The sequence below is a fragment of the Haemaphysalis longicornis genome, unplaced genomic scaffold (genome assembly GCF_048455015.1).
Source record: "Haemaphysalis longicornis isolate Haplotype H1 unplaced genomic scaffold, Haemaphysalis longicornis Haplotype H1 scaffold_109, whole genome shotgun sequence".
In the NCBI taxonomy this organism is placed as follows: Eukaryota; Metazoa; Arthropoda; class Arachnida; order Ixodida; family Ixodidae; genus Haemaphysalis; species Haemaphysalis longicornis.
The window spans coordinates 554801-698979 of NW_027526213.1; the positions used below are offsets into that span (position 1 = coordinate 554801).

Below are 144179 nucleotides of genomic sequence, written 5' to 3' on the forward strand. Positions count from 1 at the left end.
GTGCAATTAACGCACTGAAAATTATGTTTTATTGTTGGCCCGTATCACGTCATACTTGCTCATAACACGTCACTTTGGCGCGAAATTTGAAAGTTTTTAAATACTTCTTGCTTTTTTTTTCGTAAAAAACATCTTTTGGCGCTGTAATGGAGCTGAGTGAGATACTTAATACTAGTTCTTTCAAATTAAACGAAGTTATATTTTCTCTTCATGGCTCCTTTAAAAGAACCCTCAACGCTATTTTACGTTATGAAACCAGAAGTGCTTACGATTGCTGAGGTACACAATATTTACCGAAAACTTCATACTTTTTACCGTCTTTGTACACGAAGTATTTGTACGTGCAAGCATTGGTCGGTTCGCGACACAGGAAAGGCAGCATCGGCGGCCGCGCCCAAAACTCCTAATCGGTGGATAGTGTCATAAACATTGTCATAAAACTGGAAGCGCAAAATGTTCCGCCCGTGCGGAGTTTGCAGAGCGGAGCGCGGATTCTAACGTCATCATTTGCCTGTGGAGAATTGAGTTCCACCGCTAGCCCCACGGGATATAAGACATGTTTGATAGATTTCCAGCAGTCTATTAGTGTTTGCCTTTTTATGCGACGTCGTCTTAGACATACGCCGGTGTCGTGTTTACGTCAGTTTTACTCGGCCATCAACTTTAAAGCCAAAGCCTAATTGTGTTATTTGTTTTCTTGTTGTCAATGGGAAAATTGTTATTTGTTCGTTTTTGCATGATGTCGCAAAAACGTTAATGGAAACTATTTCGATTGCCATACTCAAGCACGACATATGTGAAGGGCCGTGAAACTGCTTTTACATTTCTTGATAAAGAAATACTAGTGTAAATATAAAGTATAAAAGTAAAGTAACAACCAAAAAACGTTTATCAGACGCCGTAAAATTGAACACAAACAATGACTGCCTATCATAAGACAATACCAGCCTCTGCTGTTCCATCTGCCACAACCCAAGGCTCAATGCTGTGCTCTTAGCTTCTTATTTATTTTATGAACCTTATATAGGTCTTTTCACATGTAATTCTATATTATGCCGAAAATAAAATACGTTCAGTGATAGCCTTCCACTTCAATACAAGGTGGTTAACCATCTTCTTCATGCCCTAAACCACCACTGCGAGTCAATGTTAAGGAGTGTAGATATAATTATAACATCTGCCGAGCGGATCCAACATATTGTGTGTGTGCTCCTGACGACTCACGCAAAGTTAACTTTGTGAAGGCAAACAATGGCAACTGTTTTTAGAATTGAAGTACTTGGATGCGGCCATTTATTTAGATACGTCAAAACTACAACCCACATGATTTATACAAACAAATGGTTATTGTTCTCTGTGATAGGTAGCTTTCTTAGTTTACCCCTTATATACATTTGGGAAAGACTTAAAAAAAATTTTACCCCAGTCCCGAAAAAGCTTCTGAAGCAGTAACGGACGCAACGGTGCAACACGGCCTTTCAATCATGAACACACTGGTACCTTTTGTGCTCTTTGCCATGGTTGTAACTAGGGCTCAAGCAGAGTGAGTGTAGTTTAAATTTTTTTCTGTGGGAGCCTATCTCTTCCGTAAAAAACAGAAATATGTCAAGTTTAGAGCAGAGATCTAGTTGTTTCACGTACGTTTATACCTCTTGGTATGATGCAGATACTTGCTTCGTAACAGTAGTTTATAGAAAGTCGATTCTGCAACATGCCATGCGCTTTTATAGTTCCCTTTTGGCACTGATGCTAAACTCACCGTTATAGAAATAGAGGCTTACACCAAAATTACTGCCATAGAGATGGTGTTGCTTGCGCAAGATTTATTAGGCTTTATATTTTTCGTCTATAGAAATTGTACTATGATGTCATGGCATTTTCCTCCTGGTGTGTTTATGATTTTACGACATACCCAGCGAATAACTATGTAGGGCTATAACTGCACCCAAGGGAACGATTTCTGCAAGTTGAGTTAAAAATTCGAAAGCCTAAATAACCGTACCCGGAAGAACTATACGGGGACATTACCAATTTTCTGCAGCAATCGCAATTAGGATATCGTTTCGACAGGATGCTTATGAGCCCATACATGTGTAGAATTTCAAGTACTAGTACACAGTTTATTGCTATCTGCACGATTTATACCGTTTTACTAATTTGTGTCTCCAGTTGCAAGAGATTTCCTTGCCAAAAAGTTTAGCTCCTAATAAGAAAATCGGCCGTTCGTGAGGTTGCGCGTCAGGCCGGCGTTTTAAGACCTCGAAGCATGGCCATACATGGGCGTAAGTTCTCTTTGAAAGTGCGAACAAATATATATGACCTCTTGGAGGTAAACTAGCATCTACGATTTCAAGCCTGCTAGAACCGTGTATGTTACGCTTTAAAATATTGCCGGCGCTGTATACGCCCTGATTGCCATCACTTTAAATTTGTATAGGACATCCGAGGTAACAAAATGCGGTCACCGAAAACGGGTTACCATGAGAAAGTTGTGAAATATACTGAGAGTAGCTCAAGCAGGTCAGCATTTGACACTGGTGGAACGGTGACGAAGCAATTAGTAGGAGTTTTTTTTTACCTTGAACAATGCTCGCAACTGCTTGGTCAATCATTAAGACACCCTGAGGACCTACGGGTTATTTAAGAGTAAGTTTAGAAAAAACGTTAATTGCACTTCCACTGACGTCACGTTCTATGCTGTCATTTTATCTATTTTAAATTGCTCAGCTGTAATAAAAGGTTGTTACCAGTTACATTAGCGAGGAATGGTAAAAACAATGAAAGAGGCAAAGTAGCAATTTTACGCCAAGATGGTGAGATAACAAGGTGAAGATGTAATTGGAATAAATAAATCTCGCTGTGCCGTGTTAGATAGCTTCAAGTGTCTTAGAGTAAGTTGAGTTCGATCGGAAGCGAAACGAACTATTCCAGCTTCGGGTGTTTGAAGTTTAGCTGAAAGTGGGTTATGGTGTAAGTTTTTGTGGAGATCTCGAAGAACATTATGAGCGACATTTTAAATGTTTAATATATGGCGTCCCGCGAGAGTTCTGAAGTTAAAGTATTTCCCTAATATTTAAACGAATCAACTGTAGAGTTTTTGGAGTAGAATAAGAAGTCTTGGTGGGTTCGTGAAAGTGTCGACGGAGAATGATAGGGCTTATGTTTTCATCGTAAGTATAAAACTTACGCATTTTTCGCACCATCCTTGAATGAGAAAAAAAATGAGATTGTACTGTGCCGGTGTCAGTAGCATTGTGACTAGTACGACAAAAGCGTCATCAGCGCGAAAATTCGGACGCCAGAAGATACGTATTTCTGGGGGCTAGGAATGTGGGTTAAGGAAAGAAGACGACAAAGAACGCCCTCTTGAGAGACGCTAGAAGTTACAGCGGAAAGGTAGCAACATGACATAAACTGTCGGGCGTTTTTAAAGCTCAACTGTCCAAGTTAATAGCCCAGTAAAAGAAACCTTTAAATAGACTTTGATTAGAAACATTATTAAACGCATTCCCGTATTGAAAACAATGTGTCGACAGGTACGTAAACCTGAATCCTGGAACTCGACAGGATAAAAGTTGCAAGTTAAAGCGGTGCAATATCGTTTCAAAACTTTTCTCATTTGACATGAAATTAAGGTTAGTGAAGTGTGTCCTTAAAAAAAGGCAGAGCTATAGAAAATGTTACCTGGACGTTGAAGTATTGGAGCATCAAAAAAGCGGCTTGCTAAGGGATGATACCCATAACGGTACCACGGACTCCGTAGTCTTGCTAAAAGCTTGTTTTGAGGCAAAACGTAAATCTTCTTGCTAAATATTTGTACTTTGTCTAATAATCAACAGGGGTAGGGTGTACTTTGAAAGCTTGCAATTTTCCCCCAATGCAGCAGGACCAAAACAAACTATGATGCGTAATAATCCGACCACGAGTTGCAGTAGTGAAAGTTCTTCTGCTGTTCGGACAGGTTTTCGAAAACCCGATTGACTTGATTCTAATGATTGTGCAATTCTATGATTGCTGCGCCAAGCGGACGTGTTTGGCAAAGGGAAACAGAAGATCAGCGCGGTGTGTGGGTTCTGTGGGGACGTTTTCCGCCCTTTTCTTTGTCATGAGGGAGGGCGCGTGGTCCTAAAGTGCTCAGACAATATATTGACCCGTTACCACCGTTGCTCCAGCTCTCCGTAAAGGCATATGTTGAGGCTGTGCTTTTCGCGTAATTGGCTGGTAACTTCCGGCAATTCCGCTCAAAAAAGCGAAAGACAATCTATTCAACCGTTGCCGCACTTGTTCCAGCTCTCCTTAAAGGCGCATGTTGAGGCTGAGCTTTTCCCATAATTGGCTGACAACTTTCGGCTATTCCACTAATGTTTTCGTTGTTACTCTATTACGCGGCCATCTAATTTTCCAGCTTTCAAAAAGTGGTTTTAATTTGTGTGATGCACGTCATGAGATATATACAGGAAGTATGCAAATGCCGTTAGTGCCGGGACAATTTTGGCGTTCATCTCAACTTGATTTGCAGTAAAACCAGCTGGCATTAACAGAGGCTGCTGCTAGCATTCGGTAAAAAACACCACACAGGATTTTCGGAAAGGTTGGCATTACTGCGTGTGTTTAATAAAGTTTGCCTCGGGTAAAAATGAAATATTTGTAAATGCGACAAACCTCTCCTTAACGTTGAACGAATGTACGTGTAGCTAATTTTCCTGTGATGCGTATGCTTGTGCTGCATGCGTAGCGTTAATTGTTTTCGCGCTACAGGAATTGTGTGTGTATTGTGGCGTGTCCATGCTGCCAGACTTGCACTTTCTAGCCCACACTTTCTTGCACTCTCGGGCTTTCTAGCCCACTCAGCCAGTACTTCTTTCGTGGCGTGCGGTACAACAAACTCTTAAAGCGTCGGAGGTGGTGGTGACGGGAGGAAGTAAGTACGGGGGGTTTCACTCACGGAGCACTCTAGAGATGGCGCCGCGAAAGTCCCAGCGTTCCCCGCGTGAAATTGCCTGCTCTCCGGCGGCGGCGTTCGCGCTGTGACTTTGTCGTCTGCTTCAGCAGCGGTTGTTTGGACCTGTTTTGGCGCAACTTCGCTCCATTGCGCGGTACTTTTGCACGGCTTGATGAGCTTGTTCGACATCTCCTCAGAGTAACCCGAACCCCACGAAATTAAGTGGTCGTACGGCAAACGTAAGTTTAGGATTGGTTTTCTGGGTGGGAAAACAACATGTGCAAACCCCATACAGACATCTGCCTAGAGAAACGCTACATTTTGCGCACTACTTGCCACGAATGGGACTCCGTTTTCTAAATTGGTGATTACAAATTTGGTTGTGTTTTACGAAGTATTACAAAAGGCGAAAGTAGCAACCGGTTCTGATCAATATGAATTACAAAAGTTTCTTCTAGATTTCTCGCATTTCTCAAGCTTACTGAACTAGCTAGTTTAAAGAGGTATAAATTGGAATCACTAAGCTCAGAGGCCGCATTGTTTCGGTGTCTGCGTTCGCGTCGCGCTGTGGAGCAGGCCCAAGCTACCCCATCAGGGTGGCTAGGTTCCGATCTCTCACCATTCGAAAACGCTCCTCTCAGTTTTCTTTCTCCGGATTCACGGCCGGGCTCCAGCGGCGGTGTCCGCCGCTCTAGCCCGGCCGTACGCGACGCTGCTGCTGCGTTTAGGACGCCGCCCCCGCGAATTTGAGGTCAGGGCTGGCAGAATCTCTGCTTTCACTCTTTGTAGAGCAACGTGCGTCAATTCAAGTGACGTCGTATGGGCAATTGTTGTGGGTGTCTTTTAAGGCCTTGCTTTCCAACCACCTTCACAGCGTGGATTGGGGTCAATTTTTTTCCTCTATTCTAACCACTGACACTGGGCAAAACAAAATTTTGCAAGCTTGCGAAATACATAGAAAGGACATTTAGTTGTGTGGATACGCGCAATCGTTCGCTAGAACAAGGTTTGCCCGGTTTTGTTCACAATGTTCGCTTTTGCTATTATTATTTTATCTATTCTGAGCGTGTGCCGTCCCCTATGCAGTAAGAGACTGTTCCTGCTCGATAATGTTGACGCACGAAATCACATTTATCCATTGTTTTCTCCGTGCGAAGTTGTGGGTAATACGCCGAGTTGTGATATATATCAGCGTGGCAATGCGAGCCACTGAATTTTCACAGAGTTGTTTACAGACTAGGTATGTTCACATGCACCACGTGGAATTATAGTTTTATTTTCAATGTTTAAGAGGTCTCTATGCCTTCAACTTAAACGGGGTTAGATACAATGTTGATATAAATTTCCAAAGTGTGTGTGTAAGGTGTGAGGGAACGGACAGCAGAAGCTAGTATTCAACTTGTGCTTATTGGTTGTTATGGGCTCAGCAAAACCCATATATTGCCATACTTTTGCGTGTAGTCACACCCGAGCACGTGTGGCACATGTGAACAACAGGCGGACGATTCGTTCAGGTAACGGGGCGGCCCCAGTAGACAGTAAACAAAGTAAGCTTCGTCCAAGGACTCTATGGCAGACGAATAGAAAAATTAGGGGTGAAAGTGCTGACTCACCTAGCCTTGATAAAGGTGGCTGGATACCTTCGTCCTGCAGTGGACACAAGTTGGCTGACGATGACGATGATGGGGCATTACGGTGGGGCACGCGGGCGAAGCTAACTTGTTTTTATCACTGGTATAGATTCTGCTCCCGTCACCTACTCGCAGTGGCCGACGTTGGCTTCCGTCCTTCGGTTGCCGTATCATCTACTAGTGTGCATCGACTGGATACCGAAAAGACACGGGCACTAGGAAGATAACCCTGCCTCTACGTCACCTGGGAAGCAGCCCCCGAGATTCCCAGTGCCAACGATTCTCGTCGTGAGAGCAGTCCGGCGGGGCACGCGCGTCTCGCTGGTCTAGCTAAGAACTATTTCGTATTATATTCTTTGTTGCTTCAGGCTGCCTCGTCAGACTGCACGACGCATTAAAAAATGACGAAAGCTGTTGATTGCCTTCAGTAAATGTGACAGACCGCGTCTCAGAGCCAGCGCTTAGACTGTTCCAACTGTGGCAATTGAGACCATACAGGCTGGTGTTGTGGGGTAACGAAAAAATTGGCTCCAATCGGAGCTGTCAAGGTGGTTGGAAAGCTTTAAACGACACCCACAACAATTGCCATGCGATGGTCCGCCGCTCTAGCCCGGCAGTAGCCGACGCTGCTGCTGCGTTCGGGACGCCGCCCCCGCGAATTCCAGGTAACGGCTGGCAGAATCTCTGGTTTCACTTGTTGTAGAGCCACGCGTGTGAATATAAGTGACGTCGCATAGGCATTATTGTGGCTGTCCGCCGCTCTAGCCCGGCCGTGGCCGACGCTGCTGCTGCGTTCGGGACGCCACCACCACGAAGCGGACGCCGCCGTTGTAGCCCGGCCGTGAGTCGGGAGACAGAAAACGGAGAGGAGGGTCTGGCGAAGGCTAAAACAGCGGAACCTAGCTCTCCTGATGTGCTAGCTTGGGGCTACACCACCGCGCGACACAAGTGCCGACAGCGAAACAATGCGGCATGTGAACTTAGTGATTCCCATTTACCCAGGCAGCACGAGCATGTGCGGCCAATCTTTGCCCAAAGAACATTGGCCAGCCCTTCTCCCCCCGGCCAATCTTCGGCCAAAGTGTTCGGCACTTAATCCAAAATGGTCCTTGGCCGTGTAAGGCTGGAGCTTGGCTGTCATTCATTGGCCAATCTGCTTTGGCTGCTGATACCATTTGGTCACCGACCATTGGCCGAATACGTATGCCCTACAATTGGCCAAAGAAGTATGGCCTACTATTGGCCAAAGACGTATGGCCTACTATTGGCCAGGCATGTATGGCCTACCATTGGCCAAGCATGTATGGCCTACCATTGGCCAATAATGTATGGCCTTCCATTGGCCAGATTCTGGTTATTCTATGCAGGCCAGAGGAAGCCTGCCCAAGGCTGCTGCCATGCATGCCCTGGAGCAGGCCGTTAACCTTGGCCGCGTTAATGGCACACAGGTGTTATGTAAATGAAACACAAACCAGTCAGTTTCATGTCTTTATTTGTCCTTACGCAATGCATGCAATTTTCTTTTGTTGGCTTTCAGAGCACTTAGATGGCATTCGCAGAGTATATTTATCAATTTCTTCATAATCAGCATCGTCCAGCATCGTGCTTATTTATATTGCCTTTCTATCTGTGTCTTCGTCTTTCCTTGCAATGTTTTCCCATGAATTCTTCATAATGGCTGCCCCAATTCCCTTGTCGGCTTCTTGGTCTGGCTTTGCTGGTCCTGGAAATGAAAAATGAAATAATTATGAAACAAACAAATGAAATCAAAGCAATAAGCAGACCTGCCTACTTTCCCTGACTGTGCGCGGGGACCCTTGAATTTCAACCCCATCACCATTGTACGAATGGTACCTCGAATTTCCCGACAAGTGGCCGCTACAGCACAGATGTTTTTCTTTTAATGACGCGTGCACGTTGTTTTGAAAAAAAATGGCCGCCACAGAACAGAGCTTGTTTTTTTTAATCACGCGTGCACGTTAGTTTTTGTTGCTGCGGCAGTTGCGGTGCTGCGAATGAGCACTCACCGCCATACTTATAGAACATTTTAACCATAATGTAGAGTACCACTAAGTGCAACTAGGTGCTGCTCGAATGGTGTTTATGGCTTCGAAAAGCTTCCCACGGGACGCGCTCACCACAGTACTCCCTAAAAGTGTTAAAATAGGTACAACAACGGCTGGGTCTATCTGTTGTAGCTATCGTTGAACGCGTATTATCGGTAGGAAGCACTGATTCAAGTTCGGTGGGGAGTGTGGGCAAACATGCGCTATAATGGCAGTGCAGATTGAGGCGGGCGTGTGTGCGTGAATGTGTGCTTTACTTATGGTGAAGAGTCACTCAACCCGACAATGTCTTGAGCACATGCATTCTGAGCAGTTTTGAAAGCATGCGAAGCCCGCAATTGCTACCGTAAAAGTTGGATCAAGTGTTCTCCTGCACGCAACTCGAGATCACCGGCAAAGTTGGGAGGGAGCACTATCCCGAAACACCAAAATTCAAGATGGCAGCAACGATCCCTCACCAAGAAAAAAATACAGGAAGCAAATGCACCTAACATTTCACCAATGTTAGTCATCGCTTTCAAAACCACCAAGACAGTTTCACCGAGTCAGTTTCAAAAAAAAAATTCGCAGAATTCCGCTTGAAGTCCGCCCCAGTCTCATGCCCTGACAGTAAACCATGCAGGCTACCTTCCTCCGAACCATCCCGTGCATTCCTTATGCCATAGCTACCAAAGGACCCCCCCCCCCCTTTAAGTTTTAATCATTCCCAGATTTCGTTTTCAGTCATATTAGGTATGTTCACTTTCCGGCGAAAATCTTGCAGGCATAGAGGAGGTCGCGGTCTCCAAAGCGTCACCGCATTGATGCAAGAAAAGCGATACATTCAGCATGAGCTCACAACCTCTCTAGTGCACAACAAAAAGCCACCCGAAAAGCCGCAGGGGACACAAGGACCAGGATTGTTGGCGCCTGTCGCCTCCATGGAAGAACAAGCTTGCTGGCCGCACTCTTCTGCGCGTCGCGGTCCCACCGAAGGCGCCCCTCTCCAGGATAGCTCTTTCTTTGCTTTCGGTCGACCCTTCCGCAATTACCTCTTCAAGTTTCGCACGCCACGGACAGGCCAGACATTCCTCCCTTTCTTCCATTGTAAGAGGGGAAAATTTTGAATAGGCTGGTTTGGCGAGGGCCGCGACAGTCGTGTTTAAGTACTTTGGAGAAGCACAAGTGACACCCCCCTCTCTCTACCAAGGGGGCTGGAACCCGCGATGCTCAGCCCCTCCCCCCCCCCGCAACCCCAAACCTTTAGCGATGCCCCTGTAAACACGTTTGTTGATAAGCTTATAAATAGAACTGACACCGAACGCAACGAAGACGACATTAATACAGAAAGTAAGGATGAGTAAATGCACACGCGCTTAAGCTACCTTGTTTCCTTTCTTTCTCTCGCGGCAGTTTTGCTGTGGGTAGGTGGGGAGGCAGGAGATATAGGAATGACCTAGAGGCAGGAACGTCTCGCAGCGTTTGGTGAAGTGAAAGCACTGCGCTTCGGTAACACTTATTAGGGTTCTTCATATGAATGTTAAAATAAAAAGAAGGTGGAACGGAAGTAAATTAGCAACGTTAATTTTTCACATCTACTATCGAAATGGGGCTTTGCATGCTGATGTTGCGCCTCTATTTAGCATTAGTTTCCGCGCAGTGTGGCCCAAACCCAACCCTCGAACGTAATGTCATGTCATCCGACAAAAAAAAGGCAGTTTTAGCATATCGTTACCGTGTTTGCGTTACCGTTTACCGTGTTACCGGAAGCCCTGGCGACGGTGAAGCCTGTGCCGGTACGTTACCGTTCGCGGTAACTCTCGCGCTGCGAAGCCTACTCCCGCAAATACGGTAAACGGTAACGTAAACACGGTAACGATATGCTAAAACTGCCTAATATTAAAGCTAAAGCGTTAAAATAATGTCTGGGACATCCCGTGCACCGAAACTGCCACACCGAGACATCCTGCACCAACATGTGCGTGCACCGAAATGTAAATGTAAGTACAGTTCAAATATACAATCTTTAACGCCGAAGTATGAACGAACAAAGTAAAAAAAGCATTCAGGAAAAAAGTTAAGAAAGAAAAAACGCAAAAAATTGCAGGGGGTGCTTACGACTCTGAGAATGTGAAGGCGAAATTTTCTGTTGATATGCCTTGAAATTTCGTACGAAAGATACGGCCACCCCCGCGCCCACTTTATTCCTGCCTTGGCTTCGGGACCATTTTTTCCTACACCCCTGTCAATACATGCATAGCACAACAGGGCTAAACACGCTTGCAAATACAGGAAATAGAGTAAAGGAAGACCAACATACCTTCAAACACCGTCACCATGCACTGCCCTAGAGGGCACTCACGACGAATCGCAGGACGCCGCTTCGTTGATGTCCCTCGTTGCACCGAAATTCCAGTACACACACACAATCGTCCCCTCAAACAAAGACCGAGCACATAGTACGGTAGAAATAGGCGAGTCCTGGCTTCCTGCCGCGTATAATACACGTGACGGATGCTGCTCTACAGTTGAGAACGGTAGTTTAGATCGAAAAGCATCAAACAAGTTAAATAAACTGAAATTACGCGTGGAAGCGATCGAAAATTACCCCAACGTGCCTAGCCACCCAACTGTTTTGCCGGCTATTGCCACAGAACAGGGAGGATTTTAGAGAAGCAAAGGTCTAGCTTTGCCTGTAGTGCCAGAAAAAGCGTAGTGGCGGCGTCGTGAACTACCCAGTACGCCCGCTTGATGGCGCTGTAAACACGGCTTTGTAAACATGGCGGATGCTTTTTGCACAGGCCGCTTGAGCTCCTTAATAACATGGCTGCCCTCGCACGGCGGCCGCCGGCTCGCTGCTCCACGGCCGGACTCGACTCTCCTCCTCCCGCGCGCGAAAGGGGCGTCGAGTCCGGCCGTGGCTGCTCCTGCTGGCTCCTGGCTGGCACGCTGGTCGCGTGTTTACTTGCGCCGCGCTAGTGAAGTGATGTTACGCCAGGTGACCAGATGGCCTCGACTGGCACAGACCACAGTGAGCAGCAAGTGAGAACAAATCGTTTATTGACATCCGCAAGTTTACAGAGGCCAGGACATCATTTCATTTCGATCGCTGCAATTGTACGTCGCTTTCGTGACAACATTTTCTTTTTTTTGCCATAACAACTCGTTCACTTGCGCTAAGATTTCGAACGAAGGGCACAAATGAAGTATTGACGGCGACAACGGTTTCCTTTGCACCGTCTTTCTAGCGGAGTGCATAACACTCACCTTCTGTTGGAAGAATCGAATATTCTGGCCTCGACAGCTGCCTTCCGATGCGGAATTTCCCACATTTGTCATTCCACAAGCACTCAATTCCCGTGTTTTGCCAGTCCTCTCAACAACTGATGGACGCAAAAGCACATAACAGCAATAACAGTCACGAAACCGGTGCTCCGCGCACATTGAAACGGTCGGCCGTTGCAGCGGTTTCAATTTGAATTGGCGGCTTTGTGGTTGCGAATTCAGAAACGAGGTGGTGCACCAGTCGGCTGTTCGTAAAAAGTTGCGTACATTTTTGCTCAACGGATGTTTGATGCGGAACTTGTTAATAGTATTTTTAAATAACACATTGTAAGCGAACTGTGTGGGCTCTTTGAGTCACAGAATGAATGTTTTGTATTCTATACCAAAAGTAACATTTTGCCTGCGCCGTCTGGTGGGCTTGATGGTCGAAAACAGCGCTTTAGGTTGGTCCAGGTTGGTCACGTGGGGCGTCGATTTTTACGCCGCCTATAGGGAAGACAGGGAACGTCCAAGCTTGAGAGGCCTGCTATTGCTTACTGGCTTTGCTTTGGCTTCAGCTACTGTCGTCTTGCTGCTGGCTGTGGCTAATGTTCAGTTTCGGTTTCAGTTTGTTTTTTGTTGCTGCTGAGGTGCTTTACAAAATAAATAACTGTAGGAGATCCCATAGTCATACACCATAGAATTTCTCGAAACTCCTGAGCAACTTTATGTCATAGAGTAATACAGTAATTTCGGCGTCAAATGAAACGCGAACACAAAAATATGAAACCAGAACGTGCAAAATTGAAAAATACTGTTCGCAGAGTTCATATATTGGCTTGCTGTTGGTATGTTTGGAAATCCACTTTTCCAAATGTTGTTTTTGTAACTAATGCACGCGTCATTTTGGCTTGCATAGAAAGAAATTGCGCAATTTGTGGGTTCAGGTTCATATTTTTGGGTTCGCGTTTCATTTGACGCCGATAGTACGTCGACGTACATTTGCTAGATCTATTTTGGTTTCACCCGTTCTTGCCAAACCTCCCCCCACTGCTGAGCGCAGTCGCTGCTTGAATAACTAATGACCTCATTAAAAGATGTGAAGTGAACTTCCAAGTTGAAGAGAGACGTAGATTTTTTATGCGCTACCTTGAGCTTGTCAGCTACTTTAAAACGAGATTGAAGTTAAATATTGGCTTCTTTCTAGCATGAGGCCGTTGCTTAAGTGGTCAGTACGCCTATATGTAATTACAACAGATATATTAGGGTTGTTTAGCCACCTAACCAACAACAATTTTTAAAGGTGTTTTCGCATACTTTAGGCAGTGACATTTTTGTTAATACGAGCTTTCAGACGTTCACGCGCGGATTAAGGAAGTTTAGCTGTAACAATTATAAGCAATGTGAAAGGTGCAACATTGCAAACAGGCGGGTGCAGTACGCGAAGCAGCAACTTACAAAAAAATAACAAAACCGGAAAGTAAAAAAAAGTGGCTGGAGGGAGAGGGGTAAGGCTAAAGCCAGCAAAATTAGAATAGGTGATATCTCAAACACTGATGGCGTGGCTCCTGTTTGTACGTAAGGGTCATAAGTTTTCTATTTATATAAAGCGCGCGAAACGGGCGTGGGGCTGCCTTCTGTTACAGGAGTGTAGGGGGGGGGGTAGCCTATGAAGAAAATTCCGAATTTTATTAGACCACCAGCCGCATCGTAAACAAGGGGTTTCAGTTAGAGTTGGAACTGCGACTCACCGCTGCGTCGTGAAATGAGTGGCGAACACAGCTAGAGGTTTTCTTTTTTTTTCCCCTTCAGAAAAACAGGGATGGACGTCCGCATGAAACGTTTATTTTCTTTGCTCGGTGGAAAGATTGCCGAGCAAGTAAAATAAATAAAATTTTGTCATGCCTTTCCCCTGAATTCTGTCACCCCTATGTCTAGAGCTAAAAAGTGTCACTGACAATCCACCTCCACAGAGTGGAATGCCAAATGATATTTATATGGATAAAAAGTTCCCGTTACACATTGTAGCGTGTAGTGTTAACGCTATACATTGTATTTAAAACTTTGTCATAACGGCCGTTGTCTGCTGCATATGATGCATTATCTTATCCACAATGTGTTAGGAGGTCCCCCCGCCAGTTCGTACTCTGGAACCTCGTCATGTACTCCGCTTATCTATTCCTTTATATGTATGCTTACCCTTCAATAAACTTCAAACTTCAAAATGCACCTATCCCCTTATCCCCCCTCTCCTACCCCTCCTCTTCCCTCAGTTACATTCAGCCCGACGTTTGAGCCGACACTAGACCTTCGATTGATTGATTGTAGGGTTTAACGCGCCGACGCAACGCAGGCGATGAGGCCCGCCGTAGTGGAGGGCTCCGGAATAATTTTGACCACCTGGGGATCTTTGATGTGCAATCTCGTACACACGGGTGTTTTTGCTTTTCGCCCCCATTAGAAAAGTGGCCGCCACGGCAGGGAATCGAACCCGCGACCTCGTGCTCAGCAGCGAACGCCTTAGCCACTGAGCCACCGCGGCGTGAGACAGTAGACTTTCACTTCCTGCCTCAAGTTTTAAAACAAGCATATCGTCCGGCACAGAAGCGATGCTAATTATTTCTATCTTTCGAGGGATAAACAACCTATAGAATTAGATGAAAAGCGTTTTAGAAACCCCAAATGTCCGCTAGGCCGAAAACGTTCGTGAACAAATTGGAAGCGACCGGTGCAAGAGTAGAGCGCATGTGGGAGAAACGGGATGGGAGTGACGGCGGCGTAGGGGCAAACATTTTTGTTTAGGCGAGAGGCGACCTCATGCCGGATCCTCCTTCAGCAGTGTCACCCGTAACCTCCATTGGTGTGTCGTTCACTATATATATGGCTTGTTACTGGCGATATAAAATATACTATTCAAGTACTTGGCCAACTGATATCCTCACAAGGAAATTGTAAGGATGTAACTATTCGTAATGCTGTTGTAATAATTCATTTTGGAGACAGATTCATCACCTCGGCTGCGTAAAAATGGCGGCAGTCAAAATCGTGAAGGAACAGTTCAAATGGGCTACATTCGCTACTTTGAAAAAAAAAAGCCGTGATACACGTTGCCTGGGTGAGAATATGTTTGTGGTAACGACATGCACAAGATTATTAAAGCGATAATTGAAAGCATGCTATGACGTTGCAGGGAAACACCGCATAATGTTCCTTTTAAATCTCCATGTTATAACACGCATACGCATTTCATCACAACCACGGAATACATTATTTCCAAATTCAGGACGCGCCCAGCACGTGATTTCGTACTATTAAGGTATTCACAATCGTATGTATAGCTTGTATTCAACAACCTACGTGAAACCTCGTAACGCATGTATTATCCTTTGTGCATGTCCGGACAGTTCTTATGGCCTGGATGCCAGAAATATAGGGCTTCGCAACTTCCGTGGTTCCCACCATTTTTTATGAACAACTCACGTCGTTTCAGAGCGTTCGTGGTTCATACAAATATACATTAGGGCGTAAAACATTAGCATGGCATGCAGCTATCGTAAAATACATATTTCTATTACCCGAAGGGTTCTTTTTTTGCCCAGGTACTGAATTATAAAGGAAATATAACCGAAATGAAACGTCAAGGATGTTCCACTCACCAGGACGAAACGTGTTTTCGGTGAAGCAGCTGGGTCGCAAGACATTTTGGCACAGCGAAGTATGCAGTCATACATAGCAGGGCTAAGGGGTATGTTGTTATTACGCCGCAAACTTAATAACATTTATTAACACAGCAAATGTCTCAAATGAAAGGCTGATGTGAATCAGCAGCATCCACGTGTCTCACGGGCACTTAGATGTATGCTAGGAGCATATGCATGTGCGTGGTAGGCTGGGAGAATGAAAATGAAATGACTGGTCTACATGCTCATTGCCTGTTTTTGCTTTTATTCATGGGTATCATGCCTAAAGTAACCAGAGCGGTGCGGTGCTTCCAAACACAACACGAATGCTAGTTAGATCTGTTGCAACAGCTGCCGTCTTCTTTCGTTTTTTAAAAAAGAATTCCCTTACGTCGCCTTTGCGGCGCTAACTTAATATCCTCGTATTGGTGAAAATGTAGCATTTAGGGGTAACTTTTTGTTTAAGCAAGCTTAGGCGCGAAAAATATTTGAAATTTAAGTTAGCATCCTACACACTAATATTTCAGTTAAAGCAAGTCTGATGTCAGTGGCCGTACCTGCTTTATCAGAGCTTATTACCTAAAGGAGAGATCTTTGGCCATCATTAGCTGACTCAAAGAAAGGGGTATTCGCTGAAGAGGTCACTGCCACCATCTGGCACTCGCGAAGCTACATACCATGCTACTGCATGCCACATAGTCCCCGCGGACAAGCGGCTCGTTCCCCCGCACCATTGTATTTCCCGGCCACCGCGACCCCTCCTTTTAGAGGTCGTCACGTACACACGCGCAATTATCTGGCCGGAGATCTTTTCTAGATGAGTGGCCGCAGAGAAAACGAGTATTCCGTGGCCAGATTTTTGTCGTTCGTCTTCGGACCTCGGCTGCCAAACAAACAACAAGTATTTCGTGGCCAGATTTTTGTCGTTCGTCTTCGGACCTCGGCTGGCCAAACAAACAACAAGTATTCCGCGGCCAGATTTGTGTCGTTCGTCTTCGGACCTCGGCTGGCCAAACAAACAACAAGTAATCCGCGGCCAGAGTTTTGCCGTTCGTCTTCGGACCTCGGCTGGCCAAACGAACAACAAGTATTCCGCGGCCAGATACTTGTCGTTCGTCTTCGGACCTCGGCTGGCCAAACAAACAAGTATTCCGCGACCAAATGCATGCCGAAGAACCTATGTTCTCTGGCAGCCCAAACTTTTCCAATGGCCAAACAGGCCAAGCATCGCCAAAGATAAGCCAAAGGCTGGCCACGTTTTCTGTGCTGCCTGAGTATATAGATTTAAACTAGATAGCTTAGTAAGTTTTAGAATTGCGACAAGCTGAGGGAAATTTTACAATTCCTATTCATCAGAACCCGTTGCTACTTTCGCCTTTTGTAATACCTCTTAAAACTCAACCGAATGGGCAATCACCAATTTAGAAAACGGGGTAGCATTCGGGGCAAGCAATGCGCAAAAGGTAGCGTTTCTCTAGCGGCCAGATGTCTATACGGGGTTTGTGCATTTTGTTTTCCTGTTCTGCAAACCAATTCTTAACGTATGTTTGCCATACGACCACTTAATTCCGTCGGGTGCGGGATAGCACCCTGAAGCTGCTATCGAACAAGTTAATCAAGCCGTGCGAAGGCACCGCGCAATGGACGCGAAGCTGCACCAAAACCAACCCAAAACAACCGCCGCTGAAGCATACGACAAAGTCGTACCGCGGACATCACTGTCGGCGAACAGGCACTCCCACGCGGGGAACGCTGGGTAAATTCTCCGCGTCATCTCTAGTGTTCTCCGTAAGGGAAACCCTCCTTCTTCAACCGCTCTCTCCCCTAACCGCCACCTCCGACGCTTTAAGAGTTTGTTATACCGCACGCCACAAAAGAACCGTTGGCTGGTTGAGCTAGAAAGCTTTGCTTTAAAACAGATGAAAAACCATGTCGCCTATTGAACAAAATTCATGGTCTTGCGCAACCTGCACTGCCGGACAGGTGAGGCTAACGCCGGCTCAAGCGGCAGATGAGGCGGAACATTCACAGACACGAACGGTCGACTTATCGCCTGATAGTGTGCTGAAGAAACTGGACGATGTCATTCGACGGCTGGACTTGCTCGAACAGATACATGATTCGCAACGGGTTTTGCAGGACCATACGAACCAGAATATAGAGTTACAGACTAATACAATTCATGGTATGGAAACATCCCTTGATTCTCTTTCTTCTAAACATGATGGTATCCTAAAAACCATTCAAACGCAAGAACATCAGCTAAAAAAACTGGAAAACAAAGTGTCTGATCTGGAGGGGCAGCTTCTGACCAAGGATGCTCAAATTTCTCAGCTTGAACTAGAAGTAAAAAATCTGGAACAATACTTCAGCAAAAACAACATTAAGACTCATGGAGTTCAAGCTATAGTTAACGAAGATATGATGCAGGTTGTTGCATCGATTACCCAAAACCTCAGTCTCCGCGCTCCAACCAGGAAACAAATTGAAGCAGTAACAGGATTAAGGCCTAGCCTAACCTTGTCACTCCAATACTGGTGCATTTTATGAGGCCTGATGTACCAGATAGCTGGCTGGGCCAACTGCACTAAAAAGCTTAAAAATCTTCATGAAATAAAACCTCACGGCCCGTGTGAAAATTGTGCTATGGTTTTCCAAGTGCTGCGCTAAGGAAAAAAGATACAAGTTCGTGTGGGCACGCAACGGACGAGTATATGTTGAGAAAGTACAAGGCTCTCCGCTAGTAAGGATCGACAATAAAGCTGGGATAAACAACCTGAAATAAAACGACCATGAGCGCAGACACCTTTCTTGAGTGGGACCGGTTGAAGAAAGATTGGGTTTAGGAGCGACTTGGTGTTGCTCTTCAGCTAATTCACGTTCACGTTCGAAGTCTGGAAAAGCACTGGAATTTGTTGTTGACATATCTGAAAGACATCATGCCGGCTACAGAGCTACTCATTATAACTGAGATAAATTTTACCGAGCAAGAGTGCCCACAATTCTTTTTTCGAGGTTTCCAATCATTGTCGCTGTGCAGAAAAGATAGAAAAGGAGGTGGCGTTCTGGTGTTTGTGATGGATTGCGGAGCGCATCTCCGTTTCGTTTACTGAGGCTTAGGTTATATCAGTTTCTATTGTTAAGTATTCAGCAGACTTTCTGGTTATAGCGCTTTACAGGCCGCCTAACAACAATGTACTTGTTTTTCTTGATGAGCTTTCCTTTTGTTTGAAGAGACACTCTAATATTCAGATTATACTAGCAGGGGACGTTAACATAGACTTGTCGCTTCCGATGAAGTCAATGGTTACGGAATACCTAACTTTAAGAGCAAGCTTTGGCCTTGAAAACTTACAATTTACAGTCTTGCCTCACCACACAAACTTAACGTTCTAAATAACATGTTAAAAAGGATTGCCCAGAGTATAATTTATGGCACCTGTTATCATGGCGACAAACCCTCCGTTAGCATGAAGATTGTTGATATGTTACCCGTGCAAAAAGAGTTCATTCTGGACATTCTCTGCAAACATTTTTTTCCTCTGAATTCAAGCCTATCAACAAAAAACCACGGCCTCGCTGTTCCATAGAAAAATTTATTGCCCGGAGGGTGTACACAAGTTAAGGCAAAAGGCACGACATTTCTATGTGCCATTATATTTTAATAAACTTCCGCTCAATTCCTCTATCACATCGTAAAAACAGGCTTCAGAATTTATTCGGCCATGGGTAAAATGTACATTAAGCAATTATGCGCACTTTTCTGTACATCGCTTTCTGCCATATGAATTATGTTAAATATGTTCTTCACGAGTGACATTGATGTCTTAAGGGACTATTGTGTTACTACTCTAAACGAAGAGTCGTGCATTCTGCCAATTTTATTAAAATATGTATTCGCCGGAAATTCCAGCGTTTTTATGGTCAGATGTTTCTTATTTTTCTTAAGAAGTGGCGCCGTACAGGTACGTCGCCACTTCTCGGGGGTTTTAAGGAGGCAGAGGAGGATAACCATCTTTATTGTGTAATACATTTGTGTGACGTCTTCAGGAGGCGGAGTCCTCAGTCCAGGACCCCATATGCTTTGCCAGCCGCTACAGCTTGCTCCACCAGTCGAAGCTGGTCGGACAGGCATGAGCTGGACAGGGGGCGCCTCCAGAGCTCGGGAGAGTTGTACGGATTCGGTTTGGGGAGAGGGTGGGAGGGGCATCCACCAACCATGTGGAAAAGAGTAGTCTGCCCCACAGAAGGGGCACCTAGGGGACGTAATGCGTTCGGAGTAGTGGCAGACTCTTTTTGGGTGGGGAAAGGTGTTTGTTTGCAAGGCACGGTAGTGGTGTGCCTGCTCTATAGATAGGTGTCGGTGGGGTGGGGGAAGGGTGCGTCGGGCCAGGCGTAGATGTTGGGTCATTTCTCGCACAAGGTCGTGGGCCGTTTCATTCCCTCTCACTCCCAGATGGGCTGGAGTCCATACAATCTGGATCTGTCGCTGCGGGGGGTGGCGTAGTAGTATTGCGCGGGCCGCAGCGTGCACCCTTTCGGCCTGGAAGTGCCGGCAGGCCTGTTGGCTGTCCGTCACTACAGTAGTAGCCTTGGTTGAGGAGATGGCAAGCGCGATTGCCGCCTGTTCAGCTTCACCTGGTGAGCGTGTTTTTATAGAGGCAGTGATAGTCGTTCCTTCTTGGGTGGGGCTTACTGCCAGGGCGAACGCTGGGTAGGAGGGGTATGCCGCCGCGTCTGTGAAGACGGCATCAGCATCTTGACTGTACTGCCGTGAGATGGCCTCCGCGCGAGCCTTGCGTCGTCCACTGTGGTGTTCCGGGTGCATATTACGCGGTAACGGTCAGACTTGAATGCGTTCTTGAATATGTTGGGGTAGGGGCTCTGGACGTGGGCTGTTGTAGCCTGGTGTATTCATTCCTAATTCTGACAGGACATGGCGGCCAGCCTTGGTGAGAGAGAGCCGTTGGTATTGCTGTAGCAGATGTCCTTCAACTAGGGGTTTTAAGCCCAGAAGGTACGCTTGGGATAGGAAGCGTGCTCTAAATTAGGGCCACGAAATAACTGTCTCTCTTGTTTTTTTAGTTTTACCGCAATCTCGAAACAAGAGAATTTTGGTTATCCGCCTCTATTGAAAAACAAAAACAGCAAATGCGATCTAAATTTAACATACATCTGTATGTGGCTTCACCACAACTCCTCAAACTAGCGAAAACGTACCTGGTCATTGGCCTACCACGCATTTCCATGTAGGTTGTTGAATCAGCATCATTATCTTTATCTTAAGCCTGGTTAGGTCCAATGCATCATGTAGGCCTCTCCCAAAGATCTGCCACCACGTCTATCGAGCGCCTGAAGGCCGATACTGTGATTGTTTAATAACTGAGAGGTTTTTAGCAAATGTACTCAACCAGGGTTTGGAAATCCTTGTGAGGAAATGCTATTTATGTCCCATGGAGCCTCACGTATAAGACGCCACCGGATACCACGGGGGCTGTACTTATAGATTCAGCCATGCTAGGTTGTTGAATAAATCGTATCAAAAACCGATATCGAAGGGCAATCTTCATTTTCGCCGTCACTCCTGATTGCCACGTAATACCATTGAAGTTAATGCTATGTTGATTCATGAAGAGCGGGCATTGTTTTGAAGAGCTGGGCCCGGGGCCTAGATACAGGAAAAAACTAACTTTTTTCCCTTGATGCGTGTCACCTGCTTCTTTTCTGACCATCCTTCCGCCGCCCGATAATGAAATTTGCTCGCACAGACTGCGTAGAGGACGCCACAGAAATACTGGATGGCTAGTTCACAATGTCGGTTCTTGTTCGTTGAGCCGGTCTGTGTTGTCTTCAGCAGATTCATTTTTAACGACACTTGGATGAACGGTGTAGCTAGCGAGTACCGGATTTGCTTGACCAATGACACAAACGTTTATGGAAACTCTGTTCTGGACAAAAGCTAACTCGCCATCAAGCTTTTCTTATAAACGTCATCAAGTTGAATTGGCCGAACCTGCTTTAGGTGTCATTTTCGCGTATGCACATGAACAGTAATCAATGATGTTCTGTTTTTAAGAATATCGGTGGTCCTTGTTCTTTCCAACTCCATGCAATTGGCGTTATGCAGACAATGCTCGTTTCGTCCCTGCCTTCTTTTTTGCCGCGATATGAGTCGTTGGTTACGGCTGCCAATTTTTTTACCAGAGTCATCAAACTCAAGTCTTATTTTTTTGTGACATGCCCCGGAATCCCTGTTAGCATTTAGTTGGACTGCTCCTGTTGCTGCACTACACACGGGCTAGGTGATAGCTCTGGGTACAAAAAGTACGCTGGATGCCGTATAAAAACAGCTGCGTGTTTGCCGACAGTGTTGCCCCTGTTACAGATTAATGAGCGGGGCGAACCTGTTTACCAATTAAGCCCTGCAAAGTGTGCAAGGGCTCTTGCACACCTGCACGGGAGCAACTTCAACAGCAATCTTAAAAGTTTCCTATGAATGCTCACGTTGAAGGATGGTATTGAATCGTGCTAACGTAGTTTCTTTTCCTTTATTTCTAGCGAAGCAGCCAATTAGCCGGAGAATTCATTTGGAGGTCGCGTCTGATTCATCGCAATCCTTGGCGCAATCTTCCAGGCCCAAGAGGTTTCAGTAATGAATGTCAATTTATGCGAGGGTGATTTGGTTTTTATGTGCGTATTTATAAAACGTTTCGCGGTACCTAGTTTTTCATATCCTGGTTCAAAGAAGCGTATGCCACATTGCTATCTAAAATCTGTGCCTAGAGGGTGTCTGTGCACCCTTGCAGTCTAACGACGCAACTGCTTTTGTCTTCGGCAGCCGCTCAAGAGCAGCGCCTCCGGGATCAGCAGATAAGGCCTGTTCAGCCATCACGTGCCCTAAAGATGCACTGCGCCGTCATTCGAACCACTGGCCATTGCTGCAGGGCTTCATTACATATTATGTTAAAAATAATGGAACCCGGGGCTTTGACACCATTCATATCGCACTTTTTCCTCTACTAAAATTATGATTATAGTGTGCTAGTTAAGCTCGTCATTTGCGTCTTTTCTTGACCCACTGAGTGTCTAGAAATGTGTACGCAAAAAACTGAATGTCAATGAATGCTATGCTGAAGAACTGCGCGTTCCGGTGAGGACATGTGCTTTCGTGTTAAACTGTCAGCATTTATTACATTGCGGATACGCCGTATTTTTTACTCAATAAATCAATGCACAGTGGTGATAGCGCGTGATACCGCACACATATACGCTCACCTTCAGAGATGTCAAGGCATCAAACACGCACCCAGCCTCTGCTGTGTTATTTTTCATTTCATTGTTAGCCGCCTTGAAAACAGTTTGTATACCTGAAAAGGCGGCTTTTTTTTCTTTCAGTTCGGCAACCAATCACATCACCGGTGTCCTGTTTTTTTTTAACAGCGGAGCTGTTTAAGCTTTAGTTCTATCCGTGCTGGACGTTAACAGACGCTTATATTCATCGGTGTAGTTTAAAGGGTTAAAATACTAGTCCAAGACGCATGAGGGAAAGAGGCAAGGAGGCAAGGAACACAAAAGCAGGGGCTAGGACTGCGCGCCTCGAGAACAAAATGCGACTAGAGAGGTCCCGGGAATCGAACCCGAAACCTCTACGCAAAGAAACCGGCAAGCTAACCAATAGGCTACCCCATAGGTCCGAGTTCTACTGCGCTAGCAGCGGTGGGGAACAATAACATGTGCAGCCATATAGAAACAAAAAAAGTTCTGTTGCCGTGCAGTTTGCCACACCTACCATAAAATAACCCCATATAGGAATTTACGGAAATATTAAAGCAAAATGGGGTAATTCCGAAGCGAAAAAACTAACAACAAATTTAAATGTGCATACCAGGCAAGAACCATTTCATCTCGGCGTCCCCGGCTTTGTCTTCACAAGACGGCAATGCAAATGCACACAGTTTTTTCGGGGTTAGAAAAATTAATAAAAGAACAAAAAATTTTATAACCTATCCCCCAAATCAGGCACATCAGAAAACAAATAAAAGACGCCCATGCATAAAACATACAAAGAAAAACCAGGGAAACAAAATTGTTGTGCGTTACTTCAGCGGACCACCGATATGCAAAGTGAAAATTTTACCTAGCCTGTATAGGTCTTGGTTTCACTTGGTCTACCTTTGTCAACTGTATTTATTATACTATTCGTCCAAAGTTTGCCTTTTTCTTCGGTCGCGGTCCTGCTTCTGTGATTTTTCGGGACGAAAGGCTAGCTCTTCTTCAGTCTCCAACGGTAGCTTCGCGCGCTTGGCATTCCGGACCCTCTTGAGTGAAGAAGTTCGATAGGCGATATTCAAGGGGTGGTCAGACGCCACTTGCCGCCTACGGCTCAGGCTCCAGCTCCAGCCCAATGCTCAGACAAGAGCAGACGGCCCGGCATGGCTTTCATCCATGGCCAAGCTCACAAGAACGCATGCATGTGACTGGCATGCGCGCTACAAGTCACGTGCTTACGTGGGGCACCAGATGCGGAAGCCCACACTGGCCGGGGCGCCGGGCGGCTAGCGAACGCGGCTGACGCCTGAGATCAGCCAGGCGAGCCATGTGATGCGTTGCCAAGGGTACGGCGCAGATGCGGTCAACTTCACGGCAAATCCTATGCGGCGGAAAAAATACTCGACGAGATCCGTGTGTCCTCTTGCTGTCTTCCCGTCATCTTGTCGTTTGCGGGTTCAAGAACTCGGTCCATTACTCCCCGCAGCTGGTTCATTCAAGAACACGTGACTCGCCAACTGAATGCAAGATTGGCAATTGATGACAGCGGGCCGGGCCTCCTCCTATTCTCTGATAGTGCGCGGGAGGAGGAGGCTTTGAGCCGTCATCGGCAAGAGGCGCCTGACTACCCCACGGATATCACCCTGCGACCCCTTCGGCTCGAAAACCGCCGGAAGCGGCAGCTCAACCGTTGAGAAATGCAGGCTTTGGACTAATACTATACTAATTACCACTAAATCAAAGGCTAACCGAGTGAAACCAAGGCTAACACCAACTTTTGCGTTGCATATCCAGGGTTAGCCGCCGAAGCCGCTGCCATTTTTGCAAAATTGTCTGTCGTAAGAAAAAACCCTAAGTCTCGAACTTCTTCGCAATAGAAGGCTAGCGGTTCGCACATTTAGATAAATGCATTTGTCAAATTCTGGCTTCACGCCTTCGGCTACAACATTTAGCAGTTGTGGCTGCACCCCGAGATGGTGGGTACCTGCAGCATGAGCAGCTACTTTAAAGCTACTTAACAAGTGTGCTCTGTGGACGACACCGCTTGACGCAGAATGTTCACGCCACTCCTAACATTACAGATTGTGGCCTGTTATGTTGCTGACACCGCTGGCCTGATGACTGCGCTTGGTCACCACCATGTGACTTACCCGTGCCTTTAGGCACCCGCACCGCCCAGATCAACGATGAATCCCGTTACCCATTACCAGCCGGCTAGCACTATCCGGCGCCTGCAACTCCGCACGCTTCTTATCGTCGACGTCACCAACCATGGGTGCCAATCTGGCCTACTTAATACCCAAAACATCGCCAAAAACTCCGGACACGATACCCCTTAGCTCATGACGTTCACGCCGCTGCTAATCTTCCAGACCGTAGGCTGTTGGATTGCTGACACCACTGGCCTGGGCGACTGCGCTTTGTCACCATCTGGTAACCGACCCGTACCCGTGGGGCCCACGCGCCGTCTGTACCAATGACGGACCCGGTTACCTATCAACAGCACGCAGACACGAGCGTGCACCTACAACTAGGTCTGCCAACGTTTCTAGTCGTCGACGTCATCGATCACGGGGGTGCAAATTCGGCCTACTCATTCTCCAAAGATCTCCAAAACCTCGGGGCACGACAACGATTGGCGCAGAATGTTCACGACGCTCATAATCTCGCCAGATCGCGGGCTGTGGGGTTGCTGACACCACTGGCCTAGGCAAATGGGCGTGGTTACCACCCAGTTACCTACCCGTACCCTTAGGGCACACGCGCCATCTGGATCAACGGCGGATCTCGTTACCCATCACCAGTCCACTGACAACAGCTTGCGCCTCCAACTAGCCCTAGAAAGGCTTCTCCTCATCGACGTCAATCACGTGGGGCCACTCCGGCCTACTTAATATCGGAAACACCACGAAAAGCTCGGGGCACCATAATGCTTGGCTAAGAATGTTTATTCCTCTCCTAACCTTTCAGGTTGATTGCCTTAACCATTCTAAACAATACTTATCAGCCACTACTTCCTTGCCGCGGTATCATTCCCCTACTGCTTCAAATTGAGCAACTTGCTAGGTACGTGTTACAAAGTGTTCACCCTACAATTGCTGTCCCAGGGGATATTATTGCTGCCCGGCGGCGTGTAACTAAACACCAGCCAAAACTTTCTATAAAACAGTTCTCACTAGCACAGTGAATGTTATGGCTGTAAACAGTCAAAATCAACACCTCTCCGAACGCCGTACCCGAAGACGCCACCTAAATCAAAAGTGAAATAGTTACACTAGAAGCTGCTAATACCGGCGCTAGTAATGCGCCGCGCAGAAACAACCTTCTGTTCATAGGTATTGATGACTCAGTAGAAGAAACATGGGAAGAATCACGGCTTCACGACATAAAACGTTACACCTCCGAACTCGGTATTACGCTCTTACTAAGTGCCATCGGACGTGCTCATGGGAGCGGAAAATTTGCGACGGACAAATTACGAGCAACCGTTATAACTGTTGCTAACTTTAAAAGAAAAGAAACGATTTTAAGCGGTGGGAACAAGCCTAAAGAAATCAGCTTCCCCGTAAGGGAAGAGTTTGCTGCAGCTACTCGCCTTTCGCGTGCCAAGTTTCGCGAATTCATTCGGCCACAGAAGTGTGCATTCAAGCTGGTGGTTGAGTAGACTAATCGTTTAAAGAAACCCTACTTTTATGACGCGAATAGTGATAGCATCACGTAACTTGGCAACTCACCCGTCATTACATTGAATAGCAACACATCTTCAGAAGCCACCTCCCTTGGCAGCATATGCCATGTTATGAATCATTCCGCCTCGTGTAACTTGTGTATCCGTTCAACGGAATTTCTAAACATACAGAAATTTATAACGTACAGTGCATCATCTCTCAACATGACAAACTTCACAGTTTTATCAATTATATCAGTGATAGCAATACTATCACAAAAATGCTTCCATGGATAAATCATAAATACGGAAGCGTTTCCCTCCAATTTAAATTTCACAGCATTTTTCCACGATCCAGAAAGAACGAGAGGGGGTGGCGTGCTGAGAGCCATTAAAATACACCACCATCCTCACTTCTCTTCCACGATCTACCCTGCTCACTGTACAGCAAGCAAATAGACGTCTGCCGCCAGTGCGGTAGCCTCAACCACCGATAGGACGTTTCTCCAAACCCCTCCAACAGCATCTGCTGGGGTTGCGGCCTCGCAAACCCGGACCCGGACCTCCCGTGTACCCCCAAGTGCAGCGTGTGTGGCGGACCTCACCTGGCCGCTGACAAGGCCTGCCGAGCGGGATCCAAGACCCCACACGTAGTGCGCAAGAGGAAATGGGAACGCCAGAAGGCCAACATCCAGCTGTCGCAGAAAAACTTCCCACCCCTTCACCAGGGGCGGCCGAATCCTGGCCTGCTCTCACGTGACCGATCCCTTTCACAGAGCGGGAGAAGGAGGACGCACAGCAGCCCCGCCTCGCGGTGGGACTCGAAGACACCGTCTCCCAGAGACAAGGTGAGCTGGGCAAACACCATCTGGGGCGCCGCGTTGGAGGGGTCCGTTGGAACCTTAAGACCCAGAGCATACTCAGGCTACCGATAACGGCGTCGTAGAGGCAGTGGGGAAAGAGAACTCGGTTATGCGCGAACTGGTGCAAAGTTTAATCGAGGAAATGACGAGCTCGGACGCCAGCGCGCCACGGCCGAACAATCCCAGCAGAATGAAGAGCCGTCGGAGCCGACCAGCGTTCCGATCGCTGACGTACCAGCCTGTAGGAAACGGGCCATAGAGCCACAACAGGAGGGAGGTCCTAAAGGCCAGGTACAGGCGGAGATCAGGGGCATCAAGAGCATGCTATGCTACATGCACAGCTCCATCAATACCCTACATGCAATGGTCGCCGAGCTTGCTATCAGGACAGCCTACCTAGGGAGAAACGTGCAGGTGATGATGGGCCATCCTGTCATCGCACAACACCCACAAGTCCCACCTCTGAACAACTAGGGAAGGAGCTGCCACCAAGGGCATCAAAACAACTTCTCACCTAAATCAACATAGCCAGCTATAATTCAAGGATAATCTTATGGCACTGAACTGGCGCGGTTTCGCCGCAAAGAGGGCAGTCTTGCACCAACATATCAGGCACACAGCGCACAAACCGGACTTGATTTTACTCCAAGCAATGTTCATGGCTTCTCCCACCCTTATGGGATACAGGGAACACGCCTGCACAATATTAGGAAATGGAGTATGCACACTCGTCAGAAATGGTCTCACATTCGTCGACCGTGAACTCGGCGGAGTTCAAGCAGAGCACTCATTCATTGAACTTATACCGACCACACGCAGGACGCAGAGCATATGCGTGCTAAATCTATACAGCAACCCATCCAAACGCCGCCAGAGGTTCTGGGCGCTGCTCCAGAAGACACTCAAGACCGCCGGGTCCTAGACGCGGATCAGTGGGGGCGCCTTTAGCACGGCGAAGGCGGCATTGGGTTATGGCTACAGCCCGGCCAAAGAGAGAAACGTCGCACAGATGCGTAGGAGTTAGACTTCGCGCTTATCACAAACCCGGAGCACCCGACGAGGCTTGGCAACTCGGCAACCAGGTCAAGACCCCGGATCTGACGTTCGTCAGAAACGCGGGGACCGCGACCGTCACGTGGAGCAACACGATGGTCGGCCTGGGAAGCAACCCCGCGATCACCAAAATGAACATCTGAACAAACAACACAATGCAAGGCAGCTAGCACACCTTTACGTGACGGATTCGGAGGACTTCAGAAAGCAACGCAACCGAGAACAACTGGAACACAAAAAAATCATGGACATCGAAGCATGGTCCCACGTCCTGGTCGAGGACGCTAAAGCATCGACCAAGACGATCGAGACCGATGTCGACACCGACAATATGGGCAGCAGCCTGGCGCACCTCATACAGGCGAAGAATTCGCTCTCAGCCAGATGTGAGACAGACAGACTCAATCGGACACTCAGAAATAAGGTTGCGGAACTCAACCGTAACATCGAGGAGCACTGCCGCACGCTCAACCGCCAGAAATGGCATGAGCTGTGCAACGCGGTGGGTGGTCAACTGCACAACGGCAAAGCGTGGAGTCTACTAAGGTGTCTGCTGGATGAAACAAACACGAGTTCTTACTAGAGGGACCGCCTCGCACGCCTCCTACAAAAGTGGCTCGGGGAACGTGGGAAGGATGCGGTAGCCGCCCGCCAGCGAGCAAAATACTTGCTGCAGACTCCGACCGTGCAGCACGGCCCGTACAGGGGAGAGCCAAACAAAGAATTAGACAGAGACTTCAGCGTGGAAGAGATAAGAACAGAACTGCACGACCTCAACAGCAGCTCGTGGCTGGGCCTGAAGAATATCGATCTGAAGAATCTCAATCTGAAGAATCGCGGCCTGAAGAATCTCGATGACCGCTCGGTGGAACAACTGACAGAAGACACCAACGCCTGCTGGTGGTGACGCAGCCTCCCATGCCAGTGGAAGACCGCGAAGACGATCCTAATCCCAAAACCCGGCAAACCGCCAAGCCTCGACAACCAGGGCCCCATATCGCTGACATCATGCGTTCGCAAAGTCATAGAGCACTCACTGCTCAACCGATGGCAAGCGGACCTGGAGCAGGAGGGATCTACCCGCCATCCGTCATAGCCTTCCGTCAACACCTCAGAGCTCAAGTCGCCATGATTCAATTGAAACACCAATTGTTGGACAAAAAGACCAGAAGAATCAGGGTGATCCTCGGACTCGACCTAGAAAGCGCCTGTGACAAGGTCGTGCACTCGACGATCCTCCGACAAATGTCGCAACGAAACCTTAGCCTGCGTGCATACAACTACGTGAAAGACCTCCTGACGGGCAGACGCGCAGTACTAGTGGCACGAGATTTTCAGCTGGAAGAGCAAACGCTGGGCAGCGCCGGCATCCCGCAGGGCTCGGTATCTCGCCCACACTGTTCAACCTGTTATGATCGGGGTGGCAGAGAAGCTTCAAAACATCGAAGACGTCGGGCACTTCATATACGCCGACGACATAACTCTATGGGCGAGCAGAGGCAGCGAGGGTGAGCAAATCAGTCTATGCACGAGCAACGGCATGGACATCCCTGTATTCCCGAAAATCAGAGACCTCGGCATAATATTCGACAACACGGGCCACCACGGCGGAGCCTTCACGAGACTAACACATAAGACGTCCAAATGCACGAGACTCCTTAAGACAATCACCAGCAGAAGGAGCGGAATGAGGGAGGAGAATCTTACGCGACTGATGCACTCGTTCGTCATCTGCCACATCACTTATGTCGCGGCCTTTCACAAATGGTACAGGCAAGAAGACAAGATCAACGTCCTCATACGAAGGGTGAACAATATCGCCTTGGGCCCGCTAGAATCTACCAGCACGGACCGCCGGCTCCAGTGGGCATCCACAAAACACTGAAGGAAATCGCAGAGGCACAGCGCACCTCGCAACTGGAAAGATTGTCCGGCACGAACGCTGGCCGCCACATAATTGAGAACCTTGACATTGGACACCACAAACGGCAGGGCCATAAAGTTACCGTCCCAGACAGGATTCGGCTGACACTTAGAGTGGATATGATCCCCAGAAACATTCACCCGGAGTACAACCCAGGCAGAAGAGACGCCCGAGCCTAGGCTCTCCTCAACGCTCATGGCAACGATATGGGTGCGGGATTTGTGGGTGCCGCCGAGTTCGAGAGAGGCTCCCAATTTGCCGTGGCGGTCATCACTTAAGAAGGGGCAACAAAAATATCAGTAAGCATGGAATGCGAACTCGCAAAAGAAGCGGAGGATATATCAGTGGCCCTTGTCTTTACAGACCCGGTGTGCAAAACGATCATCTGCGACTCCAGACAAGCGATCAGGAACTTCGCCGAAGGACGGATATCGCCGCAAGTGGCCGGAATCCTAAGCCGACGCCAAGTCCACCGAGAGCTTGAAGCACAAACTCGACTCCAGTGGTTACCCACACACAATTGGGAAGTCTCCGAGAACCACCGTAACGGCAACGAGACGGCACGCCACGTTGCTCGAACTTACAAACCGCGCCGGCGACGTACCGTGTGTGGTACAGCATGAAGGACCGAATGACGAGCTACAAACAAATCACCAAGGCCTTGCTCTTGGCCAGACGGACCTTCCGACCAGCGACAAGCTGGACAAGTCACAGGCGGTCGTACTCAGGCAATTGCACACGCGCACGCACCCTAGCCCGGCACACTCTCACAGAATGTATCAGAAAATTTACACAAGGAACACATCTTAGGTCTGCCGCAAAGAAGTAGCCACCTTAACCCACATGCTCTGCGATTGTACCAAGGATCCGTACTGTGCTAACTCCGGAACCCTGCCGCCGCGCCTGTCCGCTGCCTTGTGCAGCCCCAGCCTCCACGATATACTCTCGACCATCCAGCAGGTGTGTGAGGCGGTGAAGTGGCAGGGCTTGGACACCCCCAAGCGGCTGACTTAGGCCCGGTCAGCGAAAGCTCTGCAGGCAGTCAATAACGTTTTCACCAACCAACCAACCATGACAAAAAATAGAATTATTCTGGGGTCTTGTCCAGAAACGGAGATAGAAATTTGTTTTTGGCGCTTGCTATAGGCCACCGGACAACCACCCCGACTTCTGCGGACCACTTCATCAATCCCTACATAGATCAACAAATAAATACCCTTAGGTGCCCATATTTCTGTTGTGGTACTTCCGTTATCCAGCCACCTGCCCGGTCATTGCTTCAAGTGACGAATGGGTCACCGTCTAATGGGCAACAATGTTTGAACACTGTACTTGATTTTAATCTTCACTTGGCCATATCTTGCCCTACGTGGGTTAATGATATCCTGAACCTGCTTGCTTCGTGCCCTGACCACATAAAACCCATTAATCCTCTCCCTGGACTTAGTCTCTGAAACCTAACCCAAATATGCATCGCTTCCCAGCTGAGAAAGTAATCCCCCGCATGAACGGTAATCATAGATTACAAGAGACTAAATTTTGACGGCATTAATCAGGAACTCGCCAACTTCTTGGATGACGTTAGGAATACGTTCTTAACTCGAAGTCCCACCGCTAATTGGAAACTTTTCAAGACTACAATGCTTGATCTCGAAAACAAATGCATTCCTACTACCCTAACTAAATTTCATTTCATTTCATTTATTATCCTTAAGTGCCCGTAGACATTACGTAAGAGGAAATGACAGGGTTTGAAGGAGTACTATTGATCGAGACCGAAAAATAACAAGAAGGTGAACATGAAAGCCGGAAAATAAAAAACAAAAAATACCTTAAATACAAATTACACCAAAAATGTGCAAAGGTAACAGTGAAGTCAAGCGAACAGAATTCTAAAATACAAAAAGCAGTTGAGGCCTCATTAAGGCCACCAAGCCAGAACCGTACAATTATATCATTAGGACATCATGTGGACGTCTTCTCAAGCTTATCTCTAAATTGTTTGTTATTGGTGCACGTGGCGATGTCGGCGGGTAAGGCGTTTCATAGTATAAAAGAGTTTGGAAAAAAATGACGAAACCGATGCTGAAGTTGCGCCGGTTATCGGGGCTAATGGGCAAGTGCGAGTTCAGCAGGGTGATATTCTCTGAGGCGGGCGTAGTAACGTGTGTGGTGATTCTGGCCGGTAAACGAAATTATGGAGGAGCCATAGGCGAGCAATCACGCGGCGTGATTCAAGGGTAGGGAGGGAGAGAGATAGTTTAAGGGCAGTGATGCTGACATGATTTAAAGATTGCGATGTGATAAAGCGTGCACCGCGGTTTTGAATCGATTCAAGTTGTACAGTTAAGTATGCTTGTGATGGATGCCAGATGGCCTATGCATATTCCACTTTCGGCCATACGAATGTTAGAAAGTAGTCTTTATTTTTTGAGAAGCAAGTTTAAGGTTACGGTGAAGATATCCGACAGTACGCGAGGCTTCCGAGCAAATGGTGTCAATATGCGTGGCACAAGAAAGCCATGACGTCATGTGCACCCCGAGGTATTTGTATAATAGCACTGAGCTGATCCGTTTATTGTTGACGTGCTAGGGGTATTGAGATATGGCATGCTTCGGAGAAAATGAGAATGATTTGCATTTTGTTAGGTTTACTGGCATGTGCCATTTTATACACCCTAGTGAAAACCTGTCTTAGTTTGATTCCATGTTAGAATGATCATCGGTGGCGTAAATGGTTTGGTTTAATGTGCGGTCATCTGCAAAGAGCTTTAGGTTTGTTGTAATGTTAGCAGGCAGATCATTTATGTATATTAAAAAGAGTAGAGGCGATAAGCTTGCACCACGCGGGACTCCGGACGATACGCTTGTTAGACAAGACTTTGGCTCATTAGCCAAGGTGAATTGCGATCCCGAGGTGAAATCAGATCCCAACTGCCAATGGTTTAACAGACAGCTAAAATTACGTTTCTTTCAGTAATCGAAAGACACGCTTGCACAGAACGGCTCACCTAAGCCGAAGGTCAGCTTCTTGGGAGCGCTACAGCTCATCCCTCAAACAATATTTAACCGAAGTCGAAGTTGCGAAAATCAAATCCTTTTCTGGCGACCTACTAGAAATTCTTCAATCAAACCGCAGCAAAACTTGGCCCATGCTTTTCCCGGCGTGAGAATCTCATCGAATAGAGCAAACAAACGCTGGCGGAGGACCAATCGATGCCGGTCAGTGTGCTTCTCGTTTAAACGGCTACTTTTCGTGTCTTTTTTCCTCTGTCAATACCACTGACAGCGTAACACTGCCCGATCCTGCAGCTGTAACGATGTCAGAAATTGAAATCTCCCCAGAAAGAATATTGAAACTGATTAACGATTTAAACATTTTGTCCTCGGGTGGGTGGGACAATATTAACAGTGAATTACTAAACAGACAAAATTTCATACCAGATACCCTTTGATCTTCAGACAATCATTACAAAGAGGAAACTTCAAGACGACTGGAAGCAGGCTCAGGTTGTTCCAGGTTTTAAATAAGGCAACCCAGCAATCCCAGAAAACTACCGACCAATTTCCTTAACCAGTATCCCATCTAAAATGCTCGAACATATCATAGCTTCGAACCTAATGACATATCTAGAGTCCATCAATTTTTTTCTGTGAGCAGCAACATGGTTTCTGGAAAGTATTATTGTGCGAAAAACAACTGGCCGAATTTAAACATGATATGCTACCCTTCGCAAGCGAAAATCTTCAAGCTGACATAATATTTTTAGATTTCTCTTAAGCATTCGACCTTGTCCATCGTAACCTATTCCGTTCTAAACTACGCGACCTCGGAATGTCTCCGAACATAATTTCCCGGCTAGATTAAAAAAAACCGAAGCATTTGACAACCGCTAATGACTACGACACGCCTTTCTCTGACGTAACGTCAGACGTCCCCCAGAGTGCCTGTGTCTCCCTACTTCTCTATCTAACAAGCATATATGACTAGCCCACTAATGTGGTAACCAAATTAAGACCTTCGGCCGATGACTGCGTTTTAAACTATTCAATCTGTAAGCCAGACGATACCAGTGCACACATTATAGATTTAATTTCAGCTTGGTGTGGTAAATCACTTATGCCATTACCCTAACAATGACGCACTTCACACGAAAAATAACCACAGCACAATACACCTACGGCAATAAAGTCTTCAGATTAGCCGTGTTGTGGATCGGACACCTCGTTGCGGGTGCGCCGCCAAGAAACGAAGCCGTGGGACCCCTAATGGAACGACCCTTTTAATGGCGATGACTTGGTTACAATGATAATGATAGTAATGCACGTACGCTCCGCTCGAGCGCTGGGTCTCTTCTTCTTCGCCGCCCGTTAGTCTCCAACAAGCCGTACATCATCACAAAAGCACCTGAGAGTGCATCTCTTATCGTCGCTGGCATGGCCAATCCATATTAAATCATCTGTACAGAAGCCTCACGCACACTCGGATACTTGCGTCACCACTTGAAATCAGACTCGCTGGACATTAAAAAGTTAGCTTGAAAACTCATGTGCGCCCGAAACTAAAATATGCTTGTTCAGTCTAGCCCCCCTCACAAACCTATCTTAATAAAGCATTACAAAAGAATCAAAACCGCGCTGCCTGTTTTATTTACCCCTAATACTCCAACGATATCTGCGTTAGCGCACTAAAAGTGTCATTGAACCTGCCGTCACTTCCACCTCGTCCTATCATTCCTCGACTATGTCTTATGTATTCTTTACGCTTTTTTGTCACCCTCAGGAACGGCTTGTAGTCCTACTACCATCCCAGAAAACTTCATCCCGCATAAACCACAGCCAGCCAATCGCACGAATCAACGCACGTACTGCTGCAATGATTACCTCCTTTTTGAGTTTTGTTGCGTTGTTTATTATACCTCGTACACCCCCGTTACGTAATGCCTTCGGCCTTTAAAGGGCCCATGTGGACAAAACGTAACTTCGGTTCATTCGAAATATTGCGTCGTTTCTAAGGTAACTTTTTTCATCACTTCAACAAGGCATCACGTTTAAGGTAACCTTCGCTCAAATAAGCTACATAATTGGGAAAAAATAAAGCCATCCCACTTAATGTAAAAGCTGTCGGAAGTGCAGAGCAGTAATTCGCCGCAACGGGCTCTATAGCCGTTATCCGCTCACTGCTACGCCCAATGCAAATCAAATTTCCCGCCTGCGCAGTGCTCCCGTGCCCCGTCCCTGAAACGGCGGCTGCGGGAGTTCTGTTGTTTTTGCGCTTGCTTTTCCTCCCGCACGTGCAGGCGTTGCACTGAAACTTCTTTTGGCTTGCGATTTTAAAAACCAACCCAACGAGTGTTGCCAACTTAATGAACGCGGGCGCTGCCAGCCAATAACGTATATTTTGCCTGAAACGTACTTACAGTTTTATTTGCGTTAAACGACGGGGAGATATATGACAAGCGCCAGCGGTTAAGAAGTTTTGTACGCTTATGACTATGTAAGCCGCTTGGCTTCCGACGTTTCTGGGTTGCGCCGTGACGACAGAATACCGTGTGGATCTACTTAGGTCCAGCGATCGAGCTACGGCGACAAAGCGAGCCTCTGAAGTTCTGTGCACCTAAAAGGGAATGACCATGCGACCCATTGGCTCATTTCCCGCAACTGTACCTATGATGTCATATGTGGCAGCTCTGCGATTGGCTGAGGCCGGCAAAAACAAACGGAAATTAGGAGGGCACTGCCAAACGATGTTTTTCAGCTTATATTGAAGCCACATTCTTTTTATAGCAGCACAAATGGCGGGGTTAAAATTGGAATAAACATTGAAGTACCGATGCGCATAGCTGCTGGCGGCACTGCGCACACTATGCTGTTTTAGCTGGCCAGCCCTGTCGCACTTTGTGGTTGTCTCAGACGACACTGGCTGATTGGCGTAAGTGATGGTATCTTACGTGACCATGTTTGTCGAGCGAACGCCATGTTGCGCGACACGATTATTTTTTGCCTTAAACAACAGCATGCCAGGTGCAAATACGGTCAAAAACAAAGGCAGAAAACGACCCGCTGCGATATGATGGCGCCATCTTGGTTGACTTAGGGTAAACAAGGCGCCTCAGCACATATTAAATCATTGCAGACGTCACGGAAACACACGATTTGGCGGGAGAATCAAAAGTTTAATTTGAGTTGATTAATTTATCAGTGAATAAAGTATCCTTTGCTTCCGGGAAAGAGAAGGGGGCACCACAAAACACCAAATGTTTGGAAACAAACTTGCATTTTGTCTTTTTGAACACTTAAGTGGAATAAATGAAATGAAATTATTCCAAACTTTCTTCGGCAGTCTTCGAGCTCTTAAGATATTATTTTATTTTTTGTGGGTCCTGAGGTGTCAAGCTGGATAGTTGAGGTAGGAGTTGGCCACTTGAAAACCTGTCTTGTTATGATTAGGGTGTTAATTTTTGTACCTAGCCTTCGGTGTGTTCGAGGTAAGCCGTACCCTTAGGTGATACGCGGCACTATGAAAGGTCGTACTTGACGCGAAGTCGCCTCGGCCACAAGTCGGAGTGTTTCTTCGTTATTCTTGCGATCGCCTTAGCTCTTGATGCGCTCCATTTCTTAGTTTCTTGTCTGTAGCTTATTTGTGCTGTCCTGTGGAATAGGTTCTTGGAGGATCTTACCATAGTTTGTTGTTAGTACGCCCACATTAGATGTATATTCCAATGTTGTCACTTGTTTCTTCACTGGCGTTTCCCTCATCGGTTGAGCAGACTTCTTCAAGGCGGATTCCAGACCTCTGCTTCTGCATTAGCCATCAAATGCACAAGCTGCCCGCCACAATGACTACGCCTCCACCATTCCCTGTTAACCACTATGCAATTATATCATCAGCACATAACTCATGTGCGTGAAAAATGCCGCGGACGTAGTATATAGCAGTGGACAGATCCTGTATAACCGGGTTGAAGAGTAGGGCGATAGACGTTCTCCCTGAGGACTTCCCTTAGACCGTAAAATTATGGGCTCCCATTTAATATTCTACAGGGTTATAGCATCTTTCCAAGTGAAACGAAAACCTCTGCTGTACCGGTAGATACCAAGAATGCATACAATCACCGTTAACCCCATCTGTAGACTGGCCTATGTTCATTATTAAACGGGTTCTATTACGTTGAGAGATAAAATTCACCGGTTTGGGCCATGGTTAGCGTTTCGAGGAGATTTTTGTAGGCCCACGACACTATTCCTGGGTGACGTCAGTGGCCAAATTTGAAATATTGTGATAACAAATATTAAGTTCGCATTTAATTTTTTTACTCTTTGTTTTAACTTACGAATAGTTTTCTGAAAGACAAAGTAAGGTCAGCCAGGTTTGTATGGGCTTTCCTACCTTGGTTGTCTTGCTACTTTTCCAGAGGAACCGCTTTTGAGCCTTCTTGAAGCTTGGTGTTTAATTCGAAGGTCCGGATATTCTTGATGCAAAGTGTACAACGAATACGCGTCTCGTCCTCGTGTACCAATGGCAACCTGGGTTGTATTAGAGTACAGTTTGAGATTTTCGGTTATTTTAATGACGGCTAAACCGCCGCTTAGTTCTTTATTAACATTTTTGTAGATCTTTTTTCGGCTCTCCATCGTACTCACGCTACCCTTAGGCGGCCTTGCTACAGAGGGTTTTCTCGGCTAGTCGCTTTATGCCCTTTTCCTAGGAATGTTCCACATTTTACTTTGTTGGTGTGGTCTTGTGTGAGTACTCTACGTCCGGTTAGGATCCCACGGCCCTCACCAGTTTCGAACTTTTCCATAAGCCGAACTTTTTACGCGTGTTTTGGCGCCACGTAATCAAGTTTTCTCAGGTAAGAATTGAAATGACAATGATCACAATAATGTATTTTTTTCCTTTCCGTAATCACACGAGCAACGGGCTGTTATCCCGTTTATGGGTGAGTATCAACGGACCGCATAAAGGCCATGCAGACAAAACGCAAGTTTGGTTCATTGCAAAGATTTCCCCGTTATTATCAATCTGACACCACTTTTAACACACACTTCTCTCAACTAAGCTATATAATATACAAAGGGAACGACCATTCAACCCACTAGCTCATTTCCCTCAACAGAACCTATGATGTCACCCGCCCACCTGTGCGATTGGCTGGGGCCGGCAAAAGCAAAGGCAAATTAGGCAGGGTTTATAAGCTTCCTAACGATCTATTTGCGCTTAAATGTAATGCATATTTATTTTACAGCAGCAAGAATGGTGGTGCAAACAATGATAGTATATAAAATATACGTAAAAATCGAAGTACCGGCGCGCACTGCTCTCGGTACTGGGCACACTATGCTTGTTATAGCTGCACAGCGGTGTTTGCTTTGGAGTTGCCTTTCATGAGCCTGGCCAATTTGAGTAAGCGATGTTGTCTTACGTGACCCTGTTTGTCCAGCGTGCCCCATGCTTCACGAAAGGATTACTGTCTACCATAGCAAAAGGGAGCCAGGTGCAAATACGGTCAAACACAAAGCAACAATGGACAATGGCCCGCACCTCAGTATGGCAGCGCCACCTGGAAGGACTGAAGGCAGGGAAGGCTGCAGAGCCAAATAACGCACTGGAATTTCATTTCAATATTCGCCATTTTGACTTTGTGTGCGACGTCACAAAAAGACACGATTTGGCGGGAGAATAAAAATTTTAACCTTAGTTGTATAATTTCTCAGTGAATACGGCATCGTTAGCTGACAGATAAGCGCGGGGAACGTTATAACTTTTTCGAATAAAAGAAACTTGTATTTTGTCAGCATGGCCCCTTTAAGGTTATCAATTTTCTGCCCCGATGACGCACCTATACATCAAACTTACAAAAGAACATATTTTGCTCGGTGACAGCTAACTGCCCTATTTCATAATAAAAGTCAGTGGAGGGCTGTGGTCTCAAATTAATCTTTATTACGCTAAACTGAACTTAAAACTAAACAGTATATCTATACTAATTCAAAAAAAAAATACGCGCAGGCTACTTAGTCTTTCTTGGAGCGTCACATTTACGTGAAATTTTACAACGCCCTCAAATAAATCGCGAGGGTGAGATTCTGCAAAACGAATTGTGAAAATACCGAGGTCTCCCCTAGCACTACGCAAAGGTGAGGGTGTAATAAGATGGCGTATAGGGAAAGGCAAATAAAACCATGCAATTCCATGTCCATTCAAAAATATGCGCGCACTCTATGCTGAAGGACGTTACTTCATTGCACCTACAGAAGAGGTGAGAAATTTCTAGCGTACGGCTAACGGGGTCTGCACATCGATTTATCGGAAATCTTTCGAAAAAGATTGATAAGCTAATAGGCTAGGTCATAACGCTGTGTTTACTAAAAAGTGTGAATTTTGTGGAGGCATAGTCAAAAACGCACTATCACCATAGGTACTGATGAACGTACACACCATTTCTTCGAGGCACTATTTACTTATGCCCTTGAGTCCCCAAATTATTTTTGTAGTCGCAAGCACCTAATGCTTTGAAAATCACATCGTGTATTTTCCATGAGAAGCAACGCTGAAAAAGCCAGCTGAAGTAGTCTACACTGACAGAAGTATCAAAGCACCACATTGTAAAAACGGCAGTACATATTTGCTTGGATATTAAAAATTTGGGTAAGCGGGTATATGGCTTCACTGTTCCATCGGTGGTTTTCGGCGCTTTATTGCAACAATAAAATCATCTTCTGCTTAGATTGCGAAAACGCAAATAACCCTGATATCACAACCACCTATCATTTCGGACTAGCTATTTTCCACAAGTCGATTGGCCAAAATGTGAGTTATCCGAGCGTATTGTGAGTTTTGGCACGTGTCCCACAACACGGTGCACGGCTACAAAACATTAGTATACGCTAGGCATGCCAGCAAAATTCAAATATTTTCTCTCTTTATAATATACGGCTGCCGCACAATCTTGGTTATTTATTTCTTCACGTCATCGCGATCAAGTTATCCTACCTGCTCAGCAAAATATGTAACAAGAAACCACAAATATTTAGCGCAATGTACAAGTAAGATTGCAATTTTCCAGCGACAATAATGGACAGTTTAACTGCACATGTAAAAGTTATGTATAAAATACGCCGTTTTTCTCAGTTTCTACATCTCAATTATATGCTTCTAATGTCATACTTCATAAAAAAGTTTATGTAGTAGTTTTGTTCCGGTCACCGTGCTAATGACCTTTTCGACTACACGTTCTGCCTCACCACGCTCCAACTGTGAGTACAAAAAAAAACATGTGTAAGAACGGCTTTGTATGTGTTGTTATATCCGACAGGGCGTGAGTGATTGCTTAATGACATTCCTAGTGCAGGGTGCTTGCCTTCACCAGTAACGCTTATGCTTTGCCGCTCGTCTTTTCTGTTCCATAATTCGCTTTCTCATTACGTTACCCTTTCTGAGTCTCATCATTCATCTCGTTTCTTGTTTCTTACGGCCATTTTCCACAAACAGCTACAAACAAAACCCACCAAAATATTTTATTACAGTTTCACCCTTAAGTAGAACCTTAAACAAATGACAACAAGTTACCTAGATAAAGTGCTAGCTCACCAGTACGGAACCTCACCCGCCCTGCCCCCCGTCGCACTGCCGCCTTGTCAATGCCCCCCAAAAAGGCTTAAAGCAGAGAGCCCACCAAATGGCCAACTGCTCAAAGAAAAACAACAGGGTCAAATAATGCTCGCATGACGCCACATGTCGCAACGAAGCTCCAATTAACAATGTGCCTAATTCAGCCGAGGAGTAACTTCGGTATATTTGACGCTTTGTTTTACAACCAAAGAATCGTTAGGCTAAAACCGCTTATTTTCTTGTCTGACATGGTATTCATTTCACTACAACACAATATGGGTAGAATATTTACAAGCTCTACAACTATCCACACATATATGCGGGTCCCGTGTGTGATTGAAGAAAAAGGTTTCCTAATATAAAGATCAATTTTATAGACGCGTGGAAAAAAAAGGGGCAACATTGCACATCTAATAAACAGGGCATACTATTAGAGGTGTGAGTCAGTATTCCTGTTGACATCCTTAAGAAGAATGAGCATTTCACAAAACTTTCGTCTCCAAGACACTATCGACTGAGCTTGTCTATCTAGCAAACTCTTTTTTGATAAGCCATAGAAAGTGGTCAAAAAATGATATAGCAAATCACCATGTCCGTGTAATACAACCTATATGTACTACTGCCCGGTGTAAAGCCAAAGTCCGGAAGAGCTGTTTGAAACGCACCCAATAAGTCCGAAATGGTTAGAATTCGTAAACCAAAGTGCAATTGTTTCCAGTACCTCGCACAGGTGAGAGTTTACACTAAACACGGACATATTACAATTTGGCAGCCACGTTTAAACAGGCAACAGGCAAAGTTTTGGTATGCAGTTTGAAGAAGAATGTTTTGTTCGTTGCGAAATCAGAATTTTTCGGGCGCAGAAGAGGGCATTTTGTGCGGTTCCTTCACAATAAGCAGTTCTATTATTGGCGCTATATTATTAATTGAAACGAAGTCCCTGTAAAGTATCAAATTAGACACGTTGAACAGGTATTACGACAAGAAACGAACCACAAAAAACCTCGGTTGACTCCTCTGTCATAGGAATCGGTAAAACACGAAAGTAAATGTGCTGCGAAATATGCAGATGAGCAGTATTTGCGGGTCGGCGGCTGTCTTGTGGGCGTGCTTGGCGAGTGACGTCCTGCTGGAGGGTACTTTGGCAGGCGTACTGGCGTCATTTCCGTGACGCATATGACGTCAGTGAAATATTGGTTTATCCCGGCATAAAACACTTTCGTGTTAAAATGTAAAACTCGAAAACAAACAACTATAATTATAACACACTCTTCAGTATAAAAGTTGCTTTTCCGCAAGCACACCCTGCGGGAAGGGGTGCACCATTTACAGGCCGCTTGCTTCGTTGTACTGGCATGACTTCAGTGACGGATATAACGTCAGCAAAATCTTCGTGCTTCCCGGAATAAAACACTTCCTTGTTAAAAACGTATTTTAATGCGCTTCATTCCAAAGCCCCGCAAGCAAGGTGCCTGCGAAACGTACTATAGCCTAACAAGACAGCCCAAAAGATTGACAAGGGCCTGACTTGCAACAAAGGTGGATAACACGGTGAGTTCGGCCCAGGAAAAATAGAAACGTAGTACTATTTCACGCAGAAAGGGATTAGTTCAGCCCACTCCACTTCGGAGGCTGGTTTAATTTGGTTTTCCCGCCTAATTGGCTACATAATATATTACAACAAAATACACAAATGTAGCGGACACCTGACAAAAACCCGTGTGTGTGACCCTGAGCGCAATGCAGAATTTGCATCATATACAGCGACTTCGTTACCATGTTACATGTCCATGCCGTACAAAATATTGAGGCGTTGTGCAGCACACAAGCTTAAAAATAACAGCAAACACCCTTATTTCGCTGTAGCGAATAGCAGGTACTGCGCCTGTAGAAGTCCAACAGTACGCCAACATAACCAAGAACTTCACCGGAAAATTTAATGCTGGCACAGTCGGTGTAATACTATCAGCCGCTTCAATGTCCATAGCTCTTCCAAGGGGTGCCCTTGATATCATAAACTAGCCGAAATTCATGTCATATAAAAAACTTCATGATACTCATTTTCTGTGCAGAAAAAACGAAGTAACCAAAATCCACTAATTGTCTAATGCAGAGCCCAAAACACAATTTATGCTGCTGAATATACCTACGCTACTACGTAAACGTTCATAGAATAGGGTAAAAAGTACAGCCGGTACTGAGACCTGATTGTTATTACTTAGCCGTGTACATAAATTACTACAGTAGACAGGTACCCCCCAGATAACTACCGTACGTTAGCACGCTCTAACTAAGACAAAAGATATTGATAACGTGGCCAAGTGACTTTGAAAGGTCTGTGCGGAGTAATACGGATACTCATCTAAATATTTGCAGAACTTAATGGCAGTGCGTGGAATGTGTAACCTCACCTTTATTGACAGGCCGCGCTGTTCCCACGCTTGGTGCGGCTGAATAAGCAAACACCTAGCAAACAAAAGATGGTCAGATAGTAAAGTTGTGAATGTGTTTTAGTTAATATTTCTTAAAACAATAGTTCTATAAGCATCATTTCGTCGCAATGTTTCTATTCAATTTTGGGCATTGCTACTGGGTGGTTTTTGTGCATGAACGGGCAGCATAGTTATATCTAGACAAAAATCAAAAACTTTAGGCAGAGTGGACATGAAGCAGACTCCTAAAACCAAAAAATATCTTCGTTGTCTGTGCTTATTAACTTCAACATCTCCCGAAATATGTAATTTACCATTTGTGAGTAGGGATACTGAAAAGTAAAGTGTTCGAACTTACCACCCTCCCATGCGGTAATATTAGGGGCAAATGTTTAGCTTTTGCTCCCCAGAACAGTATTAAACTGTGGTTAAGCTGTCTAGGGACTAATTTTTTGGTACGGTTTGGGGAAATTTTGCACCATCTAACCAATATTTGCAAAGGAGTGGGCAGCGCCAGAATTTAATTTCAGAGTGTCGGAGAAAGAGGTCGGGTTTCAAACAAAAAAGCAAATATATTTAAACCACATCATGGTTTTCGTCAACAGCCCACTCACGCACACTGCAGGACGAAGGCCTCTCCTATAGATTTCCAACAGCTCCTGTCTTCGGGCGCTCGAGTTCACTCTTGACTACCAATTTTTTTATTTTATCTTTCCATTGCGTTGATTGCCTTCCCCTTCTTCTAGGCCCAGCTCTTCCAATCAGGTGTGGCATCCTAATTTTCCACCCGTTGTCGTTTTGTCTCGCTACATGGCCACCCAAGTTCATTTTTTTCCTTCACTTGAACTATGATATCATCTACTCAATTTTGTCGCCGATCCTGGAAGTTCATTTTGTGTCTCTCAGCGTTACTTCAAAAATTCTCCGTTCCATGGCCCGTTGAGCCGATATAAGTGTCTTTCCACATGTTTACTAGGCGCCAAGATTCAGCTTCATATGCCATCGTCGGCACTATGCACTGGTTGTGTGTTTCTAGTGATAACGGTAGGTTACTTTTCTTTGCTTTGGAGTGCTTGATAAGTGCCCCCCCCCCCCTTGCCCGTACCTGTCCTCTGCCGGATTTCTCCTTTGTGGTTTGATTAAATTCTTTTGCTTCCCCACCGTTTCGTTTCCTAAGATGAAGAGGGCGCTTTGGTTGTCTATTTCTCATTACTTTAGAATTACTCACATATTTTTGTAGCCCCACTGCCCTGCTTTCTTATTGTTGTGCCCCAAACATTCTTGTAGGTGTTCTGCTGCCTCACTCCGCAAGACTATGTCGTCTCGAATCCTCAAATGACTCACGTGTTCTCCGTTTATCGTTAATCCTGCGTTTACCCAGTCACCCTGTCTGAATACCCCCTCAAGACATGCTGTGCACATTTTCGGCGAAATGGTGTCTCCTCGCCTACTCCCTGTCGGATCGGGAATTTATCGCTTTGCGTGTGAAGTATCACACTTCCCGTACATCTCTTATATATGCCGTCTACACGCCTTATGTAAGTCTCTTCGATTCCCTGGTCTCTAATGGTTTTGGCACAGTGGCAATGCGTACTCAGTGAAACGCTTTCTCATAGTTTAAAAATGCCACGTGAAGGGTTTTATTGTATTAGGTGAATACCTTTCCCTAAACCCACCCTGCTCTCTCGGTTGTTTGGAATCTAGGTTCTCACCTACGCGACCAACTACAACCTTGGTAAACCGTTCATAAACACCCTAAGTGGGTAATGCGCCTGTAACTTTTAAGGCACGTGGTACCTGTCTTTTGTATGAATGAGATTATTGTTATGGATCTGATTAGGCTATAGGTACGTTTCGAGTCCTGAACCACTCCGAAAATAGTGCGGCAAGGGGTGCTAAGTAAGATTTGGAGCAGCGATCTTAGGATGGTTAGATGCGGGGTGAGGCTTAACATTGAAGGAGAAAGAAGGAAACTGATGAAAAATAAGAACCCGGCATGGATTCACGCAGGTTAAGGAGGAAGGAGTTTAAAATTCTTCAAAAGAACTTCGCGCTTCTAAAACAAAATGAGTATAGCGTAGACAAGTCAAATACAAACCTAACAATGCCAACCACAGAATCTGCAGCGGTTGTGGGTGAAGCAGCATGCAGAAAACACACTGAAAAACTGAGAAAACGAAGGGAATAATTGCGAAACCAAAGAGCATGAAAGTGCCAAGTACAGTGAATAAAGTTCAATTAGCAGAGCTGCCTAAATTAACAGAAGTAAAATAAACGATATTCGTACATAAAACATGCCCATGATCGAGAAAACGCAGCAAATCGGATAAGGCTTGAAAGCAACTAAGAGTATATCGACAGCTAGACATCGACTAACTAGACATCGACAAGAACACAATATACGCACTCAAAGATGAGCAGGATAACATGACGTACAGCATTGACGAGTCAATAAAGGTAGCAGAACTATTCTACACCAGACTGTATTCCCACGACATTAGACAAGGGGTAACTACTGAGAGTACAAGCTTAACTTGCGATGTCCCACAGGTAACTAAAGAGGCATTATGAAGGTTATAAAAGGCATAAAATGTGTGGAGGCTGTAGGTGACGACGGCATAAAAGTGGATCTTCTGAAGGAGGGAGGAGATATTGAAGACACTAGGGTCCTGGAAATTGATTTTTATTGTGCAAAGGAGAATAGCAGCCTCACAGTAGTCTGTCTTCGTTGGTGACGCGACAGAAGAGCACGATACGGTAATAGCCAGAGTTGACTGAGACCACCTTGCATTGTCGCGCTCTAGCCTTGAGTCGGAGGAAGGGTAGATGTCCGGCCTTGTCCTGGGGCCAATACCAATTAAGCAACATAAAATTGTCCTGGCAGCCCGTCGTCGCCAGGAGTCATATTTTCGCCTTATCGGTCTGTCCTCCACACCATGCGTGCCCTCCACTCGGGTGAATTGACGATACCGCAATGTGTTGGCATGCGAAACTGGCTTTCAAGTATCTTTTCGACTGTAGGCTCGAGCCGAGAAAAAATTCAGAACACCAGGGCAAGAAAACTTAGTCGACCGCGATGCCTACCGCGGCTAAAATAATAGAGGTCTTATAATAGAGCAGTTATTTCGTACAAATGGTTGTACAAAAGAAACGAAACGACCGAAATGTCGTTATCAATGAGAATATACTCTCCGTTGAATAATTTCACATATTACTTTCTAAATTAAGGTATAATTTTCTCTGCTAGTCACAATACGCCAATTTTAATTATCATCAGGGATGAATGTTCTATCACAGTGGTGGCGCTCATCGGGTGAAACAGTGCGTTTTGAATTATCACTGTGTATAGCAGGATTGTTCCGGGACTGTGCACACGCCCCTTTGCTGCGCAGTGCATCCAGCCTTTTAAGAGGACATTTTACTCTACCGATTTCCTTAACCCAGCCATCAGGCACATAGCTATCAATTCCATCCACATTGTAAATACATTTAGGCAATATTTGTTCAATTTATACCTGCATAAAGCACTAATGGAGTCACATTCAATGGCTATGAATCGAACATCTATTTGAACAGCTACCAAGCTGCCAATAAAGGCACATGCATAGAAAAAGAGAACGTTGAGTGTTACCTACCCTCAGGTGAGCTATCATAGCATTTGGTAGCAGCCAGGGATTCAGGCACGCTTGGACACAAGCTGTCACTAAGTGTCTTATGAGAATTTTCGAGGTAGGGGTATAACATTTTCATTCGAATTTTCGGAGTCGCTCGCTGCTATAGGGTGCAGCCATGAGTAATAAAGCACCGTCTACAGTGAAGAAACTTGTTAAGTGATTTCTAGATCTGGCTACTAAATTTGATAAACTTTATACGGATGTGCAGGAAGTGGAGTGGATTGAGTTTGTTAGTAAAACCTTCGACACATTCAAGAAAACTTTGGAGAGCGTCTGTACTGATGTTCGTACTCTTCGTAAGGATCGTGAATTCCTGAAAAGGGAAAACGAAGAACTCATGAAAGAGCTGGCGGCTTCAAAGGCAGAAGTCGTTAAGCTGAAGCCGTATAGAAGGCAAATAATAAAGAAATCAAAGGTATGCCATTTGATTCGAAATAGAGGCTGGGGAACCCAGTTCAGACGCTTGCATGAAGTTGAACATCGAGCTCCTCTAATCGAAGGTTGACGTCGTTCAGAGGGTGCCGTCACAAGGCAAAGAGAGGACGAATATAATTGTTCAGTTCATCTCTACATCTTTGCGCAGTAAAGTGCTAGATACTGCCAGGAAGAAAACACTATAGCGGCGGTCGACTTTGCAAAGGCACACCCATTTACGTAAATGAGCATCTCTTTCTGGAAAAAAATGTAGGGCTCGGGAAAGCCATACACTTGCGCACGGGGCGGGGATGGAAATTCTCGTAGATCAAAGGAGGCAAGATCCTTGTGCACAAAGCTGAGAATTCCCCAGTAATTCACATCGCCCGAGAAAGCGACCTGGCAAAAATAGTTTAAGTCCGAAGCACCGCTGTTGGTACCTGCTATGCTGTCAATTAGTCATCTGAACAATTGTCACAATCCAAGCTACACTTTTAGCCTCCCACATTGCAACATTGCAGCATTAATAGGAACATCAACAGTATTCAGCTAATGCTAGGTGCTCTACATTTCAAATACGGCGTACTTACTCTAACGGAAACTTGGCTTTAGCCTGGTGAATCGATCAACATCCCGAGCAGCAGAAATTGCCAATACCAAGCATGGCAAATGATCAGTGGCCAATGTTTCCGAGCTTGGCAATACTTCGGCCGCCATCATTGGCTGGCGCTTGGGAAAGGTGACAAGCCAACAATTGGCCAAGCTCTGGAAGGCCAATATTGGACAACGCTTGCCAAAGTATGTTGCCATGATATTGCCTATAGGTGGACCCCAGGCTATTTTCATGCACATTTTTGGCTTTGTGGCCAATCCTTATGACCAATGGCTATTTTATGAGTTGCCTCTCGGCCCCATTTGTGCTTTATACGTGCCATTGTACAGCAAATTATTTAACGAGTGCGCATTATTTATTTATAGCGCACTCCTTAAATAATTTTTTTGTACAATTGCATGTATAAAACAGAAATTGGACCGCGACACACAATAAACACACTGCATCAACTTTGCGAAGCAATTACGCGACATGCCAAAAACAATTCAGTAACACAACACGCCGGGTCTCTCTCTGTAGTTTTTTTATTATGCATATCAAATTTGCGAGAACCTGGCTTAACAGTGGCATGAATACGAACACAAACACGAAAGCACCGACACACACAATAGTCGAGAAATAAATTTAAAAAGCGCTGCTCATGAAGCGCGAACAGATTATGCTTCATTTAACTGCTTGCGATGCCCACAAAACCGAAGCATTCAGGTAAATGAAAACAGGACCATTATCCTCGGTCATTCGCCGACCTGCCAAGATCACTGTATGTTGTTGAACAGCACTATTGTAGAATAGCCTAGCTTGGAAAGCTTGTCTCGGCTGCATCTGCCACTTGTCCACGGGAAACACCTTTACATCGTTGCGCCTGTAATAAGTAAATAAAATAGTTCACCACAATGCTAAATGCACGCTGCTTACTAAATACAGCACCTAGCACCAGCCTTACCACATGTCCGTGTGAAAGTATGTCCGTGCCTAAAGTTCTAGCTTGTTAACACTCGCTATGCACTAATCATGAAACATAAAACGTACTGCACTATTCATTTTTCAATACTGCGTTCTACGGTAGCAGTTACTTGGCTCGTTCTTGAGAAAACACTCCGCAATTTCACCGAAAATGCACTTTACTCCTGTTGCAGTCACGCAAGGTAATTAAAAAAAGTCCAATACACAAAGGAACACGGCCGCGGTTCCGCGAAATTTTGTTGTGGCTACTGTACCCTCCTAAACATTTAATCGCGACTGAAATTTCGTGCCGTCAACGTTTTATTGGCGTAAGTTTTGTTTTCTAACAACTCGGGACCCCCTGACTACAAGGCAACGCACTACACAATGGGTTCGTAACGCACGAACGTTGTTTTTTTTTGCAAGACATTAACCAACATGGAGGTTGAATAGAAACCTTGTAACCTTTGAATGCATTATATTTTGAGGGGTAATAAAACAAAGCCACTATTAAAGTATAAAACTAGTTACGGTGTTGCTGTCGCCGTCGCTCACTTCTGCCTCGTCAAACGCGACAGATGCAAATGGAACCGACGGAGAGGCCCAGCGACAGTGTAATTAGTTTGTCGCTCGACAGTATCTTTAAGTTGCTCAAGAAAATAATGAAACGAAAGCTTCATTTATAGCTAGAGTTTTATTAAGCCAGCTTAGTACATCCGCAACTCTTATACTGCACACGAGTCTTGCTTCAACGCATGCTGAACGTCGTGAACCTGTAGTGGGAGCACGGCCGCTTGTTCGGAAAACACAAAGCCGGAAAAAGGATAGCTAGAACTTGCGCCACACAAATGGAAGGACATGTATGTGACCGCTTTTTTCTTCGCAAGAACCAACAACGCTGAGCAGCACTCACGGGCGCCAGTTGTTATAAACGACAGCTGAAGTTTTGGCGGGAAGGAGCGGGAGCTCTCCCGCACCGCGCAAGGAAAAATGAAATGGTGACTTCCGTTTTCAGCGGCGGCCGCAGCAGCCGAACGATGTTATTCCACCAGTCAGGTATACTTCACAGAGCCACCGACACCAAAACGCACCTCACAGACACGTACAGGAGTACTACGGCGGTTTCAATTCCACAAAAGAGACGTTGCCGTCGGTGCAGCGCGTCCGTCCACCAGCCCCGCCGCGGGGAGAACGAACGCGCAAAGGCACAACGCTGAAGTAGTTCGACGGACACCGTTGTGTTAGGACACACAAATGACCAATTCCTACTGAATGTGTAACACTGCCTCTCACGCTCTTTTGAATACGCTGCAGTTTAGTTTAAGTACGCTTTGTTTCATGGCGCGGTGCTGTGGCTCTTTAGGTAACTACTTTTTGCTGCGTTGTGGCCTGTTCACCCGCTCTAACCGTTGCCGACACGGGCTCGGCAAGCTCAAGGCCAAAATGCGCTTTTATCCGTCATCTGAAGCTCGGCTTCCGATGAGGCTTCCGTGTGACGTTACTTCCGGTCGCCGTTTGCTTGGCGCTCACTCAATCTTTCAGCCGAGTTACCGATGAGTGGCCGATAGCTCAAGAAGCCAATGGGAACCCAAGAGGTTTCCAATCATTGCCAATCGGCCTCGGATGTTTGGGATGCCCGGATATAACGTTGTTTGTCACAGTCGGCAGACGGAAACTATAGGAGGAGGCGTATTGCTATTTTTAAGGGATAATTGCAATGTGAAACCCTGTGCATCTTTAAATGACCTCTTGCCATCGGACGAGGACATGCTTATTGTCTAACTTGCTGATGGAACGAATGTGGGCGTTGTCTACCACTCTCCCAGTTCTAAAAGAATTTCATTTGTTAACACACTAGAGAACATACTAGACAATATCACGACGAACAAGAGGAAAGGCGTGCGGTGTGGGGACATGAAGATTTATCTACTTCGAAAATGTCGCCTAGCGTATCACATTATGTTTGAAACATAGTTACCATAAAACCATTAGGCATGCAACACGTGTCGGTGACACATCTAGTAGGATCATAGATCACATTCTGTACAACTTCGACGTATCACGCTGTCTTTCTGGTGGTATTGGGACTGATATAACAGACCATTACCCTTTTTTTCCAACTTGCCCCTTTCGACCTCGAGCGAGCTAAACCACTTTATCTGCCGGAAACATCAGTAGATGATCAGCCCCTGCGGAAAAGCTTGTGCGCAGCAAGCAGTGATAGTACACAAGGCACTTATGTTAACAATAAGTATGACTGTTTCTTAAATACATTACCCAAATGCATGAAAACGACTCACACATGTTTAATTAAAGATTACGAACAACCTATGTGCCCTTGGGCATCCTTCAGTGCACTATAACTTGTGCGCACAAACTATTACTGGTATCGAAAGCACAAACAAAATAAAGACAATGCATATCACAGCCAGCATAAAAGCCTAAGAAACAAGTTAGTTGCCCTCTAACGTCGCAATAAAAAGCAGTATTATGGCCGCATGATTTTATGCAACCAAAAAAAATCCACGTAAGGTTCGGGAAATAATTACTCTTTCATGAAAGAAAAAAACAAATATGCGTGCTCTTCCTGATATCGCTATGTATGATTTATCCCAGATGCAGCGAGCCGACTGTTTCTATGAATATTTCCTAAACATTGTCCGCAATCTAGCATTGCTATTGCCTTCTCTAGTCAATCTCAGACGTACCGCTCCTACTGTTAATTCATTTGCTTTGAGTGAGATCACTGCGGTGGAGATCAGCTCAACCATACGATGACTGCCTGCGGAAAAAGCATAAGGATTTTATAAAATTACAGTAAGAATACTAAAATCAAATACAGAGGTGCTTAGTATATACGTAGAGGAAAGATTTACGCAGCCTGATATGCTGCGATATACCCTGACCTGTTAAATAAGGTGAGAGCAACACCTATATATATAAATGGCGACTACAACGGTTTAGAAAACTATAGGACCATTTATGTACTCAGTGCTATTAACACGTTGTATGAAAAAAGTTATAGCTAAGCGAGTTTTAGCATTCCTAATAAAATACCAGATCTTAGCACCCCACCTGCATGCCTTTCGTCCCCGAAAATCTCGTACCACGTCTATCACAACCGTTACAAATATTATAAATACCACTTTGAAGGACGGCCAACCTGCTTTAGATTTGTTTTTGGACGGAAAAAAGCCTTCCATATAGTTTACCACGGTCATCATCATCACCGGCCTATCCATCACCAGCTTTGCCTAGAGCAGGGCAATGGCCTTTCCAATTAATCTCGAAATATCTCGGTCCTGTGCTAACTGCGACCAATTTATCTCCGCAAAATTTTTTATCTCATTTGCTCATTTAACTCCGCTTTCTCGGTTAGAGCTGAATATCGGTTCTGAAGCGCGATCCTGAATTCGTCAACTTTCCGTCTGGTTGTTAGCTCATTGATCGGCTTCTTTCGTACTAGCTTGCTGCGGTCCCGCTTTAGATCTAGCCTAATGCGATATCTTATCATATGTTGGTCACAACACCTCACCCTTCTAAGCACTTCCACATCCTGCACGGCGCCAGCGTTTTCGCATATTATGAAGTTTATTTCATTCTTATGCTCCCCATTCGGGCTCCTCCGCGTCCACGTGCGGCTCTCCCGTTTGCAGAAGGAGGTATTCATGACGCGTAGATTATTCCGTTCTTCGAACTCGAATAATAGTTCCCCTTTGTTATTTCTACAACCCAGATCATAGTTCCCAGCTACCTTGCCTCCAGCCTACGTACAAAATATGTATGCCCGACCCATTCTTCTCCTCTTCCCTACCACAAAATGCTACAGGGGGCATTACTCAGAATGTACGGGACGAAAGCTGCCATCTTCCTACCGCCTTTTGTAGTGGCGACCACGGGCCAAACCGAAAAACCGCAATGGTGATAACATCTAATCTCTCATAATACCCAACAGCGACCATAGCCCGATGACATGCGAACACTTTGCTAAAATAATAAAATGTGACTCTGAATCGGTAATTACAGAGGCTGCTGAATGTCTGCGCATGTCCTGTGTGCTCCTCTACTCCGCTTGTATTAGTTTAATCTCTGCGCTATCATGAGACGTATGAACTATTTTCATGTAATATTGAGCAGTGATTTCCCGTAGCATGTCGACTCAGTTTTCATCGAACATGTTTCTAATCATCGGACTTTGCGTTTCGCTAGGGTGTCTGAAAGTACCTGCAATGGTACGGCGGCTCAGCATGAATGAGGTCTGGGGTTAAATGCGGTCCAGTGGCAACCCACCTGGATTAGGAAGTCATGAGTACACTCACCTCTGTATATATTAGGATTTAACTTAACGGTTTCAGAAAACGGACATTGCCGAATTGGTTCCTATGTTGTACCGAATGCCAAAGAATTTAAAATGACTATGACGCCGCAAATAGACATTTGTAGATACACTCGTATTTCTTATATGTGACATTGCAAATAGATACTACTGAACAATGTGAAGTAAGGTCGCCTGTGAAGCTTTTTCAGTGCAACTTTATTCACCCGCATAAGCATCGCTCAACATCATTGAAATTATCACTCTCACGAGTTCAATGTTCGTTACAAATGTTACACTTCCGCAACAAAATAAGCACATGGATTTTTGTTTTTGTTTCACAGCTGGTTTGGCGATGCTTCCAAAGAATCCCTCTGCGCGCATACGACGGTAAGTAGCATCTGCGTGGTTTTCACCTCCAAGAAAGCTCTAAAAAATATGCCTGGAATATAAACAACACTTTCATAGTAAAAGGAACGAATTGACAAAAATTGTTTTATGCTGATCTAAAGGAGTTGTTTAGACTTGGCACTGTAATTTCTAAACAGTTTTTCACAGTTGTGCATGTGGGGTTATTCCCAGTCGGCCTCTACGTAGCAGCCACGCAATTTGGATTCAAATTTGATGCAATATTGTCGGAATCGCTGCCATTGTACGCCGGTTCATCCCTTGATGTGTATTGTTTTAACAGCCTCATGGTGCAGCACAAATCATTCTATTAAAAATTATGATTGAATGCTCAATTACGTTTACAGAACAGGAACTAATAGATCAAGAAACTATTAGGGAAATGTACAAAGGAATATCCGGACAATCGAGAAAACATTAAAGCGAACCAAGATTTCATAACTGCATTTAGTATTCATAATGATCAGAAAAACCCATTGGAACTTACCCCGATCACTCAAGTGGCACTTCTCTATCATGGATTACCTGAATCAAGACTAATCACCAAACGATAGTCAGTCGCACGCATACGCATAGTGGGAGGACAAGCTAATTGCCTACCAGAGTTAGCCGACTCAAACGCATAATCAGCAAATACGTGGCGCCCATAAAGCCTCACAGTGCAAACAAATGTCACGTATTTCGAATTGACCATGATCATGGCGGCGGTACGGAACAATAGGAGAAAAGAGTGCGAATACTCTGTACCCTTATCTAGTGACCCTAGCCGAGCAAGAGTGATAAGCGCCTGAGACGACGATAAACATATCCTAACCTCCTTATCCTCATTTCTGGTGGTTTACAATAGCTTTGCTGGACATCCACTTTCGCAGGGCAGGGTGGCGACCAAGTCTTACCGGAAGTGTACTCGAACCAAAACCTTATTTTTTCAGCCTGCTGACTGCGAACCGGAGCTGAACCTAAAAAATAAAGAACGGTTATCGGTTCACGACGAAATGGTTCGACCTACCTTTGCTGATAATCTGTCTGCAAATTTGCTGATAGTGTGTCGGCACCACGGATTTGCTCCTTCACGCAAGATCAACTTCGTAATCCTTTAACACAAAAGTGTTGTATTCCCGGACACACCAAGATTTCGATTACGTCATATCTATCACGGAAATGAGGCCAGCCGAACGAACACAGGAGAAGCACCAGAAAAAGTTTTATTGACGTGGATGGTTCTGCCGTCTAGGTGGGATGCGAAGTAGTGCATCATAATGCTAACAAGGGCCTCCACTTGGCGCATGCTGCGTTCTAGCCATACCGACGGGCGAATGGCACGAGCGCCGACTCATTTGATGCGAAGAGAACCGCCAGAGGGTAGAGAAACGCGCTCGCGCGTGCATGGTTGCAGCTAACTCAGGGACAACTTTCTTTGGCAATGGAGACAAAGCTACGTAGAGGGGGGGGGTGCGAACTGCTTTGTGTTACTGCCCCAAAGTAGTTCCCAATAAACTAGTTTCGGTGTCGGTTTCAGCGTGACGCATACGCATTTGCTACAATTCGTTTCTTCGCATGAGCTCTGTGGTTGAGTGTGCTGAACCACAATCACCAATCATGCAGGCATATTGACGTCTCCTTCTCTACGTTTAATTTGATTCTAAGCAAAAGCCAACGCTTTCATTGGAGAACTCGGACCGATTTAATATATTATAGCGTGGACGGTGCCCTCGAACTCTGAACCGCCAAGAAACGCCGTCAATTTTGTCAGCGCTGCAGTTTTCAGGGCAGGTACTGATATTTAAACTCTTCTTTATTTGAAAACTGGGCAGCACAACAGGCACGTATAGCGTGCTTACATAGCACAAGCTCACTATACCGTTAGGGCAGCACGCGCACACTACGGCGCGAAGTTAAATCCAATTTGGTTCGCGCTGAGTTAGACAGGCCCCAAGAAGTTTCGGTGACCCGCAGCTCAGAATGCGTATAGGGGACGCTCGCGCTTCAGATACCATGAATCCTGCGCTCAATACCCACGCCTTCCTATTCCAATATCTTTGAAGAACACAATGCAGGCTTTTGGGCGTGCCTCGCTATACTACGTGGCGCAGGTTTCATACCTGAGGATAGCAGTCGTACTGCACTGGCTAAGTTTCCTATTTACAGCATAAAGGCATGTCAGCACTTAGAGGGCTGAAACACGTAACGCTGTCTAAGCACCTGCACAGTATTTAGCACTGGCCGTAAACTTTGAAAACAATTGGTCACTAAACATTTCGTCAGTAATGTGGTCACTGACATCGTAAAGTGCATTGCATTAGCTAACTTTGCCAAACTCTAATATATTGAGCCGTTCTCAAATTGGTGGTTAAGACACCCCTTTCTATTTTCAATGTGTGATCACTCGCACACTTCTTTGCTCACTTGCCGAAAAAAGCACCTCCAGAGCCCCGCAACTGGGCCTGTCAGCAAAATTTCAATTGGCTTCGAAACCAGGCAACAGAATTCGCGTTGGCTGCGTAAAGCCGCTAACTCCTCATCAACAATCGAATTGGCTGCAACAGCCATGAATACAAGTCAGCTATTGTTTAACGTATAGCCAGCCATGCTCCCACAACATTGATGTAAGTGACACACTTACATCAATGTTGTGGGAGCATGGCTGGCTTTACGTTAAACAGTAGCTGACTGATATTGATGGCTGTAAATTTCATGTTTGCCTCACCTTGCTCTTACGTGTTCCCAAGCCCAACATGTGGGTTCACCAGTGATGGTCCTGCCCGTCCAATTCACCAATTTCCATTTGGTGGCGACGTAACGTCCACCATCGCTAAAGTGCTCCAAAATTTCGCAAAAATGTACAATTCTGTGGCTATGCCCAGGATTTGCACGCACAATTCCAGAACCAGCAGTATAACTCCGACACTCAGGGCTGCCACCACCAATTGCAAACAGTTTGACATCGGTACACCGTGAGCATTAGTCAGCAGGAATAACGTGTGCTACGTGAAAAATTTAAGCCGAAGAAAGAATGTGTTTTCTTTCATTTATTTATTTCCTGAATAATCAGCTGGACCAAATCTGGAAGCCACTCCAAGTAGTCACACAACCAAAAACATGCACACGAACACCAGTCAGAGGTGTAAACCTTTAAAACAGTGGCCCCATCTTTCACGGAGATAATACACTGACCCTAGAGGTTGCCAGCTCAACTTTTCCGTACTAAAACGGGCAAAAGCAATTCGCATTATTCTGGCAACGCGCTGCCGCGGTGTTTCCGCGTCCGGCTAGCGAAGCATGCCGGGAATAATTGTAACATGGCGGCCCTCTGGCCCAGCGGATTTTGTGTGGGCGGCGTCGACAGCATTGCGTAGTTTATCTCCTGTGGGTAAGCAACCAACGTGTTTTCGGCTTAGGGACAACGCTCACACAACACTTGCGCGCAAGCTCGAATGTGCCTGATCGCATGCGCTAGGACGCCAAGGAATCAGCTGATCCGTACTGAGGCGCAAAGAAAACCAACAGAGCATACTGCCAATCTCCTTCTGGCCACCACAAAGAAAAACAAAGTACCTCGTCACTTGCCACACAAGGCCAGCACCACATAACCAACAAAGCGTACTTCCAAGCTGCTGGGCATCAGAAAGCTTAACATGGGGGCCCTGTAAGTTGCCACAAAAAAGCAGCCCCACATAAACCAACACAGCGTACTTCCAAACTTCCGGTCACCATAACCATAAACAAAGCACCTGGTCACTCGAAACACACAAACAGCACCACATAAGTCGGCGCACACCGGTTTCATGACAGTTCCTCTACGTCGCTTATTTCGCTGTCACTGCAGTCACTAGAGCTGCTCGAGTCGGAACCTAGCGGAATTACGACGTTCTCGATTCTCGTGTCGATTGCACCATCCCGCTCCCAGGCCTCTTTCTCAAGACGCTCCATATAAGCGGAGTTCCGGACCCGGTTTTTGCAAGTCACGAGGGCGATGGCTTCGTTGAGTAGTCGTTAAACATCAGCGAGAGGTAATGAAGTGTTGTCGGCAGCGATATAACCCTTCACCTGGCTCCAGATCATTTCAATATGGTTGAATTCAAAGGTGGTAAGAAGGAAGCCCAACAATGTCATGACCAGCAACTCTGGCCAGGGCTTCAATCCGGTATCCAAAAAACTTGTGTTTGTTCTCATTAACCAGCCGAAGCAGATAGGGCTTCAACTGATCATCACACCACGGGATGGATTTTGCAGTCAACCAAGACTGAATGTCGGCCTTGCGCCACGACGTCGAGGACAGCTTTTCGGTCTTAACACTGTGGTACAGAGAATTGTCCATAACAATAACACTGCGTGGCTCAATGTTCGGTACAAGTTGTTCTGCGTAGACGTTCTTCTGCGTTGGGTAGAAGTTGTTCTGCGGCCATTCATTTTACTGTGGTAGCCAGTGAAAACACTCTTTGACGCACTGAAAATGAGACATGCCCCGTCCACAAAGCCCTTCTCACTTCCAGCATGAAGGACAATGAGCCCACCACCTTTGCCACTAGGTGCACGAAGTCCAGTAGTTTGACCCTTGCAAAAGGCGTCTTCACAGGATGACACAGTGGCGTCCTCCCACACCGTGCCCTTCGTGGGCCCAGCATTGACCCAAGTCTCGTCGAGGTAGTATATACTGCGAAAATGAAAGGAATACGCGTCAATTTTTCTTTGGGGAGAGGTGTTATTTAAGACAGAGAAAGCATTTATTGTTTGCACGTAACATCATTCTACTACGCAGGCAGGTATGTTTACTTTTTGGTGCAACCGCAAAATACCAAAATAAAAAACGGTCGCAGAACGTACACCAACCACCAACCACATGGCTAACGAAATCCAGTCAGATAGTGCTACCCATACCTTCTTATAACGTGTCGATGCATACTTGTCCCTTCACTTGCTGAACCAGAATAGCATGCAAAATACGAACAAGAGGCAGGGATACAGAACAACGCCATGAAAAACATAAAGTGAATGCCAGTATGCATGCGGAGCGGTGTTGATACGTAACTCTCAGCTATAAAATATTTCGCTGTACGAGAACTTTCATTGTTATTTTTTCTTGTTACATTCCTACTGTCAAATAATGTTACATACGAAATTTCTATTTCAATCGCCGGAAATAACATTTATATATCTATCCGGCAAATCGAAACATAACTACGTACCGTTTCTGCTTTCGCATTTCTCGAAGGGTCCTCCCTATCCAGAAGCGCAGAGTTACGTTTTCGCTTCCGAAAAGCAAATCCAATGTCATTCAGAGGCCGACCCATCGGTCGTACACTCAGCTTCGGCAGCCCCATGTCGGGGCCGCTGGTCACATCGCTGAGGAACTTTTCTGCAGTTGGCGCCTCGTTGCGAATGAAGTACTGATGCACTTTCCGTCGGAGAGCAGCAAGGGTGAAGATGTCGTACCGCTGTACTCTTGTCTTTCGTGTAACTGCAGGCGGTTTCCCAGTCGACAAACGTAGCCTTTCGCGCTTTGAGGACTTCGGGATGCCACGCAAAACCTCATTCTTAAGCCGTGCGACCATACGCTTGCTTACGCCGGTAAGCTGGCTAACCGAACGAAATGCGGAAACGACAGAGAGTCCTGTTTGCGTTCGTCTCACTTGGGCGTACACGTTGGAGACAACTTGCTTGGTCTGTTTTGACAGCTTTTGGTTTTGAAGCTTTTTGAAAATCCTTTGAGGCGAACTAAGTGGTGGGCTATCGGACGGAAAAGTAGCTGCTGTCGACGAAGTCGCCATTTTTTTTCTGAAGAGAACCTTCGTGCCACAAGTAGTACTTTCGTCAACCAAACAAAACCGGTAATGTAAAAATAAGTAACACTTACTGCCGTATATATTCTGGTGATTTATTGGTATTGTCAATGCAAGGCTAAAAAAAGAAATATATGTTTGTTGAATTGCACAGGTTATGCGCATTGAATATAGTTTATATAACTGCTTCCAACTGCGCAGCGAAACGTCATGGTTCTGCCGGACACTTCGCCCCCCCCCCACTCCCGTAGCTTTCTCTCCATTGCCACAGAAAGTTTTCCCCGAGTATACAAATACAACCTCTCGCGTCCCACAAGCTGAGCTCGTCGCAACGCAACCGTCTGCCGTACACGCCACGGAGCAGGGCCGAAATGGCCGCACCTTTCGTGAAGCGACCAGCTATCAGGACGTGACTCGCCAAGCACACCGACAAGACAGCCGCCATACCGAAATTCATGGTCCTTTCGCTGCAGATTTCGCTGCACATTTCCCTTTCGTGCTTTACCGATTGCTATGATAGAGGAATAAACCCCAGTTTTTTCCCCATCTCCCCCCTCCACCCTCGGCGTGCTCCTTGTGTTTATAAAAGACTGACTCACTCACTTTCATGCCCACGTCGCCCTTACAACAATCGCTTTGCTAACTATCAACTCTTCATACGTGTCTCAAGATGAGAAGGGAAGCGCACCATTTTATCATTGATATGCTATTGCTGATTGCGCATCCAGATTGCAAGACTGAGCAAGAAACACTTTCGGCATCCTTCAGACAGTATGAAACTCTGACCTTGTCCTTCCCTACCTGTGAAAACGGCTGCCGTGTGCAACGACGCAGGCTCATACCTTAAACGTGCCCGGCGAAGGCTCATACCATAAAGTGGGAGCTAAGAATGGCTAACCCACTGACAAGGATGCACGTTCAATCAACGCCCGTAACGGGCGTGTTTGTGGTGCGGACAGAAACGAAAAAGTCTATGTGTGTTTATTCCCAGGTGGTACACATTTACCCCATCCCTGCATTATACGATGTGCTTCATAGCACGGAAATAGCTGCGGAACATCAAACGCGCCCGCCTGTACTATTTACAAGTGTGTTTAAGCGGTTAAATAAAAAAATGTCCATCACTTGCTTATCAATTTCTCCCCACAGAATCAATAGACGATTAATTTCAGCTGTTGTCGCTACCCTCAGCAATCGAATAAGCACAAAACCAAGAGGTATCTTTCCCTAGACGTTTCCTTATTTGCCCTACTTTTCCAATAACCCAACTTGTTATTGGAAAAGTAGGGCAAATAAGGAAGACTAACAAGATAATTGTTAGTTTTTTCGGGTTAGTTTTTCGGGACGCGTAGGGAGGACAACGTTCTACCGGGCGTTTCTTTCTTATGTTGACGACAGAATTTTGGTACTAACTATTCAGTATATCGTCTCAACACAGCTAACAAGGTCATATTTTGGGCTTCGCAGCTACTAAACTTCACAAATTTGGAAGCATACGTTTGAGGCCTGTGATAAAGATCAATCTCGGCTTTGATTCGTAAATGTTTGGAAACAAATTTATAAAGGTCTTTTTAGACACTGGTTTTCAATTTGGAGCCAAATGTCCGACTTACGTGTAATGCAGGGCAGTATTTACATTCAATCATTTTCTTTCTTCTCAACTGAAATTGAGAGAAAAATGAAGAAAGCTTATATAGCGAGCAAGACTTGAAGTTAGCGAAGCTGTAGGCAACCTCCACTACCATGACGAATTTTCAAGCCCACGATTTGAGCCGATTTGCTCCTTCTTCGCTGCGGCAACGATCTTTATTTCATCATTGTTGCTATTAGTGTGAGCCTCTTTCATTTTTTGAAATCACTGGATATCAGGTTCGAGGGGCGCACGCTATCACGTGTATTTCTCGTTCCGAGCAAGTGTTGGCGGGATTACGGCGAAAGTTGGAATTTTTTGGGGGGCCAATCTTGGCCAATCTACCTAAGTAGGTATGCTTGGCGGGACAAACGTGTGGGGGGGAGCGCTGAGTTGTCGCCGTGAGGCACGCACACATGAGTGCTAGGCAGTTTCTTGGTTTTGTAAACTGCCGGGCGGTCGCCTCGAGCCGCACGCTCTCGTGCGCGCACTTGGCACTTTCTTGGTATTTTTAACTGCGGACAAAAAAATATTATTTGCTAAGCAGCTTCGCTGATAAAAATAGAAATTGATGGATAAATATAGCTAAAATTGCCAACTTCCTCGCTTGCTTACGAGCAAAACACAGTACCCGACATTTTAGCCATTTTTTAAAATTTCCCGTTTGTACTTCTCATTAGCAAAATTTCTGCTCAGTACAAAGCCATACGTTACTACTTAAAAATATTGAAACACTCAAAAAAAATTGTGGCGATAGCGGAAATAGTTTGCCTTTTGAAGAAGAACAAACTTCGATTTTTGCCCAACTCGTGCAATGCGGCTGTGACCCGATCCGTGTAAGGTTTTTTGAAAGGGTAATGTTTTTTTGCTGACAACTTTGTTAATCTAACCGTGGGTAGAAAATGAGCAGTATATAAATTTTGCGCCCGAAATAACCATAGCGACAAAGCACACCTGTCCCATTTCTCAGGAAAATGCCATAACCTAGTTCCTGGGGTGACAATTAATCAGTTTGTCATTTGCAGGGGTAGAAAGGTCGCTTTTCGGGCGATTCGCCTAACGAGGCTGTGACCCGATCTTAATAAGTCTTTTTTAACGGAAATCTCTTTCTGCAGACAAATTTCTTATCTAATTGCATGTGGAAAATAAGCTGTATATAAAATATTCTTCCGAAACGACAATAGCGACCAAACGTACAGGCCTGATTTGTCTTGTAGACTCCACAAACTAGTTGCTTGGATGACATAAGTGCTGGGCCAGAAATCGGTTAGCGAAATGCGCCTGCTTCATCTCTTTTTCCTCATATGTCGCTCAATCCCTGAATGGTCTTTTTGAAATCGTGCACTGTTATGTGGAAAAAGCAGTATTTTTTAATTTTTGTGAGTATTTTGTTTTGGTTGTCACTTCAAACTAATACACATTTTTTCACACTTGGGGTATAATTCACGTCCTCCAATTGGTTCGGTACGGGATTTAGTCAAACTGGAACTGAACCGGAACGAAATAAATTCAGCCGAACCATACCCGAGCCGATATTTTTTTCGCTTCGACACCCCGATGTGAATCATCGTAACGTAATTGTGAATCATCGTAACCTAATTCGCCCTCAGACGCAATAGCCCCTTTAGGGTCGAAAGCAACAAGGCTGTTCTTCCAAACCTTGCACAAATGACCTTGCCGCCGATCCCTTCAAACGCTCCACAATAACATTGACTCCTTTGGAGCGGAGCTCATACAGTGCATTTGGAAGTTCGGCCGAAGGGGCGACGGAACTCTAGCTACTGGTCCAGTAAACTCTGTATGCTTCTGTCCGAAATATATTCTGGGAACTTCTGTACACAATGTATTTGCACCTACTTCGTTGGTGCAAGTATATTTTGAGCAGCAGTTTTCATTATGATTGCGAATGTATTATGTGCATAGTAAGAAGGAACACCCGGTGTTGTGAGCAGCGGATGGCTCCGAAATTTTCTGCCCTTTCAATTACAAAAACCACACCGGAGTTCGGCTGGTGGTTTTCTGAATGATGCAAATCATTTGCTACTAATCGCCTGGTCTCAGTCCTTAAATACTGCACTGTCTAGTCTAAGGGCCGGAAACACCACAGAAGAGCTGAACACGCTGGAAAACGTGGTTAAAACGCAAAAGACTATAGGATTTAGTGTAGGGTACGCAGGGAAACGCAACCTATTAGCGTATACTATATCTTGCGTTGTTCGCAATCCGCATGCACAGCACGAGAAGTTGACGCTGCGTTTAACGGGCGGAAGATGAACACACGCTGTTCCAGAAAGAGGGCGTGCGTAGACTACGGCGCTTGCGTATTTCTGTGTTTGCATAACGGGTACAAGTAGAGCGAACCACCTTGACGCTTACGGTATTCTAAGGACAATAGTCTGCATCTGATCGAAGGCGTTCTTGGCACCTTGCTTCCTAAATACGTCGCATTGTTTTACCGTTGATCTCGTGGACTTCACATCACTGACTGCCCGAACGAAGGTCTTGCAGGTGCCGTCCAATACTGTGGGCGCGCTTATGCGCACGTGTGCGCGTGTGTGCGTACGTGCGCTTTTGACGCGTTATCAGTGATTTATCAGTAGTGACAACTCACTATGTCACGGTTACGTACAATGAGCGCAGCTAAAAGTGTTCTCAGCTTGATGCAGTCGCGTTTATTTTAAGTGTCTAACTTAAAGACCACCGTCACAGCTTCGATTGCAAGAAATTTGGGATAAAGCTATCATCTTGCAGCTGAACACTGTGGACTGAAGCTGCGCCTTCCGGACCTGCACCAATTCGCGCGGAAGCATCGGTTCCAGGTGATCGCTGTCTAAGAATCACTACGTTTGGAAGACATACGCCATTCTGGGCTCACAGTTCTGTGGTTGCTAAGTGGTGTGAAAATATCAAAAGTTACAGTGGGCGTGAGAAATGACCCCACCATACTAAAGCATTGTCTTCACCACGATGATTTGAATGAATACAAGGCGGGAACCCTTCGCGCGCTGTCTTGTTTTTTACGATAACCATCTCCTATATTCCACCTCGGATATCATTGGACTTACATTGCTCAGAAGGCACCATCAGTACTACACTAACCGCCCCCCCCTTTTGACTTGTGACACGCTCATTCTCCCATCTGGGCCAGCAGCAAAGCGATGGCTAAAGGACTAAAGGAGGCACCTTCTAGACATTGCTAACCGGTACGGTAAATGCGTTGTCAACTTTCGAGAGCCTACCTTCTACCGTGGAAATGTGTCAACCGCTGTCAGCATCACTGTTGTTTCCTCACAACTCTTCCCTAGGACGAGCTGGGAAGTAGACATTGAAGTCTATGGCAGCGATCATGCGCCTACTTCGACCAGATTTTGGGGAAATCCCCAAGGTGGAGTAAATTTATTTGAAGGAATGTTGGACATCCACCTAAATGCAGCCATACGGCTACAAAGGAAAGCTATACAGCTTTTCCAATAACTTCGCAGTTGAAGAAAATTTCGTCCTGGTCCAGGATTCGAACCCGGGACCACCGCTTAACTGGAGCATTCGTTCTACTAACTGAGCTAACCGGGAGGCTAGTAGTTTGTAGCGCGAGAGCGAATTGTGCAACAACTCGAAGTGAAGGACAGGTATTAATAGACCAGATTTAATGAAAATCCCCAAGGTGGAGTAGTTTCTGTGAAGGAAAGTTTGTCATCCACCTAAATGCAGCCACACGGCTACAAAGAAGCCGTACGGCTTCAATTGCGACGTTTCTTAACAAGCTGTATAGCGTTCATTTGTAGCCGTATGGCTGCATTTAGGTGGATCTCAATCTTTCCTTCTTAGAAAATTACTCCACCTTGGGAATTTCTACTAAATCTCGTCAATTAACACCTGCCCTTCACTTCGAGTTCATCAATTCAGTCTCGCGCTACAAACTACTAGCCTTCTAGTTAGCTCAGTTGGTAGAGCGACTGCTCCGGTTAGGCGGTGGTTCTGGGTTCGAATCCTCCACCAGGACGAATTTTTCTTCAACTGGGAAGTTTCCGAGAAAGCTGTAGACCTTTCCTTTGTAGCCGTATGGCTGCATTTAGCTGGATGTCAAACTTTCCTTCAAAGAAATTTTCTCCACCTTGGGGATTTCCCCTAAATCTGGTGGAATAACACCTGTTCTTCACTTCGAGTTGTTGATCAATTTGCCCTCGCGCTTCAAACTGCTACCCTCCTGGTTAGCTCAGTTGGTAGAGCGACTGCTCTGGTTAATCCTGAAGGAGGATTCGAACCCAGAACCACCGCCTAACCGGAGCAGTCACTCTACCAACTGAGCTAACTAGAAGGCTAGTAGTCCCGGGTTCAAATCCTGGACCAGGACAAATTTTTCCTCAACTGCGAAGTTTCTGAGAAAGCTGTATAGCTTTCCTTTGTAGCTGTATGGCTGCATTTATGTGGATGTCAAACTTTCCTTCACAGAATCCGGCGAGCCAGGTTCTAAGCAACCACTCATATCTTTCTTACCACACAATAGCCCTCCACTCAACATATGAGTTTCACGTTAGCTAATTAAAGGGCGATCGGTTTTCACATTCTTTAGAGGTGTGCAAGCATTTATTCGGTTTTTGAACTGTGTACAGCACCGTGATTTGCTGATGGCGCTTCTGATTGTTCTGCTAAGACACCTTCATTAGATTTCGATCCTTCTCTGGGCCACTGCCATGGTTACGGAATTCCTGGTTTCACTCCCGTTAGATGAACGTGCCGACAAGAGAGCCTCGCTACTGTGACATTGAAGATTCTTTTTCACTCACCAGGCTGCGTCAAACATACAAGGCACGCCCACTTTTTTTTAAATAAGCATTATTAAGAGACGCATAAATAGAAGCCTGTGTGAGAAACTGCTTCAACTGCATATATCAACTATCTCTGTATCTCCATCAAGAACACGCATCATTACAGAAGGTGCTTAAAGGAGCAGAAGCGAACCGATGAATTCCGTCCCGTGTATAAAACTTGGTGTCAAACATGGAACGCTTTGGAAGTATCTCCCGTAATCCGCAAAAATGGTCAACCAACGAAGCTGAGACGGGCTGCTGCGGAAGCACGGTGGAGACAAGTTCGATCCCTTTTCTGCTCGCGGATTAGCTGGTCTTGTAAGCTGCCTGCTCCTCTAGAGTACGTATGACGCCTGGTGTGTTCATTTTCAAGTAATCTGCTGCCGATGTTCTACATTGCCCGGGTGTCCGTTCTCAGCGTGCACTGTAACCACTCTGCAGTTGTCGTGCCCTCTGCTCTCCACATAGTAGCTCGCTGCTGAATTTCATTCATCGGCTTTTCGCCAAGTAGTGACAACGATCGATGTGCCGACGCGCACTCCTGTAGGCTCCCGCTGAAGCGTTTCAGGTTTAGCTCCGCGTTTTCTTTTCCGGTCTTCCGTGATCGATAAAACTGTGCTCCGAAGGTAAAGCAGACCACTCGTTTGTGTGTGTGCGCAGTCGTACTTACTGAATTATAATTCTTGCCAGTGATTTTGTGGCACTGTCCACCTGGGTATTTCATTTTGTAGCGGCCTTTTTTCACAACACTGCATGACACTTACCCGATGACGGGCCATTGGGCATTGTAATCCGCAACCCCATCTCGTAAAGGGAAGGCTTTGTACGCTGCGCTTCTCGGCAAGGTTAGAGCCGGATGGAGGAAACCTTGGATGCGAAGGATAGAGTTGTGAAGAGAACTGTACCAGCTGAGTTTATGTCTTACTGCAACAGCCAACTGCTGCTGCATGGCCGAAATGCGGCTCGTGCGTGTGTGTGCATGTGGTCACAGTGTTGAACGCGACAGGCTTCTTTTGGTGTGTAAAATCTTCAAATTGTGAAGGTAAGCCAAACTTGCATCAGTACGGAAGATCCTTTGTATCACATTTCTACAGATGAACTCCTCAGATCTCTGTTTGGGGCAGGGAAGGTTTCGCTGTATCGTAGATATAGCGAAAGGCTACAAATTCAACGCAATGATCGCAAATAACTTTTATGGTGCGAGTTGTTATCGGCTTTTAATGCCTAGCCTTCTTTGCTCAGTATCCCCAAAGCCAGGACGGTGTAACGCCGTGCATTTCCACAAAAATGCAGATTTAGCGGAAGTAACACCTGTAACCATTATAATACACTAAATACAGACAAATGGTTTAATATAATTTTGAAAAACGAATGACAAGGAAAACAGAAACAATAAAAGTGTCGCAAAAAGGATCTCACAAAATATTCGCCGCGTAACTGCTCCTTTCGTTGACATTTCGTCAAAAGATGACAGTCTGTGTGAGACATTTGCGAAGGAAATGCCCCCCTCTTCCGTCCCGCTCGCCTCTCATGATGTTCCTGTACCATCGCAGTCATCCCAAGGTAAACACACTAAAGGTTTGCTCAATGTGATATGAATTACCGCGTTCCACTGCTACAGGCCGGGTTCCTCGATGCCAGCGCTGCAGTACGGCAGAGGCGCGCGTGAATCGAGGCGGCCGACTACAATGTTTATACAGCCGCGTGACCGTGTTCCACGTGCGTTCCAAGCAGAACGTAGAACCTAGCTAGTGGAACCTTTCGTCACTGTTGCCCCGTGGTTTTTGCGGTACCGCCAGGAAGTAGCACCGGCAACAGCAGGCGGTGGTGCTCTGCAGTAGATGTAGAATATCATTTGCTATCGAAAAACCAAACGTCCGTGAATTTTTTAATCAAGGAACACTGCAACTATCCCTTGTGTAGTAATTTCCTGTCTTATATTTGAGTAATGGCTTGCTCTTGTTCAACAAGGTTGACAAATATGAACACATAAACCGGGTTTAGACGTTTACCTTTGGCTGTGGGTTTATAAGACTATTGCACAATATCTATTTTACTTTGGCCGGGTGGCTAAATCGAGTCACAGACAGTAAGACCGACAGATAGAAAGGAAGACCAAAATGTGTGGGTTGAGGTAGCCCAGGAAAGACTATCGTCTTTAAAATTATGTGCATCTTATACATCCCCGCAAAAACACCCAAGAATAACCCGAACAATTCCGAAAAAAGAGTTTAAAGTTTGAATAAAAGATGACGAAAAATCGTGGAAGGCCCTGCATTTCCACACTGCGGTCATTTAGCAAAACAAAACATAATGGAGACAGAATTCTAAAAAAACAAGAAATACGAAAAATAGAAAAAATGAAGTTGTCACAAAAATTCATTTGACCAAATCAAATATATATATATATATATATATATATATATATATATATATATATATATATATATAGCGAATCAGAATAGGAAATGACGGGCTCGTTGAAAATAAGACAGAAAGAATAATTGGCAGTCAAGAAAACCTCGGAGAGCAAAAGGGGAGGATGTAGTTAGTCAAGATAAAGAATTTGGAAAATAAGAAAGTGGAGAAAAAATGCCCGCTAGGTGGGATCCGAACTCATGACCTCCAGAATACCTGTCTGGTGCGATAACCACTACGCTACCGGCGGGGCTACTTTAGCCTCCACTTTCTGGGGTATTCATGTTCAGGTGGTTTTGTTTCCTGCGCTTGGGGGTGGTAGCCAGAGCCTCACGGACTACTCGGGGTGAAGGGGACCTTCTTTTAACCTGGAGGTCGTGGGTTCGTCGTGGGAGGTCGTGGGGAGGTCGTGGGTTTGAGGTCGTGGGTTCTGGAGGTCGTGGGTTCGGATCCCACCTGGCGGGCATTTTTTCTCCACTTTCTTATTTTCCAAATTCTTTATCTTCACTAACTACATCCTCCCCTTCGCTCTCCGAGGTTTTCTTGACTGCCAATTATTATTTCTGTCTTATTTTCAACGAGCCCCTCATTTCCTATTCTGATTCGCTACATGCATAGGGAGGGCCTCTGTTCTGGCAGTCTTGGTGCCATAGGGAGCTTAAGAGGGTTGAACGCTGGTCGACCGCTCTCGACATGTCGTAGACGCTCGAGTCACGGCCCGGGGGTTAAAAGAAGGTCCCCTTCACCCCGAGTAGTCCGAGTGGCGCTGGCTACCACCCCCAAGCGCAGGAAACAAAACCACCTGAACATGAATACCCCAGAAAGTGGACCCTAAAGTAGCCCCGCCGGTAGCGTAGTGGTTATCGCACCAGACCGGTATTCTGGAGGTCGTGGGTTCGGATCTCACCTGGCGGGCATTTTTTCTCCGCTTTCTTATTTTCCAAATTCTTCATCTTGACTAACTACATCCTTCCCTTTGCTCTCCGAGGTTTTCTTGACTGCCAATTATTATTTCTGTCTTATATATATATATATATATATATATATATATATATATATATATATATATATATATATATATATACCTGATACATCTGAGCAAAAAAACAGAAATAAACAAAACGTCTGCAACAAAACATTTAACGTACGAATGAAGAATAGCGAAACTGGCGAAAAACCATGTAACGCCCTGCCTATCCACCAAACACCTGCAATCGTTGTAATAGCGCAAATGGAGATAACTCGTCGAAGACAACTTTGCGAAACAAAAAATATTAAATTACCAAAACTTGCCCGCAATAACCTAACAAAATCAAAAATATGAATCGTATACTTTCCCCCCACCAAACCCTGGGATAACTGTGAGGATGATGGTTTGTGTTTATTGGCGAAGGTCCAGATAGGAGAAAGAACGCCAAAGACAAAGTTTTTTATAGGTATGTTTGCAAGTGTAAATACTAAATTATGCCAGTAAAAACAAAAGTAAAGCAAAATAATTTCCAGTGGAGATGGCTGGTATGTAGGGCCAGGACAGTTATGCATGATAAGTTATGACCTGTTAAAATTTGACGTCGGCTTAAAACTGAGAAACTCGCCTAATGGAAAATATTGGATTGTTAGCCAAAAAATTCTCCCGCATTTCCCCGAAGGGGAGTATGAGGAAGTGCGAAGCACGGGGTGATGCTATGAGGGGGAGTTTGTTGAAGTTTGGTGGCATTTTGCCCGTTAGTTACATTAACACCCCCTCGTGATCACGTTCGGCTTAACACGCCTCGTTTGTCCCTCTGCGGAAATCTTGGGGAATTAACGTGTATGTTCGAGAGGAGGAGCGCACCGCACCGCAGCGCACCGCAGCTGCGAAGCGCCGACCGGAGTAAAGGGAGAGGAGGCGCAGTCACGTGAGAGAATGCAGAACTAGCGGGTTTGTAGTATCACGTGTACACCACGCAGTTATCAAGCCGCTATAACGCCGCTGAGTCGCCAACGCACGCCGCTGACGACGTAGTTTGAATGCGTTAAAGATATATGGCGCGTTACTAACACTGATATCAACGTCGCGTCCGTGGCTTAGTCGGTAGAGTGTCGCGCTGCGGCCGCAAAAGTCCGCAGATCTAAACCTGGCGCCGGATGCTGTTTTTTTTTTTATATAGTGTATTGGCCTGGCTGGCGCGTCGAGAGAGGGTGTTGCGAGCTGGAGAGTAGTAAAGGGGCTTTAGGAGAGTATGCGAGGGGGTAGAGGAGGCGCTATGCGAGCGCGACGATTCAGGCTCGCTTAAGAAGTGCATTCGCACTTATTCCTGGCCAATCTCCCACGTGGGTATGTGCCGTGTCAGCGGCCAGGCAGCGCGCGCCCATCTCTCCCCGTTGCTAAAGCGGGATTCACACGACGGAGAACCCCTCTCTTTTTGGCCCGCGGGAGCCGCTCACGTGACCGGTTTTAGGCTCCGCCCCTCGGTGGGGATCGCCCGCGGATGCTCCGGGAAAGAGAATGCCACCGCATGTTTTCGCTCGGCGGCGGCGGCCCTCCGTAGGGAATGGAACCAGTTTTTGGCACATAGAGCGAGGCTCGCGCGGAGGAAGCGAGCCTCGCCCTCGCTTCCTCCGCGCTGTCGTCTGCTAGTCACTCCGCGCAGGTCCGCACGTGTGGATGCGCCACCAAGACGGAAAATCCGGTCACATGGTGTTGACGTCACATATCCGTCCGCCTCCGTGAGAGGGTTTCTCCGTCGTGTGAATCCCGCTTGAGGAAGACGAAAAGCGCGCGCACCCGCAGCTGTTGCTATGCGGACGGCGGAAGGTTCGGGGTCGCTTATAAAGTGCATTCGCACTTAAAAGTATGGTTGGTGTAGCGGGATGTGTTGTCTGTATAGTTCAGAAAAATTTTGGGCCGTGCGGTGTCGAGTGCCTTGCATGTAGTTAAGATGTGTACTACGGAATGGGTCTCTGCGCATCTGCTACACAGGATGGCATCAATTCTGACGTCACTTCTGAGTTCTGTATAGCTGTTAAAAGGAACTGAGTAAAAACCGAGCCATGGTCATCGAAGACTTAGGAAAACAGAAATGCCCACCACTCTCCATGAGCATGAGCCACTTAGCTCTGATCCCCCACTAAGTACCTGCCGATTCCATACCCGATTTTGGTTATCAACCAATCGGCCTCTTGACAATTGGAGAGTGCACTGAGCATTGTGGTTGATCCGCACCAGACATGCGGTTTCAAAGGATGGTGCACTAACTCGAGCCTACACCGCACGAGAGCCTCTTGTGAAGCGGCAGAATCGGGCCTTTTTGCCTTTGGCAGTTGTTCAGTTCGACCCGAGAGAGGCGTTTGATCAGGTCGGCCGCAGAATTCTGCATGATCTCCTCCGCACTGTGACATTCCGGACACAATGATCGAATGAATCAGAACTTGCTACGCTGACATTTCTACCACCGTTGTAATAAATATCGAAGTGCGCACGCCCATAGACATCTTTAGGACGTTGCGCCAAGGCTGCCCAATGTCACCCGTCTTCTTCATGCTTTACCTTGAGCCAGTGCGCCGCATGCCCCTGGCATCTAAGGTGATAAATGGCCTCATGATCGGAAACTAGGCGCTCCATGTTCTTGCCTACGTAAACGGTGTGGGCTTCGTCTGCACACAAAGATCACAAGTGGGCGAAGTAATCAGGCTAGCGAACCAGTTCTCTGCTTTTAGGGGTCAGAGCTAAACCTCCGCAAGAAGAAGGGAGCCTGGTTCAGTGAATGGGAATCCAAACGCACCCACGTACTGGGATTGACCTGAGAACAAGCGTTGCCCAGTTGCCTGGGTATCAACCTCAACCAAAGCGCAACAGTCCAAAATCGGTGAAAACCGAAGCTGGCGGCAGCAGAAATAAACCTACAACCATAGAGAAACCGACTCATCGCTCTTTTCACGAGAGCCCATGTATACAATGCAATAGCCTACCCCGCGGTGCTGCATGGAGCCCGCATAACAACCATTGACGTAGGCTCCTTGAACAAGCTGTACTGGCCCTGAGCGGACTTCATCTGGGATTCCAGGAATAGACAGAATGCGACAAAGGAAACAGTAAGAACCCCGCCGAAACTGCTACTCCTACACTGTGACTTCTGCTCCTACTAAAACTGCTAGACAGTCATAAATGTCAAAATTTCTTACTGCAAAGAAATCCCCCGGTACATTTGAGGCAACATGTCAATACATAACCCGCACTCAAGGATACACATTAGTTTGTGTTTTACGATAGCCAATGAAGAAATAACGCGGTAGATGGAGCAAATTATTTTATTTTTCGTGAGGAATCAAACCAACAAGACAGAGCACAAAGTTCACGGGCTGAGTCCGTTTCATGTAGAACAAGAAACAAAAAATAAAACAAGATGAGCGCTGTTCCAACAGATGGTATGTGCGCAGCGCGAAGGTGAAAAATTTGAATTCCACGGAACAATCGTCATCGTAATCATTATTATCGGCTCATTTAGGTCCGCTACAGGATGAAGGCCCCTCCCAGTGATCTCCACCTATCCTATACAGAGCTGCCCCAATCACATCTTTGCCTGCGACTTTTCTTATTTTTTCATCCATCGAGTTAATGGCATTCCGCTTTTTCTATACCCGGCTCTCGTATCCACTCTGTTAGCCTGGTGGTCCACCGTTTGCCATTAAGTCTCACTACATTCACACGAAAGCCTGTTTTGTTATTTTTTACTTTGTATATAATATCTTCAAATAGAGATTGTTTATTTAATTAACGAAGCTCGCTTCCAGCTCTCAGCGCTTCTCCTATCCTACTTCGTTTCATTTCCGGTTGTTTCGACCTATGTTTTTTTTTTCAGTTGTTTTCTTTCCAGTAAGGCGTGACGTTTCCGCCCCATTTGTCGTCACCGGAAGCACGCATTTGTAGTATACTATTTTTTTAGTGTATGAGGAAGGTCATGTGCCACTATTTGGTGGTGCTCTCCCAGTGCACCCTACCCCCACCTGTTCTTGGTGTGATTAATTTCTGGTAGTTGGATATGCACTGACGACGTGTTCAAGGTAGGTATACATTTCTACTTGTTCTAGCGCGGTTAACTACTTACCTATGCTTAAGAGGGCGCTTTCAGCGTGTTTATTTATCATTACTTTAGATATATCAATATTTATTTCAAGTCCCGCGGGCAAGCTTTAGGACTGTAGTTCCTCAGGCATTTTTGCAGGTGCGCTGGACACTCACTCAGCAAGAAAATATTGTCTGCAAACCTCAAGCGGGTCAAGTATTCTGTGTTTATCTGTAATCCTGCATTTGTTCTGTGAAGCTTTCTAAATATCTTTTCCAAGCATGCTGTGAACAATTTTTTACGAGGTGTTATCTCCCTGTGATACTCCCTTTTTGCTGGAGAACTTTTTGTTTTCCTTGTCAAGGCTTACGCTGCCAGTACATTCCTCATACATGTCGTCTACGAGTTCAAAGTAGGCTCCTCTCTTACTTGGTCTTTCAATACTTCCAGCACTGCTGTGGGGCTTACTAAATTAAACTCTTTTTATTGTTTTTACATTTTTACGGGGCCTCTAATACTCATCTGATTTTTCTATTACTCCTGCGATGAAATCGATGAGATCACTGGTGGAGGACCATCAGTCGGCATTCGTCGTTCTTCATATTTCCGACACCCGGAACTCTACGCATGGTTGCTCCTTACTGTTTCCTGTTATCCAATGTAGGACTACTATGAAGCCACTCCAATAGAACATTTTCTCGCGTATTCCGATGTAATGCTTCTTTATGTAGTCACCCAACCTCGCGGCCACCACGGTGGCCATAATCTCTAGCCTAGCTAACGTTAGTCTTCCTCGGAGCCACTCTGCTTTTCGGGGCAATTAGGTTTGCTTCTCTTGACCCATCGTTTCAAGCGCAAACGATGTACACCGCTGACCCATATGCTTCAGGACTCGCATCGGGAAACATGTAGAGTTCTAGTCGCGAGGTCCTTTCCTTTGTGACCGTAGCGTCCCAGCATTAGCTGTAGCGTCGCCATACCGTAGCGTTGCAGCATTGTGGCCGCAGCGTCGCAGCATTCATTTAGATTCTGTAATTCTTAATTGAAACATTTCCACTTTTCCATTTCTTCGACAGGCAGAGGGTCGTCCCATGTCTCTCCTAAGTTCCGCAGCTTCTGAAATTGTATGTTCGCTCTGATGGTGACTGGCAATACAAATCCAAGTTCAGTCGAATACTATCGCCGTAGCTTGCGGGACGGCTTTTTTTTTCAAAGAACAGTTGTTCATTGGTGACGCCCATTTCTCTACTAGGAAACATAGCATGTCATCTGAATGGTGCCACACCATCCCGAGCAATGTAGCTATTTTTCCTGACCGGACCATCTCGTGTACTAAATCCTTTTCATGCTCGTTAAATATTTGGTTGTTTCATCCTAACTTCATGTCAATTTTCCGAGGTTAAATAACGTGCTCCTGAACACTTCTTTGGCCTCTATTAACAACAATTCGGCTTATTTTATTGCAGAAACAGCAAGAAGCACGTCGTCCACGTAAATAGCCTTCTGCAGCTTGTTCACCGTGTCAGGAAATTTGGATTCTATCGCCTTCACGCAGTGCTTGATGGTGGCTGCTAGTAGGAACGTTCTCGGTGTTCTTCCAAAAGTTACTACAGTCATTCGCCGTGTCTCCGTTTCGTAATTTATATTGTCACGAAGCCAAAGATGACGCAGTTGTCTTGAAGGAAAACACGTTTATTGCAGCAAACCTGTGCTCCCCTAACAACTCAAAGAATACACAGGCGTCGAAACAGCTGTTTCACCAAAGTGACGTGTGCAGGCAAGCGTCGGCGAGTCGAATGCCACCGTGTCTGCTCTGCGGGAATTTATTTTTGGGCGCGAAAGTTTATAGAACCGTCGATTGACATCCAGAACATTGTAGGTCAAAGAAGATTTTTCTAGGCTAGTGACGTTAGTAAGAAACAGTCTCCTCACCTGAATGAGATAGCCTGTGCGGCATAAAAATAAAGAATAGAAGGCGTGCTTCCCTTGGGACACACATAACAGATCCGGGCGTGGCCGGGCAGTAAAAAGAAATCATAAATAAACAAACCCATACATGGTTCGCGGCATTCCCCCCTCTAAGAGTGCATCGAACAAATGCTAAAATAAAACGGCAAATCAAACAGACAGCAACAACAAAACAACAATAAAAAAGTCCGTCCTTTTGCACAGTAAGGCTTGAGCCGAGCCACGTGGACGCCTTCGGGTCGCGTGCATCGTCGTGATGTGCCGGAATCACCATGGGGGATCACTTCGAAGGTAAGTTGACCAACACGTCGTAAAATCTAGTAGGGTTCGAAGTACCGTCCAAAAACATCTCACTGAGTCCGCGTCGTCGAATGGGAGTCCAAACGCAAACACGGTCACCTGGATGGTACTCAACGTCTCGGCGTCGGAGGTTGTAGTTCCCGGCATCCACCAGCTGCTGATCCGTTGTAGGAACTCGAGCGAGCTGGCGGGCCTTCTCCGCACGTTAAAGGTATCCTTGGACGTCGGCGTTGTGGTTGTCGTGTTCTACGTGCGGAAGCATGGCGTCAAGCGTCGTAGTTGGCCGTCTGCCGTAGGCAAGCTCGAACGGTGTCATCGGCGTAGTTTCCTGGATAGCCGTATTGTATGCAAACGAGACAGAGCGAAGATTTTCGTCCCAAGCCCTATGTTCAACGCCGATGTTAACAGACAGCATATTCGTGATCGTCTTATTCAGACGTTCCATCAGTCAGTTCGTTTGGGGGGCTAGACTGTCGTTCTAAGGTGATCTGTGTTGCCGTAGCTTAAGATTCCTTGCATAAGCTCCGCAGTAACGGCCGTTCCACAGTCCGAGAGTAGGACTTCAGGGGCGCCCTGTCGCAGCACAACTTGGTTTATGAAGAACTTCGCGACTTCTTGTGCAGTCCCCCTCGGAAGAGCGGCGGTTTCTGCGTAGCGCTTCATGTAGTCTGTCGCTACAACAATCCACTTGCTCACGGAACAGGACGTAGGGAACAGCCCCAGAAGGTTCATTTCCACCTCCTGGAAGGGCCTCGATGGAACGGCGATCACCTGCAGAAGTCCGGCGGGTCTCTTGGGCGGCGTTTTTCGTCGCTGGCAGTCACGGCAGCTCCGGACGTAGTTGGTGACGTAGAATGTAAGGTGGGGCAGTAGTACTTCACCTTGAGTTTTCCTATTGTGCGAGCTGCGCCGAGATGTCCGAGATGTGCTGAGATGACGGGTAGTCGTTGCACGCTTCCAAAATTTCATCACGAAGATCTGCCGGAATGACAAGTAGATAATTCATTCTCGTTCGGGGGTCGACATTCTCCTTCACGAGGACGGAGTTTTTCAGGCTGAATGCTGGTAAGTTGCGTTTGAAGTCCCTGGGCACGGCGACGTTGCATCCTTGGAGGTAGTCGGTCATGCTGCGTAAGTGGGGGTCGGCAAGCTGCTGGGGGCTAGGTCGCTGTCCGTCACGACGCCGAAGAACGCGCTGTCTTCATCTGAGTCTTGTGGTGGTGGGTCGAGAGGGGGCGCGGGACAGGCAGTCGGCATAGGAGTGTTTCCTGCCGTATTTATAGACGATTTTAACGTTCAATTCTTGTAGACGCAAGAACAACCAGCCAATACGGCCAGAGGGTTCCTTCAAATTGGTGAGCCAACAATGCCCATGGGGGTCTGTCACAACCTTGAATGGTCTACCATACACGTAAGGACGAAATTTTAAAATCGCCCATATACTAGCGAGGCACTCTTTCTCAGAGGATGAGTAGTTTTTCTCCTCCTTCGACGGACCACGGCTGCCATAGGCGATTACTTTCTCGCACCCGCTTTGCTTTTGAATGAAGACCGCAACCAAGCCTATGGCACTAGCGTCCGTGTGCATTTTCGTTTAGGAGTTTTCTTAGAAATGAGCCAGCACGGGTGGGTTTTGCAGGCGTTATAGCAGCTCGCAGAATGCTTTTTCTTGGGTGCTTTCCCAGCTGAAAATGGTCCTATATTTTGTCAAGCTCGTGAGTGGTTCTGCAGTGCGTGCGAAGTAAGAACCGCCGGTAGTATACGCACAATCGGAAAAATCTTCGCATGCCCTTCTTGTCTTTGGGTCTCGGGAAGGTCGCTGTAGCTGAAGTTTTTGCCGAGTAAGGCAGGACTCCTGCGGCGTTGACGACGTCTTCCAAAAACTTCAGTTCCTCGTACGCGAAACTGCGCTTTTCCGGCTTCAGCGCTATCCCCGACGTACGAATGGGCTGGAATACAGACTCCAACCTTGCAAGGCGTTCATCGATAAACCGGCCAAACACCAAAATGTCGTCGAGGTATACCAGCAGGTTTGCCACTTTAGGTCAGCTAGCACAGTTGTCAAAACTCTAAAACGTTGCTGGCGCCGTGCGTAGCCAAAACGGCATCACCTTGACCTCGTATTCAGTCTTCAGTCTAGAATTCAGCCTTCTCTCGGTCTCTCTTGTCCACGTGAATTTGCCAGTAGCCGGTCTTTAGATCCATCGATAAGTACTTCGCGTGGCAGAGGTGGTCGAGGGTATCGTCGATTCATGGGAGGGGGTAGCCGTCCTTTTTGGTGATTTTTTTAAGTCGCTGGTATTCAACGCAGACCCTAATCTGCTGTCTTTTTTCTTCACGAGTGCGACCGGCGGCGCCCAGGGGCTTTTGGATGGCTGTATAATGTCGTCGCTCAGCATGTCTCGACATGGCTGAGAATGGCTTCCCGCTCGCGTGAAGAGAGGGTGTATGCTGACTGTCGGATACGTCTAGCTATTTTTCGGTTATTATTTTGTGTATCGCTAGAGGTGTCTTACGTAGTTTTGAGTTTGACAAACAACACAGCCTGTAGCGACGTACAAAGCCAGGAATTTGTTCCGTTGTTCTTGCGGTAACGCCATATTCACGTCGAAGTGATTCGGAAGCTTGAAGGTATTTTCGGGTGCGCATTCAAAGTCGGCAACCGCGATCACGTCACTTGCTTCTTGCGTTTCTTCGAGGAACGCAATTGCAGCGCCGTTGTTTAAATGCTCGTACTCTTCAGTGAAATTAGTGACCAAAACATGTGATTTGCGTTGCTCAAAGCCCGCAACACCTCTTGCGACAGAGACACCGCAGTCGAGAAGCAACCTTTGCTCACTGTCAACGATGGTGCCGACGCCAGGAGCAGCATCTTCACAGAAGAGGGTGATCATCAAGCTTGCGCGTGGGGGCAGGGTGACATGATCATAGGTGATCCTTACAGCAGCACGGTGTTCGGCATTCGCTTCCGGCGTCATCGAGTGAGGGGGGGAGTTGTCGACTTGGTCTGCAGATCAATTATTGCACCGTTCCCCGCAAAAGGGTCCATTCCGAGAATTACGTCACTGGAACAGGCAAAATGACGAACCCCGCAGGGTATGTTGTGCCGTCTTTAGTTACGCGCGATGTGCACCATCCGCTTGGCGTCACGAGGTGCCCTCCTGCTGTGCGTATGAGCGGACCACCCCTCTGGTCACAACGTTCTTCAGCTTAGACGCAAATGGTCCGCTCATTACTGAGCAGTCGGCTCCTGTGTCTATGAGGGCGACAAAATCAAAGCCGTCAGTGGACAGCTGAACAGCGGACGCCACTTTCCTCGAGTTGCGGGTGCGTCGTGGCGTCATATCTCGGTTTGTGCGTGTGGACGGTCGGGCACAATGCGTCGTCGCCCTTGTCGTATTCTGAGCGGCAGGTTCGGTCATGTCGCGTACGCGTCGCGCCGTGTGGTTGTCGTCGTGTTCGAGAGTCACTTCCAGGTTAGATCGGTTCGTCGGGCTGAAGGCATGTCGTGCATGATCGTCCTGCACGAGTCCTTGCGTCGTTGGAGGGTTTTCATTTTTCCGCGGTTGTGCAACTTTACCTCCAGAAGTTGCTGCTTTTAGATCCCCCGCGTGGGCTGGGGGACCTTGCAAGTCAGCAGTCAGCAGCGCTACGGCGGTTTAGCGACTGGTACGGGTAGGGCGACGGTAAGCGTTTGAAGCGGGCTGGTCCTGGGTTGGTGTTGGAGAGGTATTTTTGGATCTGAGTCGGGCGCTTGGCGGGTCTTGGGCGTGGTGCGCCGATGGAGAACCCTGGCAAACCTAGCCTTTCGTAGGGTCAGTGACGGTAGATGTGGTTGGCCTCTGCGCAGTGGTAGCACAGCGGGTGATTATCGGGCGTACGCCACTCGTCAGTCTTCCTCGGCGTATGGTATTGGAATACATGGTGATCGGCAAGCGAGAGTGGACGATGGTATGGCGGGGCCTCTTGACGACGGGCTCGCGCAGGGCGGGGTTGACGAAGACGTGCGGAGTACGCCAGCGCTTGTGGCTCGCGAGGTGTTTCGGATGGCGGAGAAGTCCCCAGTGCGTGTTCAACCTCTTCTCGTACGACGTCAATCAGGGAAGCTACTTGAGGGTGCGGCGTCATTGGATAAAGCTTCCGAAGCTTCTGCCTGACCACAGCTTGGATCACCTCTCGCAATGTATCGGAGCTTACAGTTGCGGCACTGATGGCCTCCGAGAACAGCGCCTTGACAAGGTGTTCGTACTGCGGCTGTCGAATTTCTAGTCTCCTCTATTGCGGCAGCTTCAGACGCGAATTCGGCCACCATGTTATGGGGGTTGCGGACAAGGCAAGCAAAGAGTTCTTGCTTTACTCCTGGCATAAGAATATCAGTTTCTTTTCTTCCGCCATTTCCGGGTGCCCACGGCGAAATAGTCGCTTCATTTCTTCAACGACGATCAAGACTCATTCGTTGGGGTTTTGCGCTCAAGTTTTAAGCAAAAGTGCAGCTCGCCGTTTTCTCACCACGGTAGTGAAGGTCTTAAGAAACTCGCTTTTGAATTGAGTCTAGTCAGTCAGGGAGCTTTCATGGTTCTCGAACCAAGTTCTAGCTGCATGATCTAAGTAAAACAAGATATACCGGAAAAATTCTTCAACGTCCCACCTGTTGAAGATGCGGCCGCGCTCCAGCTTGGGGCTCCTCGGAACGATGGCGGTTCCTGGGGCTGCTGCAGCACAATAGGTGACGTTGCTGCTCACACCATGGTGTTGGTTGCAGCAATCATTCTCTTGGGTCCTTCAGGCAGAAGACCGAACTCGGGCCCTAAAGCTTGCAGTCGGCGGCTGGCTCTGGTTGGACTGGCTTGGCGGCTTCCATAGGTCGTAGGAGCATAAAGGGTGCGTACCCAGCACCTCTACCAGATGTGACGAAGCCAAATACGACGCAGTTGTCTTGAAGGAAAACAAGTTTATTGCAGCAAACTTGTGCTCCCCTAGCAACTCAGAGAATACACAGGCGGCGAAGCAGCAGTCGCCAAAGTGACGTGTACAGGCGAGCGTCGGTGAGTCGAATGCCACGTCGTCTGCTCTGCAGTAATTTGTCTGTGTGCGCGAGTGTTTCTCGAACCTTCGATTTTTATCCAGAACATTGTAGTTCAAGAAATATTATTCTATGATAGTGGCGTTGGCGCGAAACCGTCTCCTTACCTGAATGAGATAGCCCGTACGGCATAAAAATAAAGAATGGTACCCGCGCTTCGCTTGGCGCACACATAACAGAGCCGGGCGTGGCCGGGCAGTAAAAACAAACTACAAATAAACAAACCCACACATGGTGCGCGCCAATATTGGCTTCATCGTCGTACTTCCACCACAGGAACCTAAGGGCGCCTCGATCGTCTTCATGAATTGCGATTTTGAAGAATGCCTTCTCAAGATGTGCTGTGATCGCCACTTTCTCGTTTCTGATGTTTATCAGCACTGATCGTATGCCCTAATTAAAATTCGGCATTTATTCCAAGTTGTCGTTCAGAGATCTTCCTTTTGTTGAGCTCGATGACGCGTAAAACAAATCTTACACTATGGCTGTTTTTCGGTCTTCTCGAATGACGGCTTTATGCGGCATATAGTAGCAAAGCATTGACGGCTTTCCCGATTAGCCTGCTGCCCTTTCCGCGACAAAAGATGAAAAATATTCTGTTATTGCCTTGTCGCGTCTTTTTAGCGTTTCCAAAGTTTTGCTTAATCTTCTAGTTAGCTGCATCAGCCTCTTTTTCGCGATGTGTTTATTAGTATCTAGCGTGGCGTTTTTTTCCGTGCCAAACTTACTAAGTATCGCTTTTCCAGTTTGACTGAAACCTTCAACTAGGGGATCTTCGCTCGTTGAGCTATTCGTCTTGCTTTCAATGCCGATAGATTCGGGGCTCCGAAATTTGGCAACTGATCTGTTTTGATCTGTTCACTCTGATATCAGGGGTGAGACAGCTGCGCATATTGCGCCTTTCTGATACAATTCCATTTTCCTGCGCCAAGCTGCTCCAAAAGCACGAAAATGGCGAAAATCGCGCCAAACTGCTCCAGAAGAGCCTCAACGGCACGGATTTTAATGCTCATGTCAGTTTTGGCGGGGACAAAAGCCTCCCGCATCCCGGTCACCGCTTTTATCGTCGGTCAATCGCAAACACAGAAATGGCACAAATAGAAAGACTGAAACGAAGCAAGCGATAGCTTCTAAAACTCGATTCGCTTTCCGTCCGGGTTCGCAGAAACGGCCTTCTCGATTAGGCATCGCTGTGGCAACAAACATGGCCGCCGCCTGATCTGGCTGCTACCAACGCGCTCAGTGCGTATCGCCGATATTTTCCCTGGTTTATTTTACGCTATCAGCTGAGTTCCAATCCATTCATTCTATCTGTTGTGGCTCTGAACAGTGGCGTTAACGCGAGGATACGGTTTGAGATTGGTGCAAGATTACGGGAAGTTGGGCGGCTCGAAAAAAAGTTCATTGAAATGTGGGGCCTACGACACGACTTCGGTGTGGTTTGTTCTTGAATGCGAAACGCGGTGCGCGCGTCTATAATCGGGTTCGTGAAGTGAATTTTTTGGCTTGTTGTGCTGTTGTAAAATGTTGAGGTGTTGCTGTGCTTCGAAGCGCGATCGCGAGCCTCGGGGATGGAACGGTCGACACGAAAGTTGCGGGCTGTGCTGCGGCGCCGCGACCTGTTCAGGCAGCGCCCAATAGCTGCAAGACTACACGGTTGCCATAGAACGCGACTATAACACTTGATGTATGCAAAGTGAAATTTAATGCCAAAATCTAGGTGGCTAAACATTAATGCTACTCAAATGACCATAGGGTGAACCTGCGCCCCGGGGACTGAAACGGGTAGGCTGGTTGGGCTATGCGACCGTTAGCTCGAAGCTGCTCAACTGTTGCTGTGACTACAGTCGTTCGTACAACACAGCCTGGGATTACAAAAATAATAATTTTAGCATTAAATCAGCAAAAAAAACGCCACAATTGCGGAGCCCTTACATTTGATAAGAGTTTTAGCAGTCCGTCTGTTCCGTCGTGTACATAGTTACCGTGCTCACCGGGACTCGTCTGGGCACTTGGGCATTCGTAGCCGTAGGGAGATTAGTTGCCCGCGCCTCCTCGTCCTTCCGCGCGCGCAGGCGCAGACCGGTCCGGCAACCCGGTAACAAAGTAACCAACAGAACAGACGGACTGCTAAAGCTCTCTAATGTTAACGGCAGTTTTGTTGTCAGTGTTGCGTGGAGGCGCAACACAATATCACCAGTTAGGAAAAAAGGTAGTGCAGTTAGTACTTTGTGATACTCTTAAAAACTGTTTCAGGTAAGGCTGTTTGAGTGTTCTGTGTATTCAAAACTGATTGAAATGTGCACTTGACCCTGCAAATTGCTGAAATAATGATTTTTTAAGCTCACAAGACGATGTATTAAATGTCCCTAACTGCTCCAAATCAAGATTCTTCTGCTCCAAAATCGAAATTTTGCTGCTCCGAAAAATGCTCCCAAATCTGTTTGGGCTGTCTCACCCCTGTGATATGTTGGACTGCTTCTTGTATAACCAAACCAAGCTTCGTTTCAACGGCCATAAGCTTGTCTCCAACTCGTTTTGATGTCCCAATTAGAATGCCACAGAATTAATCCCATCCTATTACCAAGCCAACCGATGGAAATGCTGCGGGTTTCTTATTATCATAGGTGAGTTTTATGCCCACCGCCTGTACTTTTGGCATATCTGTTTACTTGGGCTAGGCACTTGGGCATACCACCTCAATTTTCATCGTTTCCACGACAACAGCGTCGCTTTTTCTTTCTGGGAAGATTCTCCATCTACTGCGTGCATTGTACAAGCAGTGTTTGCTGCATCCTTTTGAGGTGCGGTCGAAGCTTTACGTCTCTGAGCTTTGTCGTGCGCATCGATGCCCCGCCTTCGCATTTTTTGCATTTACGTTGGGTGTACGCACACGAGCGGTGGTTAGGCCACCGCTCGTGTGGCCTAACGGAGAGTTAGGTTGTGTACGTGATGCGAATAAAGGCTTATTATTATTATTATTATTGTTGTTATTATTATTATTATTATTATTATTATGTACACATAAAGCATGCTTTGCTCGCGACCAAGGCCATTTCCCTTTCTTCCATCGTAAAGCTTCTCCAGCAATCCTCTGTCACATGATTTCGTTAGCTACAGTATAAGCATGCACTGTCAGCTGAGCCTAAAAAATTAGCTCTGGTATTCCAGTATTTTGCCCGTTCTTTCGTGCTTGCCTATTGTTGCTCCTGTTGTGTTTCCTCTCTGAATTTCACCAGTTCACAGAGAAACGTTTGCTATCTTATTAGGGTTTCAGCTTTCTTTTTTTCACGGAGAGTAAATCCTCTGTCCTTGAGCATCGCTACTATCCGGGCTCAGCATTGCGACTTCATTCATCGTAAACTCAACAGCTAGCGCATGAGGCAGCACCCTCTTAAAGGAGCCATGAAGACAAAATGCAAGTTGGGGAATTAGAAAGACTGCTTAGTCCCGATAACAATGATACTAATATCATTGCAATCAACGAACAATTAACACAGATATTAAAGAAAACGTGTGAAGCAGTCGCGACCCCCTAGACAATTTCCCGCAACGTTTTTCTGACGTGACGGAACCTTGTTTGTGCGATTAGCGGTCGCCTAACTGACCAGTCGGGACGACACATGACTGGACGTCTGTAATGGCGCCTCTAGTTCCATTTGACCGTATCACTTGAACGCTAACGTGCAGTTAATGCACTGAAAATTATGTTTTATTGTTTGCCCGTTTGACGTCATTCTTGTTCATAACACGTCACTGTGGCGCAAAATGTGAACGTTTTTGAATATTTCTCGCTTTTTTTTCGTTAAAAAACATCTTTTCTGGCTGTAATGGAGCTGAGTGAGATACTGAATCCTAGTTCTTTCAAATTCAATGAAGTTGTATTTTCTCTTCATGGCTCCTTTAAGCACAGGCATCAGCATCGGCACATAACACTCTGTAGAAACATGCAATGACTCGAGGGTTAGTGTGTGCACTTAAACTGTATGAACCAGTTTGCGAATGGCGTCTCTTACCTTTGGAGATTGGATTTTTTCTAGCTTTAGTACCTCAGTCTTGTGCACGTCGACTTACTGCTCCTGATTACAAAATGTCTCCCTCAGTATTGCGACTGCTTGATCATAGTTCTTTTCGAGGTACTGGAGACCTTCGATAGCGTCGGCTGCCTTTCCCGTCAGCGTCGACATGAAGTAATTAAACTTGTGTTCCTTCGTCATGCCTGGCTTAAGGTAAACTGCCAATTCATATTGCCACTAAAACCGCTGCAAAGCAAGCAGATTCCCATCACCCTTCATCAAGTTCAGCTTACGTAACTTGACTAGCTCCACCGCTTCCGTCGAGTGGGTCCCCTCTACAGCATGCGCAATTGTTGGCAAGGCTGCCCCGTTGGCCTGCGTTAGCGCTGCTATGCCGTTGTCCAGTTGCGACAGAATTGCGAATACCTGCATATCGTACTGAATATTTCTTTCAAACTCGCTATCTGCTGAGTCATCTCTGATGAACTGCTCCATTTGTTCATTTGTTGTCAATTCCTATTCCTTTGATTGGCGCTTGAAGTACATTCGAGGTTCGCTCATCTGCTCCATTAGAAATTTTTAAAGGCGGTAGTCTTTCTTGGGCTACTTAAAAGCAGAAATGTTTGTCTGTATGTATGTATCTCTATGTGTCTGTGACTCGATTCAGCCACCCGGCCAAAATTAAGCAGAAACTGCGCAATAGTCTTATATACCCATAGCCAAATCTAAACGTCCAATAGCGGTGTTAAGGTTTCTACTTGCCAATATGTTGAACACGAACAAGACATTACGCAAATATAAGGCAGAAAATCAAGAAATGAGTGGTATTTGCAGGGTTCCTTGCATAAAACATACACGGATGATGTGGTTTTTGCGATACAAAGTAATATACTACATCAACTGCCCAAACCGTCCCCTGCCGTTGACCCCGCTACCTGGCGGCTAGCGCATCTGGTGCTCCTGAATGGGATGTGCACGGGCGAGCGCGACAGCTCGTGCCCGTTCTGCAAGGAGACGAGAGGCACTCTCGCGCACATCATAGGGGAGTGCACTAAACTCAAGACCCCCACATTCTCTTCCTCCCCCCCTATCCCCAACCCTCTCAAGCGATCGGACACCTTGCTGTCCAGTCCCGACCTCGCCATTCAGTACGAACTGGTGGCCAAGGGCCAGGAGCTGCTGGACACATATGGGTCCCATGACCAGAGAACCACCCCATGTGGAGCATCGCGCACACACCTCTTTAAGGGGTCAGTAAAAGTGGATTCTCTCTCTATCACTGGTGGCATTTAAAATAAATCAAACGGCAACAGCAATGAAAGGTTCCACTAGATAGGTTCCACGTTCCACGCGGAACAGTCGTGGAGTAGGGCAACGTGGTTGTATAAACGTTGTAGTAGTATGCCTCGATTCACTCGGGTCTCCGCCGTTCGACAGCTGCGGCAACACTGGCATCGAGGCACCGGACTTGGAGCAGTGGAACGCCGTAAAGTTAAATTGACTTGAGTAAACCTCTAGCGTGTTATGTTGGGAGGAACAAGACGGGAGAGGAACAGAATGAGAGGTGAGCGGAAAGCGAAAGAAAGCATTTAGTTCCCAGGGGCGGCAGTTGACTATCGTCTTTCGCCGACATTTGCATCGAAAGGAGAAAATACGTGGACACTTTTCGACCCTGCCGGCTTAGTTAGCTGCACAATGTGAGTTCTGAGCGCTTTCCTGTTCTTGACTAGAGTTCCCTTACTCGTGCAGACGAGTTATGCGCTGACGCTTTGAGCGTTGATACAAGTGCGGCTTCTTCCGTTCCGGCAGGCTCCGTCCCCACAACTTTTTAGTCCACCTGGCCCAGCTCCTCTTTTGCTGCTGTGAGGCAGGTAGGGTGCTTGTCGCAGCAGCTCGGAGGTAATCCTGGTCGCGGTATCATCGTTTTGTTGAGACGGAAGGCACAGCAGCTGCCGGAACAGGCAAGTTTACCGGCGAAAAAAATACAGATTGCGCGCTCCTGCTGTATGCGCAGACCCCTCTTCGTCGTTGCCTTCTTGATCCTGGATGGGAATATGGTACACAAACTAAATGTACAAAATTAAAAAAAACGTTTTCTCCAATGCGTTCACGTGCCTTTGGTGGCTATCTACGCATGGCATGTAATGCGTTGTGCCGTCTTTGCATCGCTGCGTACTGAAGTGGGCACCGTGTCACTGTGGGGTGTTGAACGCGCCCACCTCAACAGTGAATATTTCCTGAGTTTCCGGATGGGTTTTGGGAATTCCAAGGTTAAGTGTTTTGTTTTAGTAACGCTCGTTATTGGGGCCCGAACCACAGACAGGTGTCACAGGTGTCACTCGTTTGCGATTTCTTTGAGGAAACCGCAAACATGCACTGGGCGTGTGATGGGGGGTCCCTCTTCAACACGCATTTTTCCGCTATGTTTAAATATGCAAGCGTTTGCAACCTTGTAGAGATGTGTTAGGCGCATCATCTTTTTTACTTTCTACCTCTACCAGCCAAAGGTTCTTTCGTGGCGTGGGGGAAAAGAATCTCTCAACGCGGCTAGGGAGGCGGAAGGGGCTTTTCACTCACAGAGCACAGTGTAGATGGGGCAGCGACAAGGCGCTATTACCCAGCGTTCCCCATGCTCACCCCGGTGGGTGCGCCGGCGGGTCCCTACCCTCGGCTTTTCGTCTGCTTAAGCGACGGTGTTGGGCCTGTTTTTGCACAGCTTCGCGTCTATTGCGCCCTTACTTCGCACGGCTTGATTAACTTGTTCGACAGCACATACGGGTAACCTGGCCCCGACGAAATTAATGGGTCCTACAGCAAAGATACTTTCAGGATTGGTTTGAAGAGCGGGAAAACAAAATGTAGAGACCACTTACAGACATCTGGCCGCAAGAGAAACGCCACATTTTTAGTACTGCTTTCACGAATAGTACTCCGTTTTCGAAATTTGTGATTGCCAATTCAGTTGTGATTTAGGAGGTATTAGAAAAGGCGAAAGTAGCAACCGGTTCTGATAAATAGGAATTAAAAAAGCTCCCTCAGCTTTCTCTCAATTCTCAAACTTGCTAACCTAACTAGTTTAAACCGTATAAATTGGAATTACTAAGCTCACATTTCATATTGTTTCGGTGTCTGCGCTTGTGTGGCGCGGTGGGGCAGCCCCGACCTAGCATATCAGTATGGCTAGGTTCCGCTGTCTCACCCTTCGAAGAACGCTCTCCGTTGTCTTTCTGCCACCCAACGGCTGGGCTACAGCGACGGCGTCCGCCACTCGAACCCGGCCGTGGCTGCCGCTGCTGCGTTCGAGATGCCGCCCAGCGAATTCCAGGTAACGGCTGGCCGAATCTCTGGTTTCGATCTTTGTAGGGCCACGCGTGTGATGAATTCATGCGCCGTCGCACGGGCAATTGCTGTAGGTGTCGTTTAAAGCTTTGCTTGCCAACCACCTTCACACCTGGTATCGGAGATACATTTTTTTGTGAGGTCCCAGCGACACCCGTTTAGCCTAATTAATAACCGCATGATTGATATACATAACTAGTAATTGATTGAATTTCCATATATGAGTGTGCAGCTTGGGCGTGTGTGGTATAAAGTAAAGGTCCTGGCGAGGGGAATCATAAGGTACAAATAAAAATTAGTGCCTTTCCACTCTGTGAAGAAGGATGGCCTGCAAAGCTAGAGGCAGTCCATGGAGCGCACGGAACAAAACACGTTTGTCGTAATTTGCGATGGAGCATATTTCCTAGCCATTCGCTGAATGACCCTAAGACGGATCCAAGCTTTGTTCTTGCAGATAAACATGGATTTGCCTGTGTCCCTCCCGCGTCGTGAGCATCTTACTGTTTGTGTAAGGCCGGGTTCAGACTGTTGCCGCAACTGTCGCAAGGACTCAAAGCATGACGTTTTTTCACGTCTCAGAAAACCGAACTACGTGACATGGCATTTTTTTACGTTCATAGATCACGATATGGATTTGGCCTCGGTATACTGAACTTAGCCCAACACACAAACCAAATCCGCTGTACCACTAAGGACTCCGGACAGGTCCCATTGGGACGTTGAACGTCCGCTTTCAAATGGGCATGAAACCTATAGCTTTGCCTGCACGCCTGCCTTCCTCCCTACCATTTTTTTCACTACAAAACTGGGTACGCACAAACCGGGAACCGGTCATGTACGCGTGCTTAGAAGTGACATACGCCGTGACGGCGGGTTTCGGTCGTTTTAGGGGGCAGCCCTTTGGCAGCCGTTACCTGGGCTTCGCTGGAGCGGCGTCTGTTTATGCCTGCGTAACAGAGTGAGCGAGCGCAGCAGCGACGAAAGAAAAAAAACGGACAGGAGCGTCTAGCGAAGGGTGAAGAGGAGAACGACACGTGCGGCTACCGCGTCATCTCTCTCACTGAATTTCTTTCACAGATGTTTCATGTGTCGCCAACAAGGAGCACCCTCCCCCTACACGTTCCCCAGACGCTGTTCCATTCTCCGCTAATCCGAACTTTTGACGTTTGCGCGGGAGGTTCAAACACGATATGCAACAAAATGCTTGCTGCTCCCTTGTGCGGGGCCAATTCGAATCTCGTGAAAATTGCGTGGGTGGTTCGAACACGATTTGCAACATGCTGGCCGGCGGCGGCGGTGCACTGCAAGGTAGCCGCGGAGTAGCTCATGCCGTCGTACGTTCGCTGATAAGGCGAACACTACCTTAGACGCAGTAGAAATTCGCCGTTACTGAGAAGACTCCAGTTCCTGCTGCGCACAATTTGTAGTAATTGTCAGTGCATTTTTTTAGGCCCACCTGTGCTTCAGTTTATTTTTCACCATCATCTGATCGCCGCATACCGCCGTTAGGTGCCGCCTGCGCAAACTTACAAGGGGGCATCGGTGGAGGCGAGAAGGAAAATAGTTTTGAAAGAGATGCCAAGGGTGGGGAGGAGGAGCCGCGGAGCGGTGCCGAGTACATCGATGACACCGGAATGAAAACTGGGAGGGTTAGACATATACTGCTTTGCAGTAAAAATCCTTCAGTGTTATGATCGTGACATAGTCATTGTGAGTCATACATAAGGGTAAAATTCATATTAATTCCGCTGGGGCGTGTGGGCGTTTCAAAATAAAGATCTCAATGAGGAAAACCACGTGGGGCAAATAAACAATGCTTTGTAGGCATACTCAATGCGTTGTCATGGTGTGCCGTAGATATCCTGAAAGGTCAGTGATGCCGCTGCAGAACGTAGGCTATAAAAATGAAAGCCTTGATGAGAGAAATAAATAAAAATTTGCAAAAAAAGTATTCTGGTTATCACCGACATATACTCATAGTGATTTATAAATTGGATGAAAATTCAGTGAGGCCGCTTGGACGAAGGAAATCTAGTGGGAGGAATAAAAAAGCTTCCTTGCCATAATCCTGACAGTCCTTTTGAGTCATAGATTGTGCTAAATGTCAAAGTGAGACCGCTAGGGAGTGTGGGGCATCCATTTATAGGTTTTGGATGAGGGGAACAACGTAGAACTAAAAAGTGATTCCTGGTCATAATAATGACACAGACATAGTGGATAATAGATTGCGTAAATTTTTTCTGATGCCGCTGGGGTTTGTGCGGTATCGAATTTAAGGTCTCGATGAGAGTAATCACGTCGGCGAAAAAAAAATTTTAGGTTATATTCATGCCAATCATTGTGATTCATCGAGTGCTCTAAAATTTAGTGATGGCACTAGGGCGTGGGGGGTGTAAAATTAAATGTCTGGATAAAGGGAATCATGTGAGATAAATTAAAAGTGCATCCCTTTGATGAGTACTAGTTAGGAGTAGTTATTCGACGCAAACTCACTGCAGATGCAAAAATAGCCGCACAAAAGGAATTGTGGTGTCTAACGAAAAGTTTCGCAGGCGCACATTTGGCCAAGGAAATGACCACTTCATAAACTCCTGATGTCCAGTCATTGCTGAAGCAAAAGCATCGAAATGTGTCGAAAGCTGTGGAATCATGGTTTCAATCTACGGAAACAGACGCAGCTAAAGAAAACGCATGCCACTGAAAAATGGTGGGTTTCACTTTGAAGACGGCAATTTTCAATTACCTTCATCTTGTTCCTCACAAGCAACAATCGCTCTTGTGTCTCCTGACAAGACCATCTTTAAAACGTGGTTACGTCAGCACACTGCCACTGGCAATGTGTGAGCAAAAGCACCCGTAGCCTCCAAAAACAATGCTGGTGTACAACGGCGGGGTTAAGGTGGCGATAGAGATGATGCAAACTTCCCTCAAAGGTCGCGAAGGGTCAATTTCCCTAGACACTCATTCTACTGCTTATTCAACCTCGGCAAGATGACTTGTATAATTTGTTGTTTCTAGCGTCCATCAGCTTGAGTTACTGTGGTTAACTTCACTGTATTTTACCGTTTTCTGATCAAAACTTCCAGTTGGCAAATGCGCGCCATTCGGTGTTTTCTGTTCCGTGTCTTTTTGTTTTGTCCGTAACTGCGCCCGATGGTGAACCAAATAGCTTAGCAATTCACTTGCTGGTGTGTTTTTCACTGGACCATTGTCGGTTGCGTGAATAAATAACTGGCTGCAATATGAAGGGCTCTGTATTACTCACGGAGCATCCCCATTCAGCCACTGTTTGGGTCGTTTATTTTACATTGGTGACTTTAGGTTGATCTGCGATCTTTTAGTACTTTGCGTCACAACTACGTATAGTATTTAAATGGCCCTGTGCATCAAATTGTCACAAGGTGTGACTTGAGAAAACACAACATTAAAGGGAATGAAAGCCCAACGCTTTGAACACGGGCCGCGGTATTGTGTTCCTCATCCATTATTTCTGCAAGTATCTCTCGAAAGGGCAATATTCGGAAGCACGAAAAGTTTACCAACGACACTATCGCGTTTGGACTTTTTCGTTCGTGTTGAATTTTGTGCTAATGGGGTGATGTCACCCGAATAAGCGGTATTCTACTGCCGGATCCTGCCCTGGTACTTATGTGGATATCACATTGCTGAATAGGATTCATGCAAAATCATTTTTCCGTAAATAACAGACAGTACCAACGAGGCAGTGTCTTCTATCTCCACAGGAATGCGGAATTTGCAAAGCGAAAAATTATTTGATATAGTACTGTACATGAGAAGTACTCGTGAAACGAGAAACACAGGTAATAAAATATTCAGACAAAAAAAGCCCCCCCCCCCCCCTAAGTGCCCTAAAATACCCCTAAAGTATACCAATTTTTCGCCACTGATCGGCACGTCTGGCTCGAAAGAACTCTAGATGAAGAGGAGCCCCGTGTGAGTGTACCTGTACTACTCCGCACTTTTATAAAATTCTATAAATTTTCAGCTCCATCAGCTTGATGTGTCCATGAATATTAAGAGCATTAGCATGAAGGAAGGATGGGAAAAATTAAAAGAAGCGATGCTTTGCCTGCGCTTTATTTTGGGAATAGTTCGGGGTATTTGTTTTATGGTGTGGAGGAAAAGGGAAGGAAACCCGCTAAATGCCTCTTGTGGCCCCAGCCACGCAATGAGTTACGGTCAACTTGCCGTCTCCTAACACCGTGTGCCATTAAATTTTTTAAAGACAACCTCTCCTACTGAAACATTTCTTGGCCTCTTTAAATGTGAAAATAGATAGTTTAATTTGGTTCTTTCTTTTATAGACGACTAATTAGGCGGTGTGGCACCTCTTAGGTATAAACACATATGCAAATTAAAGGCAACATTGGCCTGCGGACCAGAGAGCACGCGTAAGTTGCGACCAGCCAGAGCAGTGTTCTATGGCGCGTGGCCAGTCTCGCGTGTCAACGCCACTTGCCGCGGATGCTGAAGATGCGTCTGATGGTGATTTTAGCGGGTGCTTGCAGTTGACAAAGAAGTAGCGGCTGCAAATCTAATCTGACATAGCATGTTGTTACAATTAACTCTGACCAATACTTCATGCATAGCCTGCATTATTTCAAGCGGTACAGCCTATACACATGAAACAAGCAACGAGGGATCATGTAAACGGTTTATAACTTGATTATCATGTTTTTGCGTCCGCGTATAGGGTTTTTGTTGCCCTGATACACGTTAGTAGAATCTCTTGCTTTACCAGTTTCTTGTGGCATACAGTGCATTTAAAGCTACGTTAATATAGCAAATATATGCGATCTAAATTACTTAGGCACTCTGTGACCGTTAGAAACGCGAACAGTGTATGTTCCGCGGCTGTGGGGCAGTGCTTAGGGCTTTGTGCTGCTGAACCCAAGCTGGCGGTTTAATTACGAAAGGGGTGCATGATTGCTTTTCTGATGGAGGCGAACAGCGAAACGTGCATATGTCGATATATCAGTGCACGTTAAACATACTCATGGGGCCAAATTTTGTACATAGCTTTTCACTACGAAGCGTTTCATTGCTCAGTGCTTGGTTCCTCACGTTCAAACCTAAAGTCTCAGTTTGACATACTTTTTTGGCATACGTAGCAGTAGAAACTTTGATCAACAAGGGCTGCTATGCAGATGTGTGTATTCCGGCACACATCTACAGCTGGCATACGTTTTGAGCTTGAGTTAGGCTGGCGCTTCGCTGCGTAGATGTGTGGTGCTCCCTTGTCAATAGCTATCACTTGGGAGTATAGCATATGTAGTAAACACATGCGCACACCATCTGTACCACTCAGAATAGCCTAAGTAAAATTTCTAAGAAACATCCCAACGTCTGTTGTTCATGACATTGGTGCTTTTTTCCCGCGTGATATCTTCTAATTTTGCAGTTGATTGATATTTGATAACGTGGAGCCATTTGTATGACTTTTAGTAACGCAGCATAAAAGCATTAAGAGGCGGTAGATCAGCCTAAAACCTACCGTGCAACATCAGTGGCACATCCTCCCCCTGCATCGGGCGCACAGAGTCGAAGGTGAAAGCAATTCATGATCAATCCAGCCGTCCAGAGACGTAACTTACGCCTTATGAAGTGCAAAATATGAAAGCACATTAGTTGCTAAGCTCTTTCAAAGAAACGCACACTTTGCGAACGTCGAGAGCCGCATTGTGTCGAACTCACCACGCTTTAAAGATGGCGTGTCAACAGTATATGAGCGTAATTAAATGTCTGGGGTACCTGAGAAAAGTTTCTTGCCTAACTGGTAATTATTCAATGCTATGCTTTCCAATGGTTGCATCCGATCCTACTCTTCACCGGGGAAGTTATTCTGATACCTCACATGCCCTAGCAGCAACATTTTGAATTTCTCCCGATCTATGGCTAACCACAACTACCACATGACTTTACCGGGAAGCGTGTTTTCTTTACACACATCATCTGTCTCATCGAAACCTTTAATGTGCTATCCCACACGCCCATGTAGCCTCATTTCGAACTTTACCTAAATGTATGACCAACAATGACTCTGTCATTATTGTAACCAGGAAGCGCTTTTTTTATTTGTCCAACATGATGCTCCTCACGGAGACCAATTATTTGATACCCCATCCCTACACAAGCCGCATCACTTTGAATTTCTAACCAATTTATGAATAACCTCTCGTACTAATATTCAGGGAGCATTTTATATTTTCCCCACGTGATTCCCTTATTGAGAGATTTATTTTTATACACAACCCTCCCTAGTGGCGTAATTTTGAATGTTGACCCCATCTATGACTCCCTATGACGGTCTGATGGCTGTAACCAGGAAGCATTTCTGCCCTAGCGAACACAGTCTAAAGTTTTAGCCAATATATAGCAGCCGCTGTGCTATATATTGGCTATATAGCCAATATAGCCAATATATAGCACTCGCTGGATAGCACCCGCTGTGCTATCAAGCGTTGTCTCCTGGTTCTTGCGTCGACCCCCTTACCTATATCTCCAGCGTGGCAGCCGCACCTGCACAAACGACACTTATAGCCCACGTCGTCCCGGACGTCTTAGTAAAGACACAGACAGGAGCACTGTGACTCTTCTGAGCAAGACCTCCTTATCCGCATTACTATCGCCACACATGCGGTACATCCGATTGACGTGCACGCGAAGCAGGAACCGTGTCAGCTCGCAGACGCTGAGTGGCCACAAAAAGACGCCCAGCAGCTAGATGCGCCAGAACGTCTGACGGGTGCGGCTAGTCGGAACCTGGAAGACCTTCCTCGTCCACCAACCGAACAACCTCTTTTGTCGCCCGTTGCTTCGCTGAACTACGTCGCAGGATCTGCTCCGAACACTGAAGTTCTTAAATACTTAAACGTCGTGAACCTTGCGGCCGACTCGTCGTCCCGCGTCGAGCAGCCCGTTTCACGGCAGCGCTGGAGTTACAAACTTAGCGGAGACCACTTTTTAACATATATCACCGACAACTGTCCCTTCAAATGTGCAGGGCATTCACCGCCCGGGTGCATACGTCGTGTTCTTTCACAAATGGTAAGAAGCGTCTTTTGAATGAGCCACCACGACTGTCGATGACACCCATTTCACCCACACCTAAACTAACATGGCGCCAGCTGCTACAATTACGGCGGACATTTCATGCTGCACTTAATGACCAAGCTGGCTGAATAACTGAGCCGCTCAACACTTGCAAACCATAACCACTCGTTTCCTTCGATGACGCTGCACCTCGACACTGCACTCCAGCTTGGTCACGCAGACACCTCAATTGTTTCTGGACACCCCTCGCAACTACTGCTCTGGAAGAAGTTCACAGCTATCATAAACCTCTGCGCCACTCCTAGCCAAGCCCACCTGAGGCCAACCTACGCTCCGGAGGCCCTCAATGAATTGACCAAGACTACTCCCAAAATTCCACGCGATTTCACCTGGAACGTCTTACGTTCTTCAACGTGAAGTTATCTAGCCAATTAATGATAGATAGCTCTAAGCCTTCACCGCCCATTTTTGCCCTAACGTGCTCGGCGCTAGGGGAGCTTTGCAGTCGCATCATAATGATCCCTATTGAGTGCCACTTTAAGCATAATCCTCAGTCTTCCACGATCAACATTAGCGGTGCGTGGCGTACAGCATCAGCAGTGCCACGCGCCATCACAAAGAGGTAGTAATACTAGTAAAGTCCTTTGCTGGGAAGGGAAGACCTGTTGGCCAGAGGGGGGAAATGGGAATAGCGGGGAGGGAGGAATAACAAGTCTTGAATCTTCAAGAGTCGTGCAGGCAGCTTACAATTGAGGATCTCATTGTCCAGTTTGAGGAACCAAGTGGGTTATAGGCCCCGGCTCACACTACTCGAGCCAGATCGCTCTCAAGGGAAAAAGTGCCTAGCACGGTGGGGAATCGGGGCTCATGGTATGAGGGATTATCTGGTAATGAACCATTTGTGTGTGCACTTCTGAGAATATATCGATGGTCTGAGAATGCAGTGCGGTGCCAGATTAAGTGGTTTAGGTGCGCGATAGAAGTCGCTGAAAAGTGCGGACAACGTGGAGGTGGTGACTTCCCAGGGTGAATCCATTTGGATATGAGGTGAGGAGTGAGAGCAGCGTTCGCAAGAGACTTAATAATGAAAATTAAGCTGGGCGTTCTAGAGAAGGGATGCCGTTTAGGTAGCCAAGCGTAGTTCTTGATGCTAGCGGCATCGGCACGTGTGGCGAGCATGGGCCAGTTGCAGGCAAAAGAAGGAGAACGAGACACCAGCAGGCGATTGGTCATTCAGTGGATGGATTCGCGGAGTGCAAGGTCTGGTTGCCATGTCCCCGCATCATGCGTCCTTGCATTCATTCCAGGCGAGTTTAGGTGCCGTTCTGAGCGTGTATGTTGACCATCTTGTGAGTCTGGTGGACCATAGGATGATCTGTGAAAGCCTTGTTGACTCGTCGGTAGCAGTTTTAGAATCGGTGAGGATAGGAATGCGGGCAGCGAGTGGAGCAGAGACGGTGTAGGCAAAATGGTCCAGTAAATGGCGAATGTCAGGCAGTTCGGCTTCGTGGGATGCGGATAGAGTATGTTTCGTAATGTAATAGTCAAGTTTGGGTCGAGCTGGACAATGCCACGCGACGCTCACTCGGTGTAGGTCCAGGATGGAATCGGTAAAGATGTCAATTTGATCGGGGAGCTTCGTGTCCAAGGTGCGATGAAGGGGTTTTGGGCGTGGAAACAGGTCGCTGATGTGGCGACGTCAGAAGAGGCCTTTTTCCGGAGGTTTCAGGTGGTGCCTGCCTCAGTGGTGGCAGCAACATTGTTCAGGCATCCCAAGCAGCGAGCGTCGCTAACTGACACGTAAGAGATCGGCGTTGTTCGTGTTGGAGGGCAGGTTCATAAATCAGGGCTTCCACAGGAGGTGAAGGAGGCGCCTTTTCGAGGGCATCGAAACGGTTATAACACGGCAATCCAGTTATTATTCGGCGCGTGGCCCTGTTCACTGCTGATGATTGCTTCTTGTGAATGTGTGAACGGGTATATAGAGGGGCGCCGTAGAGAAGGTGGCTACCCTAAAGCCACTGATCATACTAGGGTGATGGAAGCTGCTTGTTGGTCCCCTCCGTACTTATTTGACATTCTAGAGTTTATAGGAAGCATTGGCTTCCAGGTTCCTCGTCGTTCCTTTATCCAGCACTGTGCGCTGTTGTGACTGGCCAAAGGCATACCCTGCAGGCTAAGGTTGCCGCACATAGACCTAATTGGTGTGTGAGATAGATAGATGGTGTGGTGCATATGAGGAGGTATCTTATGCCATCCGTGCACCACCAAGAACTTTTTTTCAGGACCCAGGTCTAGCCCTAACGTCGGAAGAAAACGATTGCGTGCCTCGGCGGTCGCACGTCATCGCCCCTCTCGGGTGTGAGAGGACCTCCGCACCAGCAATAAATGTCCTGTCACGGCCCAGCCTACGGGCCAGTACCCCGCTCTACTGATACCGCGGTTGCTTTCCACACAGCCATTTTGAGTTTTAACCCAATTTATGACTAGTTATGACTCTCTCACGAGTAAGAAAAAAGCATTTTTTATTTATCTGATGCGATTCTCCTCATCGAGACTCTATTATGATACCCCTCACGCCCTAGCGGTATCAATTTGAATTTGCAATCAATTTATTACTCACCATGACTATCTCATGATGTTGTCATTATTCGGGGTAAACAGGTGTCGCCTGAGCGTTTTATGGGGCACCTCATTTGCGATTCTGCCGCGACTTCAACGTCGGCATTGAGTTAGCCAGAGTTAAGCACTTCAAAATAGTACTGATCTGCAGAGTGACCTAATTTGCCCCACATTATTCCCCCCACCGAGACCTATAATACGGTGTCCAAGTAACCCGAACTAAAGCAAATGGAACCATGACTATTTTGTAATGGGGTATTTATTTAAGGTATAGCATACTGGGAACAGCGCAAAGGGACGAGGACGAGGCGTAGACGGGACACAGCGCAGAATAACAACAGATGTTTATTGCACAAAATTACCTAAACACAGAAGTCTGTCGCAACCAATGGAAAGAGGGAAGATGAAAGAAACACAAAATTTCAAGCCATCAGTGCAGCTCACGTGCTGTCACCAGACAAAAAGGCAATTTATTTGTCGGTTAACAACACCGAAGGGTAGCTGACACACTTGTCTTTGTTAGAATATATCTCGTACGCTTCAGCGATCTCGCGTGCCATTTGGTTGTTACCTTTATAAATATGGAGCATTTTAAGATTGTGGTTGTTATGCTGACCTCAAAAAATGCTCCATACTTTATAAAGGTAACAATCAAATGACACGGGAAATCGTTGAAGCGTACGAGATATATTCTAACAAAGACAAGTGTGTCCGCTACCCTTCGGTGTTGTTAACCCGACAAAAAAATTGCCTTTTTATCTGGTGACAGCACGTAAGCATCAGTGATGGCTTGAAATTTTCTGTGTTTCTTTCATCTTCCCTCTTTCCATTTGTTGTGACAGAATTCTGTATTTAAGTAATTTTGTGCAATAAACATCTGTTGTTAGTCTGCGCTTTCTCCCGTCTACGCCTCGTCCTCGTCCCTTTGCGCTGTCTCGAGAAAGAGGTATTTATCTGGGCTAAACGCGTGCCTTCGGGACGTATCATGTGATGTCTAATTTACGAATGTGCGATCATTCGAGCCTACACAGTTTCCGTGCAGGCGCAAAAAACACGCCGCTAACAATTGCTGACACCATCAATCGGCAGTCGAGAACTTCAATCGCACCCCGAAAGGGCAGCGATCTGGAGCTAGTGTTGTTCAGCAGGCTCGAGGTTCTGGCCCATATTTAGGCTGCACGAAGACTATTAGGATGCCTTGCTTAAGACGCCGTGACCTGTGCTTTCGTGGGCATTGCTTCCCTTGTGCTTCGCTTGAACTTTAGTGAAATTCGAAAACATTTTACAGCGAAGGTGTACACGTCTAATCCTCCAGGTCGTCGTGGTCGTGTTGAAGCTTTACTCGGGGCGTTGTTATCTCCGATAAAGGCACCCATAGTAACGTAAGCACTATGGGCGGCTCTTTGTTCATTGGTTCTGTCGGGAACGCGTCAGAGAGACGAGCCGAGACACGTCTGAACGCTACGCCGTGCATCGAAAAACTGGGGCCCAGTTTAATTCCATGCTCGTGGCGTTCATGGCTGCTTGCGTACCGGCGGCGCGTGGCCCACACTCATCGCTTCTCGCTCAGCCCCAGCGCCATCTCTCTTGCAGCACCCGGCTGCAGCCCCGCCACATAGCCCCCTACCCTTGAGACGGAGTCTGGAGGAGGAGTACTTGTGAAAAACGGCACAGCAAAACGTACATTCTTTGCGTTGCGAGATTCACGGGTGATGATGTTCAGGGTGGAAAGGTAAGGTAAGCTCCCTGTGCTTGCGAAGTTCGTCGGAGCTGGGACACAAGGGGATGATATCGAAACAGTATTCATATCCTTCATCAATCGCATGTGAAAGACATCATTGTTTATACTTCCAGGACGCGCTCGACTATACCTGGGTTCACACGCTTGCACAGGTAGACCATACCCTCTATGTAGTTTGTGAAGGCCTCTCCAGAATGCTGAGCTTGGATGCGGAGACATTGCTCAGCGGAAAGCTTCCGCACTTTGGGGAAGCTGTCCACATACCCCTCCACAAGGCTGCTCTTGAAGAGATACCAGGTGATAATGTCAACCTGGAGTTCTGGAACCACAGGTTCGCGACGCCAGACAAGTAAAAACTACTTTCATTGCGATTTACGCAATCATCAAAAAGCTTATGCCTGCTTACTCGCTCGTTGGACGACGCTAAATTGCCGATACCGTTTTTGTCCTTGCCGTTGAAGATGGTGGGGTCTCGCTGGCGCAGTGAACGATGAGAAATGATGTTCGGAGTGAATGATGGCGCCATGTCTCGATCGTTGTCACATTTTATTGCTGCATCGTTGATTGTAGCCGCTTGATGCGCAACTTCAGGATCCAAAGTGTGGTATCAGGAGCCTTGGCGACATCCAACCAACTTAAGGGGGGTATATAGGACCGCTGAGTAGCCGTCGTGGCGGAGACGAAGCCAGGGATTGCGAGTGCAAAGCGAGGTATGCGATACAATGTGCTCGTGGTACTGTGCTGCCTCTTCCCCATAAACTTCGTGCTTTAACATATCGTGCTTGAACACATTAACGGATTCGCGCTCTAGCTAGCGGCCAACCTAGTCACCCAATTGCTGTTCATAATCTCCTGTACAAATTAAGCTAGTACGACTACACACACATATACACACGCCGATGCATAACACATATTTCTGTACGCATATACCAACCACTTCCTGTTTTATCTTCTGCTATACGGAGAAAATAGAGATAGGTACGTCTACATCATGAAAGAATCCAGGGGTCACGTTGATCGCTATCAAAGGCCCTCTTAACCACTTTTCGATAGCTTCCTTTCCAAGCAGAGCTGTTTAGGCGTGAGCTGGGTCCGGTGTCGTTACCAAAAAGATTAAAAAAATCGGCGGCACCTGTAAAAGGTGCACCACCTCAGATAGTCCATCGCAACAGTGAAGCCGTCTTTCTCGCTTGCTCAAGTTGATCAACGAGGGCCGTATGTCTATGCTCACCCCTTAATATAACATTTTAAAGATTAAAGTCTCACATGAACTACTCAACCGCAGAACAAATTGCCGCAACTTGCACCATCGTTTTACTGCTGGAGACAAATCGGCTTTGGGCTCGACCTAGCTTGAACTCCGCTGTCAGTATGGGGAACCGTCCCGAACGGCCTAAAAAATTCCGGCTGAACCTGGCCTCACCTCTAAACACCTATAGCCTACCCTAGAAAGAACATTAAAAAACCAAACAAACTTGGCAAAGTGCAGCAAAACAGCAAAACCTAAAAAATGTAGGGCGATCCTCAGCCGCACTGTTTCTCCAGCCTTGCACCATGTGTGCAACCTGGGCCACTTTTTGTTTGCCAGGGACAAACGCGGTTGTATTAAGTTTTGTGCAGACGTCGAAATGGTTTGCGTTGCTAAACTTACAACGCCTATCCTTAGCGTATCTAGAAACCAATGTTAGGAACTATATGGGGTGAATTTTGAGTTTGCTTAGCAGCCGTTTCTTCACCACTGTCTCCATACTAAGAATGAAAACCACATGATTTGCGAACATTACTTTGAACTGTAACCTTTTCTGCTTTGAGGAGGGAGATTGTATTCAGTAAATGAATGACGAAAACACATTATTACAAAATAATAGTACCTAGGAGATTTTGTACACTTGTGGACAAACTTACCATTTATAAAGTTGACACTACGTCGTCAGGAAAAACCCAGAAGTGAGTCGTTGTATGGTACAAAACGTTTTCAGCACCGTAGCCATTCTAAGACGGAAGCTACACATGTCTACAGTATGCTGCCTAACAGAACCCATTCGAGTGAAACAGCTGCTTCAAGTTGTCGGTATTGACTTAAAATACATATCTGAAACTTCGCGCATGTTTACAAGTACGCAAAAGATATTTACAGCTATGTGAAAACTGCTGCGTTCTTCTCTCTTTCAGTGCGACCCTAATCTAACGTATGGCGACACATGTGTGACTAAACACCCCAAGTGCAAATGCGTCGCAGGCAACGGCCTCCTGTACCCAGGAAAATGTGTTCACCAAGATTTAGAGAAAAAACAGAAGAGAGGGTGAATGTATCAATAAACCTCATGGCCTTTGACGGCAAGTCCTTGAATTTCTGAGATTCATTCTGTACTTTCTACCCCATTGGCCCTACTGCTTGAAATATGTGGACAGCTGCGCACTAAGCTTTCCAATGATGTGTTTCCAAGGGTGATTGGATGAGTGCTAACTATAAACAATGGTTCCGGTGTTATTATTGTCAGAACACTGTTTGTTGCACGTCAGTTCTTTTGATTGCTCCACTGAAAAATGTCTCTGTCATGTGTCACAGCGAATGTGTCACTTCAATTACCCGGGAAACCGGATGCAGAAAAACCAGATGTTTAATATGTAACCACAGTAATGCGCGCAACTCCACACATCACACCGCTCTTCACTGCAGCAGTCTAAAACGTCCTGGGCGCAATCACATTACACAGTTAGCTTCCACTCACTTTCCTATTGATGTCCGGTCCTGGTTGTAGCTGTAATCAGTAGGGTGCGGTAGTCAATGATCACTTGAGAGGCTTGCAATACACGCTGCCGGAGCCCAGGGTGTGTAGCCTCGAGTGCTGTGCGGACCGTGTCTCGGTTGCGCAGCCCCAGCATTCAGGCCAGGTAGCCCTGCTGGTGGTAGTATCTGAAGGCGCCAAGGGTGCGTTGTTGCGCTCAGGATCGTTGTCACGCTCACGAGGCCGGCTGGGCGCCTTTCCAGGTTCGCCGCCCAGAGTTTCCGTGCGGGCGTAACCATTCCTCGCTCTCCTCGCTCCACGCTCCTCCCTGCTTCTTCTTCCTCTTCTTCCATTGCCCTCCTTGAGGGGGTTGCACATGACCTTCTCCATATTCTTCGCGTCTGTTCAACCTGAAAATAATTGAAACAGCCAAGAAATTAGAAGAAAAAGAACACATCGCCCAATCAATCTACGTAGATGACATCACCATCTGGACGAAAAGCGGAACCCTCTCAGAAAAACTACTGATCCTACAAGAAACAATCAAGGAACTACAAGAGCCAATACGAAAAAATGGCCTAAAATATGCCCTGGAAAAAACTGAACTCATTAGCATAAGACCCTCCGAAAAGGAAATTCCCCCTGGTACTAGTAATTACAACCAAACCATTCTCCTCAAGCCGACGATAAGAATATTAGGCATGCACATACAAAACGACAAGGCCACCACCACCTTGGACAAGCTAAAGAAAATAACACAACAATTGGCTAGAGTCATCCGAAGAATCACAACAACAAGAAAAGGCATGAGAGAAGAGGACACTCTCAAGATGGGGCAAGCATATTTCATGAAAAGAATTACGTACAGCTTACCGTACCACTGCATCGACGCAAATCAACATGAGAGGGTCGATGCACCTATCAGAACTGCCTACAAGGCAGCTCTCGGTCTTTTCATATACACCTCAAATGCGAACTTCTACAAGTTGGGAATGTGCAAAACCTTTCGGGAGGTCACAGAGACTCTCCTAGAAGCCCAGACAGAACGACTACTGAAAACAAAGACATGTAGAGAAATACCAAGAAGAGCCTGGTGCTCAGTGGACTCAGAGTACATACAGAGAACGACAGCACTTTCTCCTCAACAAAGAGTCAGCCTCAAAACTCCACCTATTCCCCCAAAAAATGAATCCTACAAACAACAAAGGAAGAAGACTAGCAAGAACAAGATACATTAGGAAGACCTACGGCCAAGACCCGGATGCAGTCTACACCAACGCGGGACTAACAGCCGTGGTAACGACTCAGAGGTGGTAGTCAACTGCGACGGGAAAACTCTAGACTTCCTAATGAGCAACAAACAGGACATACAAGAAGCCGAAACAACCGCCATCCTGATGGCCATAAGATGGGGCGAGTACAAAAAAAATCTCACCAGAATTACTGACTCCACTAGAACAATTAAAAACCTAATTTACGGAATAATTCTTAAAAGAGCAAAGAATACAATGCCTCTCACACCGAAAGGCAAACACAAAATAATATGGACCCCCGCCCATCAGGAACTGGAACGAAACCAAAAAGCGGACTTCCTCGCGAGGGAAATCATGAACCGCGAGGAGTCCGAGCATTCATACTCAATTCGTCCATGCTGTGCGGCAACCGACCGACTCCGGTTTTGCCGACTAACCAGAAAAACAATGCCGAGATGTCATCTCCTATTAGACGCCGAGGAACTCAGCAATCGTAGAAAAATTCAGACCAATACCTACCCACATAAGTCGAGATTAGCACATATGCTTCTGGATAAGTATAACGAAGAATTCCTTAAATGCTATCAGAAGGCAGACCTCTTCCACACTATATGAAACTGCCCGACCATTAGGCAACAGAACAACTACAACACACCAATAGAGTCCTGGGAAGCGGCACTGACCAGCTCGAACCTCTCCAGTCAACGAGAACTGCTGGAAAGAACCAAGCTAGGGGCTTTCGCCACTGGAGTCCTGAAAATAGGATTCCAACCTTAACTCCATCCCCTCCCCTTCTACATTTGTAGTGAATAGCGTTTACCAACACTACGACCACCACGTCTCCTTTTTCCTCCTCTTTTTCTACTAGTAATCTTCTGAAAGTTGGTCTCTTCGGGTTTGTGCTCACGGCATTATTACCTCCCTCCTTTAACCGTTTTTTCCTAAAAGATGGCTCTCACGCTGCATGGGAAATGTAAACTCAATGAATCCTGACAAAGCACTTCCTCTTCTCAGCACAAGGGGAGCAGTCTTCTCTCACAGATGCTGTCTTGCAGCCCCAGAAAGTCCAAGTACACTCTACTCTAACGTACAGAGTTCATCTACACAGTTCATTACCCAATTTAAAGTCGTAGTTCAATGTCCGTTGATAATAAACACGCAGATAGTTCAAGGTCCGCTGATAATTAACAACGTCCACGCTACATGTAACCCCTTCGATACAATAACAGCTACCAATTGAGAACACCTTTTCTTATGCAGCTACTCTACTCATAAACCCCGTGCCTACGTTCTCTCTTTCTTTTATGTACTCCACATGAAAGTCAATCTTGCAGAGCTAACGACCATCGCATTATTCAGCTGTTATTTAGTTTCGCTTTCTTCACATATTCCAGTGGCTGATCTTTCTGCACTTTGAAAGCTTTCCCATAACGGTATATGTGGGATCTTCTGATACCCCGTACATAGGCCAGACATTCCTTCTCAATGGGAGAGTAATTTCTCTCTGCTTGATTTAATCTCTCACTTGCAGGATAGACCGCATGAAACTTTTGATGTTTCTATTGCAAACTGCACCCAGAGCTTTGTCTGAGGCATCTGTTAGCACAATAAAAGGCTCTCTTAGGTTCGGCGCTAACAGCACCGGTGCCCATGCCATGCAGCTCTTGAGCTTATCGAATGCTTCTGCACACTCTGTTGTCCATTTAATGGTATTGCTCGACCCCTTTCTCGTGAGTTCCACCAGGGGATCAGCTGTACTAGCGTAATTGGGAATGAACTCGCGGTAAAATCCAGTCAGTCCCGGAAATGACTGCCCCTCCTTCTTCGTCCTCTGTGGATTCGCTGCTTCTAGCTTGTGCAGGACAACTTCCTTGATCCACACGGTCCCTATTCCAAATTCCTGTCCGAGAAACGTCCCGGCTTGGTAACCAAATTCACATTTTGTGGGCCTAATTGTGAGATTTGCCTCTTGAGTTGTTGAAACAAAGCTTCAAATGTCTGGACGTGTTTTTTCCATGTGTCCGTGGCTATTAAAATGTCACCGATGTAGTGTTGCACGTTACGGAGACCTTGTAACGCCTTCCTCATTAGCTTTGTAAAAGAAGCAGCGTCTGTTTTAAGTCCAAATGTCATAAACGTGAAGTGAAAAAGTCCCAACGAGCAGGAGAAAGCTGTCTTTTCTTTCGACTCTTTTTTCATAGGGATTTGCAATATCCCTTGGTGAGGTCGAGCTTGGAAAAGTACTTCTTGTCTGCGACTTCACAGAAAACTACGTCTACTCAAGGTATTGGCTCAGCATCAGCGACCAAATTGTTGTTGAGGCCTCGAAAATCTGCACACACTCTCGTCGACCCATCCGTATTCTTCACTGCCACGAGAGGGGCATTATATGCCGAATCAGACCGTTCAATTATTTTTTTGGTGAATATTGATTTCACCTCTCCTTCAATATCCTTTTGAACTGCTAGTGGTAATGGATATTGCCTTACTTGCACAGGCTTGTCCGAGGTCAGTTGCAGCTTGCATTTTTGCATGGTAGTCCTTCCGGGCCCATCCGACAACAAGTGACCATACTTCTGGAGCAGGGTTCGAAGTTCTAGTGCTTCGCTTTTCCTGAAGGAAGGGCATATTTTGACTTTTTCCACTCCCATAGTGTTTTTTGCTGAATATGAGAGTACTTCATGATCCCGATCTTCAGCTAGAACCATGCAAGCTGTACTTGGACTGTTGGGGGACGCCTCTCCTCGTACTTATTCAACATGTTCATGTGAAAATTTTTCCTCTTTCTGTTTACTAACAACTCGTAGTCCCATTTATTTCTCTTGCATGTAACCACGAATGGCGCTTTCTATTGCATGAGTAATTTATTGCTCTCGCTGGCAAGCAACACCAAGGCTTTGTCACCGGGGTTCAACTGTAGAGCTACTGCTTTGCGATCGTAGGCCTTTTTGTACTTCTCCCTTTCTTGGTCTATACTTCTGTGAGCGATACGGCATGTTTGTTGCAATTTCTCCCGTAGCTCCAACACATAGGTATACGTCGTTTTTCCCTCAGTCTCCAAACCCTCATTAACCCAGAGTGCCTTCAGGATGGCTAAGGGTCTTCTCACCGCTCTTTCATACAGCATCTCAAAAGGAGAGAATACCAAAGAGATTTGTGGCACTTCACGGTGGGCAAAAAGAGGGGCGGGGAGATACCGGTTCCAGTGCTTGGGGTTCTCTTGGCACATATTGTTAATCATGCTCGTCAAGGTGCGGTTAAACTTCTCTACCAACCCGTTAATTATGGGTTGCTAAGGTGTTGTCAACAATTGTCGCATCGACATTAGCCTGTTTATTTCCCCCATTAAGTCAGATATGAAGCTTGATCCTCGGTCACTCAAAATCTCCTTCGGTATACCGCACCTTGAAAACATCTCCGGCAGTGCCTCGGCAACTTCAATCGTGTCCGCAGTCTCGAGGGCCACCGCCTCCGGATAACGCATTGCCATGTTCACCAAGGTCAGTACATAATTATTGTCCTCAGACGAAGCCGGTGTTATTGGCCCGACAATATTTGCGGCTACTCTGGAGAACGGTGTCGCAATGGTAGACATAATTCCAAGAGGGGCTTTGCCTACTGTTCTCTTCGGAAAAGTCCCTTGGCAAACATCACAAGACTTGAAGTACCGCTTGGTGTCACTTTACACACCAGACCGAAACACCTCCTCAGCTATTCTCGCCTAAGTACGACTTCTCTCTTGATGACCCGCCATTATGCTGGCATGTGCAAATTCCAAGGTTGTCTGCCGTAGCCCTCGGGGTACCACCAGCGGTAGGACGTCTCGACCAGAGCTAAACTGGCACCTTCGGTAAAGAAGTCCGTCGCGTATTTGGAACTCGTACACGGTACTGTTTTGTCGCGATTCCGCTCCAACGTGTCGATAACAACCTAGCACTGACGGATCATTCTTCTGTTGCTTCGCTAACTCACTAGAGGTAACTTGTAACGGTCCGACAGTTGGAACTTTGAGTGTGGCTTTCTTAGTTTCTACCCTTGTCGAACGTTTAATGGCAGCTGTTTTTGCCTCGATGTTCGTCATCTCATACATTCATACGATCACACACCGCCTAAAAAAGTAGGCCATAACTATGGAGTGCAAGTGGCTATCACGGCCCGCAATAAGTTGCGTTCTGTATGTGGCAGGCTTGACAGAAAGATAGAGCAGGGAAGTCAGAAGAAAGGGGTTGGTTGTGGTGTCAACCACCAGAACCGGTATGTCGCATACGCAACGGGAGTTGTGTATGGTATTCCTTTGCCTTGTGGCCGAACCTATGTCGGGCAAACTGGCCGCTGTATCAACGTGCGTTTGAGGGAACATGAATTGTCATTGAAAGTCCCTGTATCATGACATCTTTCTTCGCATTGCGCTAAGTGCAGCCAATGCGCACCTAATTTTCCTGCCACTAACATTTTATTTAGGCACCGTAACCAAACAACCCGCGAAATCATGGAGGCATTCCACATAGCAGAACGAGGTGATAAGTGTGTAAGCCAAACTAGCGTGTGTCTCCATCAGAAAGAGATTGCGCATCTGCGTGTGCCTTGATTGTAACATGCGTACAACGTCTTGTGGTATCAACGTGACCTTTGCAAACTTGTTTCGCTCATGCGCAGTGTCTTTTTACTTTAGTGTTTGTGTTCAGTATTTATATTCACCCTTTCTGACAATAAAATTTAGTTGTTAGACCAACGGCTGTTCTCGTGATTTACTATCTTCGTCCTCGCCTGAATTAGCGCTGGTTTTATCCAAGAATGCCGATGCTCCCTTTGCGCGCTGCACTCTAATTTTGCTGTTCTCGTTCGGCTCTCTTCTGCTCCTCCTGGACTGCTCTATCTTACATTGCAAACGCCTCCTCCTTCGTCAGCCCTAGTGCCTCGGTAAGGGGTAGCAATTTTTTCTGGGTCCATATTCCACCTGGCTGAATCGACAATGACAATGAAAAATGATGGATCCTGGCAGGCTCGCCAAAAATTGTCACGTCAATTAGCCGGGGAAACCGGATGCTGAAAAACGAGATGTTTAATATGTAACGACAATAACGCGCGCGACTCAACACATCACGTCGTTCCTCACTGCAGTAGTGTAAATCATCCTGGGCGCAAGCACAATACACAGTTTGCTTCCGCTCACTTTCCAATTGATGTCCGTTCCTGGTTCTAGCTGTAATCGGTACGGTACGGTAGTCGATGACCACTTCAGGGGCTTGCAGGAGACGCTGCCGGGGCCAAAAATGCGTAGCCCCGGGTGCCCTGGGGACCTTGTCTCTGGTGCGCAACCCGAGCATTCAGGCCAGGTAGCCCCGGTGGTGGTCGTTTCTGAAGTCGCCATGGGTGCGTTGTTGCGCTCAGTATTGTTGTCGCGCTCAGGAGGACAGCTGGGCGCCCTTCCAGGTTCGGTGCCTAGAGCTTCCGCGCAGGCGTCACCATTCCTCGCGCTCTCCTCGCTCCACGCGCCTCCCTTCTTCTTCCCCTCCTTTCAGTCCCCTCCTTGAGGGCGTTGCCCAGGACATTCTCCATATTCTCCACGTCTCCTTTTTCCTCCTCTTCTACTGCTAGTCTTCTTCGGGAAGTTGGTCTCTTGTGGGGATTGCTCATGACAGACTGTTTTTGCAGCAATCAAGTGAAGAAATAAAGAAGCCAACAGCCCATTTACTGCAATGTATTCTGCAGTAATATTAATTCTTGAGTCAGCAATTGATGGAGCATGCCGGATAAAATTGCATAGGTGCTTTCTCTATTCCTTACTCTGTAAGAAGATGGAGAAATAGAGGAGCAGATATTCATTAAACCATGACCATTAACTCGACGAGAGCTCTCATACGTTTATACAAGTGGTCACAGAGACCGGGAGAGCCGCAAAGCATCTCCAGCACCTGTCTCAAGCGGTCTTCTTCACACGCAGCCGCCGGTACGCGCTTACAGTCCACTCTACAGGCGGTGCTGGCAGCAGAGAGGCAGGAATCACAATTAATGAAGGAAAAATGTTGGGCACTTCTACTATGAAGAACGGTGACGAGCGAACCTGTTGTGTTTTTTTTTTCTAAAATGAAGAAAGCATGCATATGTATCGTTAAATTTACTATCAAAACATCAAGACCTAACACATTTCGGGCACAATACACGTCAGCCCCAAGGAACTGCTCAACTGCCGATCAGGTGCACATTTATAATGGCCTTTATACGGTCACGGTGACTGTACATCATGCCCCGTACAGTAATGGCCAGTAAGTACAGCGCAGAGAACAATCGGTCATAACTCACTCGACTTGCCACTCGCGACGAGCGCACTAGGAACAACGATAGGCCATCTCTCCTGGCTTTGAAACTTATGCTGACGTACCTAGAAGGCTACACTGTTTTACACTGGCTCTGAAGAGGAAGCGTTTCTTTTGTCTGCTCAAAAGCACGCACCCACGGACGCATAAAATTAGTCGGGGCAGCCGCATATACCTTGTTTGTAAAAAAGATTACATTGGTTGCCAACGGAACGACAGGGAGGAAGCCAATGCCGCGCCAAAAGGACGATTAGCGGCACGTAACCGCTAGTTGGATTAGAGCCATAAGTAGTGTTTGCACAATTTATGGGTAACGTCAAAGAAACGCCATGGGGCGGAGTATTGAAGCCACACAGCTTGCGTTCAGGCGGTAACTCTGATTCGCGAGCGAGACGCATTAGATCCACAAGTTTCTTTAAAGAGATGCCAATATATCGTTACATATTTTTTGCACCTTCATGACTATGGTTGTTTTGCAAAGTAAGGGGAACAAATTCATGAGCGGGCCTCCTGCGATTTTAACTTCTCACCAGGTTTTAAACTTCCAGCAAGATGCCTGTTCTTTTAAATGTTGTCTACACGAACAAGCAATTTCACAAATTCGTGAGGTATATATCGCTCCCCGAAAAGGAAGCGGCGCGCTTTGCTAGCCGTTCGGAAGCATTCAGGTGACCGAATATGTGCCTGGGTGGGCTGGCAGAATGCCTCTAGGACAACAATACAGGTTGGTATTGCCAGAACGTTTCCGTTGCTAATCATTTTGCGTTGCTAATCACACCTGGCTGTCTTAAGCGTAAATACCGTGTTCCTTCGGGCGTTAGGCAGCGCCGAGCTGATTTATCGCTTGATTCAGAATTTCTAGCTAGCCTAGACTCTTATCTTGTTGAAAATACTCTGTATGTCCTTTTATGGTTCCAAAAGCAGAGTTTTTTATAAAATCGTGCAAACCTCTTTTTAACGAAGACGATGATTGAACGCCAAGCTTTTTCATGATGGATTCTTTGGTTGGCTAATCCCACACTGCGAGGCTTTGCTACTCCAGGGTATGCCCCACGTTTCTAGAATACACACAGCAACTCTCGGGCATGCACCCCGTATGCTTAACGTTGGGGTTTGGGGTGGGCGGCGCGCAGCGATACCTGCTGCTGGTCGTTCGCTTCGACAATATTAAAACGGAGCAAACGGATCGACGCCGGCTTGATACCGCGAGCAGGCCAGGTGCCATTCCAGCCACCGTAGTAGAAACCGTTTACTACAGCAAAATGCAACGGGAAGAGAGCAGTGGTGAAGCGTCCCTAGTCCAGGATTACTCTTGACCGGGACGGCTCAATGGCCCGAGAAAAAAAGTCCCTCTGGAGGGCCGGGTCCAGGCTGGTCAGCTCAGTCCCCCAATGCTCCGGGATGGGGTACGGGGGTGAGTTAGGGAAGTGGGGACAGGAGTATACTAGGTGGAATGTGGTTAGTGGGGCGTCGAAGTGTTGGCATTGACGGGGGTAGATAGTGAGGCGATCTGGTGGAGTATGACGTGATTGTAAAAGGTACCGGTCTTAAGGCGACGATAGATTATGGCTTGATGTTTATTTAGGGAGCGGGGTAACGGTGGTAGACCCGGCGGGTAAGAGTGTAGTGGGACAGAAGGGCACTGCACGTATTGTAACAGGAATTTTGACGTCGTCGTCGTTCGTGCGGGGTGATGGAATCACTTTACCATCAGTCCGGAATGCCCGGAAGTGCGGGGCTTGGGTGCCGGCGGGGGCTGATTCCTTCCCCCGGAAGGCCGGAGCGTCCGGGAGTCTGGAAGATCGTAATTTTGGTCTCGTCAGGTAGACGCTGTAGGAGGAGAATGGCCTGAGGTGAGCTAAACATGCCTGGTAGAGGCGGCATGCTTGCTGTGAGTCGAAGACTACAGTGATTTGAGGATGCTTGGCGTGGGTGCCGGCTGCGAATGCGATTGCCAGAGATTCTGCTGGCTGTATTTTGTTGGTGTGTGTGGTGGCAGCCGTGGAGCTTCGCCCGACGTGATTTAGGGTGACCAAAGTTGTGCGTCGAGTGCAGGAGTCATAGGCGGCGTCAGTATAACAGACCTCAGGGTCATCCGCTATCTTCTTTATGAGATAGCGGACCCACACTTCTTGACGGTCTCGGTTGAAGGTGGGATGCATATGGCGTGGTATGGGAGATACATTGATCCGGTGCTTCATTGTAGTTGGGAGACGTTGTGGTCGTTCTTGATTTGGCGGCGTAGGGTAGGCGAGCATGCGGCGAACAGTCACAGCGAACAGTGCGGCGAACAGTTTGTACCGAGCAGTCAAGACCGCATGTCTTTGCATAGTCGTGTAGGGTGTCGGCCGCTCTTTCAAGGGTCTCTTCCCTCCAACTCTCCGACTCAGCTCTTGACGTCCACACGGTGATGTCGTCCGCGTAGAAAGCGTGGTCAATGCCCTGTATGCCTTGGAGAAGGGCTGGGAGCGGGAGTAGCGCCAGGTTGAAATGCAGGGGTGATAGGACCAACCCTTGCCGGGTGCCCCTGCAGCGCTATCGGCCGCGATGTCTCTTCCCCGATCTTAATCTTTGCCGTTCTATTATTGAGAAAGTCGCGGACGTACTTGAACGTTTGCTCTCCGCACCCTGTGTCTCGCAGGTTACGGATGATGCTGTCTTGGGTTACGTGGTCAAAAGCTCCCTTGAGGTCGAGCGCCAGCATCGCCCTCGGGGTTTGGTTCTTGGCTTTTTTGATCACGAGTTCGTGTAGCTGCACTAGGACGTCTTGCGTGCTAAGGTGCCCCCAGAAACCGTACATGGTTAGTGGCATCTGGTGGATGGTGTCTAGGTGTTTCTGCAGTCTCTTAAATACCATGCGTTCGACCACCTTCCCCACGCATGATGTGAGAGAGATGAGTCGCATATTGTCGACGTGAGGTGGCTTCCCCGGCTTGGGAATGAAGCGCACCTCCGCTTCCTTCCATTCTTTCGGTAAGGAGCCCTTCTCCCACGCTGCGTTGGCGAGGTCCAGTAGCTCCACCCGACTCTTGTCGATCATGTCCCTTACAAACTTAGGTTGCTCTCGTCTATGGCCGCGATCAACTTCAGATCGGTAAAGGCCACGTCCATGTCTTCGTTGCTCGCCTCTTCGTACTCGAGTGACGGTTTGCCGCTCTTTTCCGTTTTGAGGTACTTCCACGTGAGTTCTCGGACAAGCTTGACCCCGTCCCCGTCGTAGCAGTTGATCATTCGGGCGAGGTCGCGGGCACCTGCGTTCTTGCCCTATTGACAGTTTTCTGTGAATGTTGTAAATACTGTTACGGGAAGAAGATTAGGATAGGCCCAACCTCACGAGGATGCATTCAAAATTTTTTTTTGCTTCAGGCCATTTGAATTTCTATAGGGTGCTAATTGGGGTTTTATTCACACCAAAGTTTCATCTTACGGCATCTCCCTTTCCAGAAATAAATTATGGTTTTGAGGTCCGCTCTATATGCTGATGATCTCCCGCTCTGGGCCAACACAGGCTCTGCAGGTTACCAGCAAGACAATTTACAGCAAGCAGTCGGCGTCATCTCGCATTACCTCCGTACGTGCGGTCTCTTATGTGCCCCATCTAAATCTGCCCTCCTCGTTCTCCGAAACAGGACCCGAGGACGACCCCCGAACCCGACACCCGACCCCACAATATACATCGGCAGCCAACTGATCCCCACTGTCAAGACCCTGCGCATTCTGGGGGTTCACTACCACCACGACGGCTCCGGAGCTGCATATCTCCCCAGACTACAAACTACTGTGTCACAACTAACGCACCTGATTCGACGAACCTGTTCGAGAAGACACGGTCTCAGAGAAGCCGACACCTGCCGCATTCTCCAAGCAATGCTAACCAGTTGGATCTCGCGCTTCTCCTCAAAGCGCGAGAACAGGCCAAAATTGACATTCTAATTCGGAAATCCTACAAGACGGCGCTTGGCTTGCCCGTGTACACATCGACCGAACGGCTACTGCAACTGGGTCTCCATAATACTCTCACCGCATTGATGGAGCCACACATAAACAACCAGTTGCAACGACTGCAGCTCGCCCCAACGGGCCGACACCTGCTGCATAAGCTCGGTCGACATGTAGAGCAGACTCCCGAATACCCATTTCTCAACGCGCGAAGATACGGGTGCTTCCTATCCCACGCCATATGCACCCCACGTACAACATTTGACGACGGCAACATCGGACCCACCTCCTTCTTCGAAAGTACGGCAGTGATTCCACTGCCCTTTACACCGACGCCACTCCCTACCCCCGACAACGCGCACACGTAGCTGCCGTAGTGCGCTCCGACGCCACCACCCTCGTTGCTTCCAGCCTGCAGACAGCATCAACGAGCACGGCAGAAGAAGCCGCTATAGCCCTCGCCATCGCTCACGCTACGACTCCAACTGTCACGGTGCTCACGGACTCTCAAACTGCCTTCCGCCGCTACGCTCAAGGCAGAGTTTCCACCCTGTCACTCCATATCCTGTCCCAACGCCGCACTCTACCGTTAACCCGCATCGTGTGGACACCGAGCCACACATCCCTCCCTGGGAACGAAGCGGCTCACACCACTGCCCGCGATCTTCTTACCCGGGCCCTCCCAGACGGGGCCTGCCGCCCCAACCTAGACCATGGTTCTCCTGCTCTGACCCGTCTCCAACAAACCTACACCGACATCTTGTACAACTACAGGGCCTCCCGACGCACTTATCCCCCTCCTCACCCTTCGCTCTCTGTTCCCGACGCCCGCATCTGGCGAAGACTTCAAACTAACGCATACCACAACCACGTCGCCCTCCACCGCATCTCCCCCACCTGCTATGCACCCAACTGCTCACGCTGCGACACTCCCAACACGACCCTGCACCTTGTCTGGATGTGCCCACTGAACCCCCAACCACCCGATCCCCCTTCTGTAGAGCGATGGGAGAGCACGTTGCGCAGTTGGCAGCTCGAGGACCAGGAAGCCCTGATCTCTCGGGCGAAGGCGGCGGCGACCCTGCGCGGCCTACCGGAATAGGATGGCCACCCACCGCTCCTAACTCTTTCTCTCCCCCTCCCCTCTCCCTTTTTCTGAATAAACGTTTTCGTCCTTCTCCTCCCCCTCCGCATGTATTTCAACAACCAATTTAGCCTTGGCCAATCCCCCCTTGTTAATACGTGTAAAAACACTGTGAAGGCATTATCATCATCATCATCACCAAAAATAAGACCCAGCTCTGCGGCCTCTCTCATGGCCGACATCGTGTACATGTTTAGAATCGTCGCTCGCATTTTCCATGATTAATTTCCTGTACTTTGCACAACGTAAAGTGTTTTGGTGGAGGTTGCGGAGTTAATCCCCATCCTTGCCTCGGCTTCGCTTCATCTCGCCTACTAATCATTGCCCAAAAGCTCTTGGAACGTGTTGGCCGGCCCAAGTTCCAGTATACCATAGACGCATCGCTCCCCAGCCCCGTGTCCCCATCTCTGACCTACCGAAACAAACCGACATGACCAGCCGCGACATGAACAAAAGACGACGCCGTTCCCCTGTACGTGTATTTTTTGTTTGTTTTTGTACGTATATATTAGATACGAAACCCTTGATATAGGCTCCGCGTTCATGTTCATGACAATGGGGTTTCAGACAATGGGGTTCCAGAAACAAACAAAATTCGGCGAGGGGACGTGCTCTCACTGCTCAGTTCATTTATATCGACGCCGTTTGGGGTTACGGTCCCGTGCATTCTTTCTCTTCATCCTGAAACGAAACGCATTGTGTCAAATCGAACTGTTCCCGCGAGTCCGTGAAGCGCGTGGTGTTGATGGATATGACTTTTTTTTAACGTGTAGCATTCTTTGTCGATTACCCCCTTCTCCTTCCCCAGCCAGTACCGCGTAACGGCACGCATTCCTAAAAAAATGCGGATATCGAGGAATTTTAACCTGCAATCGTTACAAAAGCGCAGAGACAATTGATCGAACTAAATTTAAAACACTCAAAAATAAAAAAAAATACTTACGAATTACGAAAATGGCGAACAGTGTAATGCCGGAGACATAGATAGTCACACATTGGGTTAAAATTCAAAGTGATGTGTCGCTAGGGTATATGGGGTATCAAATTGGAGGTGTCGAGGAGGCAGATGACGTCGGACAAACAAGAAATGATTCGTGGTCATAATCATGACTCTGTTATGGCCATCCATAATAAAGGTTGGACTTCATAATGATGACCCGTAGGCGTCTGGGGTCTCAAATTAAAGGTTTCGATTAGGGAAATAACGTTGGGCAAACAAGAAATACATCCTGGTCGTAATCATGACGTAATTATGGTGCGTTATACAATGGTTTAAAATTCATTGAAATGCAGCTAGGGTGTCTGGAGTATCGAATTTAACATCTTGGAGCGACGATTCACGTGGCCCAAAAATGTTTCCCGGTTGCAATCGCGACACAGTCATAGTGAGTCATAGATATGGTTAATATTCAAAGTGATGTCCCACTAGGCCGTGTTAGGTGTCAAATTGACGGTCTCAATGAGAGAAATTACGTGACACAAATAAAAATTTATCCTTTACAAAATCATGAGATAGTCATGGTGAGTCATCGATTTAATTACAAATTAAATTGATACCGCTGCGTGGTATCATGTAAAAAAATGACGAGCGGAATCCCTTGCGACAAATAAAGGATGCTTGCCGGTTATCCTCATGAGATAGTCGTGGGAAGTCATAAATTAGGTTGAACTGCAAAGAAATACAGCGAGAGTGTGTGGGCTTTCAAATTATAGGTTTAAATGACTAAAATCATACGGGGCAGATAAAAAAGACATCCCGTGGATCTGTTTTAATTAGGAGTAGATAAACTGCGCAAATTTATCGCAGATGCTAGGATGGTAGCACAAAAGGAATTGTGGGGTCAAAGGGAAGGGTTTGCGGGAGCAAATATAAACCCGGCAATGACCGCATCGTATGGTCATAATGTGCAGTCACTTCATAAATTACTTCATTCGGACATGTGTCGTAAGCTCATCGGGGCTGTACAATTATTGGTTTTCATGTCGGGATTAGCGTGGAACTAAAGCAAACCCATGCTACTTAGTAATGGTGAGTTCAGCTTTGAAGGACGGCAATATTGTAAGCGTGAAGCTCCGAAGCGTCGAAATACATTTATACCACTTCCACATTATTCCCATTATCAAACACTTCGTCTTCTTCTGGACTGATCATCATCATCGTTGGTTCGTGGACCGGTGTGCGGAGACAGCTCTGTCGTAAAATAAATGTCCTACTTCACCAAGTACTCAAGGCCTTTACAATATTCAAAAACCCTCATCTGGTGCTTCAGACGGATCAATCGCGCCTGCGGCATTTGACCGGGAATTCTTTAAAAGCAGTGTCTGGAAAAAAGCCCGCGCAGCCACGAAAACGACGCTGGTGAACAGCCATGAGGGAATATGAAGATGGAGATCGGAAAAATTTTTCCTAAATGTCGGGAACGTTGAACATGCGCAGTCACCTACTGCTCAGTCTAACGTGCTTGTATAACTTGTACACTTTCCTTCTTTTTGTATCAATCAGCTATCACGGTAACCTGTACTATATATTACCGTTTTCTGAACGAAATTTGTGAACAGGCGTGTTATTATGTATGCTGTAAATCGGATGGTGAGGCCCTTGTCCGGCCACGTCCGCCTTTAGTCTCAGCCTCACCTTGGTTTTGCCAAGAAATAGAACTCAAATACTCAAATTCCCATTATAATTCCGAATCGGTCTCTGTCTCTGAATTTTGTGTCACTTCCCTTCCCCACAATTTTACATCATAGCAACGAATCAGTTTAGCAATGCACGCGCTGACGTGTGTTTCAGTGTCTCCGATGTGGGTTGCGTCAAATAACTGGCTGTAAAGGTAGGACGCATGCATTACTCACGGAGCATCCTCATGCAGGCGCAGATTGTGTCGTTAATTTTGGGTTGGGGACATAAGGTTTATCAGGCGTCTGTTAGAATTTACTTCCAGAACTAGGTAAAATATTTAAATGGCCCAGTGCATCGAATATTCACAAGCTGTGGCATAAAATCACAACGTTAAAAGGAAAGGAAGAGCGCACCTTTGCACAGAACAGGCGGTGTTGTGTTTCTTCTCCTGTTTCGATCCGGGTATCTTTCGAAACTGGAACGTTTGGCATTAATAGATATCTAAAAAACCTCACCCTAGTTTTTTTTACTTTTTTATTGCTATTGTACTTTGTATTCATGAGGCTATGTCACCCGAATTAAAGATAACTCACTGCCGCATTCTACCCTGGTGCGGATAAGGATATTCAATTTACTTTTAATGTTCTTCCGAAAACACCCTTTGGCAAATACCACACAGCACCAATTATACAATGTCCTAAATCTGCACCAGAATGCCTTATTGTCACAGCTAGCAAAAACAGTGTAAAAGTGAAATATTAGTGACAAAGGATAAAGCAAGTAAAAATACTAAAACAAAAAACAAGCCAGAAGACGTATCGTAAAATAGACCGAAAGTGTCCAAATTTTCTGCTTATCGCATCTCGTTTGAAAAAAAAACTTCGAATACGAGTGGCGTATGTTCATGAATGCTAACGTTGGCACAAGGACATGCAGGCAGGCTGGAAAAAAATTAAGCCAACGTAATCTTTGCTTAGAGTTATTTCCACCTTATTTATTGTTGTAATGGTTTTAAGGTATAGAGGGGAATGGAAATAACGGCCCCTAAATGTGTCTTAAGGGTTTCTTGGTTGCGCCCGGAGCCGTGCAATACCTGGCGTTCCACCTGCCATCGCCTAATATTGTGTCATCGGAATGTTTCCAGACCACCTCTGAGCACTGAAGAAACAGAATTTTTGGCTTATTCAAATATACAAATAAACAAGGTGCTATTTTTTTATACGTGGCCGATTAAGCAGTGGGACATCGCGTACATAAGACTGCATATGCAACTCAATAGCAACATGGGCCCGTGGACCATAAAGTGCCCGTGGAGTAAACGGGCCGCGGATGCTGAAGCTGCATCTAATGATGATTATGAAGGGTCGTTGCGGTGACAAAGGCGTGGTTGCAATTCCAATCTCACATAGTTCGTCGTTTCATCTAACCCTGACCAGTACTTCTTGCGCAGACTGTAGCATTTTCAACGGCTGAGCCCCTCCGCTCTTATAAAGTTGGACGCATGAAAACAGCAACACGTTAGCTTGGCAGCACTTTACAAATGTGACCATCATGTATTTGCGCATGACTATAATGTTTTCGCACGTTGGATACATTGGTAAAAGCTTTTGCCCTGCGATACTCAGATCTACAGATTACCCCGAATTTTCTTATTTCATCCCTCCAACAGAATACAGGCCCTCCCCTCCTTCTATTGCCGTCTCTTGAATGGTCCACTGGTTGTCGGTTCGCGTAACTACAAGGCCAGACCGAGGCCATTGCTTTTTCTTTGTTTCAACTGTGATTTCTTCTACTCTAGTTTTTTCTCTGGTCTAGGAAGCTCGCTTCCTGTCCCTGAGTGTTGCGCCTAACAATATTTGTTCCATGGCCAGTTGAGCCGACCTAAGCTTTTCTAGTTGTTAAATACGGCACCAAGTTTGAGCTCCATACGTCATAATCGGCAGCCGGCACAATTTGTAGATTTTTTATATAAGTGACAGAGCTAGCTTACTTTTCGTTATTTGGGAGTGCTGTACCGAGTGCTCCCCAGCCCATACGTATTCTGCGCCGGATTTCTCTTTCGTGGTTGGGGTCACCACTAACCATCTGTTCGAAGTAGTTGTATTGATTTACTTCTTCTAGCGTTTCGTTTCCTAAGCTGAAGAGGACGTGTTTTGCATGCTGCTTTTTCATTACCTTAGAATTGTTCACATTTATTTTTGCCCCACGGCCTTGCTTTCTGATTTGAGTTCCTCAAGCATTGTTTGAAGTGTTCTGCAGTCTCACGCAGCATTACTACGTCATCTGCAAACCTCAAATGGCTCACGACCACCCGATCCCGTAGCAAGCTCCCGCCTTGCGGCTCAGAAGACTCCAGAAGAATTTGCCAAACGGGCAGCTCAACAAGTCTTCCCTCTACACGATGTGCCGCACATGCTTCCCTAACATCCCTCTCCTCCTGCAGCAGACAAGGACGGCCTGGAGACTCCGTTTACACTTCCGGAACTACTCGCCGCTATTGAATGTTCCAAAAAGCGTACCACCCCAGGCCTGGATGGTATACTGTACGCGTTCTAGCAAAACCTGGAGGGAGATATCCTCAATACTCTTCCGGATATAATTATTGAAACCTGGACAACCTCAACAATCTCGGCCGAATGGAAGCACTGAATAGTTATCCCATTAGCTAAGCCTGGAAAACCTCCTCACCGATTAGAAAATCTCCGCCAAATCTCCTTGACACTCACCATCCGCAAACTAGCAGACCGAATGGTGGCGACACGTCTTTCTTAGTGGCTGGAGAAGCATCGCAAATATCACCCAGCACAAATCGGGTTTCGCCCTGGTCTTGGCACGGAAGATGGTTTGGCGATGTTGCCCGAAGGCATCATGAACATTTCCTCCTACATCCACGCCACTCGTACCATACTGGCAACCGATATTTCAAAGGCGTATGATAATGTATCCCACGACGCTATTATAAGAGCTATGCTTGAGTTCGGCCTGCCACGTCCTGTGGTTGATTATGTCGCCGCCTTTTTAATAAACCGCACATTCGCTGTCCGTGCAGAAGGGAAGCCAGTAGGACTGTTTCACTTGGTGCGTGGTGTCCCCAGGGAGCTGTGCTGTCACCAATACTTTTTAACATCGTATTTGTTCACTGAGCGTGGCACCTCGACACTGTGCAGCACACATCCTTCCTTATCTACGCGGATCATGTCACAGTATGGTCGACCAACAAAAACGTACAGATGCAGTATACAGCGCTGCAGAAGGCTCTAGGAGTGATCCAGACTTTGCAGAGAAGGTTGGTCTTACTCTATCTTCCGAGAAGACGAAGTTCATGACAGTCACTAACAAAGCTGGCCGCACGAAACTCGCCATCCACGTTCTATCTATACGCATAGGCGCTCATCAGCTTGCCGAAGCACCAGAGCTCCGTATTCTGGGCTAGCATAATCACAACGCTGATACCACTACAGCATGGCTGAAAGCAGTGAGGCAAACGGCGGCAAATACCATTCGCCTAATCCGCCGCATTGCGCCACAAGCGGGTGGCGCAATAACTGAGGTCGCTCGGTGGCTGGCGTGCGCTGGGATCCAACCACGATTGGTTTACAAAGCCCAGTTTCAGCGTCTAAGCGTATCCCAACATGCTAAACTGAAAGCTAATAATAGAGAAGCCATGCGAGCTATCACCGGTCTCCCTCGCATCATCCCGATACCAGTCCCTCAGGAACAAGCTCAGCTGAATACAATTGACGAGCTCATAAATCAACGTCAAGCTGTGCGACTGTAAAAGTATGCATGTCTGGAAGTCCTGACCCAGAAAGTCAGGATGAGCTTCCTCCCTGGGGTTATACGATTATAACCTCCAACAAACGAAGCCATCTGCAGAGAAGGTGGGCCAAGGAGGGTAAAGTACAGCTCTCTCCCCTGCCAAATTACCCGGGACCAGACGATCAGTGCCTCCTCTATAACGATGCTTCATGCACTGGAACGCATGGAGTCACAGCGTGGACCAGCCCCACTCATCCCAGCATCGAAGGCCGTATTCCCTCCTCCTCTGCCACATGCACCCCAATCCTGCTGGAATGGCAAGCTATACACGACGCCCTACTGTGTGCAGCCGCTTCCAATGAAGACTTCACAACCATAAATATTCGTACCGACTCTACGCAAGTGAACCCCTATTTGAAACAGGTTCCGCAGACCCCCATCATCTGTCAACGCATCCACCAGCTCCACAGCAAAATGCCATCCAAAGTGGTTGTGTCATGGGTCCCTGGTCACATCAGTGTTGCAGGAAGTGAATGGGCACACTTCCTGCCACACAACTTACCAGCCCCATCATCCCCCGCCCAGCTCCCAAGTGACCCATGGGCCACAAGAATGGCTGCAAAGGAGAATCTTCGAAGCCAAACGCGTGCTCTCATACCTCCGTGTACGGTTCTCCTGCCCGTCAACCTTACCAGGATGGAGGAGGTTGTACTACGAAGGATCCGACTGGGCATGGCTCTTACTCCTCCCCGCACTGGTGGATGGAAAGGGATTACTGAGGGCATGTGAAATGTCCAAGCTGCTCTGAGGAAACGGTTCCAGCAGACCTTCACCACCCAATATGGAAGTGCCCTGGAACTAAGGACATTCGAAGGAAATGTTTGGTGGCAGTAGGCCTAAATTTGCGGCAAGACACGCATTACCGTCGGTGGCTCCATGGTCCTGCCTACCATTCCTTGCTGGACTACATCCGCTAGGTCAACCTAGTTTCCTGGAAATAGATCCGACCCGCTTAGTGTCGAAGCCTTGAGGCTATTAAATAAGCAAACAAACAACAAAACACCGCCCCTGGTAAAACATGATGAAACATCACAACGTCTGTATTGTGGTACATACATGCTTCTTTTCATTACACAAATATATTTTGTATTCAGTAGGTGATGCATATCTGGTCCAGTGGGGCTATTTGAATCACTTTTACGTAATGCTGCAGAAAAGCATTAGAGGGTGGCCGATCAATCATGAATATAGCGTGACAAATTAGCTGAACACCCTGCACCTCCACGGGGCACACATTGTCGAATGTGAACGCAATGCGTGATCAAGCCAGCAATTCACAGGGTGACTGGCACCTTATGATCTGCAAAATGTATCAGCCTAATAGTTCCTAAGCTGTTTCAAGGGAACGCAGGCTTTATGATGGATGTTGAATGCTGCATTGTGTCAAAACAACCACACTTTCAAGATGGCGGGCCAACAATTCACGAGCCCAATTATATCTATGGGGCACAGCGTAAGAATTTTTTGCTTAACTGGTCATTATTCAGTGCTATGATTTCAGATGGTTGCATCCGATCCACCTTCCTTTACCGAGACAAACTTTTTGACACCCTACACGACCTATCGCTTTGAATTTTAATCCCGTTGATGACTAGCCATGATTACATCACGATGATAAGGAGGGCGCAATTCCTCATTTAGTCCACGCGATTTCCCTCATCGAGACCCTTAAGATGATACCCAACAAGCCCTAGTGGTGTCACTTTGAATTTTCACTGAATCCATTACTCACCACGACTATCTCATAACTATAACCAGGAAGCATTTTTAGATTTGTCCCACGTCATTCCCCTCAACCAGACTTTCACCTTGATACACTACACGCCCTAGCGTTATCAATTTGAATTTTAACCCAATCCACGACTAACTAATGACTAGGTCAAGATATAACCATACCATATTTTTGTGCCGCGCTATTTCCCTCATCCAAACCTTCAATTTGATTCCTCGCACACCCTAATGTCGTCATTTTGAATTTTCACCCAATGGATGACCCACCGTGACTATATCATGATAAAAATGATAATGCATTTTTGCATTTGTCCTGCGTGATTGCCCTCATCGAGACCTTTCATCTGATACGTCACACGCCCTAGCGTTATGAATTTGAATATAAACCCAATCTATGACTAAGCAACTAGGTCATGATACAACCATGACGCAATTTTATACGACGTAAATCTCCTCGTTTATCCCTTGAATTATTCCCCAGGAACCCTCGCGACATCATTTTGAATTTTAACCCCATCAAGTACTTATTATTACTGCCTGGTGACTACACAGAGGAAGCATTTTTTTTAATTTACCCCACGTGTTTCCATTAATTGGCACCTTTAATTTAATACCTTATACGCCTTCGCGACATCAATTCGAATTTCAACCCAATCTGTATTATTATTACTAAACGGGCATCGCCCGGTCAGTTCAGTTGATAACTCATTTGAAACAGCGTAGGTGACAGTCGCCGCCACCTTCTCCCCCCGGCGCTCACCTCTTCCTTTTTAACGCTCAGCATATCAAACCGTTAAAAAAAGTAGGGGCACAACCAGCAAGCAAACGCCACCTTGTGCTTTCCCACCACCCTCTCCCACATTCTTAGAGGGTCCATCAAGAGGGACAGGTGATTTAACCCTTTTTAGACCTCACCAGTCGATTATCAGTCACACCTACAACCGCTTAATCAGACATCTCCCCTCTTCACTAACCAATCACGCGGATCGCGAAAGCTGCCGTACCCTCGGGTAACCTGAATTGCGAGCCCAAAGCGACACAAGAAACCTAAACAGCCACCCATAGCTGCCTCATAGGCTGCTCATGTGTACGCAGAACTCAAAATGGACTCAAAACTGAAATTGTACTCAGAACCTAAAACCAACTCCGAACTCACATGTACTAAGAATTCAAAATAGACTCAAAATACAAAGTCGACTCAAACTCAAAATGCACTGAAAACTCAAAACGTACTGAGAACTCAAAATGCACTCAAACTCAAAATGTACTCAGAACTCAAAATGCACTCAAACTCAAAATGTACTCAGAACTCAAAATGTACTCAAACTCAAAATGGAATCAGAACTCACTCGGTCTCAGGCGAATTCAAGCTCAGTCGAGCGCGAACTCACTCGGGCTCACTCTGCTCAAACTCCCTGAAGCTTATACTCACCATGCCAGACTATCCTCGTGCTGTGTTAAACTCAAACTCACGCGTCAGTTTGAGTCCAAATGAGTGTGAGTGAGTGAGCTTATGGGTGTGTCCGCCGACGTCTGGACAGGACACGTTTTGTTTGCGATATCAGTGGATCAAAATTAAAAGAAAAGCATGAACATTTGTGCAGAATTTTGGTTCCAACAGAAACTCCTGCGAAGCGCCAATGCTGTCTGCTGCATTTTCAGCCTAAGGGTCGAAATTTTGGCATCAGTTTAGAAATTTAGGAGACCTAATAGTACAAAGTTTGTCCGATTTGCGAGAAGTGTAAGGGTCACATAGTAAACTAATCAGCTTTGAATTGCATTTTATAGCTTTGAGCAAGGCTTTCGGGATTTTAAACATTTTGATCTTTGGAAGTCTGGGTACGCAACCAAAGGACCGGAGTTGCACGAACACATTTTGGAGACAAGGTATTGATCGCCTTAAACGCAATCCGTACATTTTAGCCGAGCATGGTCCAAATGATAGGCTATCAGGGCTACAATTTCGACGCATGGCACTTTGTTGCTGTGTCCTTTGTCACCCGAAGTACACAAAACTTGGCGAAGTCACAGAAGTCCACAACCGAGCAAGTAGCAACATGTTGAAGGCAATTTCGGTCTACCGCTTATGAAACACCTGGTGACTCCTCAACGTCAGTACCATTTTGTCCTGTACACGAGGCCGACGCAGCATACTTTAAGGAACAACGGTTACTGTAGCAAACTTATGCTCTCCTAAGAGCTCAAAAATACAAGATGCGATAAAGCCGTCAACGTAGTGATGTGCGCTGGCGATGGTCGCCAATTGAATGCCGCAGAATTCACCCTGCGTGCATTTATCATTCCGCATAAAGAAATCGCCTAAAATAACGCAATAAAACAGCCTCAACCAGTCTCTGAATACACAGGTGACTCGTCTTCATGGCTACCCGCTGTGAAAAACAAATGGGACTCGCTGACAACAACAATTGAAGCTCTAGTTAGAACTATTCAAGATCTCTTATTTTTCAAAAGAGCATTCCAAGAGGTCGCTTTCAACGTCGATGAAAGCGAAATACTCAGTCAGCATTCTTTCCACAAAATTCTATTCAGTCTTTTCAACCGTGACCACTAACCAGGCTGGGCTACCTACCTTCACGCCGAATTTGAATCTCTAACACTGACATTCATCTTTAAGTACAAAAAATTGACCAACAAACCAAATAAATAAACGACTTGGAGCAGTACAATAGAAGGTGCAATTTTTAGATTCATCTCCCAGTAACCGCTGGAGAAAACGTGCCAGCCTTTCTGGGTGATCTAGCCGGGAAACTGAAGATGAAGGGGGATTAAGAAGATGGGCGTTTTTCTGTATACCTTTGACATGCTACAATAAGCTCTATATCAGCGATCTAGGTCACACAAACACGTTAGCAATCAAGAAAAAGTAGTTTGATGACCAAAAACATAGGGCTGCCTTGGTTCAAGCGGTTTTGTTTCTAGACTGTTTATTTAAACAAACTTGACTAGGGAGGACCGTGAACTGTACTACTAGGCAAGGTTAAGGGCGAGGAAGTCGGTTAGAAGTTTGTTTAAATCAGAGACCGAATAATTTTGTGTGACACGTTCGAGGGCGAGTCTGAGATTGACATTTATAGGCGGAATGATCCTGAAAGCAGAAACTCAGCCTCGACACTTTAAAGTTGGTTTGTTGTAGCTCCTCATAACTGAAAAATTACTTTCTCACCTTAAGGGAAAATTTCATTCGGCTTACACAGGTCAAAATTCGTAGCATCTAGAAACACAGATCATGATGATGACGATGTCCTCAAATATTTTGGCACGTACCCACTGGGACCAGTTCTCGGCTTCTTCCTCAGCCTCCTCTTCTTCCGCCTGTCTTCGTTTTGTTTTCGATGCCTTTATTTTAACCGAGATCTAAGTATCATGAGAAGGTTTCCTTGAGTACTGCATTCCATTTTGCCAAGTTTCTCGTGTATCCGCCAAGGAATTAAAGGCGGAGTGTTGCAGTAGTAACGAAATGCGCGTGGACAATATCACAACTGTCCGTAAGTTTTGAAAAAAAACCCTTGGGTATAAATGGGACTCAGCAATTGTGGGTACTTCTATAAGCATACCGACCTCCCTGTTGCAACGAGCGATTGTTACTTGCTCAACTCGGTGCAGCAAAATCATTTTTTGCGATAGAGTAACATGTGTGCATGGTGGGTGACAATACATTGATATACTTCCCTCTACAATGCCGTTAGTACCAGATTATCTTGATGCTCTGTCTAAGTCTTACAGCAAGTTTTGCTTGCTTTTTATTAGTTAAAACTGTATAGGCACATTCTCTATACTCCATTGATTCCCTTTGCATGAATCCCAACTAGCCTGCGGGCTAGGGATTCAGATGTCTTGCATTATTCCTTATGTATGTCTGAACGCTCTAAATAAACCAATCTTCAATCTTCAATCAAAGTCGGGTATGGGAGACTTTTTTTCGTAAATCAACACGTGAGTAATTTTTATCACAGCAGCTGGTCACGTCCTGCATTGACCACATTAGCATCCAGCCGGTTACCTTGTGGCGCAATCCGCTTTCGTAAACACACAGCTTCCAGACCATTACCTCGTCTCTTTTAGCCTAACACAATTCTCTATACCGCCTACAGAAGCACATAGTTAGAAGGTTATCTCGGTTACTCATCCGAGGCAGTATGATTGGGTTCAGTTTTTAAACACTGTGCCTCTTCCTCAAAGTTACGGATAGGTGGTTGGGGTATTGGATGCTTGCAGAAAAACACTCCGAATACGAGTAGGTGCCAGCTGAAATACTTGACGTATTAATAGAAAATACTTTGCCCGCAAGCTAGGCGCTCTCCTAACTGTGTGGATTTGCTAAAGATTTTAAATGTGCAGGCACAAAGCAAACCAAATGATCGGGCTTGATAAAGGTACTGAGCTTTCTAGTGAATTCAGAGCTGAAATGTGCACACTGTTCGGGTCCTCACGAGGCAACCTCTAATCTCACGAGGCAACATCATGCCCAAAAATGATGCATGAGCGTCGAGTTCTGCGCACGATGGTCAGAGATAACTCCACGCAGAGAGAGGCTGCAGCGTCCGTTTGGAGACGTCGTCGAAGCTCCCGACGCAGACGTCGACAATCACGCAGTATATCTCGCCCCGCGGATTTGCAAACCACAGCGGCGCCACCGTTGGCGCCACCCCCACAGGTGTTGACACAGGAAGAACCACGACGCCGACTGGCCTCTCTTGCCGCAAACGGCTTCTGCTGCAAACAAGTCAGCCATTGTAGTGAAAGGCCCACATGAAAAGCACAGCAATGAAGAGAGGCTCGCCGATGAGAAGGTGTTACGCATGCTTAAACAGCTGCTGAACGCTATGCGAAAACTCATCGCTGGTCTGAAAAGTCAATCTGCGAAAATTGTGGTGCAGGTTCTAGATGCGTTGGAGCCGGTCATTGAGGCACTACAGCGATTTAATATGGCGCAACAAACCGGCATAACTTTACTAGAAAAGAGACTTCACAATTCTTTCATGATGCAATGGAACGCAAGAAGACTGCCAGGGCGTATGTCCGATTTTCGACAGCGCATGTTTAAGTACAAGTTCCCAGTCGTGGTTATATGTGAGCCAAGCATATCTGCCCCGTTTCGTCTCTCCGGTTACGTTCTCCTGTTGTCATAGAAGGAAGGAATACCCGGCAAGGTATTAGTATGCGTACGAAAGGACATACCTTACGTCAAACATGCGCTTTCTGCTCATGCTTCAAATGAATATATTTGCGTGACGTTAACGCACAAGCGTCGAACCATTTCGGTCATCGGGGCTCACATACCTCCATGCGCGGACGTTGACTTCACGTACCTGAGCTCTGTGGTGCACACTTGTTCCGGTCCACACATTATCGTCGGTGATTTTTTAAATGCAGAGCATTTCGTAGCCTCGCCCCTTCCTGCGTCGGACGGCGTCCACAGCTCCGCGTCCGCAGCAGGTGCGCCTCTCCTCCTTCCCTCCTCTCTCTCAACAGCAGCTGGCGCGCGCATGCGTCGTAGTCAGCCCGTTCGCTCCGTCGCGGTCTCGGCGTAACAGGTGCGTAATAGCAGCGCGGTGGGGCGTGGAAGGGCGCGCGCTGCTTGCGCATGCGCGCTCTCCCCACCGTACTGCTCTCCCTCTACTGCGCGCGCTGCAAATATAAAGCGGCTAGCGGTCGCTCGTGCTTCAGTCACTGCGTTGCTCCTTCCTTCCTTGGTTGACGCTCACTCCCACGTTTACTCGTGTCTGCTACTCCAGCATCACGGAAGAAGCGATGGAAGCAACACTGCCTTCAACCAGTACTGAGGCCCCAATGCTCTGCATTTACTCGTGTTCCCCTCGCGGGAAGGCGCGAGAATTTTTTTAATGCTCACCACCCCCTGTGGGGCAGTGCGGCTACTAACAAGAAAGGAAATGACCCCCTGAGACCTTGTAGACTTTATTCACGACGAAAGCTTCGTGGTTATTAACGACGGTTCTCCTACCTTTCTTCGTGGGCTCTCGTACAGTAGTTGCTTGGACCTTGCAATCGTATCAAAGACTGCCGACATCTGCAACTTGGTGTTGTGATGTTGAGTCACATGAGAGTGACCACATTCCGACGTACGTACAACTGCGCTGGTTCCACACATCTGATGTCCTTAGGATCCGTTGTACTGATCGGCGGAAGTTTACGTTGATGGTTGAGGAGTCATGCGCAACTATTACGTCCGAGTCCGATGTAGAAAACGCCATAATGTCTGCTATGGAGTGCACCACGAAGTACGTTAGCACTCCCAAACATCGAACACCGATAGATGCCGTGTACGCAGAACACACTGCCATAACACGCCGCGCAGAGAGGAGGTATAGAAGGACCCCGGCTGCACCAGATCTAACAGAATGTCGCCGCGTGCAACGGAAAATACGACGCCATTTAGAAAACCTTGGAAGAGAGCAGTGGAGGCGATTTTGCTCTTCATTAGATCCGCGCAAGCCCCTTCCAAGAATTTGGCAAGTGGTACAAAGTCTCCAGTACCACCGGAAGCAACTGTTCTCTTTTCGTGCTTTGGCTCTAAGCAGAGGAAAAAGCGAAGTAGAGGTAGCTGAAGCATATTGCAAAATGCTTGTTGATGGATCCCACGCCCTGCTTACCAGTACACAAAGGCGTACACCGCAGACCACAGACGACCGCCTCAACGTTTCGTTCTCGATGCAAGAACTGCATGCAGCTCTCTCAGCCTCCTGCCGTTCATCTTCTCCAGGACCTCATGGTGTACGGTACTGCGTACTGCGAAACCTTGGCAGTGAAGGTCGGAAAGCTCTCTTTTCATGGTTCAATGCAACGTGGATCTCGAGCTCTGTCCCCAACCACTGGAAATCTAGTCGAGTGGTTGCTCTATACTGAAGCCAGGAAAATCCCCCTTGGAGCTTTCCTCATACAGACCCATCGCCTTGGCAAGCTGCATTGGAAAGGTTATGAGAGAATGGTGCTGGCCCGACTCGAATGGTTTCTTGAGAAAAACAACATTTACCCGGATGTCATTACAGGATTCTGAAGAGGACGATCCTCCATAAACAGTGTCATCGATCTGGTGTCTTCAGTGGAACAAGAAAGAAACCGTCGCCGAATCGCAGGCGCATTGTTTTTTCACATCAAAGGCGCCTATGACAACGTGCTCCACAATGCGATTATGGATGCTCTAGAGATTGTGGGTGTAGGCGGCCGACTCTATGGGTGGATTTCCGGTTACCTTACTGGTCATACGATCTTCATGTCCACGTCTGCCGATGACACAGGACGCCACCAGGTTAATCGCGGTGTTCCACAAGGAGGAGTACTGAGCCCCGCCCTCTTTAATATTGCCCTAATCGGTCTCGTTGACGAAATGCCTGAAGTCTTCAGAGTCACTATGTACGCTGCCGATATCTGCATCTGGACTTCTGGTGTAACTCGACCGCAGCTGCGAGCCCCTTTACAGTGAGCCGCAACAACGACGTCTCGGTACTCGGGCGGTCAAGGTGTCAGTTTAGCGCCAGAAAAATGCGCCGTACTTGCATTCACCAGAAAGTCGATGCTCTGGTATGAGGGGGGTAAAGCGAGCTCCGAGACCGTACGAATCGTGGGCGCTTACAAGATACAATTCCCATGGTTGCCAGATCAATGGTATTCAGCCCTCTAAAATGTTGTTCCGTAATTATTTACCTAAAACAAAGAACTGAAGCAGAATTGTTACAAATACTTGCCTCAGTAATTAAAACTAGCTCTTTAAAAAAACTTTTAGTGTAATTAAACTCTAATTTTCGAACAAACGTGCGTAGTTCAGTTTTGGTTTCAATTTTCTTTAAGTGTGCTAGGGAGTGGCGAGACCTTTGCGCCAGACTTGCGCCGTGTGTGTGTGCAGTCTCCAGCTCAGATCTGCGTGCGTGCAAAACATGTAAAACTGGTACAACTCGGATGCCCACGCTGAGCAAGTGCCTCCCCGGGCGCTTGCGAGGCTGTCATTCGTTTCTTCACGTTAAGCACCTTATCTATTGCCCCTGAACTGACGCCGGAACAGTGATTCCGATCTGACCTTGACTACCGCAAGTTCACTACAGGCTACGGAGTGGCAGCCAGCGATCGTTTCCGTTGGAAGAGAAATAAAAGGAGCTTTTATAATCGTTCGGTTCCAGTTGTTTTATTCATGAAACTTCATACAGCTCTCCGTGCTTCGAACTTTCGCGCAAACATTCGTGAATGTAGAACGAAAACATAGGTAACGAAATGCGGTTTCATTTTTAATCAGTCACAATACGTCAATGTTCTCTCCTCGCGCGCTCTGTGCGGCAAATTACTGCCCATTCAGTCCCGCAAGCTTTCCCTTTGAAGTAGTGGAAAGCAGCTAGAACTTGACGAATACAGACACAAAGGGAAACGAGACACGCCACTGTCTGTATTTCGCCTACTCCCTTGGCATGCATTCTGCCACTCCGTTGGCCAGCGATCGACCGCGCGCTTTCGTTCCTGTGCTTCAAAGGGCAGCGACTCACCGGCAATATCAGCGTTGGCCCATGCGATAACGTTTTTTTTTTTGGTGTCAATAAAGGTTTCACATCCAGCTAAAGCCACAGTTTACTTCATTTGAAAAGCATTGAGCGGCTCGCAAAATGTCACCGAATGGCAAATAAAGCGGCACAGCGCAAAAATGCACGGAGATCATGACGGAGATTCATTTTTCTGTGCGCCCCAGTACGGATCAGCTGAACCCTTGGCGTCCTCGCGCATGCGATCAGTCGCATTCAAGCTTGCGCGAAAGTGTTGTGTGAGCGTTGCCACATCTTGCTCAAATAGTCTCAGTGCATATAAGTCACACGCTAAACCGAAAACACGTCGGTTACCTACCTAAGGAGATAAACTACCTAATGCTGTCGACGCCGCTTACACAAAATTCCGCCTCACCAGCGGTCCACCATGTTACAATTATTCCCGGCATGCTTCGCTAGCCGTACGCGGAAATGCCACAGTAGCACGTTGCCAGATTACAACCCATCGCTTTCGCTGTTTTTAGTAAGCAAAAGCTCAGCTGGTAACCTTGAAATCGTTGTATCATGTCTGCCACTATGTGTCCTACGGTTCCAATGCATTGGCTCAGCGGCGCGCTTTCCCTCTAGAGTCAGTATATTATCTCTATGTCTGGTATCCTATCAATATTGAGGGGACACTAATACCTTACGTCACGCACCACAGATTTTCGGGAGTGACTGTAGACCGTGGTCTGTCGTGGACGAAACACATCGCCTCGTTAAAGACTAAACTTGCAAGCATTGTGCATGTTCTTCGCTTCGTGGAGGGGATGAGATAGGGTCCATCTTAGAGCGCTCTTCCCCAGTTGTACCGGAGCCTGTTTTTGGGGTATCTTCGTTACAGCCTGCCAGCCATTTCAAACCTGTGAACTTTTTCACGGCGCACATTGGAGGGTTTGCAAACACAAGCCCTCAGAATACGCTTGGGACTGCCACGATGTACCTCTACTATGGGCACAATCGCCGAGGCACGTGTTTTTCCAATGGATGCACTTCTTTTGGGCGAACCCCTTCGAGTCTACCTTAGATGTTTCACAAGGCATGAACACCATCCATTATCGGCTCTTCAAACTACGTGTTCAAGAAGTAGTTTTGCGGCAGCCATTTTGCAACACCAACATAGGATCCCATCAGGTTTCGCCACAAGTGTGGTTTCCCAGAATCCTCTGTGGGTATTATCAAAACCATCAATCCACCTTTCCATGCCGGGAATTGGGAAGAAGTCCTCTTTGCTATCAATAGCCCTCAGACAGTTGACTCTAGCGTTGTTGACAGACAAGTACGCCGGAACTGTACATGTATATACTGATGGCTCTGTGATTGCATCCCGGTCTACCGCGGCTGTGGTAATTCCAAGCTCATGCGTTACCCGAGGATTCACATTAGACCACAAGACAACTTCTACTGCCACTGAGTTGGTTTCCATACGGGAGGCGATTCGTTTAGTCTCCCTTGAATTATCTCAAGCTTGGTCCCTGTTTTGTGATTCCAAGCCAGCACTCCAGGTCCTCAACGGAGTTATGAGGCAAGGCCCTTATTATGCCCTTGCTGCGGAAGTACTCGAATTATGCTCATTGGCACTGCAACAAGGACATGTCCTCACCATTCAGTGGGTACCAGGCCATTGCGGGCTACGTGGTAATGACTGGGCTGACCAGGAGGCAAAGAAGGTTTCTGCAAATGCAGATGTTGTACGTCTGCTTTTCGCAAGGACGGACACGACCGCCCTTCTGTCTAACATTCTCCGCCACGCCTCGGCGAGTCACTGGTCCCACCATGACAATCGTCATAGAAGAATACACCGCCTCGACCCCGACTGCAAGTTTCGGTTACCTCCTGGTATTCAGCGAAACTACGCCACGCTGTTTCACCGACTACGGCTTGGCGTAGCCTTTACCCGTCGCTACAAGCACCTCATTGGCTTTACGAGTGACCCCGACTATGAGACATGCCATGTACCAGAGACTATCTCGCATGTTCTCTGCCACTGTCCACGCTATGCAGATCCTCGAGAACAATTAGCGATAACATTGGCCCGTTTGGACTTTCGTGTGCTGTCGGAGGAAGTGCTGCTGGGACCTTGGCCAGACGCGAAGCGTTCCCACAAGGCATTTAAAGCTCTGCTGATATTTCTGCGCAGCAGCGGCCTCTCAGAGATATTGTAGTTGTGGCCCGACCGGCTTAACTTTAACACATGCACAGCATCGGTATAGGCATCTCCTATACATAGCCATTTATTTATTTCTCCTCCATCTTCATCTCTCTCGTTCTCTATCCACGCTCTTTCCTCCCCTTTCCCTTCCCACACACCGAATAGCTGGCTGTGTCAGGCCGACCTTTCTGTGTTTTTTCATTTCAATAAAACTCCTCTCTTTCTCAGAGTATTAAGAAAACTTAGTCCTACGTAACTGTATTTTCACGTAGGCAAAGACGATGCCGGCGTTTTGAAGGAAAAGCAAGTTTATTGGAACGAACTTGTGTTCCTCTAACAACTCAAAGAGTACACAGGCGGGTACACAGCTGTCAACAAAGGGACGTGCTCAAGCGAGCGTCGCCGATTCGAATGCCATGGCGTCTGGTCGTCGGGAATTTATCTTTGGGCGCGAGTGTTTCTGGAACATTGTACATTCTAGATCAAAGAAGATTATTCTGGGCTAGTGACGTTAGGGCGAAACAGTCTGCTTATCTGAATGTGATAGCCCATGCGTCATAAAAATAAAGAATGGGAGACGCGCTTCGCTTCGCACGCAGATAACACAGCCAGGCGTGGCCAGGCAGTAAATACAAATAATAAATAAACAAACCCATACATGGTTTGCGACAGTATTAAAGGCGCCGAAAAACGTGGCAATAATGTTGCCTCTATTATACCTGCTTTTTAGGTAAACGCTCAAAGCATAGCTGATATTTTCTACAACTTTTTCTCAAGTGTCTGTTATTTCAAGACCAGATGCGCAGCGCTGCACGCCATCAAGCTGTCTGTGGCAATCTGCCTATCTTCCCTTCATCACCGAACATGACCTTAGGTCAGTCGGTTAGCCTCGACCCTAATAAACGCCCAGGCATATATAAAATTTGGAAGTCCTTTAAAATGTACTGCTGTTATGCCTTAGCAACATCTTGCACCCCGCAACATACCAACTAATGTACAATTGGCTACAGTTCCCGGCTTCACAAAGTAGAGGGCCGTCGCAAAATAGAACACTGTAGGCAAATGTGTATTTATTCATGCCGTGCCAGTATATTAGACAAATATTTATTTATGCGCTCACAATATTATTTACGCTCACCAGTATGGGTTTTTTGAGGAAGGATAGCAGTGAAACTCTCCTTGAAAAATATTTCTGATTTTACTTAGGTTTTTTCTCAAATATAAAATTGCCTGTTTTCTGTTCTTGTATATTGAGAAAGCATTTGACAGTGTCCCCCACAGTCTTCTGTTACACCAAGTTTTCTTGCTTGGATTCAGAGGAGCATTCTTACAGTTCCTTCAAAAATTCTTGCGGCGGGTTCGATATTTCTTGTCAATACGTCTCTGTGGGGGAGTCTCGTAGCAGCGTATAACTTATAAAATGTGGAGTTCCCCAAGGTTCAATACTAGGCCCTTGATATTTATTATTTTCGTAACAAACGCTGTGCTGTAGTTCCACTCCGCTGTTTTAGTATACCGACGGCACTTTGATAGTTTCCTTGGCATCACCCCCGCACGGGGCACCTTGAGTAATCTTGGTGACGGTGTTGGCGACACCGCGGACCCCGAGCCCCCATACTCTTGCTGTAATCTACCGTGGCTACGAGTTGTAAGGTGAAGGGCAGAAACCACAAACGGTGGCCGTCGGAGCCCAGGTCAAGCTCCGGCGGATGGGCTCCCTGTCTGTTTACCAGGCAGGGAGCTCCGGGACCTCTCAGGCTATCAGGGTAAGGTTTGAGAAGAAAGTACCCCCGTCCCCTGCTTCTTTCAATATCGCATGGCTTTTTCTTTATCCCCCCAATCCAATGATCGGCCCCCTAAAAGGGGCCGCACCGAAGTACTAGCTAAAGGTAAACCAGAACATTTCCACAAATTTCTTGTCATTCACTCTGCAGAAACCACTCCTGTTGCAAAGAAGTCTGTCATTCTGCTGGCAAAGTGCATTGAGTCTGTTGTTGGTTCAGACTATGATGCTAAGAAACTCGCCTCAGGTGATGTACTCGTCGAAGTAAAAAGGAAAAATCAGAGTGAGAACCTACTGAAACAGACGACGTTGGCCAACTTGACTGTCACTGTGACACCACACCGGACCCTCAACTCCTCGCAAGGAGTCATATCAGAGAAAGAACTAGAGTCTGAGACGGAAGCAGATCTTCTTGAGGCGCTCCAACCTCAACATGTAACTGCAGTAAAACGAATCGTGATTCGGAGAGCAAACCAAGAAATTCCGACAAAGCATCTAATCCTAACGTTTGATCGCACAACGCCTCCAGAAAAGGTCAAAGTGGGTTTTCTTAGCTGCAACGTACGACCGTACGTCCCAAATCCGAGGCGCTGCTTTAAGTGCCAACGATACGGCCATGGAACCCAATCATGCAGAGGGAAGTTGACATGTGCCAACTGTGCTGAGACCGGTCACTCCTCAGAAGCTTGTGAAAGCACCACTCAGAAGTGCCCGAATTGCAGCGGACCGCACGCTGCTTATTCGCGTGCGTGTACACAATTCAAGGCCGAAAAGGAAATAATTCACATAAAAGTAAATGAAAACATCACCTATCCAGAAGCGCGCCAAAAGCACAAGCTGCTTTCGGCCACATCGTACGCAGACGCCGCCCGCCGGGGGTTGGGGCGGCGTTTGGTCAGCACGGCAACACAGTGCAGCCTTCTTGCTGACGTGTTGTTGTCCCAACCCCCAGCTAAGCAGCCACCTGCTGCCTCTACAACACCTGTAGAGGCTGCGGGGTCCCCGTCTCTTGCCGGACTGCCTTCGGTAGTCCAGAGTAGTCAGGAATCGCCCAGTGTGGCGACTCCAACGAATGCGGCGAGTGCGATCGCCGCTGGGAGCTCTGCCGCTCTCACTGTGTCCTCTCCACAGGCCCTAGGGACACCTGAGGGCACGGAGGAGATGGACACGGTAGGGCCCACAGAAGCGCCCATCCTAGCCCCGCCGCCTGCCCCGCCCGCGGCGCTTGCGGCTGGAACCAAAGGCACCCGTAAGGGTGCCAAGTCCAGGGGGCCCGGTCCGCCGGACACCCCCCGAACATCTGATGAGGAAATGGACGTCGGACCGTTCCTGTCTGCATCGCTCCGAAAGGAACGGGCTGCGGCGTCCAAACCAACCGAAAAGCCAAAGAAACCCGCTCCAAGAATACAAGCCCCGATAGACAAAACATGAACCCACACACACATTCCAGTAGCTCTTAAAGGTACATAATGGGAACAGAAAATATCATCCAGTGGAACTGTAGAGGCCTCCTTAACAATCTTGATGATGTCTACGAAATATTGCATTCCAATCAGCCAAGTGTGATGTGTCTACAAGAAACACATTTAAACTCCAAACACACAAATGTCTTGAATAGTTACATGGTATTTAGGAAGGACAGGGCTGGTGGTGGTACATCTTCAGGTGGTGTGGCCATCATTGCCCGAAAATCATTGGCATGCCACCCTATCCAATTACAGACTGTCCTTGAGGCTATTGCCATTAGAACCATAATTTTCAATAGGCTAATAACAGTGTGCTCCATCTACATCCCTCCTGATTTCCAACTTTCAAGCTCCGATTTCGAGGGCCTTGTAGATCAGCTACCAGAACCTTTCATTCTTATAGGTGACCTCAATGCACACAACACTCTTTGGGGCTCTCACCGCACAGATGCCCGAGGTCGCCTAATCGAAAAATTTCTAATATCTTCAGGAGCATGCCTATTAAACAAAAACAAGCCTACATACCATAATATAGCACACAACACTTATTCACACCTCGACTTGGCCATTGGCTCTGCAGTACTCTTTCCATCACTTGAGTGGGATGTTGGCACTAACCCATATGGTAGTGACCACTTCCCTACCTCACTAACATACATAGATAAAGGCCGTAGCAGTTCCCCTTCCCATTGCAAGTTTATAGAAGCAAGAGCAAACTGGAACACATTCACAGAGACATCTCAACTACACTACACAGACATCACACACTTACCTGTAGAGAAGGCAACCCAGCTCGTCACAAAGCACATTCTCGCCGCCGCCAAAAAGTCAATACCCCAGGCCTCTGGGGCTCCGCGCAACCCGAGAAGGCCCTGGTGGAATGACGGCTGCAAGCGTGCGCGGGAGGCCCAGAACAAGGCGTGGGGCATCCTCCGTAGACACCCCACAAGTTTTAACCTTATTTCTTTCAAAAGAGCGAATGCATTAGGTAAGCGTGTGCGCCGTGAGGCAAAAAGGGAGAGCTGGCGCGCCTTTCTGACATCCATAAATTCATACACGGACACCCACAAGGTATGGACCCGAATACGTTAACTAAAAGGACAACACACACATAGCCTGCCCCTGGTTAGCACCACAGGGGACACTCTGGAAGATCAGGCTAACACACTTGCACAACACTTCCAACACGTCTCTAGTTCTGCGCACTATACAAACACTTTTATGCAACACAAAACATCTGCCGAAAAGAAGCCTATACGCGACAAGAACAAGTCAAAGTCTGGATACAACTGTGAATTTACACTCCATGAGCTGAAGATTGCTCTTGCCACTTGTAAACCTTCTGCTCCAGGTGCAGACAACATTACATACACTATGATTCAACACCTACACGCAGACACCCTTGAGACACTCCTGCACCTATACAACCAAATATGGCTATCGGGGCACCTTCCAAGGCTTTGAAGGGAGGCCATAGTTGTGGCTTTTTTGAAAGAAGGGAAGGACCCTTCTTCTCCCGCAAGCTATAGACCTATTGCCCTGACAAGCTGCCTGTGCAAGCTCTTCGAGAAGATGATTAACCGGAGGCTCATGTACTTTCTTGAGTACAATGGTCTTCTCGAGAGCTGCCAGGCAGGCTTCCGGGCAGGGCGATCCACAAACGATCAATTAGTTGCACTGGAATCTTATATTAAGGATGCCTTTTTACACAAACAGTACTGCATGACCGTATTTTTTGATATCGAAAAAGCATATGATACGGCATGGCGTTACGGCATCCTTGCAGACTTAAAATCGTATGGTGTAACAGGTAATATGTTGAACACTCTTGATAGTTACCTGTCCAAACGAACATTTCGTGTGAGAGTCGGGTCAGCACTGTCCAGAGTTCACATTCAAGAAAATGGCGTGCCTCAAGGTGGAGTTTTGAGCTGCACGCTTTTTATCGTCAAAATGAATTCGCTTCGGAAAGCATTGCCTCCATCGATCTCCTGTTTAGTATATGTGGATGATGTACAAATATCTTTTAAATCTTGTAACATATCCATATGTGAACGTCAAGTCCAGCTTGGGGTAAAGAAACTCTCTCGCTGGGCAGACGAAAATGGTTTCAAACTTAATCCCACAAAAAGTACCTGTGTCGTATTCTCAAGGAGACGTGGAGTAAGGCCCGATCCTGAAATAAACCTCAATGGTGACCCAATCCCTGTTAAAACGGAACATAAGTTTTTGGGTGTGGTGATGGATGAAAAACTTACATTCATATCTCACATCAAACAACTCAAACAAAAATGTTTAAAAACAATGAATATTTTGAAAGCCTTGTCTCACCAATCATACGGTGCAGATAAACAACTCCTGCTGCGCCTTTATACCGCTTTGGTAGGGTGTCGTTTGGATTACGGTAGTGTTGTCTACGGGTCGGCCACAAAAACAGCGCTAAAAATGCTCGACCCAGTGCTGCACCTGGGGCTTCGCCTCTCGTGTGGTGCTTTTCGTACAAGCCCTGTCCAAAGCCTGTATGTGGAGTGTGACAAGTGGTGCCTGGAGTACCAGCGAATTTATGTTGATCTTTTATATGCTTGTAAAATATCATCAATCGACAACCATCCTTTTAAACCTGTTTTTATGGATACATCCACGTCACAGCTGTTTTTAAATCGTCCATCTCTGTCTCTACCTTTCTCACTTAGGGTGAGAAGGGAAGCTTCTGAACTGTCAATCTCCTTTTTGGACACATTCAGAACATCTACCATTGACTTTATAGCCCCCTGGCAATTTCGCCCTGTATTGTGTGACCTGTCCTTTACACAATTACAGAAAAGCAGGGTACCACAAATCGCGATTTCACAACATTTTCAGTATCTGCAGCAAAAATACCAGGCTGCAGAATTTTTTAGTGATGCTTCGAAAACGTCCATCGCGGTGTCTTGTGCTGCGCACGGACCCGACTTTACGGCCTCTACATCGATGCATGTAAATTCGAGCATCTTCACGGCGGAAGCGTATGGCATTTTTCTTGTTGCTGGTCATATTGTTCAACATCAGATTCAAAAATCCATCATTTACACAGATTCACTCAGCGTTGTACGAGCATTATCATCCCAAAAGCGTTCTAAAAATCACGTCATAAATCTAGTTTTTAAGATTTTAATGTCAGCGTATGTCAAAAATCTCGAAGTGATTGTATGTTGGGTACCGGGTCACTGTGGGATTGCGGGAAATGAGACCGCAGACCAAATGGCCGCCGCTGCGGCACACACGAACACAGTGGACATTACAAAAGTACCGTACACCGACCTCAAGCCATACATAAGAGAACACTTTCGCAGAACCTGGCAAGCCGACTGGAGCAAACAGACAGACAACAAGTTACACCTAATTAAACCACACCTAGGACCATACACTACTGACTCGCACAACAGGTTCATTGAAGTTGCACTAGCTAGATTGCGGATAGGCCACACACACACAACACACTCCCATCTGCTCACTGGTTCTCCAAGACCCTTGTGTAGCAGGTGTGGGGAGGGCCTATCTGTAATTCACATTCTCATTACATGCAGAGCACTCCACAGAACAAGACGCAAATATTTCCCACGACTATACAGACAACACATCCCACTACATCCAGCACTGTTTTTAGCGGACGATCCCATAGTCCCCCTACAACGTACTTTTAGGTTTCTTAGCGAAATCAAATTTTTACAGCTTATTTCCTATCATGCGTAATTCTTGCACGTAGTTTTATGCCCTGCACTATCACACCCTGGCCTTTTACACCAGCCATCCTCATCGTCTCACTGATTTTACTATTTTAATCTCTGCTCTTATTGAGTAGTCTTAGGGATTACATCTTCAACCGTCATACATAACCATTGCTTTGGCGCTCTTTGCCCTAGTTGGCCTTGCGCCATAAACATCCAATCATCATCATTCCTTGGCATCACACTATCAGCAGGCTATTGCGTCATAGCAGACTGCTGTAACCAATTCAATGGGCTGGTTTTCTGCTCACCTATTATTTGTTAATATTGTAGCGTGGCGGCAAGACAGACGACATGAACCATTAGACAGCCGAACGATCTATTTAGATATTATTTACATGGCGGCCAAGCCAGAGCCCGCGCAGGCAGAGTGCACAGACAGATCTTCGTCGTCGTAGGCTGGGATTACCGAGACACGCTGCGTTGCCGTCTTCATCATCTTCTCGTGACATGGCGCCCCGGTTGAAAGCGACCGTCCCAGTCGACGTCGCCGTATTGCGCGATGTGGTGAGGAAGAAAGATGAGATAACAATGTACAATGAAGTACTTGCCGCCACATAGTATGATGTAGGCGATGCCTGGTCCCGCGACACGACCTGGTCAAGCCACCGACGAAACGTCGAAGGTATCCGGAACCACGTCGGACTACTGGGCTGGGGACACGTCATCGTCGTGTGGTCACGTCATCGGGTCTTGGCAGTTCTGAATCGGCTGGTCACGGGCTGGGGATACGGGGCGGGGGGAACGTCGTCGAGTGCTGGTAGCGGCGGGGCTGGGGCTTCCGACGTGGGTCACGCCCCCTCGAAGATTGCCACGATGCCGATGAGGTGTGCAGCTGCGGCCAGCACGGGGAGGGACCTGCACTTCACCAATGCGAGGGGTTAATATTTTCCCGGCCTCCTGAACAGCGCACCCACAGAGTAGCACACCCGCTGGCCGGCGTGACACCATGCCGGTGGCTTGTAACAAAAGCAACGGAACAGTATCCCACAGGTCTGTGACTACGCGATGCGGCTAGGCAACTTACGGTTTCCACGCATACACCCCTCCCCAGAGTACTGAGAAGGATCAAATAGGTTGCCAAGGGCGGCACCGCAACACATCGTTTTCGTTGACTTTAAAATACCAAAAATACTTACGCTGTGTCCTACAAGATTGTATTGGGAGCGCGAAATAAATGGCCCCCGATGGCAGAGTGATAACAGCTTCCTTTGCTGGTAACACGCCAGGGGTGCAAACTGGCAGTTCTTTTCTATTGTTTGTACTTCAGGTTCGCCACAAAAGAAAAGCCGAAGTGTTGTTTAGGCAAATATTCGTTCAGTAAAGGTGTTTCACAAGGGTACTTCTGGCTTAAAGAAGAGGTTGAATACTGCACCATTGGATTTTATTTATGCCTGATTTAGTGAGGCTATTGCCATTCTCACGCTTCAGAAACTGCCATGCACATGGTTATTGTAATAATAATACTGATGACTAAAAGGGAAATCAACTTGATGTTTAGCACGTAATTATGGTAAAGCAGGTGTGTGGAAGGCAATTAATTTTGATCACTAATGTGCCCATACGAAGTGAACGGTGGATTGTAATCTTTTTGTTCTCAACGTGTGTTAGAATAAGAATGGCCCAGCTTCAAGTTAGCGCATAAGTGCAGCTCTGTCACTTAGCGCATTACTTCCCTCAAGTTCTCGATGACTAAAAGGCACAGGTTTAAAAACACAGCAGCTTTAATGCATCCTGAAGCAAGCATCCGATGTGGTTCCGGATACCTTCGACGTTTCGTCGGTGCCTTGACCAGGTCGTGTCGCCGGACCAGGCATCGCCTACAATATAGTTCGAACGCAACTTGTGGGCTTACGCAATGTATTGAAAAGTTGTGCTTGAATAATCGTTAACTTTGCACACGTCTTCATGTCCTTTTTGTGCATACAAACCGGCGAAGTATTCTTCATCTGTTATGTATTTCAGCGTAATTGTTTACAATGACCTCCCATTGCATTCTCCTACGTCTCATACGAAAGCTGGGCAAGCCTTCAGATATTTGGTAAAACTTTCGTATTTTATGCCGTTATCAGTGCGGAAGATTGTTTTGCATGTATTCGGCTATGGTGGGCTTCGTTAAAGCATCATTGATAGTATATGGCCACTGTGGAGTTTGATGGCAGCATAGGCTAATTTCTATTTTAAGCTCCGTGCTCAAAAATGTTTCGTATATTCTATGTCTTCTCGAAACTGCGAGTATTTTTACAAGCATACAATAGCCAAGTTTTACTATGCTGTTGATAATGACAATCGTTTTGAATCCTTTTTGGGCGACGGACTACCTATAAAAATACATCCGTACGCGTATCCATACACCAAGGGATCGCTATCAGGTACTATGATGTTTTACAAGGTATGATCAAGGAATGCAGCGCTACTATGTACAATCGTCCTTTATTAAATTGCCAACCGGTTAACTGGAAGGGAAGGATCCTTAAGAACTGAAAAAAACGCCTACGTGCCTTTTGCTTTGAAGTTATTCAACTGTGTGCTTCTAACCGATGCCCACCACTATTGCCTGGTTTTTTATGTTCTCGTTGATTTGTCGCAAGTTATAGAGTGTAATGTTTATAGGTTACCATTTAAAGTTTCACTGGGAGCTTGCTGTGCCATGTTAACTAGATGATTCTTTTAGGATTTTGTACTCGGCCATTTTCCATGTCTGCCAGGCGCTGCCCTTCAAGCCCAATAGCCGCTTTGGCAGGCCTGTGACTTTGTACAATTTGTTTCTCTGTGTAATAAAAGTATTATTATTGTTTTGAAAATCATCACATGCGATCGAGAACAACGGCGATAAAAGTGCAACATTCTTGGTAAGGGACGCACCGGGACACATTCTCTTTATAAAATGAGGAAGCGTGCGCGGCATACAAAAGAATGGGAACGATACCCGCTCTTCGCTTATAACACAGATAACACATCTGATGCGACCCGACGCAAAAAAAGAAAACAGATAAATAAAAATTTACATTATGCGTGGTTCACGGCTTTAGCCTCTCTAAAAGTGCATCGACCCAATGATAAAATATTACTGTAGTCAAAACAATAAAAAGTTCGTCATCTTGCATAGTAAAGCTTGAGACAAATGAGGTTGACGATTTCGGGCCAGGTGCGTCGTTATGATGTGCTGGAGTCACCGTTGTAGATCAGCTCTACGGTGAGATGACCTTCACGCCATTGAATTCGGTAGATCTGAATACCATCTATCGAGCTTCGCACTGACGCCGCGTTGTCGAGCCGGAGTCCAAACCCACATAAGGTGATCTGAGTGATACTCGGTGTCTCCGGGGTTCAGAGTACGA

The 144179-nt window shown here is 46.8% G+C and overlaps 1 long non-coding RNA gene across 1 annotated transcript; it reads left to right on the forward strand.

The window, feature by feature from the left end:
- The first annotated feature begins 1429 nt into the window (after nt 1-1429).
- On the forward strand, nt 1430-101899 carry LOC144160581 (uncharacterized). The gene is made up of 3 exons (XR_013320395.1): nt 1430-1543; nt 53688-53733; nt 101748-101899. It is a non-coding gene; the product is annotated as an uncharacterized LOC144160581 (long non-coding RNA).
- The last annotated feature ends 42280 nt before the right edge of the window (nt 101900-144179 follow it).